At 42.9% G+C, this 142,666-nt stretch overlaps 10 protein-coding genes, 2 long non-coding RNA genes and 1 pseudogene across 20 annotated transcripts; 10 read left to right on the forward strand and 3 right to left on the reverse strand.

The window, feature by feature from the left end:
• The first annotated feature begins 8,054 nt into the window (after positions 1-8,054).
• LOC4334962 (pentatricopeptide repeat-containing protein At3g57430, chloroplastic) lies at positions 8,055-10,831 on the forward strand. Its single transcript, XM_015778547.3, has one exon. It carries the CDS (start codon positions 8,127-8,129, stop codon positions 10,695-10,697), a length of 2,571 nt encoding a protein of 856 aa, XP_015634033.1. The 5' UTR covers positions 8,055-8,126; the 3' UTR covers positions 10,698-10,831.
• LOC107280527 (disease resistance protein RPM1) lies at positions 10,822-16,277 on the forward strand. Of its 3 annotated transcripts, XM_066310108.1 has the most exons (5): positions 10,822-10,912; positions 11,699-11,776; positions 12,032-12,089; positions 13,172-15,996; positions 16,086-16,277. In XM_066310108.1, the coding sequence occupies exons 1-5, from the start codon at positions 10,876-10,878 to the stop codon at positions 16,109-16,111; spliced, it is 3,024 nt and encodes a 1,007-aa protein (XP_066166205.1). In that variant the 5' UTR covers positions 10,822-10,875; the 3' UTR covers positions 16,112-16,277. The 3 variants fall into 3 exon arrangements, 2 of the variants coding, with proteins under 2 accessions (XP_066166205.1, XP_015634035.2); XM_015778549.3 differs by lacking the exons at positions 10,822-10,912; positions 11,699-11,776; positions 12,032-12,089 and adding an exon at positions 12,675-12,874 and having other exon boundaries at positions 13,125-15,996; XR_010741079.1 differs by lacking the exons at positions 10,822-10,912; positions 13,172-15,996; positions 16,086-16,277 and having other exon boundaries at positions 11,552-11,932; positions 12,032-12,629.
• Positions 16,278-17,997: 1,720 nt separating this feature from the next.
• Positions 17,998-22,363, reverse strand: LOC4334964 (serine/arginine-rich splicing factor RS31). 2 transcript variants are annotated; one of them, XM_015777952.3, is made up of 7 exons: positions 22,335-22,363; positions 22,047-22,210; positions 21,142-21,565; positions 20,875-20,987; positions 20,497-20,729; positions 18,718-18,945; positions 17,998-18,340 (listed from the first exon to the last, which is right to left on the reverse strand). In XM_015777952.3, exons 3-7 carry the CDS (start codon positions 21,215-21,217, stop codon positions 18,283-18,285), a joined length of 708 nt encoding a protein of 235 aa, XP_015633438.1. In that variant the 5' UTR covers positions 21,218-21,565; positions 22,047-22,210; positions 22,335-22,363; the 3' UTR covers positions 17,998-18,282. The 2 variants fall into 2 exon arrangements, with proteins under 2 accessions (XP_015633438.1, XP_015633436.1); XM_015777950.3 differs by lacking the exon at positions 21,142-21,565.
• Positions 22,364-23,025: 662 nt separating this feature from the next.
• On the forward strand, positions 23,026-24,102 carry LOC4334965 (uncharacterized). Its single transcript, XM_015779589.3, has 2 exons — positions 23,026-23,526; positions 23,676-24,102. The coding sequence occupies exons 1-2, from the start codon at positions 23,464-23,466 to the stop codon at positions 23,859-23,861; spliced, it is 249 nt and encodes an 82-aa protein (XP_015635075.1). The 5' UTR covers positions 23,026-23,463; the 3' UTR covers positions 23,862-24,102.
• A 1,998-nt stretch (positions 24,103-26,100) lies between these two features.
• LOC4334967 (UPF0548 protein At2g17695) lies at positions 26,101-32,454 on the forward strand. 5 transcript variants are annotated; one of them, XM_015780740.3, is made up of 4 exons: positions 26,101-30,771; positions 31,269-31,556; positions 31,633-31,843; positions 31,990-32,454. In XM_015780740.3, exons 2-4 carry the CDS (start codon positions 31,288-31,290, stop codon positions 32,185-32,187), a joined length of 678 nt encoding a protein of 225 aa, XP_015636226.1. In that variant the 5' UTR covers positions 26,101-30,771; positions 31,269-31,287; the 3' UTR covers positions 32,188-32,454. The 5 variants fall into 5 exon arrangements, with proteins under 5 accessions (XP_015636226.1, XP_015636225.1, XP_015636227.1 ...); XM_015780739.3 differs by having other exon boundaries at positions 31,278-31,556; XM_015780741.3 differs by having other exon boundaries at positions 26,101-26,425.
• Positions 32,455-33,268: 814 nt separating this feature from the next.
• On the forward strand, positions 33,269-37,178 carry LOC4334968 (pyruvate dehydrogenase E1 component subunit alpha-3, chloroplastic-like). Its single transcript, NM_001402332.1, has 3 exons — positions 33,269-33,757; positions 34,614-35,400; positions 36,529-37,178. The coding sequence occupies exons 1-3, from the start codon at positions 33,545-33,547 to the stop codon at positions 36,804-36,806; spliced, it is 1,278 nt and encodes a 425-aa protein (NP_001389261.1). The 5' UTR covers positions 33,269-33,544; the 3' UTR covers positions 36,807-37,178.
• A 9,834-nt stretch (positions 37,179-47,012) lies between these two features.
• LOC4334969 (uncharacterized) lies at positions 47,013-50,339 on the reverse strand. Its single transcript, XM_015781152.3, has 6 exons — positions 49,580-50,339; positions 49,304-49,478; positions 48,790-48,972; positions 48,615-48,698; positions 47,919-48,000; positions 47,013-47,834 (listed from the first exon to the last, which is right to left on the reverse strand). The coding sequence occupies exons 1-6, from the start codon at positions 49,816-49,818 to the stop codon at positions 47,395-47,397; spliced, it is 1,203 nt and encodes a 400-aa protein (XP_015636638.1). The 5' UTR covers positions 49,819-50,339; the 3' UTR covers positions 47,013-47,394.
• Positions 50,340-54,225: 3,886 nt separating this feature from the next.
• Positions 54,226-64,424, forward strand: LOC4334970 (receptor-like protein 1; annotated as a pseudogene).
• Positions 64,286-64,834, forward strand: LOC107280577 (receptor-like protein 56). The gene has a single exon (XM_015779187.1). The coding sequence runs from the start codon at positions 64,286-64,288 to the stop codon at positions 64,832-64,834; it is 549 nt and encodes a 182-aa protein (XP_015634673.1).
• Positions 64,835-73,258: 8,424 nt separating this feature from the next.
• On the forward strand, positions 73,259-101,254 carry LOC4334972 (subtilisin-like protease SBT3.9). The gene is made up of 5 exons (XM_066309438.1): positions 73,259-73,368; positions 74,646-75,048; positions 87,029-87,642; positions 89,335-89,530; positions 100,501-101,254. Exons 2-5 carry the CDS (start codon positions 74,904-74,906, stop codon positions 101,049-101,051), a joined length of 1,506 nt encoding a protein of 501 aa, XP_066165535.1. The 5' UTR covers positions 73,259-73,368; positions 74,646-74,903; the 3' UTR covers positions 101,052-101,254.
• Positions 91,526-92,140, forward strand: LOC136356040 (uncharacterized). The gene is made up of 2 exons (XR_010740691.1): positions 91,526-91,655; positions 91,768-92,140. It is a non-coding gene; the product is annotated as an uncharacterized lncRNA (long non-coding RNA).
• A 6,027-nt stretch (positions 101,255-107,281) lies between the features above and the next one.
• On the forward strand, positions 107,282-117,641 carry LOC9268570 (subtilisin-like protease SBT3.9). 2 transcript variants are annotated; one of them, XM_066310015.1, is made up of 9 exons: positions 107,282-108,319; positions 109,017-109,114; positions 109,458-109,613; positions 114,072-114,685; positions 114,797-114,867; positions 114,963-115,208; positions 115,615-115,741; positions 116,249-116,441; positions 116,809-117,641. In XM_066310015.1, the coding sequence occupies exons 1-9, from the start codon at positions 108,297-108,299 to the stop codon at positions 117,363-117,365; spliced, it is 2,085 nt and encodes a 694-aa protein (XP_066166112.1). In that variant the 5' UTR covers positions 107,282-108,296; the 3' UTR covers positions 117,366-117,641. The 2 variants fall into 2 exon arrangements, with proteins under 2 accessions (XP_066166112.1, XP_025880391.2); XM_026024606.2 differs by having other exon boundaries at positions 116,812-117,641.
• Positions 117,642-134,487: 16,846 nt separating this feature from the next.
• Positions 134,488-135,244, reverse strand: LOC136355977 (uncharacterized). The gene is made up of 3 exons (XR_010740589.1): positions 135,166-135,244; positions 134,807-135,086; positions 134,488-134,722 (listed from the first exon to the last, which is right to left on the reverse strand). It is a non-coding gene; the product is annotated as an uncharacterized lncRNA (long non-coding RNA).
• Positions 135,245-142,666: the final 7,422 nt, after the last annotated feature.

A 142,666-nucleotide genomic window follows, 5' to 3' on the forward strand; every position in this document is an offset into this window, starting at 1 on the left:
CCGGATGTTTTATTTTCCAAAATGATAACTTTGAAAGTTCCTCACTTGATATAAATTCCTAACACAGCCAAAATTATTCATATTGATTAAACCATATATATTTTGGTTGCTTGTAATTCCATTCAACTTTGTCAAATCGTTGTGACTTGTGTATATACTTTTCATGCTCTATAATCAAGATCATACACCCACATATTATGCACGTGCTAAACTTCTACACTGGAAGCTAGCATATATCCATTTCATCCATTCCATCTTTATTTCCACTATCCAAATAAATTCTCCATGCTTATATATGCTTTCTTCTCCTAAAAGAAAATCCTTTCTAAAAAAAGAAAAAAAGAGAAAATAAATATGGAGGGAAAGGCATGGTTATAAAAATAATTAAGTTATGCTCTCTCAATATTGAGCATGATATTAAAAAAAAGTAGCCATGCCCTCTACGTAATTATGAAAGGAGGATTTTGGAGAAGAAAGTAAGCACAAAGGAGAAGTATTTTCTTTATTTTTCACATTTCATTTCCACCATATACCACACACACACATTGCACGATCTTGATCTTGAGTATGTTTAGTCATCTATTTTAGTCCAAGTTTTTGACTTAGTAATAAATGTGAATACAAGTATATCATGTTTGATTCCTACTAAGCTGTAACATCCCGGTCTAGGGCTTAATAGGATTAATATAATACTCATATCAACAAGTTGCAACTTCTTTTCTGGAAGCCAATCTCCAAAGAACTCTAGGGTTAAGTGTGCTTGGCCTGGAGCAATTTGGGATGGGTGACTGACCGGGAAATTCTTCCCGGGTGCACACGAGTGAGGACAAAGTGTGTAGAAAAGACATATGTTGGTCTGTGAGGGCAGTCTATGACCTATGAAAGCTGCCAGATGTAAGTGGGCCCGGCCTGGGAGAGGCGGGTCGTTACATAAGCTCCACATATTAACTTAAGAGTAGGAATAAAAAGGCAATTTGGTGAAGAATTCATATGCTTGGAGTGATTGAGTGAATCATTTGAGGAACTTGGATTTCTTTTGAAAAATCATTTGAAATCCTCCGGAATGAAAGTTGAATAAACATATGAAAGCTGCCAGATATAAGTGGGCCCGGCCTGGGAGAGGCGGGTCATTACATAAGCTCCACATATTAACTTAAGAGTAGGAATAAAAAGGCAATTTGGTGAAGAATTCATATGCTTGGAGTGATTGAGTGAATCATTTGAGGAACTTGGATTTCTTTTGAAAAATCATTTGAAATCCTCCGGAATGAAAGTTGAATAAAGATTGGGTGATTAGTGCTCTATTTGCTGTTCTGTCTCTCAAGCGCTTAAGGCAAGGAAATGAAGTGTCTCATGGGAATCAGGGGTAAGGGTAAGCCACTGTGCCAAATTTATTTAATTTGAGAGAGAGTACACATACTTTACACATTTGAGATATACAGCATAGTAGCAACTCCTGATCAACAACCAAGTTTTATTTTTGAGGTGTCTGGATAGTTAATTTCTAGTGGTTGCTTCGTATCCATCATGGTGAAAGTGAAGCATTGGTTATCCCAATAGTATGCTAATGTCTCTAAGCTGGCTAAACAATTATACTAATATATGTAGTTGAACTATTATAATTACTTTAACTTTTATTGATCTTAACTGAGTTTCATTATTACAAAACTGAAGACTCTCACACCACTAAACTCACCAACTTCCTAACACTCAAAAGCAAACAAACGCATGCACTTACATCCCACCACTGATGTAAATCACATGCAAGACCCACACACACAACCAAACTTAAAACAAGCAAACTAACACAACGATCTAAGACAACGACTAGACATGGCACTCTAGTTCTTCCGAGCATCGAAGGTCGATTGAAGGCTCGTCTTCATCATCTTGAGTTGCTACCCACTCAATCTTGGAATGGTTGCGCTTGGATTCTTCTTCTTCATCATCACTTATAATGATGACCGGAGGATCTGTTAAGGCTGGGGCAACTTCTTTTTCCACCACACGGACCTTTGGCGCCAATTGATAGCGAGGGACAAATAGAGCTCTCTTCCTTGCGGTAAGACGAATCCTGGCCTTCTGCGGCGGTGCTTCTCCCTTCAATGCAGCTAGTTCCTTCTCCAAACGATCCACTTTGTCCTCTAGCTTGCAAATCTTACCACGATTCCGGTCTTCACGATCTTGAGCCGCTAACACAGTCTCTGCACGGCTTTCATCCATAGCCCACAGCATCTCAACCAAATGCCTTGTAGTAGCATCATTCTCAATTCCTTCAGTCTCAAGGTAGCTGCCACGGTCACTTCCCTGGGGTTGGCGAGGATGGTAGCGATACTCAGTGTCGGCCAACTGATCACTGTAGCGATCACGGAGCTCTCCTATGGCGATCCTTGCCACCTCCTGACATGAATGGATGTAGTTTCTTCCTCCAGCTTCGAACATCACTGAGGGGATATCTTCACTATTACTGTTCAAGGTGACTTTGACTCGACACTTCTCTTCATGACGATCATGAGGAATCTGGGCATAAAAAGGGGCAGTCCCAAATCCTATGGCAAAGGACATCGTACGCAACTCCTGGACAAATCCCTCAACACCAAACAAGTACTCAGGCTTGTAGCGCGGCATCTAAAGACAAGTGAAAGGAGGGAGTTAAGACATTTATCCAATTAATAGCACAAGTTTTTGGATTAATTTGAATAAAGTTTAGAAAATCAAAGTAAAAAGGTAAGTAAATAAAATAAACCAAGCTTGCAAGATAAGTTGAAACAGTTGGAAATAAGGTTACAAATTTTGTGCTTTTGAATAACAGGTTTCAAAAGAAATGAAAGAAAGTTATAAAATCAACATGTTAAATTTATTTCAGTGCAGTAAGATTAAATAAAACAATATTGTAAAACTTTTGCTGGTAAATGAGCCATTAGTATAGTAATAGATGTACAGTACTAATAACACTGGAATAAATTTTGAATGAGAACCATTAAAAGAGATTATGAAGTGCATGTGCCAGTAGTTTGGTTTAATTAAAAGAGAAAGGGAGGAGAACAGTTCTACTTTTCCAATATTTTTAGAGAGCTTCTATGGATAACCATTTGGCATAACCTAGGGTCAAGGGGGCTCTGATACCAACTTGTCACGCCCGGAATTTCTATCCAAAATTCCAAACGCTTACATGTGTGTGAACCCTCGTCCAGGAATCAGCCGAGGCACACAATAACAAATTGATAATAGAGTACAATTATTACTCTAATTAATAAGCGAATAAAATGTCATTACAGAGGTAGATAGTTCCTCTCAATCAATAAAGATCTAAGCAGTGGAAAATAAAATAAACGGCGCAGACGACTCCACTCCACAGGCAGCTTGACCAGGGCTACACCTAATCCTCCACACCATCAGCATCATTGTAGAACTCTTCCTCTGATGAATGATTGCAAGGTGAGTATATGACATACTCAGCAAGCCACGCAGCAAATATGCAAGTGCACAGGATAACAAAGGATGGCATAATAGGGTTTCATTTGCAAAAGCAGCATTTAGCAAACATTTGAGAATTTAATAAAACAGTTAAGTAATAATTAAACAATATTAATCCAACACTATACAACATACCCTGTTGTATAGGCCCAACCATTCTGAACAACCATACCCGGCTGTACAGATCTATCTCCAAACCAGGAATATACCATTCCAAACCAGGAGCTAATCAAATTATTACCAATTAGCATCTGTTAACATGATGAGAGGTGTGAGACTAATCACGAAAGACATTGTTAGACCCGCCCATAACCGCGGGCACGGCTATTCGAATAGTTTTACTCTGATCAGAGGTGTACCACTGTACCCACAAGACACAACCCCACATCATGTCACCATGTGCCTCAATACCACCACGGTACCTCGGAAAGGAGTTGTGACAATACCCCTTGCATAACACAATCCACCGCAGCGCACCTTCCTGGATCATAATCACCCCCTTATAAATAAGGCATGGACTCCCCAGCGACCCCCGTGGGCTTATCTCCGCCACTTCTCAGTCTGGTGCCCCGCAATGAACCATGCTATACAAAAGATAAAGCCGTTGCCCACGCTGGCTTGTGGTTGGCACGGTTAATGTTTCACAACCGAAACTCGTGAACCGGTCCTTAATTGTCATGAGCACGACCAACAAAACCATGTGCTCACAACCCACCATTATCAGGTTTTAGTTGGCACATTAATTAATTAACCAATCACGATTGACCATCGTGAACTATCATTAAGCCATCATTAAATTATAGTGATTCATAAGTTATCCCAATAGTGTGCTAATGTTTCTAAGCAGGGCTAAGCAATTATATCTGATATCTAGTTGAACCAATATACATAAAGCTCAACCAGTCAAATTATAATAACCCAAGGTATCAAGGAATAAGGTAATCAAGAACAAAAGGGCTATAACAAACAATAGGTTAATTCCACCCAATGACATTCGAAAATAAATGCAATAGTTGAATAGAAACCATAGCTTTAAACAGGATCAACATGCTCTAAGGGTTGTTTGGGATCTGTGTGACTTGCCTTGCTGGCCTTGGAACTCTTCAAACTCTTCTCTAGCGAAAACGGACTCTCCGGAAACGACGGAATCTAAGCAGAAAAGAGCAAAATAACCAAAACAGCACATAAACAAGCATGAACAGTACATGTGGATATTTTTAACATGTAGATCTCAATTTTAGAAAAATTTAGAGACTTGAACCAACTAAATCCGAGCTAAGATGAATTAGTTATGAATTTTTGAAGATTAAATCGGATTAAAAAACTTAAATTGATTTTAATTGAATTATGACGCAATAATGAATTATTTTTGAAAAGGAAAAGAGGATTTATTGCGTCAGCGGGCTAGGGTTTCGGTGGACCGGGCGCACGGCGGCGGTTCACGCGAACGGACGGCCGAGATCGACTTGATCCAAAACGGACGGCCGAGATCGATCGGTCCACGACCGGCTCACGGGAGAGGGCGACGATGACGTCAGCGGTGACGTCACCACCGGCGGCGGCGGCTCGGCGGCTCGAACGGCGCATGCTCACCGGCGAACGGCGGCGCTTCGGCACGAACGGAGGACACCAACGGGTAGCGGACGGCACGGCGAACTCACCGGCGACCAAAGCGACGGCGGAAGACCAACGGACGGCGACGGCGACGAGGTTGAAACGGCGGCGGTCTTCGGCTTGACGACGGCGATGATGCTTCGGCGGTCTCCGACGGTGGCGAAGCGGTGGACGAGGACGGCGACGGCTTGGCGACCACGACGGCGGTCTTCTCGAGCGACGACGACGTCTGGAACGGCGGCGGCGCACGGCTGGAGCGACGGCGGCGACGGCGGCGCTAGAGCACACGGCGCTAGAGCGCTACGGGCGACGAGAGGCGAAGGCGAGGGTGGCGGCGGGTAGAGGAGACACCGGGGAAGCTTATAAAGGGGTTAGGAGGCGGCGGCGAAGGCCCACGGCGGCCGGCGACGAGAAGGAAAGTTCGGGAAAATCGAATCCGAAACAAACTCGAATCCACGAATTTGCAAACGATTTTAGCCGGTGTTTCCAAAGGAGAAAAGGTAGAGGAGATCCCAAAGATCATTTCCCCTCTATCAATTCGGCCGGAAACGGAAAGAAACGGCCGGATTGGAAAGCGGCGGCGGCGGCGCGAAACTACGGTTTCGGCCGGAGGAAGACGACGGGCCTGACAGGTGGGCCCCACCTATCAGCGGGCAGACGCGCGCGCGCGGCGGCGGACTGGGCCGGACTGGGCCGAGGAGAGAGAGAAGAGAGGTTTTGGGCCGACTTTCGGCCCTAAGCTAAAAGAAACTTTTTAAAACCTTTTTCAATTTAAATTATTTATGAAATGCAATTCCATTTATTAAAAATACTTCCTTAGCTCAAATAAATCCCAGAAAAATCTAGGAATTATAGAATTAAGCAAAGTATTTAATGAAATTTTATCTGGCCCCTTTTTATATTGGAATTTATTAATTAAAATTAGATCTTCTCTTCTAGGCTTTTAAAATAAATTCTAAAAATTCCATTTAAACAACAATTTATATATTTTGAATTTTCAGGGTGTGACAGGCGGCGCGAAACTAGGGTTTCGGGCGGCGGCGGCCGGAGGTTGACGACGACCCTGACAGGTGGGCCCCACCTGTCAGCGGGCGGACGCGCGCGCGCGCAGCGGCGGACTGGGCCGAACTGGGCTGAGGAGAGAGAGAAGAGAGGTTTTGGGCCGACTTTCAGCCCAAAGCCAAAAGAAGACTTTTTAAAACCTTTTTCAATTAAAATTATTTCTTAAATGCAATTCCATTTATTAAAAATACTTCCTTAGCTCAAATAAATCCCAGAAAAATCTAGGAATTATAGAATTAAGCAAAGTATTTAATGAAATTTTATCTGGCCCCATTTTATATTGGAATTTATTAATTAAAATTAGATCTTCTCTTCTAGGCTTTTAAAATAAATTCTAAAAATTCCAATTAAACAACAATTTATATATTTTGAATTTTCAGGGTGTGACAGAAGTAGAGTATAGAGTCCATATAGAAATACAATTAAGAAATAATACAAATTCAGAATTAAAAATAAGGAATATTATAAGTAGAGTATAGAGTCCATATAGAAATACAATTAAGAAATAATAGAAATTCGGAATTAAAAATAAGGAATATTAGAAGTAGAATATAGAGTCCATATAGAAATACAATTAAGAAATAATAGAAATTCAGAATTAAAAATAAGGAATAATAGAAGTAGAGTATAGAGTCCATATAGAAATACAATTAAGGAATAATATAAATTTGAAATTAAAAATAAGCAATATTAGAAGTAGAGTATAGAGTCTATGTAGGAATTTAAAACTAAGTAAAATTCGAAATAAACATAATAAAATTAAAAGTAGAGTTTTGAGTTCATATAAAAATACAATTTACAAATAACTAAAATTATAAATTAGAAAAATGGGATGAAGAGTCTAAATTCAATATAGGAATACAATTTAAAAGTGACTGAAATTCGAAATTAAAAATTAAAGAATATTGAAAGACGAGTTTAGAGTCCACATAGAAAATAGAAATAATAAAAATTCAGAATTAAAAATAAATAATATTAGAAGAAGAGCATAGAGTTTATATAAAAATACAATTTACAGATAGCAAAAATTTGAAATTAAAAAAAGAAATATTAAAAGACGAGTCTATAGTCCATATAGGAATATAATTTACAAGTAAATAAAATTTGATATTAAAAATAATTAATAAATAACACGTATATAAAATACAATATGAATATTACACATTAGTAGTTTCGTAAAGTTAGTACAAAATTTAAAATTATGTTGTCATTTTAAAATATTTGAATAATACATTGAGAAAACGTATATGCTATTATATGAGAGAAAATATAATGATGCTAGCCGCGCAATCTGCGCGGGCCACCATGCTAGTTACACATATTCAAATAGATAAATCGTAGTGGTAATTTTCTAAATCAAAGAAGTTGTAGTGGTATATATGGATCCAATTAACAAAAAGAAACGGAGGGAGTATAAATTAGAATTTAGACTTCCAGTGGATGAAATCATACGCCCATGACTCCACCACCATAGTCTCCTTATAGTACTGGTGTTTTTTTTAAAAAAAATTCCCAATTTCTAAAGATGAACCTTGACAAGAGCTTGTCGGATTCATCACAAGAAATTATTCTATTTTGGAATGAGAGAAAGTACTACTCACTCTGTCCACAAATACAGGTTCTATAAAAACTCACATCTATAAGGGATGGAGGCCAGGGAGTAACATCCAAAAATTGTCAAAAACAAATTGTTTAATCGACTTGTCTGCGTTTTCAGTATTGTAAAAAAAAATCAGAAACTAATAAAACATGGTAAATATCTAGAAATATTATTTCCTGTTAAATATTTGTACCATATGATATATATATATATATATATATATATATATATATATATATATATATATATATATATATATATATATATATATATATATATATATATAAGAAAATAAAAAAATGCTGCTGCAGTCAGCCACTGTCTATCCACCCAACCAGCCACTGACTGAAGCTTCACCATCCCCATCCCTCCCATGGCCATGGCCGCCGCCGCCGCAACTTCGCCGCCGCCGCCGCCGCCGCCACCGCCCACGCACCCACCTCCCACCTCGGCGACAGTCCGCTCCCTGACCGCCGCGGGCAACCACGCCGCCGCCCTCCGCGCGCTCTCCTCCATCACCATGGCGTCGCCGCAGCAGCAGCTCGACCACTCGGCGCTCCCGCCCGCCATCAAGTCCGCCGCGGCCCTCCGCGACGCCCGCTCCGCCCGCGCCATCCACGCCGCCGCGCTCCGCCGCGGCCTGCTCCACCGCCCCTCCCCGGCCGTCGCCAACGCGCTGCTCACCGCCTACGCGCGCTGCGGCCGCCTCGCCGCCGCGCTCGAGGTGTTCGGCTCCATCTCCGACTCCGCGCATGACGCCGTCTCCTTCAACTCCCTCATCTCCGCGCTCTGCCTCTTCCGCCGCTGGGACCACGCGCTCGCCGCGCTCCGCGCCATGCTCGCCGGCGGCCACCCGCTCACTTCCTTCACGCTCGTCAGCGTCCTCCGCGCCGTCTCCCACCTCCCCGCCGCCGCCGCCGCCGTTCGCCTCGGCCGCGAGGCGCACGCCTTCGCGCTCAAGAACGGCCTCCTCCATGGCCACCAGCGCTTCGCCTTCAACGCGCTCCTCTCCATGTACGCCCGCCTCGGCCTCGTCGCCGACGCGCAGAGGCTCTTCGCCGGCGCCACGCCCGGCCGCGGCGACGTCGTCACGTGGAACACCATGGTCAGCGTGCTCGTGCAGAGCGGGATGTTCGACGAGGCCGTCCAGACGCTCTACGACATGGTGGCGCTCGGCGTGCGGCCCGACGGCGTCACGTTCGCGAGCGCGCTCCCGGCGTGCTCGCGGCTAGAGCTGCTCGACGTCGGCCGGGAGATGCACGCCTACGTCATCAAGGACGACGAGCTCGCCGCCAACTCGTTCGTGGCGAGCGCGCTGGTGGACATGTACGCCACGCACGAGCAGGTGGGGAAGGCGAGGCAGGTGTTCGACATGGTGCCCGACTCCGGGAAGCAGCTCGGGATGTGGAACGCCATGATCTGCGGCTACGCGCAGGCCGGCATGGACGAGGAGGCGCTTCGTCTGTTCGCGCGGATGGAGGCAGAGGCCGGCTTCGTGCCCTGCGAGACCACCATGGCCAGCGTGCTGCCGGCGTGCGCGCGCTCCGAGGCGTTCGCCGGCAAGGAGGCCGTGCACGGGTACGTGGTGAAGCGCGGCATGGCGGGCAACCGGTTCGTGCAGAACGCGCTCATGGACATGTACGCGCGCCTCGGCAAGACGGACGTCGCCCGCCGGATCTTCGCCATGGTCGACCTCCCTGACGTCGTCTCCTGGAACACCCTCATCACCGGCTGCGTCGTCCAGGGCCACGTCGCCGACGCGTTCCAGCTCGCCCGCGAGATGCAGCAGCTAGAAGAAGGCGGCGTGGTGCCGAACGCCATCACCCTGATGACCCTCCTGCCGGGGTGCGCCATCCTGGCGGCGCCGGCGAGGGGGAAGGAGATCCACGGGTACGCGGTGAGGCACGCGCTGGACACGGACGTGGCCGTCGGGAGCGCGCTGGTGGACATGTACGCCAAGTGCGGGTGCCTGGCGCTGTCGAGGGCGGTGTTCGACCGGCTGCCGCGGCGGAACACCATCACCTGGAACGTCCTCATCATGGCGTACGGCATGCACGGGCTCGGCGGCGAGGCCACGGTGCTGTTCGACCGGATGACGGCGAGCGGCGAGGCGAGGCCCAACGAGGTGACCTTCATGGCGGCCCTGGCGGCGTGCAGCCACTCCGGCATGGTGGACCGTGGGCTGCAGCTGTTCCACGCCATGGAGCGCGACCACGGCGTCGAGCCGACGCCGGACATCCTCGCCTGCGTCGTGGACATCCTGGGGCGCGCCGGCAGGCTGGACGAGGCGTACGCCATGGTGACCTCGATGGAGACCGGCGAGCAGCAGGTGTCGGCGTGGAGCACGATGCTCGGCGCGTGCCGGCTCCACCGCAACGTCCACCTCGGCGAGATCGCCGGCGAGCGGCTGCTGGAGCTGGAGCCGGAGGAGGCGAGCCACTATGTGCTCCTCTGCAACATCTACTCCGCGGCCGGGCAGTGGACTCGGGCGGCGGAGGTGAGGAGCAGGATGCGGCGGCGAGGCGTGGCGAAGGAGCCCGGGTGCAGCTGGATCGAGGTCGACGGCGCGATCCACCGGTTCATGGCCGGCGAGTCGGCGCACCCGGCGAGCGAGGAGGTGCACGCGCACATGGAGGCGCTCTGGGGGGAGATGGTGGCGCGCGGGTACACGCCGGACACGTCGTGCGTGCTCCACGACATGGACGACGGCGACAAGGCGGCCGTGCTCCGGTGCCACAGCGAGAAGCTCGCCATCGCGTTCGGGCTGCTCAGGGCGGCGCCGGGCGCCACCATTAGGGTGGCCAAGAACCTGAGGGTGTGCAACGACTGCCATGAGGCGGCCAAGTTCTTGTCAAAGATGGTCGGGAGGGAGATCGTGCTCAGGGATGTCAGAAGGTTTCACCATTTCCGCAACGGCCAATGCTCCTGTGGGGATTACTGGTAGTGAAGTACTAGTCTCTCAAATTAATGATGAATTATATATAGCATCTAATACACATGGTTAAGAACAAAAATGATATACTCATTCACATAAGGTGTTCTTGTAACTCGATTAATTTACAGCAAATGTTCAGTTCATTTGTTGCCACTGGAGAGACGGGGAAGAGAGAAGAGTGGGGAGGATGGATGAAGATGGAAACGTGGGGATTGGAGGCAAATGTATTTTAGATGCATCTAAAACTATAGAATTATATCCTATGTTAGATTTAATGAAATATTGCTGATCAAACTTAATAAAATTTCACTAGGAAAAAAAATCTGTTGTAATATACAAACGAATGTTGTAATATGTTACGGTAACAAAATACAAGTTCAAAATAAGTACTTCCTCTGTTTTTAAATATTTTACACCGTTGACTTTTTTAAATATGTTTGACCGTTCGTTTTATTCAAAAAATTTTAAGTAATTATTAATTCTTTTCCTATTATTTGATTCATTGTTAAATATACTTTTATGTATATATATAGTTTTACATATTTCATTAAAGTTTTTGAATAGAACGAACGGTCAAACATGTATTAAAAAGTTAACGGTATCAAATATTTAGAAATAGAGGGAGTAGCAAACTAAATTCTAGCTAGTGAACATATATTGACAAGTAAATTTTGTTTTTTTTATTTATTGCCTGTAGAAGTTGAAGTCTTACGTCACATTCACATATTAATCTAATCTTATTATTCTTTTCAAATTTTGTTTAATAACCATTTACCCCCTCCGTCCAAAAAGAGTCAAACGAGAGGAGAGAATGTCGCATGCTCTTAACCCAATTTGTAACTGGTGGTAGTATAATAATTTCCTGCATCCTCCATGGCCTAGTTGGATCCGGTTTCCAGTGTCGGCTTCCTCCCGTTCCGTCCAGCCACCGCCACCGACCGGGGGATTTACAATTATAACACTACAAACATTAACTTTTGCTATAATAATATTGGACCCACATTTCATAGACACAGATGGGCTCATTTCTCATTCACTCAGAGTGTCAAAACAGCGATCATGCGTCCACAAGTACGCTGCCGGAGCCAGTGAGCCACCACCACATCGATCACGCGCAGCTGCGCGCGGCCGCACATAGGCGAGGCGCGACCGACTTACCTGCTGTCCGGACAAGGTCGCGGAGGACGGCAGAGCGCGCGCACGCCAGGTGTTCGACGCAATTACATCGAGAAGAAAACTCTCTGGTAGATAGAATTCTCATCTCGGCTTCGGCTGTGTGATAAGCAAATGGTGAATTTTTGGTTTGCTGTGAGTGACGTCTGTTCTTTCTGGGTCTTGACCAGATGTCAGCCTGCAATGCAGGTCATCAAAGCAGGAGCATATGAGCACCACTGAGGTCAGGTAGCAGATACCGAGGTAACTTTGGTCCATCGTTACCATCTCAGCAGCCACGGGTTCCTTGTGTATTTGTCCTAGGCTGACGCACTCCAGCCCTTTTGTTTTCCAACAATTTGCACTCCCAAGTCCCAACTGGCAACTGCTGTTGACATTTAAGTTTTTTAGATCAAAAGGCTACCGCCCAGCTTTACTTGAAAAAGCATAAGATGTCTGGATACAGGTTTAAGGCTGGGGATTCCAGCTTACAAGACAAGCATTTAGCCAAGTCTGGCAACATAAGCTGCTGGCCCAGCAGAAGCAGAGACAAACCAGAGAGAGCGCCAAAACTACCACCAGATTACTGCACATTTATCCGGCAAATCAGCTGCTTCTTCCTGCTTCTTGGATACTGGCATGCAGTGAGGCCCTCAAAGCTTCCAGCTCTCCCCTCAATTTCATTGGGACCAGATTTTTCCACTGTAAGAAAAAAGATAAAGCTTTATACGGCACATGCATAATGTCAGAAATGTTGACATTTAAGTTTTACTCTTGAATGCCGATTACAGTACGAATCATATGATACTCTCGAGCTCAACTTCCTGGAAGGTGCAAGTTGCGATATTTGATGGTTGATGCTTACCACAAAATATAGTCTAAAGTGTGGCGTACATGAGTTCACCCCATCGCCATTGGTAGCGTGAGCGATCAGTTCAACACCGCTCAACAACTATTCGACAAAACACCTTCAAGGCATCTCCCTGGCCCTTGTGATTCCTGGCTGGCTGGCTGGTTGCGAAGAATTAATTCAGGTTCCTTCTCTCGTATCTCTTAGATTAATTTGATGGGTGGTTTCGATTTCATACTTCCATAAGAAGGGTGTTCGGCTATATCACAAATTAGATTGTGTCTATATTACATTTTTATTTCAGTGCTAGATGGATATTTTGTTTGAAAGCTCACACAATCATTTGTTTTCGATTTAACACAACTTTTCAGCAATACCAGTGCAAAGTTTGTACATATGATGATCGATGTTTCACGTCCAATCCCACTTTTCAGGTCCACTGATAATAACTGTAATTGAGCCAGCTATATTTGACTGCAAGATTTGAGGACTGGATGGCAGAGGCTGTGGTGTTTGGAATCCTATGCAAGATTGGATCCATCTTGAGTTCACATCTAACACAGGCGTTCGTTGCACACTTGGGAAAGGAGGTATCAGTTTTCATTGAAATTGAAAGCAGTATTAAGCAAATCAGAAGTGAGTTTAGGTTGATGCAAGCTTTCCTGCAAGACGGCCAAGAAAAAGAAAGTCATAGCAGGCTGGCAGAAACCTTTCTACACGAAGTTCAGCAGGTATCATTTGAAGTTGAAGACATTCTGGATGAATTTGTCTATTTGTTTGGCCAAAAACAAACCGCATCTCTAAAATCATTGAGGAACTTCTTTCCAAAATCTAAAAGTATGATGCACTGGCAGAGACTAGCAGCAGAGCTCAAAGAAGCGCAGAACCGCCTCCAGAATTTGCGAAATTTGAAGGTTCAGTACAATATTGACTTATCCGAAGAAAGTCCTAGTTCTATCAGGTATGAAGATAGCCAAGTTCACACAATCCAACACATAAAGCATAATAACAAAATTGTTGGTTTTGCAAACGAGCGAGACTGCCTACAAGAGCTGCTGATGACAAACGAGAAATCATGCTCAATAATTTCCATATGGGGCATGGGAGGTTCAGGTAAAACTACTCTTGTCAAAACTGTTTTTGAAAGAAAAGCTATCAAGAATCGTTTTGATTGCCTGATCTGGGTAACTGTGTCACAAACATATGACATTACTGAAATAATGAGAAAGATTATACAATGTGCATTGAAGGAAACTTGCCCAGCTGACCTAGAAAGCATGTGTAGTGAAGGTGTAGCCCTGAAGCTCCAGGGGACTTTGCAGGGAAGGACATACATGATGATCTTGGATGATGTGTGGGATACAAATGTTTGGTTCAACTTGGAACCTTTTCTAGATTTGAACAGCAGAGGAAGCAAGGTTGTAATTACTACTCGCATAAACGATGTTGCTTCTTTGGCAGATGACAAGAACCGCCTTCAACTACGAGGACTAAACGAGGCAGAGTCTTGGGACCTCTTTTGCATGTGGGCATTCAGACATACTGAAGATCAAACATGTCCTCTCAGATTGGAGAGAGTAGCAAGACAGATTGTTGGCAGGTGTGAAGGTCTGCCATTAGCTATAACGGCTGTAGGCAATTTGCTATCATTCAAAAGACTGGATTCGTTTGAGTGGGATAAATTCTATAATCAACTAAATTGGGAATTGCACAATCGATTGGATAACCAAGGACTTAACATGGTGACCCGACTCCTAGGTTTAAGCTACAGGCATCTACCAGCCCACTTGAAGAACTGTTTCCTTTTGTCCAGTATCTTTCCAGAGGACTATATGATACACGGGAAGTGGCTAAGTAGACTGTTAATAGCAGAAGGTTTAGTTGAACCAAGGAAAAATATGACACTGGAGGAGATTGCAACAGAGTACATTGAAAAGCTAGTAGATCGCTGCCTGCTCCAAGTTGTCAGGAGGGATAAGCTTGGAAGAATATGGCAACTCCAGATGCATGACATTGTGAGGGAACTGGCAATTTCAATATCTGAAAAGGAAGGATTCTGCATGATTTATACTAGTAAAGAAGCACATACATCAGTGGTTGGGTGCGAGCCTCGTCGTTTATCAGTTCATGAGAATTATGACAGAGTCCAGCAAATTATAAATGCTCAACGTATTCGTTCTTTCTACCCATATCAATTGGATAGTGATTATTCCGTGATGTCAAATGTGCAATGGGTGTCAACAAGTGCTAGATACTTGAAGGTTCTAGAATTAAGCAATATTCCAATCACAACACTGCCGAGAGACATTGGGAGCTTGTTCAATTTACATTATTTAGGATTGAGACGAACCAAGGTCAAGCAACTTCCTGAATCAATTGACAGGCTCCAAAATCTCCGAACTTTGGACATCTACCTTACTGAAATAGGAAAACTGCCCAGCGGCGTAACCAGGCTAAGGTTGCTACGCCATCTGATTGCAGGCAAAGCTGAAGCTACTTATTTTGGCCTTGCCGATGTCTACTCAGGTGTGCAAATGCCTAATGGAACATGGCAATCGCTGGACATAAATGTATTCACAGGCATTTCTGCAAGCAACAAGTTGGTGGAACAATTGGCTAAGTTAACACAGCTGAGATCGCTGAAGCTGTCAGACGTTAAAAGTACTCACTATGCCAAGCTATTTGTATCCATCAGCAAGATGCGTCTTCTACAGAGCCTGCTAATTGAGACTGCCAATAGGGATGAGTGTGTGAGCTTGGAAGCCCTGAACCCTGCACCTCATCACCTTGAACTACTCTTTATGAAAGGCAAACTCCATGAGAGCGTCATAGGCTGCCACCTGTTTGAGGTAAATAGGCTAAGCCTCCGAGAGCTGAATCTTCAGAATAGCAGGCTCAGCATTGATCCGCTTCCATCACTCTCCAATTTTTGTAACCTGACCCTTCTTGGTCTGTTCAACACTTACAGTGGAGAAAGCTTGCTCTTTCAGGCAGGGTGGTTTCCTAAGCTCCAAACACTCACTTTGGCTGAGCTGCAAAATGTCAATTCAATAGTGATACAGGAGTATAGCATGGCAAATCTCTACAACCTAGCTCTCATCTGCTTGAAAAATCTGGAGTATTTGCCCCAAGGCATGGAATTCCTAAAATCTGTTGAAGAGTTCAATCTAGTGGGCATGCACCACAAGTTCATGGAAGATGTACAAGCTGGTTCCTCATATGAGAAAGTCAAACACATACCGGTAGTTGACTACTTTGACCAAAGCAAAGGGAGGTGGGATCGACTTTCACGAGTTTATGGCAAAGGTAACCCATGATCTGCTCATCACCTCATCTTCTATAAGCTGCATAATGCATTCTTTTGACCTTCAGTGATCAATTCCCTATCCTTGCAGACCAAGACAACAAGCATCAGCAGTAAGCAAATAAAAGATGGAAATATACCCGGTCTCCAAGTTATATATATATACTAGAAAATCAACGTGCCTTTTGGCACGCTCATGTTATAGCTCTGCAGATGATTTCTGTGGGCTATTAAGAAATAGAAATTTTGCAAATACTACAGAATATGTTCAATTTCCTTAAAATTTGAAAATCCTTAATTATATTTTGTTGGTATTATTTAGCGTTTATTTGTTGTGTATAATTATAATTGAATTGTCCATTAAATGATAAAAATGTGGTGATATTTTTATACTTGTTCTAAGTTTTGTTTGGAAACTTATGCTTGATGGGTGTAATTCATATGTCCAAGCCGGAATAAAATTTGTAATTGATAGGTACTACAAGCTAACCAACTTGCATCTGGGCTCCGTTGATATATGCTTGATATTTGCTCCCTTGTTCAAATTATTTTGAGCCTCCAGGATCCTTCTAGATTAATCCCTAATTCAGAGGCCAACACCTCTTCTGTAGGTAGAACAGGAGACCTACAACGCAGCAACATTCAAGCCTTTTTCTCAACAATGTATTTTTCTTTCACATAATATGTGATTTGTTTGGAAAGTAAGGGGTTGCCACGTGGCCCAATCAAAACTAGACACTGCCAACATGAGAATATTATTATATTATAGAATTTTTTGTATCTCCATCCATTGTAACTGTATTCACTCTTTTGCCATCCAAAAACACCTTTTATATTTTGCCAATCTTCGTTAGTATTTCTTAAAGTAACACCTGTCACTTTACCTGTAACGGACATGACCGTTTTGTCATACCACGGTAACCAAACTGGCGTGGCGAAACAACGTTGCCACGCCACTCAGACCAGCGTGGTAGTGTTGTTTAACCACGCCAGCGAAAAGATTCGGATCTTGAAAATAACCCCCCCCCCCCCCCCACACACACACACAGAGAGAGACAAACACAATGTCCTTGTATATGTCCAAAAAAAACAAAAACTTAAAATATAACTTAAGGATCATCTCTGAAATGTTCTTACATTTTTTTGAAAAAAAATTATAGATATGGATCTAATGTTCTCATAAAAAAATTGCCCAAGGAAATTATGCTATTACATAGTAATTGAGACAATGTTGGAAATTTTTGAAATCCTTTTCAAACAACCTTGGAATTTGCCCCTTCATTTTTGTGAAACTTCTACTTGAACTATCAATGCCTTCTTTTCTTCTCATGTTTTCTGGATTTTTTATTATTTTTTGGGTAAAGAAAAATTTTCTAAAATTGGAAGTTCGCGTGAGGTCGGATATGGTTTTGGGGAGCAAACTAGTGCTTATTGAATGACAATGGCAAAAGATTGAGCACTAAAAAAAGGAAGGAAAAAAGATGGTAAAAGATAGAAGGGCAAAATATATGCGGCAGAAGAGAGAATACAGATTCAGTTAGTGGCAATGAGACCTTCAGATGATCCTTGCAATGTTTGAATACAGATTCAGTGTGTCAAAGTCTCAAAGATGGTTGGGTGAGGGATCGTGCTCCTGTTGGGATTACTGGTAGTATATTACTTGTCTTCTCTGCGAAATTAATAATAGCATATAATACACCATACATGAGAACAAAATTGTAGGCCATTTGCTGGTACGGTTAAGTGGAAGCTGTGCCAATTTCTAGATGAAATCATGAAGTTCAATTATTAGAATCTTTGCAGAAATTATCATACCATTTTGTCCACTGACGAAATTATTGTGATACGGCAAGCTCTTAGCCTCGCATTTTAGAAACAAATTTGTGCTTGTGGCGAACAAATTGTGCACGCCTGGCAAAATGCTTGGCAAACCGTGTTTGTTATCCAAACAAATTGGCCACAAATAACAAAAGATTAAATTTGACAGACTAACAACAGGAGGCTAGAAATATAAAGTGCGGTAGTCATAGAAAACGTTGTGGCACAGGTACATCGCACAGAGTTTTGCCTTGATGCACAACACATCATATCTAAATTATACTAGTACGGAGTTCCAGGTCAACAAAAGGTAAAAGATTTTCAGTTCGACTACGAACCACCCATGAGTACCCATATCTAAATTATATATATAGTACGGAGAAGACAAGTTCTTGCTATCACTGCTAAAGATCTAGAGAGGCAGATGCAAACCCTTCAGCAACCAGCCAACCACCCTTGAGAAAACTCTGTCAATCATAAGCTCTTCTGTTGGCAAGTGGGGATCTTGATCGCCGGACAGGAGATCGGCTGCAATTATAGACAAATAATACAAAACAAACGAAGAATTAATATTTTGCAGTTGTAGTTATAATTGATCGATATTTATTGTAAATAGTGCCAGGGCCCAGGCCAAAGTGTGCTCCAAGAGCACCCAAATGTGATTGTGTGATTAAAAAATACTAGTAATTTCAGGACTTAATTCATAATAACAAGGTGCAGTCCATGTCTATAACATAAAATGTGAAGTGGGGTGGTTAATCTGACTAGCTTAGGTAACATAAATGTTCTGGTGTCCTCAAGAAAATATTTGCTTAGAGAACTGCTGCTCCTAGCATAACATAACATCCCCAAGCATAAATAGTGCAATCCAAGGAACTACTTAAATGAATGTATGAAGGACATACCTTCGATAGCGATCATTAACAGGACTCCTGTCATACGAACCGTACACAGGACTCCTTTGACGACCGTAGTCAGGACTTGGGCGTGACCTGTACACTGGACTAACTGATCGACGATATGGACTATCATCTCGCCTACCATAGCCACCTCTTGCACCATCATACCTGTCACCTCGTTCTGTATCATCCCTGAAGGCATACTCAACAGAAATCACCCTGTCCAACAACTTGCTGCAGACAGAAGGAAAAATACAGAAGGCATATTGGTTACATGCTACAATAATTTCAAAAATATCAAAATCATTAGTGTGTACAGAATTGCATAGATTTCAGAAGCAGCATAACTGGGTAGCTGTGTGCCTCTACTGTTGTGTTTTAAGCAAGACTAGAAGAATGATTGAATAGTAACATTCCTAACTGAATCGAACAATTAAAGCAATATCTGCTAATTTTCCATGCACGTCAGAAACAAAATAATCAATGAAGCGCCTATGTGGAAATTTCATTTATCCTATATAAGCTTGAGAAAGTTCCTTATTTGCCATGCAAAGTTATCCAATTTCCTTATTTGTCAGCGACAATTGATTGTCCCCTTGCGACAACCATATGAAATTGTGACCCTTACATGCCTTCAATACCATTAACGTTTCTCTGTTTTTGGCATATCCTAGGAATTACCAAAAGATACTCCTTCCGTTCACAAATACTTGTCAGTTTTGACTTTGACTAATCATGCTTTCTATAGTTATACCTTTCAAATTATATAACTATTGTATCAAATTGGTGTTGTTAGATTTGTGATCAGAAGTACTTTACTAATATTGTACATTTAGAGCTATTCACTTTTGTATTACCTAATTAAAAAATTAATGGTCAAAATCATATTCATAAAAGTCAAAACTGACGAATATTCGCAAACAGGAGTCCTTTAATTAACTTCACTATCTCCCGTATTACCCAATCTACATCCAACTATCTCCCGTATTACCCAATCTACATCCAAGCCAGTAGCTGCTCCTATGCTATTTCCTCATTCCCTCCCATCAGCTCAAGCAGAAACCTTCCTCCCCACCCTCCACGGCGGTCTTCGCCCAGAATCCTCCCCGGCACTATGAGCAACCATAGCATGAGTCCGGCAGCACTACCTCCCAAATATAAAAGCTGCTACTCAGGATCCCCATGGCTGCATGGAATTTGAGGGCAAGCACCATCACCATGTCCATGGCAACCACCGAGCAGCCCCCACCATGGAACGTTTCTACTACTGCAAGTTGTAATCTGTACCAACAAACTGCAAACAGCAGTACATGTTGGGCCACCGATCTACCACATATGGTATTTCGAAGAGGAACTAGATATATAGCACCACTATGGTTCAAGGGTTCATGTTTTGTTGGCCGGACCACCAGACAGATTTGGCAACAGCGGCATGGTTGCAGTTGAGGGAAACTCTAGGAAGATCCACGTGCAACAGATTTGGCTCATTCATTTTTCTATAAGCAGTGGGATCCACATGCCATGTTTTTTTTTGTTATATCCAAATTCTGAACGGGTTGCGAAGAAAGGTAGACTTTGCATATGCACCCATTAACAACCCTCTAACAGAAAATTACCATGAGTGGCAAATAAGGGAGCAATTGAGAAAAGGTAGCAAATAAAGGAAGAGACAACTCTCAGTGGCAAACAAAAAATTCACGTAACTTTACATGGCAAATAAGGAAATCTGGTAACTTCGCATAAGGAATCTCAACAAGGTTAAGAAGAGGTGAATCAGATTCATACGTAGAATGAGTAGCTTCAAGTGCTTTTGTGGCCTCTTCCTGTGTTTCAAACTGCACAAAAGCAAAGTTCCTCCTGATCCGAACATTCGAAAGCTTTCCAAATGGTTCGAAATGCCTTTCGATATCAGTGACTCTGGTGTTGATGGGGTCAAAGTTAATGACAAATAGTGTCTTCGTGGGTTTAGTATTCACAGGTGGTTTGCTATAGCCATCACGCCTGGAACCACGATCACCCTGTAATAAAGGCCATAATAACGAATGCAATACTTTGACATTAAAGACCGACTAAATTAAACAACAAAACTCTCAACATGTAAGTAAAACATGTTTCAATTTTTTCAGGGTTATAGGTGGTGACAAGAACAGCAAGAGAAATTACCCGTGACCACTCCACCGAAAGCCTGCGCCTCCCAGGGCCAAAAGGATAGCCATCAAGGGCTCGTATGGCCTCATCACCATCACGCTCATCCTCAAAGTAGACAAAAGCAAATCCTAAAGAAAAGGTAAACACAATTAAGAACAGAGAAAAAATAAATAATGTCTTTGCGCCAATAGGTGCAAGCATTTCCAGTTTTCCTTTATGATAAACAACTCAACACACAATCCCCGTTCAATCAGACCTAATAAGAACAGAAGAGTACTGCACCTGCAAAATATCTGATGGTATGAAGAGCACTAGTGTGGTTATTGGTAGATTCCATTGATGGATCAGAGCTAAGCATGATGTTGTAATAACTTATATCCAAAGTAAGACGATACGACTCAGGAGATACTGAGAGTGCTTCACCAATAACAGAACAATCTCACAGGCATTGCTTATTGAGACAGCACGCACAGAACATTGTGATGTTGATGCCGGGAGGATGGCATGGTGATACTGCTAGTCATGGCATGGTATGGAATGATGGAACTGACGGCACGGCATGGATCACATGATGGTGCCAGTCCCCGCTAAACATGCTCGGGCAGTGGTAACAACAGTAAACAGCGCGCGTCATGTAATGGATGGTCAAGTGAAGGGGATGGCCGGATGAGTGCATGGAGGGTGTTTCAGGAGTTGAGTTTTGCCTCTGTAGTTCCTGCGCCAGAGTAAACATTTAAAACATCTTGCTTCCTGCTGTACATATATTGCAACTGCGGCTACATGGGCATGGACCATCATACATATGCACAATTTATGTGTTCCACGCCGTTGGATGTTACAGATGTAACGACGACAAGCTAATCTTAAACATCCTAATTGCTTCCACAAAACATATTTAACATAAAGCACATCGACATGCTTGGGTGGTTATTCTTGGTAAATTACTAAAGATTATTATTGTGAAAACATATCATAAACATGAGAGTGGTAACCAAGAACAGTTCAAAGTTGGAAAAGAACCTCTTGTTTTCTCTAGGGTGAAAAGAAAAGAAAATTTATTAGACACCATGGACTCGCAATCTCGCAGGAGATTAACAAATCGGTGCCGTATATGAGCACCAAACCGGATCTAATAATTCACGGGGGAAAAAAAAAGAAGACAGGTGGAGAGGAGGGCAAAGGCAGACCTGACTTCATGTCGATGCGGTCGATCCTGCCGTAGCGGTAGAAGAGGCGGTCGAGCTCGGAGTGGCGGGTGTCGTAGTCGAGGTTCCCCACGAACACGGGCCTCATCTTCGCCTTCGCCTTCGCAGCAAATCAAAGATCCCAAGACAGCAAGAACCAGAAAACCCTAGCAAGGAAAGCAGCAGACAGCGCAACCGGATCAGCCCGAGGACTCTCTCCAGGTCGAGGGGTTCTAGCTCGAGAAACCCTAGCGCCTAGAGCCTAGCACCGAGGAGGAGGAGGAGGGTCACCTGCGTCGTGGTCTCGTGGAGCGGAGGACGAAGGGGGAGGCGGCTAGGGCTTTTGGGGCTTTTGGAGGAGGAGGGCTTCTTGGTCGGCGTCGGTCGGTGTCTTGTGTTGGTTGGTTTCTGTTTGGGTTCGTTGGGCTGGGCCATACTCGACATGGGCTGGTAGGCCCATGCAATCATGGACTGTTTGGGGAGTCCCAACCTTCCCGACACAGTCTAGCTTCTTTTTGTTAAGATTATGAGAAGATGTTAGACAGTCTCCTTACAAATTATAAAATAATAAAACCCACTAGAAACCACAGTCTCCTTACAAATTATAAAATCCACAAGTGATATTAAACAGTAATATATAAAGCTCCAAGACAAACCATGGCTTGAAAAAGATGGAAATAAGTAGGAGAATAATATCTTTTTTTTCTTGGTGTTTGTTATTTTAGGGCCTGTTCAGATTGTAGCCAAAATAAACCTTACGAAATTTTGGCAATTCCAAAATTTTGGTAAGATGGCAATATTGCTAAAATTTTAGCAGGATTTCTTATGTATTTACTAAATTTGGCAACAAACTAAACGTAGACATTTTTTTGTCAACTTTACCAAAAAATGGTATGGTTGAAAATGGCATCAAAGTGAACAGGCCCTTAATGTGTCACAAACATTATGGTTGTCTAATGGCGCCTTTCTTACACCTTGAATTATGTAATGATAATTCTCATTTGCTCAACCAAAAAGAAGAAAAGAATCTTGTAGTCACCATCTACATATCATTATCCATGAGAGAAGGAAAAAGTGCACAACCCTTGAAGGCTTGGAGCATTGGATATTGCTGAGCCATCGATCTTGTGGATAAGAGATTCTGAAGCTAGGGTGCTATCCATCTAGCAATCGAGCTTCTTCAGCAAAACTACAAAAGAACACTATGTCGAGCAACGTGGATTCAAAGACATCCAACAAAGCCTCCTATCCTCTTGCATCTTAAGCCATTGAAACAACAGCAGCTCAATCCCAACATATTTACTCTTCTTACCTTCTCCATTGCATATATAATAGACACAGCTAGCTTTGTTGTACCATTGAATCAATCATCAATTTTGCAGCAATAGCTAGACAATCAGCGAGACAAAGTCACAAAACCATGGCTTCTGCAGATGCTATCCTGTCTTCGCAGGTGGCCGGTGAATGCCTGAAGATCAACAAGGTCAGTCAGTCACTTCTTCTCACTCAAATCAACAAAGATTCTTCACGAATATATATACATATATTCTTGATCTTGCACATGCTGCTGCTGTTGCTGTTCTTGCTCGATTAGGACCATTTTACATCTGTTGATTTCTTGTGATTTTGCAGCTGGCAGCAGCAAGCCCAGTGAAAGTAGTGCAGGTGCAGAAGCCGAGCAAAGAGACGAAGAACATCAGCGGTGCACCTGTAGCTGCCGCTGCCGTCAGGGTGGTTGTGAGCAAGCAAGTGATGAAGCCACGGTTTGCCGTGGAGCTGGATGGGCTCAACTGCTTCGAGACACTTGTCCCTCGCTGATGATATCATGAAGCGCACACACGAGCTGCTAGCTGTGTTCCATCTGATTTGTTGATTTTCTGGTCATTATTTTTGCGGGGTTATATTATATTTGTTCAAATTTTCTATGAGTTGGATCCTTTCGCACGCGCGATTATGTATTTTCTTTCTTTGAAGTGATATGTGTAATTTGCTCTTACGAGTGATTCCGACTGTGAAGTATTATTTGTTATATAAAGATATACGTGCTATTGATATCTCAGAGGTTATAATAAGGTTGGGAAACGATTTTTCTATGTTGTACCTTCGTACTATATCATGAGCTTTAAATTTTATGTTTTAGTAGAATTCTTCTTATATCTTAAAATAAAACTATTTTAGCTATTCAAGGACAGAAGGTGATTTTTCCAAGAAAACAGTTGATTGGTGCTATGTGCAGTGCTACAACTATAATCATAACAAAAGCATTGAATTATAAACATTGGTTTAAGAGGTTAAGATGATAAGATCGAGGGGTGGTTTTTTCATGTTGTAGGGGCGCCATACTATATTATGAGCTCAAAATTTCATCTTGTATGAAGATATTGTTTTTATATGTAGAATTTTTTTAGCTACTCAAGGAAAGAAGAAGTTGCTTTCACGACTTCTTCCAAGAAAAAGTTGTTTGTGTACTAGGCGGTGTAGTGCTAGCATAACAAAATAATGGAATTATCAACCTACCAATGTGAGTGGTTTTCTTCCTCATAGATGCATTAATTCTTTGGAAAACACATACAACATTAATCAAGTAGTAGTATTATAAAACAAGCTTAATTTGCACTATCTATTCACTATCTACCCACATTGTAAGTACTAATGTAAACAGTGATAGTATAAATTGGGCTATTGTTTTACTCAAGTAGATATACATATCAACATAAATACCGCTTAACACGTTAAATCAATTTGAGAAAATCATATTTTCTTCGAGCATACTCTAGCTATTCACATGATAGAACTACATCTAAATTTATCAAATACACATTAATTTTATAACTGACATAACAATACAATAAAACTGTCATTTTATTTAAGACCTTAATTGACTGCATCAAATGAGCAATCATGTATGCCTTGAGAATTTTTTTTTAAAGACAAAGCAGGACCTATACCAACATTCATTGAAGAGATAAAAAATTTTTGCTAATTAGAGGGAAGTCTACCTTAGACTTCAAACTCCTTATGTTTGCAATATAGCTACCAATTAAGAAAAACCCACATGACTGAAAACACTACATATGTTACATATGTTAGTCTTGGCTTTTACACATTTGGGTTTTAATGTACTTGAAATAAATCAAAAGTGCCTTATTTTTTTTTCTTTTTTTTTTTTGGCCCAAACCTCTTCTCAGTCAATTTCACAGTCAAATTTGTTGGCCTACCCACGGAAGGACGATGGATAGACTAAGTCCATACGAGGCTCCTAGCATATATGCAAAACTAATGAAACAAGATTAGATGCCTTGAAATTATCTTAGAGCATTATTAATTGTTAACTTTTGCATGATGTTACTCACTACTCTAATAGACATGAACAAATATTTAATAGTTTTATATTAAAAAATAAAAATAAAATAAAAAGATATATATGTTAGCTTTTCCATAATGTTTCTCACTACTCTAATTGATGTGGACAAACATTTAATTGCTCTTTGTATCAAAAGAAAACAAGAATAAAATAAAAAGATATGTCCTTATATTATATTATATTATATTATATGCTAACACGAAATTTTTTGTTTGCTGCTTGAAAATTAACGTTTGAACTTTCAACTCAATAGCTTAAAAATATTTTACCTAAAAGACTACAATATATAACTTAAGGTTTTTAAAACTTCCACATGAGAGCTCCTAGATATTTTTTTTTTGCATGAACAGCAGAGCCAGCCCCTGAGCTGGTCAGGTGGCTACTAGGACTCTATTGTTGTAATGCTTCACTGTGGATTATCAAGAAACCCATAAAAAGTTGTCGTCAACTTATAATATTCTTTTATCACCCAGGCTGAACAATACCAGTGGCTTCGTCATTGATTATTTTCTCCGTAAAATTGTAATGTCCGCTTTATTTTGGGCCCTGTTTCATCGTTTCTTCTCTATTGGGCCTAAATTTCCCACTTCCCTCCCCTTTCATCTCAGCCCACAATCAGTTTGGGCCACAACTAGTTCATTTCCCCTCCTCGCCTAGGCACAGCAAACCAAAGCCCTAATTCCCAAATCGGCCAAACCCTAACCAGAGGACCGAGGACGTGCGCGGTGTGGCGGCGAGGACGTGCGGCAGTGCGGCGGCGGCGACTTCCGGCTGCGTCGGCGGAAGGCGGCGCCAAGGCGGGTAGGAGCCTAGGCAGCGCGTCGGGCGGCGGCGACTGCAGTCTAGTCTGCAGCGTGCTCGTCGGCGGCTGCGGCAGAGGCTTCCGGCTGCGGCGTGCGCGGCTGCGTCGGCGGCAGGAGGCGCCGAGGCGTGCAGGCGGCGCGTCGACGGCTGCGGCCGTGCGGCGTTGGGGCTCGGCCAGGCGTGCAGGCCGCCAGTCCACCAGGCCACCATACAGGTACGCGATGCGGCAGCCGAACGACCACGGCTTGCCGGCCTGGCATGGATTGCGTGAGGGGCTTGATTCATTGATTCATTGCATTGATTTGTTCTAGGTAGTTCAATAGTAGTTATGTTTTCCGGTGGCGACGGCTTGTTTCATTGATTTGTTCTATAGTAGTTCAATAGTTCACTAGCACCGAAGGATTCAACTTCCTCAGTTCCTGTCTTCTTTATTTTTCAGAGTGTTAACTGTTAAGTGTATATTTATTGACAGATTGATAGTATAAAGCTGTAAATATTAGGAATTTAGATAACTTAGAACCATAATATTTAATTTTCAGTGTGTTAAATTTATATATATGATGATAGTATGAGGCTATATATGAGCTGTTGTTAGGAATTTAGAGAATTTAGAGAGGGTGTTTTCTTCGATGAACTATATAAAAACAAGAAGCAAGATGAGCAACAATCTACATTTATTGGAAGAGAATTTTTTGTACAAGTTAAAGGATGAGGACATCATCACTCATTTTTAAAATATCAAGCATTGAAAAGTTCTCCTCTAAATTGTAAGTTTTTTTTATCATTTTACCATTTTCTATCCTTTACATGTTATATATGTTGCCACTTTCATATGTCGAACAATTAGTACTTATATATGTTAAAGAATTTGGACTTATGATCAATTCTATCAATTTATAAAGTTATGGCCATATGCTATAATATTATACAATTAGTAATGTGTAATATTATACCAATTAATTATTGGACTTCTAGAAGTAAAAAGAATTTTGTTTTACCCCTACCTATTTCGAATACCCAACCTCTAAATCCTGGGCCCGCCACTGCATCAAGCCCAGAAATTTCAACAGAAGAACAACTATCACTTTCCCACTTCAAAGTGATGGAATTCTTTGATAAGCCTGTCAGCTAAACATTAAGAGAGTCATCACTTAGCACAAAATTGTACAAGCAGTGCCTTTTATCTTAACCATCATAACTACACACTGAGGGAAAAAAAAAAAGAAATATTGGTGAGTGTTCACTTACAATGTCAGCAGTAGCCAATTTAATGGCTTCCAACTTTGGAAAGCAAGCTCGTTTACTCTGCAGAAGAAACATATGTTCAGGGGAAGCAAGTAGCATAGTAACATAACTAGTAGCAATGTGGTAACAGGACACCAGACCACCAACAGACTTTACTTTGTAAGATAGTTGTGAGAGATGTACACACAGGCAACCTGTTGGTATCCATTGGTATTACCAGTGCACACAAATTATAAAAACAAAATTATTTTCCCACACACATTGTTTTGTACTGTTCTAAACAGTATAAGATACCTGTAGTAGCTGATGCCCTTCATTAAGACTGTAGCCAAGAATCCAGAACATATACGCCAACTGAAAATTTATATAATGGTATCAGGATCAGAATATTGCTGCTCTCAAGATAATGGACACCATCAAATCATAGAGGATCCTGATACTATAATCATCAATCCAGCGTGAAACTTGGACAGGCATCAGCAATATCATGAGAGTGAAAGTCAGTTGTGATACTATTGGATTATTTAAGTACTATAACATTGTGCAAATAGAACAATTTACCGACTATACCTGTGATGATTATGTTATAGTCTAGGACTCACTAGACACTAGTTAATGTTCATTATTTGGGAATGTATATATGTGTTTTCCATTTTTCTTCCCTTTTTGTGGGTGGGCCAACAACTAACTGAACAGGAAAGAAGAAGACAATATTATAATGTAAACCTAAACCTATTATAAGAATTCTTGGGAAACAAAAAAGAAAAGACCATGGAAACCTACTGTCACAGCAGGAGCTCTCCCAAGTCCAGCGGTACAGTGTATATATGTTACCCCACCATTATGGTTGACAAGCTTGTGCAGTTTGCTAATCACAGCAGGAAGCCTCAATCGCAAATCAAAAGCATCAAAATCCCTGGTGTAATTAAACATTATGCCACTTTAAGACTTTGAAAATATGGACAGAACAGACAATGGAAAAGGCATTCAAGTCAATGCAGGAAAAGTTACATTTGACAAATAAATGCTGATTCAAGGAAAGATGAATCATCTATTCCAAAAATAGAAGAGCATAGGAATTATAATTGGAAAGAGAAGGGGGAAAAGAGATAGACGTTCAGATCATGCCATCTTGTAGACATTATTAATGAAAATAAAGGGATTTCTATTGCATTTGACATAGACTACACCAAATCACCAAAATTCTTAGTTTCTCAAAGTAAAACGAAGTTATAGAACTTTAGGTACCTAATTTCGGCACGACAGTGCTCTATATCTTTACATTGTAGACAATATTCTTGAATGGCACAGATGTCAACTCCAAAATATCTGAACTGGTTAAGGATGGAATACAACTATTCACTGAAAGAACACATTGGGCAGCAATGGAAACAACAAGCAACTATGCTGTCAGTATAAAATAGAACTATTTTTATGAGATGTACAATATGCATTGTGCTGAATATCATAGCTGCAGAAGAAGTACAGTAGCAGGGAAGTGAGGAGCAAATGTAATTGTTCAATAGAATTATGGTTATTGTCCAATAGCACAGTAACATAATTAGGAAGAAGGCATGCTGACATAAAAGCACTCCCTATTCCAATAGTTATTTTGATAAAAAGCCATCACCAGAATTTTATAATTCTCTTCGATATAGTTGGTGTGATTCACAGTAAGTGACAGCATACATTTCAAGAATCAAGAGGCTCAAATTCTCTAAACCAGGAGAACTATGGAAAAATGATGTATTATCTATTTAATTATGAGAAATATATTAGTCCAAATCAACATATATGTAGAAAATAAAAAACAATATGAAAGAATTACGGAAATACGTACTAATGTAGTTATCATATATAATACAATGAGAAAAGAAGACCATAGTCAAATGCTTTATTATTGAGCAAAAATGATGGTATTATTTTTATCATCTTTTAGAGGAATCTATCTAAATATAGTTAATCAGCCCGTGTTAGTAGAAGCATGTATCGTCATGCATCAACATATCATGAGATTATTAGTTATAGCTAAGTACACCGGCGTAATCATACTTAGCATATCACGAGACTATCGGGTAATGGACAATTATCTTTAATTGTGCTAGAGAAAAAATATCATACTTAGCATATCACGAGACTATCAGGTAATGGACAATTATCTTTAATTGTGCTAGAAAAAAAAAAGTACTCCCTTCGTCCCATAAAAAACCAACTTAGGACTGGATGTGACACATCCTAGTAAAACGAATCTAGACATGCATATGTTCAGATTTGTTGTACTAGAATGTGCCACACTAGTTCTACATTCGTTTTTTTGGAACAAAAGGAGTAAATTACAATCCATACTATGTATTCTAAAAAATTCTTACAAATTTTCATATAATGTTATCCTTTAACCATTTTCATTTACACAATAGCTAACTTTACATTTTAATTTGGACCACCATATTTTATCCATCTCCAAGTCCGGTGACTCAGTAATCACGTCGCACATTAACTCTCTCTCTCTCTCTCTCTCTCTCCATTTTCTTCTTTCATCTGACAGTTGGATAACCGATAGATCTAGCAAGAAAGAGCCCGGATATAGCGCCTTCGCTCTTCGTCGGGTCAGCTCCTGCCTTCCAAAGTCCCTGCAAGCCCGACATCTCCGACCTCAATTGCAACCATAACAATAGTGTGCATCATGATAGGGGAGGAGAAAAAGACTTGTCGGTTACTAGAGGTTAAGGCTGTGCATGTAAGGCAAAGGGGAGGAACGATGGTGGCTCATGGAGAAAGAGCGGTGATGGCGGTGCGTAGAGTGACAGTTAGCAGTTGCAGGTGGTATGAGGAATTTGTCGTCGACACAATCTTTTAATTTTTTTCCTAAGTATTGATGATACGTGGGTCACCAGTTATATAAAGAAATAGCTTTTAAAATATTAGCTTGCCCTAAAATAAATGTCAAAACTTTTGACCGTCCGTCTTTGAAAAGTTTATGAAAAAATTAAAATAAATTAGTCACACGTAAAATATTATTCATGTTTTATCATCTAATAACAATAAAAATACTAATCATAAAAAATTTTAAATAAAAAAAAAGTTAAACGCCGGACGTAAACCGTAATAAAAAACTACACTTAATTAGGGACGGATGGAGCGGTAAATAAAAATATGGAGATAAGGTTGGAGTATCGCTACTTGAGATAAAGAAAAAGAAACCTCTCGTTGTCTCCTCCGCTCCTTGCCTCCTTGCGCCGCCGCCAAGACGAGTGGCGGCTGAACAAGGGAGGGCCGGGCGGCGATCTCCATCGCAGCGGAGGGGAGGGGATCCTGGTGCGTCTTCTTTCTGATTCATCTCTCTCTCTCTCTCTCTCTCTCTCTCTCCCACCCCACCGGGACTGGAATTTGCGGGATTGCGTTCGTAAACCCTACTAGCTTCTCTTCTAGATCTTCTCCTCCTCCTTAATTTGATAGCCTTAAACCTCTCTTAAATAAATAATTCAAGTAATAACAGTTTGTTTGTTCACCCAAAAGTTTGGGGGTTCAACTGAACCCCCATGTCCCAAGTTGGATCCGCCCCTGTGTCGAGGTCTTGGTGGTGGTGGGTACCATTTCAGAATCAAACCTCATTTCCCATGCATAAAGTAGTATGTATAGTGTGTTTACTTAATTTTAGGAGAGAAATAGAATGCTCCATTCACACATACTAGCACTCATTTTGTCATCAGTAATGGAGATGTCATCACTACTACTCCCCATGCCATGCAAAATAAATATCCATATTACCGTTTCATTGCCCACATTATGATCTTTAATTCGGAAATAATAAGGCATTGCAGCGAGAAATCCATGGCATGGGGAGGTCTCTTCTTGAGCTTCAGCCGTCCCTCACAGGACCAACAGAAGTCATGCCTTTCAGCTGCTGGTGGTTTCAACTATGATGCGCCTCTCCATGGTGCCTCAAGACCAAAATCAGTAGCTAAATTGACTGCGGGAGATACTGAAGCAAGTGACAAAGCGCTTGTCGAGCGCGGCTTCTTCGTGAACCGTTCACGTGTTCTGGTTGGCTCTGGCACTACCACCTTCAACCATGCCAAATCCGCGCTTCTCTCCTGGAAGTAAAGCCCAAGAACTACAAATTTTGTTATGTTGTTCATCTGGTCTCCATAACCAAGCAAACTGGTGTATATCTAGGCATTTGGCACTAGGCTGGGCAAATGTGGAACCCGACACACCGGTGAAGGCTGGAACAAGGTTCTGCATTTGTTACAAGGAGCTGATCCCTTGGGTCATGTTGCCCCTCCAGATTGCCTATGTGACCGATGGCAATGGAGGCAACTCCTCAGGCCATGGAAAAGGCTGCGTTTTTGCTTATGGTAGCGGCACTCTACAAGGCCATCTGCTGGTACGCCTGCCTCCTAATCTCATCAAGTAACAATGAAACATTGTAGTACTCACTACTCAGTAATGTAAAATGTTCAGAATGCAGTGCAGAGTTGCAGGTGTTTTTTTACTGAATGAGTTGGATGATCATATTTTGATGGTTTGCAGGCAGGGGAGGAGAGGTTCTCGGTGCAGCTGGACGAAGACGATCAGGTGTGGTACGAGGTGATGTCCTTCTCGAAGCCAGCACACATCCTGTCCAGCCTCTGCTACCCGTACGTGCAGCTGAGGCAGAAGCATTTCGCGCATCAGTCAGGGCAGGCACTGCTCAGGCATGTTGCCAGCCGCTCCAGGGACACACGGTGATCGACTTCGTCTGCAGATTTGATCTTTTCTTCAGGAGTAGTCTTCGCATGTTGTGAGTGAGCCTGCTTGTATGTTCCTGTATCTATGTCCGAATCTGCTCCTGAGAGCATTATTAGTTTGTAGTTTGAATTTTTGAGCTCAGGGTAATTATTTAGCATTTGTGCTTTGTTGTTAAGTTTTAGATCAAATTGAGGTGTTATGGTGATGTAAATTCAGATTTCCATGGTTTGTTACTAAATCAAAAGGAAGAATGAAAGATAAGCACAAGAGGAACCCCACAGTTCCACGGAACAGGTAGAAGAGACGTCTTGCACCAGGCAAACGCCCCTTGTTTATAGTGATGAGAGTATGGATTATCTGTTTGTCCCCTTTACCATGGTAGTAGAGTACTCAATGGATTAGCAACTTTTTCCATGTCTGTCACTGTCACTAGAAGAAGCTTTGCTAGTGCAAGTGTTATCTGAGTTGAGCAGACTTGCAGCAGCAACTGCTGCTTGATTTTCATTTCATTTTATTGCCTTCATTATTGGTCAGCTTAGCGTTAAGCATTCAAGCATAGCCTCTGCTCATCAGAGGAAAGAGAAAGATGATGTCAAAATTTATGCATGTTTGCTGGCCTGCACATTAGTGCACTGTATATTGTTCTGTCTGTCCACCCATAAAGTTTGAATACAAACTTCAGTCTTTTTTCATCACATTAACCTATTATACACACATAACTTTTCAGCCACATCATCTTTAATTTTAACCAAAATCCAAACTTTTGTACTGAACTAAACACAGCCAAAAAGAAGAAGAAAGCGTCCTCCCCTCCACGCAAGCAAGCAAAAAATAAAAAAAATAAAAAATTTTTCATGTGATGAAGTTGATAAATCTCACATCTAATAAATACTCCTCCAGTTTCATTTTAATTGATGTTTTGGACAATACACGGTCTACCAGATATATCTTTGACCTTATTTTTCTATTATAATATATACAATATATAAATACATGTTTACTTTTATTAAATATTTTTAAAGTTATTGATGGTTAAATTTATAAAAGTTTAATCTCAACCTTATTCAAAACGTCAATCAGAGCGAGCAGTTAGTTTCCACGGTATATTTTCCCGGTTTGGGTTAGGCCATCCATCCTCCATCCCTGGGCGCTTGCTGGGCCTCGGCGGATCCCCCGAAGCAGCCGCCGCAACAACGAGAGAAAGGCAACAAATCAATCAATTCCCCCATCTTCCTCGTTCTCTCCGCCTCCTCCCCACTCTCCATTTATACTCCTCTTCTCCTCTCCATCGCCGCATTGCTCGCCACCCCGACGACGACGACGACGACGGCGACGGCGGAGGAGTAGAGACAGAGAGATGGCCGCCGCGTCCTCCTTCACCGCCGCCGCCAAGTTCTTGGCGCCGGTGTCCGCGAGATCCGCCGGGGACTACAAGCCGCCGCTCCCGCTCCCGGCCTCCGCCTCCCTCAGGCCCGGGAGGAAGCCCGCGCCCCGCCTCCGCACCGCGCTCGCCGTCTCCTCCGACGTGCTCCCCGGGAACAAGGCCGCCCCCGCCGCCGCCGCCCACTCCGTACGAACCAAATCCCACATCTCTTCTTGCTTCTTCTCTCCCTCTCTGAAATGATCCCAAAATATATATATATATATATATATATATATATATATATATATATATATATATATATATATATATATATATATATATATATATATATATATATATATATATATATATATATATATATATATATATATATATATATATATATATATATATATATATATATATATATGTGTGTGTGTGTGTGTGTGTGTGTGTGTCCGATCTTGCGGGGCGCCGCCGCAGTTTAGCTACTTGAGATGTGGTAAAATTTCCGATCCTGGGTGTTCCGGTTTGTAGATTCGTCGTCATTCCTGAGGTGGTTTAATTCTAGAACATAGTTAAGATTACACGCGCTGCTTGGAATTTTTTTTATGCTAGGCTACTTTACTGAATCTCATGTTGAGCAGCTAGTTCTCAGTACTAAAAATGGCACTTTCTTTTAGTTAGATCGAAAGTGTTCCGGAAAGCTGCCCTCTTGGCGACTTCCTTACTGTGACTGTCCAACCTTTTAAGCGGTTTTGTATTCTCGATTGAGATTTCTTTAGTGCAAATAAGAGGTCACCAACAAGCAACTAGAATTCATTGTTTGCCACGAATTTGGTGATGCAATTTACTACTAAACCTGATGGAATCTGGAAATGCAAAGTTTAAAGGGAAGGATCCGTCCTTGCAATTTCAGAACTGGAGAATGTTGCCTCACTTCTTGAAATGCAGCTTGCAATTTTGTAGCCACTGTGGTGCTTCGATAGGGAAAACTCATCTTGTCTGCTGTTACAAGTGTTAATAGTAGCCTTCTTGATTCATATCGTTTCATTTTCCACAGGCTGTCACGCGGGAAGAGGCTTTGGAGCTGTACGAGGACATGGTTCTTGGCCGTATTTTCGAGGATATGTGCGCGCAAATGTACTACCGTGGCAAGATGTTTGGTTTTGTCCATTTATACAATGGGCAAGAAGCTGTCTCCACTGGCTTCATCAAGCTGCTCAACCAAGCTGACTGTGTTGTCAGCACATACCGTGACCACGTCCATGCCCTATCCAAGGGTGTCCCTGCACGTTCTGTCATGGCTGAGCTTTTCGGTAAGGCCACTGGCTGCTGCCGTGGACAAGGTGGTTCTATGCACATGTTCTCTGAACCCCACAACCTCCTTGGAGGTTTTGCCTTCATCGGAGAGGGCATCCCTGTTGCTACTGGTGCTGCCTTTGCTGCTAAATACCGCCATGAGGTGCTCAAGCAGTCTAGCCCTGATGGACTTGATGTAACCCTGGCATTCTTTGGTGATGGTACCTGTAACAATGGCCAATTCTTTGAGTGCCTGAACATGGCTCAGCTTTGGAAGCTTCCTATTGTGTTTGTTGTGGAGAACAATCTATGGGCAATTGGGATGTCGCATCTTAGGGCTACTTCAGACCCAGAGATTTATAAGAAGGGTCCAGCGTTTGGAATGCCCGGCGTGCATGTTGATGGGATGGATGTCCTGAAGGTCAGGGAGGTGGCTAAGGAGGCCATTGAGAGGGCAAGGAGAGGTGAAGGACCGACTCTTGTGGAGTGTGAGACTTACCGGTTCAGAGGGCATTCTCTTGCTGATCCAGATGAGCTCAGGAGACCTGGTAAGGGTCACCTTCCTTGTTCATTTTTTAGTTCAATGGTGTCTACTAGGCTAACTAAACAGAGAAATGGAAACTATAAGGAAAATATTCAGGCACTTAGGTTTCTAATATTTTTAATACCGTTTTGTTTCATGTCTGAGTAAGTACAATACACTTCACAAACTTTGTACTAATTCACCACATAATTTCCCTCAGGCAAGGTCCTCTGATCCTGTTTAGTGACGTCGTAATTTTATAACTATCTAGAATTTTTGATCTGCTTATATCACTGAAGGAGTACTTATATCCTTATTTCAATGAAGGAGTGTTAATAAGATTTCTGCATGTACATGCAAAAATTTTGCTTCCAAATTTAGTATATCCTGTTTCATCAGATCAGTATACGCATGATCTTCTTTGCTGATGAATAACTAATAGGGTTATTTGATACTTAATGAAAATTTATTAAAATTAGTTATTGCTATAGAATAGTCTGGTGGAATGTTTGTATTTTTATGCCAATTGAACTATTGAACAAAAAGAAATTCTCGAAGTCTGTAGCTTTTGTTCTTATCGTCATCCCAGTCATCTTATCTGACATGTCAACATCCTGACAGTTATTGCTAGATTGTTTGGTAGTTACTTCATAGGACATTTGGCACCCCTTTTTTCAACTATCATTTTGACAATGAAAAACATCAGTTTTTGGGAGAAACAAAGAGTTGTTGATTAATAGGATCTCATGAGTCATCATTGTTTAAATGTGCTTGCAATACATACAATCATTAAGTAGGGTTGATATGTGAGTTGTGTCCTACATTTGTTAGTTTTTTTTGTCTACTTTGATCTTGAGTAAATATGCCCTTGTTTATATCTACCAATTCTGTTTGATTTTTGTAACCTCACCGATATTCTTCATGATCTATCTTTTTTGTTTGGCTGTGTATATTCGTCATATTTAGTTTTATACTTTGATTCATAGCCACTGTAACTCATGATGTTTTTTTATTGGTCTATATCTGAAACTATATTCTCATTATTCATTTTATGGTTTGTATCATCACACAGTTATTGAATCCTTAAGTCAGCTGTACAGTTTCTTTCCTCCTAATTTGCTCTGACTAAATCGTCTTATGACATTGTGCACAGATGAGAAATCTCATTACGCCGCAAGGGACCCCATTACAGCCTTGAAGAAGTACATCATCGAACAGAACCTTGCAACTGAATCCGAGCTGAAGAGCATCGAGAAAAAGATCGATGATGTTGTTGAAGAGGCCGTGGAGTTCGCTGACGCAAGCCCGCTCCCTCCCCGGAGCCAGCTTCTGGAAAACGTGTTCTCAGATCCCAAGGGCTTTGGAATTGGCCCTGACGGGAAGTACCGGTGTGAGGATCCCTTGTTCACGCAAGGCACGGCCCAAGTCTGAGAGGCTCAACGAGCACGCTTATCAGTTATTATGTCATGCTTTTTCTTGTCTCTCTCTAGCTCTACCCTATCCTAGTTTTTGTCGAACCCATCGTCGTGTTAAGCGTAATGTAAGCACAACCTACTTCTTCATTTGTTTCATTCTTAGACCTCCCATATCAATATGCTCAACTGCTGCCCCAGTTTTTGCTCAGTGTGTTCGATTTGCTCTTCAGTAGTTCTATTGGTTTCAGAACAGCTGGGCCTGTAATCACTCACTCCTATGTCTGGACATGCAAAGATACTTCTGGTTTAGAGTTTCAGCTGAGTTACAGTGATTAGTTTCCTGCCTGTTATACTATATTTATAAACATCATGATGGAATGTGAGACAATATCTGCTGTCCTTGTTTTACTTTTGGCTAAACCATGGACATTGTCCCAGTCAAAAAGGTACTCCCTCCATATTTTTTTGTTGGTTAGCTAAAAAATGAACTAACCAACGTCATACATTTGTGCAAGGAGGTAGTATGAAATTTAGTATTTGCAAATGTTATAGTCTCATAAGGAAGGGCAGGTAATGGTTAGCGGAACTTACCAATAAAAAATATCAAATAAAGGTTTGAAAATTTGATCAGTAAAGTTTCTTTTTTATATATAAAAAAATGAATTTATATCCCTCTCTGTACCATAACCAGTACCATTAGACTACATGTCCTTTTGCAATTGAAGATTACAAAGAAAGTCTTATGTGCCAAAGGATCCTCTTTGAATCCCAAGTCATGGTTTACATTAGTTCTGGCTAGAGTTATGTAACGCCCCGATTTTCGTTCGGGAATAAAAATCAATTAATAATGCATTTCTAGAAATTATATTAAAAGTTAAATCAATTTAATCAAGTGAAATTATAGAGGAAATTAAAATTTCCTTTAAAAAAATCATTGGCCGGGAATATTTTGCAATATTCTTTGTGCCCCAAAAATACTCTCCGGATTTTTCCGCAAATTTTCGGAGCTCAAGAAATAATTTTAAAGTCACAAAGTTCATTTAACCAATTAGAATAAAAAGAAAAGAAAATAATCTTCCCCTTCCTCCCTTTTGGGCTTAGCCCAAGCCTTCCCCTCCACTCCCGTGGGCCGCGCGCCTCCTCCCTCTCTCGGCCGGCCCGCGCCTTGCGAAAGTCTACTTTACGTCCCCCGGTTTTCCTCCCCTCCTCCTTCCTAGGCCGGCCTCCTCCCTCGGCCCGCTCGGCTCTCTCTCTCCCTCAAGTCTGCTTTACCTCCCTCGCCCGTTTTCCCCTCTCTCTCTCCCCGACAGGTGGGACCCGAGGCCCCACCTGTCATCTTCATCCCTTACCTCCCGTCGCCCCAACCGCCGCCATGGCCGCCAAATCCTCCCACGTCACCGCCTCTCCCGCGCGTGCGTGGACGCGGTCGTCGCCCACGTCGGCGCCGTTTTCCCCCACTCTCCCCGCGAAAATCGGCGCCGGTTAACCCCTCCACCACCCCACGTCGGCGCCCCACTTCGCCGGCCGATTCCGCCACGTCCGGCCTCGATCCCGCCTTCCCGAGCCCATAAAAAGCACCCCCGTGCTCCCCTCATCCATTTCCCCTTGTTTCCCGGGCCCGGCACTCTCTCCCTCGCTCTCCCCACATCGTTCCCGCGCGCCGCCACACTCCGGCGAACTCCGGCCGCCGTTTCCCGTCGCTAGGGTCGCCGCCGCACTACTCCGCCGCCACCGCTGGCTTTGCCACCTCAAGGGCACGCTCGGCCGCCGTTTCTTCCTCCCCTTCCACCACGCGAACCACCTATCCACCGTGCTCCCGTTCTCCATCGGTCCCTGGCGAGCTCCGGCCACCTCTAGCCGCCGCCCTAGCCACTGCTGCGCCGCGCCGTTTGCACCACAGACTTCTCCGTGCCTCGCCGCACCCCGGCATCCTCTCCGTTTCCCCATTTAATCGCCGCAACCACCCTTCCACCGTGCATCCCAAGCCACCTCCACCCTATGCCGCCAGGCCGCCGTTCCGCCTTCGTCCCGAGGAGCGCCGACGTCGAGCTCCCCCGCCTTTCCCCGCCCCTCGTTGTCGCGTCCTTGGTGAGCTCCTCCTCTCCCTCCTTGCCTCCCTCCTCTGTCTCCCGTGCGTGCTGCCGCGCCGGTGGCCGCCGCCGGCGACCACCGGGCCGTGCGCCGCCGCTGTTAGGTCGGCCGGCCGGCTTGTCGCCGCCCCGCTCGCCTAGGCCGCCCGGATCCCCTTGCCGCGCCGCGCCACCGCTTTCCCGCGTGCGTCGGCCGTCGCCGCAGGAGGCCGCGCCGCCGTGAGCCGTCGCTCGGCCGGGCCGGCCTGAGCTGTGCCGTGCTCAGCCGCGCCACCCCGTGGCCGCCCGTCGGTTCCCGTGGACCGGTGGTGGACCGCCTCGGTGGTCCCGGTCCACGGTGGACCGGCGCCCTTGTGCCGCTGACCGGTGGGGCCCGCTTGCCGGCGCCGCCCCTCCCCTTTGATGACGTCAGCAACCGTCTTTGCCTTTGTAAAAATAAATAATAATTGCGCAATAATTCGTGAATAATTCTAGAAATTCATTTAAATGGCTCAAAACTTCTAAAATTCATATCTAATTCATTCGAACTCCGAATTGAGCCATTCAACTTGCAAAATTCATCTAAAATTGAGCTCTACATGTTTGTTTACTTTTTATGTACTGTTTTCTTGGTTTTTATTAGAGTTTTTCCTCGTTTTGCATGCCAGCGTGTAGTTTCCGTCGTTTCGGAAGTCCGCGGTCGCGAGGAAAAGAGTTCGGAAGATCAAAGTGAAGAAGCAAGGCAAGTCACACATTTCCCTTGAGCATATTGATCCCAATTTACAGATGTTTTACTGTTTGCAAATAAATATGCATGTTTTGCTAATTACATGGGATCCGGGTATTACCTATCTGCTCGCTTGTGCCATGTTTACTTGATATCTGTTCTTTGTCAACCATGGGTAATAAATCGCCTAGCTTGTGTTACTTTGGTGACCTAGCTAGAACTATATGCTTAGCCATGCTTAATTACCACTAGCTCAGTCGATGGGATAATTGCAGTATTAGACATTCTAGTATCTTGTTGAGCTTCGTGCTCGAGACATCTGGCCATGCTTCATGGTCGTAATTATCCAACTAAAATGCGACTGCATGGTGGGCTGTGGGTGCATGGTTTTGCTGGTCGCACCCATGTCAGTTAAGGACCGGTTCGCGGAATGCCCTGGAAGAACTTATTGTACTTACCACAAGCCAGCGTGGGCAACGACTGGGCTTGTAGTGTAGCTTTCCTCTAGCCGACGCATCCAGGCAAGGGTGGGCGTGATGGAGTTTGGATGGGCCCTGCGACGGCCTATGCGGCTTCCGGATTCACCTAGGCACGAGAAGGGACTGCCCACTGCCTTGCGAGGAGTGGGGGTGAAACCTGAGGTGTGGTGTGCTTGGTTAGAGGGGGTTATGCGAAGGGTCCTGTCACGGCCTCTTTCCGGTATGTCGTGGTGGCATGTCGGCGCACGGAAACGTGTCGTTGGGCTGTGTCTTGTGGGTACAGTTGTACACCTCTGATCAGAGTAAAACTATTCGAATAGCCGTGACCGCGGTTATGAGCGGTCGACCAGATTCACCGTGATTAGTCCCATCTTAATAAGTCGACCCAATACACTGTAGTTCAGGTGGATTGGTTGGACCTGTTCAACGTGGTGTAGCGTTGATCAGTGGAGATTTAATGTTACTTTAATTACTCAACAGTTTTACTGTTTTGCTCAATAAAATGTTTTACAACCGCCTTTATGCAAATAGCCACAAACCCCTCCTTGTATCCCCTTGCACATCTGCATCGTTGGTGTGGCTTGCTGAGTACGGTGGTTGTACTCAGTCTTGCTATTATTCCCCCTTTTCAGAAGTGTAGTGCTTCTGAGCTGAAGATGGAGTTAGAGGACCAAGGCTCAGACCCCAGTTGAGTTTTGCCTGTGGAGTGGAGCTGAAGCCCCGCTAGGATCGCCTTTTTCCGCTGCTGTCGTTCTGTTTCGGTGTGAGGACTAAGTGCCTCTTCCGTAAGTATTTTACGCTTTATTTACGTTTGGAACTGTATATTACTTGTCGTTTTGTGTACCCTGGCTAGTCCTGGACAGGGATTTAATACGCAAAATAGTCTGAAAATTTGGGTTAAATTTCTGGGCATGACAAGTTAAGATTTACCAAACGTTCTAACGATTTTCTTCCGTTCTTGGCTAGGGACTTGCATTCTGCCTGTAAAACCGACCCTGAGACCATGTGTGTTCGGCTAGATGCCGCGCTCGAATAGAGCTGTGGCTTACCATCTCCAATTGTAGGACAACTCGACTCGTATGGATGAAAATGACTTGTGTACGGAGAAAACTGCCTCTACCACATCTATACCTAATAAAAAAATTCGTAATGCTTCCGTGAGGTTTTTTTGTCCGTCGCCGGTTTCCTGAACGCACACGCGGTTTTTTCGTCCATCTTTTGTCCATGCACAATCCTATTCGGTTAGCAATAGCCATGGAAAAAATTGCAAAAAAAAAAGGGCGGCCGCCGACGCCACCACCGCCGCCGGAGGGAGCCGCCGCTGCCGGATCCGCACGCGGATGAAGCCGACGCCATCGCAGCCGTTGGGAGGGCGCCGTCGCCGTCAAGGCCGACGGGGAGAGAGAGAGGGGGAGGGACGGCCGTCGCCGCCGTCTCCGCCGCACCCCGCCGTCGCTGCGCCAAGCCGACGAGACGGGAAGGAGGGGGGAGAGGGAGCGCGGCCGCCGCGGACGCCGTCGTCGCCGCCGTTGGGACGGCGCCGTCTCCGCCGAACCCCGCCGTTGCCGCGCCGAGCCGGCGAGAAAGGAGGGAGATGGGAAGGGAAGCGGCGCCGGTGGCGGAGGAAGCCGCCGGCTGGGGGGAGGGGGAGAGGGGGCGGCGCCGCCGGAGGGGAGGGGGAGGGGAAGCGGCGGCCCTCTAGCCTCCCTCTCGCGGCAGATCCGCCGTCGCGCCGCCGACGCCGCCTCTCCCCCCTCCCCCCAGCTGGCCGCCTCCCCCGCCACCGGCGTCGCTTCCCCTCCCCCACCCCCACGGCGGCGCGGCCCCCTCCCCCCCTCTTCCGTGGCGCTGCCCCCTCCCCCCCTCTCCCGCCTCTCCCCCTCCCCCCAGTCGCCCGCCTCCCCCGCCACCAGTCGCTGCCCGCGGTAGGGCAGGTATGCCGCCGCCTCGCCTCGGCCGCGAGATCGCCGGTCGCTACCGCCGCCGCCGCCGCCACTCGCCGACTCGCGGTGCGAGAGGGAGGAGAATGAGTTGGGGAGGGGGCGGGGGGGAGGGGTGGGGAGGGTTAGGGTTTTGATAAGGCCGTGGGCCGACCGGAAGGGACGGAAATAAGTCTATTTTAGGTCCCTCAGGCCGGAAATAAGTCTGTATTAGGTCCCTCAGGCCGAAAAAAAAAGAGAAGTTCATTTTTAGTGCTTCATTTTTTCAGAAGCATTTATAATTATAGTTATTAAATGTGTTTATTTCTAAGCAAACCTAAAAGGAAGGATTTTCTTTCTTTTTCCAATTAAATAATTATTAAATGATATTTGTATTATTAAAATTAGCAATTAAGTTCTGAAAATTCCAATAAAATTCCAAAGAGCGTAACTAATCATGGAGAATTTAATAAAATTAAATTTAACAATGTCATTTTATTTCTCGTACTTGCTTTACTTGTAAATTTATTTAATTATACACATACCTACTTAAAAATACCAAATATTTCAGCGAATTTGTATTTTAATTAATTTGCATATTTTTACTGATCTGTGCGCTTCCCAGTGCAACGCACGGGCACTTTTGCTAAACTAAACAACAATTTTGGTCAATATACACACTCCGTAATCACCCGGTGCAACGCACGGGCACTTTTGCTAGTTATTTTTATATTCTTTTATTTTGAAACAGAAACGAATGTGCAAGAAACAAAAAAATAAAAATTATTGAATACAGATATGGGATGAATAAGAAGCGGAATGAATACTTTCACGGATATTTGTTGGACCATAAAAACCCCTTACGAGGCTTCCGAAATCAACCGAGAGATAAAGTTCGTTTAAATTTTAACAACTCTATATACATATAGAGGTATTGTATGGACATATATAAACTAATAGTATCATTTGGTTTTATTACAATAAAGATACACAGTTACACTAGGCACCATAAAAAGCTCCAACATTAATAAGAAATATCAGGCCATTATAAACATATCATATTTGTTGACGTCGAATCACGCCATCACACCTTGAGCATGTTATGTGCAACCTGCTGTTAACAACTAAATTTGGTAACATATGTGTCAGGAAAGAGGATTTGATCAAAGCGGAGTCGGAGGCGGAGATCGGGTTCAAAAGCAGAGCAGAAATCGGCTGGAGTCCAGATCGGCTACGGTTAGGATCGGCTGGGTCTGAGTCGGGCTAAATAAGCCGATACAGCCGATTCCGACAATACGACTTGTACGCGATATCGGGTTTAAGTTAATGTACTTCAAGATGATTGCCACGCACGGATAAAGTCCTGGGAAGGCAATTGTATCTATTAATTAGGATGTTTTATGTGAATTCCTTATAGATAAATGTGGGCAAAAGTCCGCCGCAAAGACTTATGGTATCTTAGAGTTTGTTAGAGATAATAGTCGTGTCCGGTATGGGCATATCTTGTAATTCTCGGGTATAAATAGACCCCGAGCCCTATGTAATTTTTTAACACACACGTTCAATACAATCTCGGCGCATCGCCACCCTTTTTGCTTTAGTTTTGTTTCGACGAGTTCTTGCTTTCGGGTTGAGCTGCATCGGTTTCGATCTTCAACAAGAGGTAAAATTCGTTATGACGGACTGCATTCTTAGGATTAGTGCTTCCATCTTCATGACACTCTAATCTTGTTCATGTAATTCGTCGAGCTGTCATATATCTTACATAATCTCTAGCAATATCGCCACCTAATCTACTATCGGCCAATATCTGTATGCAGAAGGCAGCCGATTAGGTTAGATCTTGACGTTGATCTAGATTATATAAGATATCTACCATTTTACGAAACTTCTAGCGGCTTGATTGTCTAGATATCGTTCTTCTTTTCATACTTAATGCTGCATCAGTTGAGTTTGATCTATTAAGTCGTGCTTAGAATATCGATCTCTAGCCTGCCTTCTAGTTGCCGATTAGAATAGCATCGGAGTTTCAGCCGATCGTATCTGATTTAGCTATATTTATTCTATATGCCTCATTGATACGTTAAATATGCCCTTTATATCAAGATATTGCTGTATCTAAATATGTTAGGCCTTTGTTTGATATATTATTCTTGCTTTAATATCCTGACATAGAGTAGTATCGGAGTATTAGCCGATACATGATAGATCTACCTGATCGGCTACGCTATAAACATATATAGTCCTGTTATTGATATATATTTCGATCTAAGTGATTTATACTGTCTCGGCATGATGACCGATCTATCCCAATCACTTGATTTAAGTATACATCAATATAAGGAGTATATATCGTTAATATCTACAGCCGATCGAGTAGATTTAGTTCTTCTTTACTTATTCATGACTGCCGATCGATACACAGATGACATCGGCCCAAAGATAAATGATATGCCATCGGCATCTAGCCGATCGGCTATGATTTATAGATTTAACCACGGTTCCTTTGCTTCTATTTCTTGTTGATTACAGGATCAAATCAACTGGCACGCTAATACATCCGAAGGCGAGCTTTGGACCTGCACTGGAGTTAAGCAGATCTCCCAGGCCACGTGTTTTCTGTCAACACCCGCAGTGGTACCCGGATACACGCCACCATAGGGAGTGGTAGATGCCGCTGAATGAACATATAGGAGGGACCCCGTCAGGGTGAACGCGCGTCGTTTTGTCCTAGGCTCGGTAGGCCAGCTAGGACGTCCTCTAATACTGCAGAGACGAGAGACAACGAGCAAAAAGGAGTGATATGTAGAATATAGAGGATAGGGGTAATAGATTGATTTTGATGATTAATTGGTGGTTGTTTCAATCGGCCTTGACCCTCTATATTTATAGCAAGGGTGGTCTTGCGTCTACAGAACTCTTTGCATGTTCTATTAGGTTTTTTTTGGAAATTTTACAATCAAGGACACCCCGGATCAATGAAAGAAACATGGGGAAACTCTACTTGAATTCGGACTTTGTGCTGAATGTCTAACCGTTCAGACACCTGAGTCTGATCGGCCATACAATGGCGGTTAGATCAGTCTTCGTGGGAAAGCTTCGATTTTTTTTAAATTTGGTTTGAACTTGCTATACGTGTAAATTATTGCCAAATTTGAGTGTCAACAATATTATTGTGATAGTAGATAATATTAAGGATTTATGTTAAGTAAAATATAGAAATTATAAATACCAAAGACTCTTTAGTTTTTACTACCATGAATCTCTAGCTTTAGTTTTGATAAAATTAAATCATTTTTAAATTTGATATTAACAAATACAAAGTTGCACCCATCTTGAAATCCTAATTTATTAATTTATATTATTGTTTAAACACGGTATAGACACATGTGCCTATACACATATGCACACTCACCACTATGAATATCCATACGGATACCGTACCCATATGAGTACCTTCGAAGACTAGCCTAGCATATCTTGAGATTGATGAAGTCACCATAGATGCTTCGTTGTCGACGGATACATCGTCTAACACTAATACTGAAATAATTTATAAGCTAATTCTAAAATAGAATGAAAACAAATATACAAGTGCATGACACATAGATTTACGGTTAAATACCATTTCTAAAATAAAAACTTAGACAAATGAGTTAGGACTAGAGGTACCTAGTCTAGGTCTTTGTTTGCTATACGCTATGCAAGGAGACACTAACATATTGCTGTGGTCAGTCAAAAACTATATGATACATTTTTCAACCTGATACAGCTATGCACAGGGACTCCTCGCGTGCATATGGAAAGAGAGAGGAGCCATCAACAATATTGCATCTATAACATTCTAATTTTGTTATGCCTCTTTGCAACCCAAATTTGACTTAGTTCCCAATTTCCCATCCATGCCGTGATACATCGCAGCGAGCTATTCTGGTCAGTTTTCAGCAAAGGTTGGTCTGCAATTTTGGGGGAATTCCAGCTGTGCGTCCAATGGACGATGCAACTTCCCAGTGACCATTAAACTAGGTCATGCTGAAAGCAATCCTCTTTTGATACCTTCTCAGAAGCTACACAACAAAGACAGGCGTACCAGCTTATTTCTCTGTGCTTCCCAAGTTAGATGTTTACAGGGTTTACAATCCCGATCGGTTTTTAGCAAAAAACCGATCGGTTCTTATGAAACCGCTAGGGTCCGGTTTGCTAAAATCAAGCCTGTTTATTTATTTGTTTTTGGAGTTGATCGAAAGTCATCAGTTTTTTTTGCGGAAATCAAGCCGGTTTATCTTGTTTTTTATGGAGTTGATCGAAAGTCGTCGGTTTTGTTTGCGGTCGGTTTTCAGTAAACCAACATGACCGGGTCTCAGCTCGAAATCTGTAATGTGAACCTGGCTGTTACTGTCAATCTTCTCTCTGAAGTTAGCTGTTAGTGTCAATCTTCAGCTGTGCTGAATTAATCAATGATCCCTGAATTAAAGTTTGCTTGCGGTATTAAAAGTGCAGGCCTTACTTAGACCACTACTGTTGCCTAACATCCATTTTTTTAGGTAGTAATGACATGTCCTTTTTTACTTGGAGAAAGCACATTGGCTAGTGGAGAATTGATGCCTTCTGAAAAAGCAGTTCAATATTGTGAGAAGCAAGAATGACTAGGTGTTAATAGAAAAGATAAAGAGAGGACAAGAAAAGCAAATGGAATGAAAGAAGGAAAAAAATAAAGGAAGAGGGCATGACACACGCTAAGTATAAGCAGTCACATGAATCCTGCGTATACAATACCCATTTGCTAGTAATAAAAGTATAAATGGGTGATTTTGTCTCGGGGAAGTATAGTAAATCTCCAAAAAGGGGTCAATTTTCATGTTGATAGAATCAACATGTTCAGCTGAGATAATTTGACAAATCCAATGGAGATGGACAATCCAATTGAAAGCAGATTTCTCTGAAAAATATTCAACAAGAATTTCACCATGCATGTCACCACCACCCATAGGAGAAAACAATAAATGTTTGCGACGACGAGAGCGAGAATTCTTGTAACAAACAATAGCACTATATTTTATAGCACCTCAAATTTGAGCGTTAATACATTGTACACCATACAACCGGTTTTTTGGTCTCAAAATCCCAGCTTAGCTAGTTCTAATCCTCAGAAACTGCAGTAACAGCAGTATGCCCCTAGTCTGCTAAACGAACACTCCTTTTTGTCTCGAACTAGATCTTTTCATGAACTGATCTAACATGGACAAACCAACCCAGAATATGCAACAATGGCACTATCTGAACTGCAAAAAAGGCTTGATCTGCATCATCTGCTGTATTGGACTATTGGTACGATGACAGCTTTGCGGGCGACCTTTTGTACCTTCTGTTGAAAAATGATAAGCGAAGAATTGTTCATTAGGACTTAACTTCATCTCCTTCCTGGTCCTGCAAACCTCCTCGCCGTACCAAATATGAGAGCCTTTGTTAACAGTCCATGGTCAAACGTGCATGCCAGGGCAACTGCGCCACCTACAAGGATGACTTTGGGTATATTGCCTGTCCAGTGCTTTGGTTTCTCAGCTTCAGCGTTGTTGGTTGAACTGGCCTCTGTCTTGTCCTCTGCAGTGATGAGCTCATCAGGATCAACCTTCGTGTTGACATGTGCCATGGCAGCGCATTTTGAAAGGGGCTCGCCAGCAGTCCTTGCGATTTGGTATGCCCTCAAGCCAGGCTCAATCCTTTTGACGCAGCCCCACATCCCCTGCCGAACACCGAGCTTTGCAATTTCCCTTGGAATCCCCATTTCCTCATGATGGAACAGGAGCACCTCACATGCGGTCATTGAGCCATCACCGTTTCTTGATTCAACTGATAAAAAGAACAAGTGTTAGATTCATTGGCCTCACAAAATGTGTCATCCCGCAAAATGGAGCGATGGAACTGCAAAATTACCTGGACGGATGCACCAACTAGAGTAGTACACGTCCACACGACGAGGTTTGTTGCACCTTGGAACAGAGGGGCGAGGCACACCCTGAAAAATTATGACAAAAGTTCAATAACCTAATTCGCGCATATACGGTTAAATATTTAAACATACAACTGCTATATGTAGCTATAGATGACCAGGATGCAGCAAGTATACTTAGCACTACCAGAGGTAAAAAGGGCAAATGTAACTTCTCTTAGACTCATTCTGGAATCCACAATAGAACAAAAAGCATGCCATTATCATGAGCAACTCTACAGGCATGGCCTTGTCGGCAAACATAGGAATTTGAAAAGGACCTCATAACAGCTAATAATGCCTTTACTCACAGGACAAGCATCTCAGCCATTGTGTGGAATGGCCTGAGAATATAGTATTACCTAGACTGCAAGGTTGAAAACACATGATAAGTTTGGTTATCCGGACCTAAATAGTTGGTGGTTCAGAGAATTCATGCCTACTGCGTGCTGTAAACAAACAAAAACGGAGTTTTTTTTTCCCTTGTGCAATAGGATGATAATGCAGTATGCAACAAAATTTCCAGCTAAACAGTTGCTTGAAAGGAACTATGAGAATTGTAAAAGCAATTACAGGAACTTATGTAGGAGCATTAAATAACTTGCTAATAGAAAAAAAAAGCAGATTGTTTCGTTCTATACCTTTGTTACACAGTAATACGTCTTTCCAGATGCCCATATCCTGCGACCGATAATGTACTCCCTGTCACTGCAGAAGAACGGGAACTGCACAGCCAAGGCATATAGTATAAGCAAAAGATATAGTTTGCTGGTGCTCTGTACAAAGAATACCAGAGATATCATACGAAAAGCTCACCTTCCTGACCCACCGGAGAACCATCGTTCCAGTCTTTGTGCACTCCTCCAACGTATCGTGCTGAAGAAGCATGTCGTCCCAAGTGTTCTTAATCCGGAACTCGTCATCCCAGAAGAAATCCCTGACAACTTCTGGCGATGCATCCTCAAAGATAGTGCTACTGCGGTATTGAGGCGGGCCACCCTAGAACGAAACAAACCACATAAACTCTTTAATTCTAAAGAATTAGGGCTTAATGACCAGATATTTTCAACTATGAACTTTATTATCAGTTTATCATCTACCGTATTTCTTAGCAGTAATTCAAAACTAACACAGCAACAACAAACTTGAGAGACAATTCGGCCGGTGCTCCCCAACAAACACACAATCCCCTAAACCCGAATTTCTCGATTGTAGAATCAAGAAATATTCCTCCATGTATGTACTAGTAAGTATCCATCGAATTGAGTTCACGCCGCTGCGGCGAGATATCGATTGAATTGAATGTTCACACCGGATTAAGTAGTACTACCTCAGGATCTCTCCTCCATGCTTGGTAGCGCATCGTGGGCAGCGTCTTGTCCATCATGTGAATCCACGCCGGCCCGCCGTCCTTCTCCTCGACAAGGCGGCGGAGGTGCATCAAATCTCCGGTGTCGACGGCCAATCCCTCATCCTCCTCCGGCGCGGCGGCGGCCATCGCAGTTCTGCATCCACACCCACCACAGTATCAGTAAACAAACCAGATGTCCACTCGAATTCACCCAATCGAGGCTCGTTTGATTTCTGAAACACCATAAACCCTCACCTAGGAACGGCGGCAACTAGCTCGTTCTTGCGGCAGGAGTCCTCGGCGGCGGCACGCGGCGGCGGCGGCGCCTCCCCGACGACGACGAGGGCCCAGCGCGGGCGCCACGCCCAGCCGATGAGTAGGCCGACGAGGGCGGCGAGCCAGAGCGGCGCGGCGAGGGAGGCGAGCTCGAGGGCGACGCCGCCGAGGGTCGGCTGGCGGAAGACCCCCATGAGCAGATCGAGCAACGCCGACATCTCGCTTCTATTTTTCTTTTTTGAACTAATCACACACACGCCTCAGGAATTAATCAAGGAGGAAGAAAAGATCCGATTTATCCTCGTCGTCGTCCGCCCAAATTCTGAATCCTGAATACAACTAGTACAAGAGCAGCAGCAGCAATCTGACAATCCTCCTACTGGTGATGCAATCTGAGAAGAATTTTCCAAGACGCGGAAGAGTAGAGGTTTTTGGGCCTAGATGATGATGAAATCAGTGTGTGTCTATTGGCACCAAAATCTCTCTCTGGCGCTCATGGCGTCTGTTTTTGCTCGCTGGAGCTCACTGGACCACTATAAGCAAACGCAACGCAACAACAAGCACAAACACCAAGCGATCGAGAGGAGGGGAAAAAATCAGGGAAGAATCCAAAACGGCGGAGGCGAGTAATGTGCGGTGGAGAAGCGTCTGCGTGGGGGATAAGGAGGCTCCCAGCCACCGATCGATTCCGATGGATTTGATCTGATGGAGAAGAAGAAGACAATGGAGAATTGGAGATGGAGGAGGATATGCCGGGGGATCACCGAGGTGATAAATACCGTGTGTTGGGTTGGGTCTGGCTCGTGTTTGTTGTGGTTGTGACCGTGTGGGGTTAAGACGTAAGACGTGTGTGTGCGCGCTGACCGGGCGACCGTCCACAAGGAAGGAAGGATACTGGACGACGGTGTGTGTTTCTTGGTAATGGGTCACCACCATCGATCATCCATCACACTACTAGTACTACGATGGAGTATGTACGACGCCCACCGTCCGTCCATGGAATTGACCCGCACGCACACCCGCGTGCCGGCGTGGAACACGTATAGGGCCTTATTTATACTTGGGTTGAACGAGTCCTAGCTACTAGTATCAGTCTGTGCATGCACAGCACGGCTGTTAAAACTTGGGAACTTCCTTCTTGCCATTGGTGCCATAGGACATTGGTGCCATAGGATTATGTTTTATTTGTGTACTTTTTATCTTGGGTTAGCAGTCATTAGTTTATTTCTGGTTGATGGTTGGTTTCATCTTTTAAGGCTGTGTTTAGGATCCCGGCACACAAAACAATATTTGTATTAACACGTAATTAATTAAATATTAGATTTTTTCCCCCCTAAAATGGATCATTATGATTTTTTAAGCAACTTTCGTATATAGATTTTTTTTTAAAAAACACACCGTTTAATAGTTTGAAAAGCATGCGCGCGGAAAACAAGGGTGAGGAGTTGAGAACTCCCAGCAAAGAACTGGCCTAAGTTTCTTTCAACTTCACTTATTTTAGTGTGAGATTGTAATAATTGGCTATAACTCTTTGAGCAAAGGCCGGAATGCTCTATTCCATTATCTAAAAAGAGGATTACGTTTGATTTCATACTTACATAATACTCCCTCAAAGCTTGATTCATATTATAACTTTTTATTTGACTCTTTTTTTAAATTAAACTTATTTAACTCTGAACGAGAATGACTCCATAAAAATCGTGATAGACGAATCCTAGGCTACCTAATACTCCCTCCGAACTGATAATACTTGTCTTTTTAGACAAGGATGAGATCAAACTTCAGAATCTTTAATTGTGAATCATTTTAAAAATATTTATCTTTCAAAGATGGTGACTACATGCATATATTGGTCTTTAAAAGCACTTTAATAAAATCACATATTTGTTAACACTCTTATTAATGGTCAAAGTTGTTTTTTAGAGACCATGCCCTTGTCCAAAATGATAGTAAGTATTATCAACCCAAAGGGATCGTATATCGGAGTGTATTTAGAGCAAGTTTAATAGTATAGCCAACTAATAGCTCTAATTTATCTATAGCTAATCTAATAGCTCATTTATACAATAGATACATACTACACTATTAATACTTGGTCCCACTAGTCATACACACATTGTGTCTTGGAGTCCGTGCTACAGCTGACTATAAATCTGTAGCCTGCTGCTCTTTTCTCTCCTCATTTATCTTCTTAAAATATGTTTGCAACTGGCTTTTAGCCTGCTATTGTACCTGCTCTTACAAAGAGAGATGCTATACATACGATTTTTCATGTACGACACTCGTACGACGTAAACGTTTCCCAATGCAAGCCTGTGGCGTTTTTCAGTCATTTCCCGGCGATGCACCACACCATGTTCACCATCCGTTAATAATCGTATATGAATTGCACGTACAAGTCATATGCATACTATTTTCGATTTACAAAACACCCTAAAAAATTACTACCATGTAGGAATGTTAACGGCGTAAGTTTATAGTATGAACTAGAGATTACGGCGTAAGTACTGAAATTTGCACTAAGTTTTGAAAGCTACAATGTATTTTGTAAATTTAGTGTAAATGCATATTATTTATTGTTTAAAGAATGATTTTTTTCTTTGAAAAATGTGGTGCCATAAATGGCAATATAGCTAGAGTAACAGATCAAGTCTATCTCATTATTTCATATTATAATTAATTGTCTCTTACAATATTGGCGAGGCAAACCATTTCAAAGGTATTTTTTATTTGCAGATTATAAAACATAGTATTTTAGGATAAGACTTTTGTATTTTATAATTTCAATAAAACTTTTATATTCTTACAATCCAAAAGTCAATACCAAGAAATCAAAAACAAAGTAAAAACTATATTAATTCAAAATTCATCTCTAAAATACATAACCGAAGCTGCCACTAAAGTTTTCTCCTTTTTATACACCACGCGTGTTTGGTTCTTGATTTCACTATCCCACCACCATTATTTAATGGAATCTTTACAACTCCAACTTTGTTTAAAAAAAGCCTACCGTCCACCCCAGCTGACGAAGACGAGATGAAGAAGAAGAGAAGAAGCACGTTTTGTTTCTTTTATTTGTGAAATTTGCGCGTGTGTTGAAATTGTGTGTTTCCTAAAAGGGGAAGAGTACAAGTCCAAATCACTCACACGCATATAATTTATTTAATATTTTAAAAAGTACTCCTACTCTGTGATCATCGGTACCAACATGGCGTGGAATTTTAATGACCGCAGATACGTATATAGAGTAGGGTTGTGTTTAGATCCAAAGTTTAGATCCAAATTTCAGTTCTTTTTCATCACATCAACCTATCATACACACACAACTTTTCAGTCATATCATCTTCAATTTTAACCAAAATCTGGATCCAACTAAACACAACCTAGCTAGCTTTAGCTTTTTCGTCCGTCCATTCGTCCAGCAGATGTGCTTAATTAATTAAGTTTAGCTGCCTGCAGCGTGTGAAAGTGAAATTTAGCAAAGCAATTAACTGTGGCCACAGTATGGGTGGCAGACTGGCAGTGAACGAGTACTACAGGTCTCTACACGAGCGTTCTTGTATGCATCCGTACGTTTTGTTAACATTAATAGAGTACCACAATTAATAATCAATTTTGATGTATTATATTTTATATAGTGGAAATTTTATATCTTCTACATATATGTGAGACCTTAATTAATTTGTTGGCTTTGGGTTTTATTTTTAAGAAACATAGTATAAACGCAGACGCTCATAACGTACACACACTCATCTAAACACATACGCACACCCTATCTCTATGAGTATATCCGGAAAACTGGACCGGCATATATTTAGCACGCTATGGTATTTTTTAGCTCTGAATGGCTTCTTGAAAAACTTTTTCATCTTCAGCACTGCTTAGATAAACTTTTTCTAATTTATTTGTTAGCTTGACAATGTATAATATTTAACTAAAAAAATAAATGGATGGGGTAATCGGATAATCCGGCCCAATTCATCTGTTTCGAACGAGATGCACTGGCAATAATTCGTTTGTAAATAAAAAGTTAACGAGACAAAAAGATGATATTTTGTATCCTCTATGGTACTCCGCCCTATCAGAAGCATGTTTTATATCGTCCATATGTTACTTTTTTTTCTTTAGAACTTGCATATTTTACTGTTGTGTGCAGATTTCATTCTCTTTATTAGTAGCGTGTCATCTCAAGCTGGTTCTCAGCTTTATTACACTTTTACAGTGTACTATGTAAGGCTTCATTCCTTCTTGGAAAAAGTGCACCCAAGGTCCCTCAACTTGTCATCGAATTACAAAATCATCCCCCAACCATAAAACCGGATATCTGGCGTCCCCTAACTAACCAAAACTGGTCATAATAGGTCCCTCAGTGGTTTTAACCCCGTTTTTGTCCTATGTGGCGGCTGACTCAGCGTGGGACTCACGTGGACCCCACGTGTCAGGCTGCCACATCAGCACATACTCTATTTCCCCCTCTTCTCTCTCTGTCTCTGTGTTCTCTCCTTCCTTCCTCCCCCTCGCTCTCTGCTCTCGCACGAGCGGCAACGCGCGCGGCCGGCGACGGTGGCTCCCAAGTGGCGGCGCGTGGGCTCGCCGGCCTCCCCGTCCCCCTAGTGCGGTTGGTGATGGCGGCGTGCGGCTGCGTCCATCATGTGGAGATCGACTCGACGACGCCGCCATCAAGTCGCTGCCGTCGGGCGTCGGCGATGGCGGCGCATGGCTGCGGCCAGCGGGGGAGGCGGAGGAGGTATAAGCGGACGCCCTCGCCCTCATTGTCGATGTCGACACCAATGAAGAGGTCCGCGCCGCTCACCAGTTCGCATGCCTCGTCGTCGTCGACGCTCGCCACTCCGGTCCGGCCGTGGCCCAGCGGACAAGCGACGAGAAGCCGGCGGCGCGGCGCCCCCGCCGCGGACGAGCGACAAGAAGCCGGCGACGTGGCGCCCCCACCCGAAGCCGCCGACGACGATGAGGCCGAGCGGCGTGGAGTCGTCGGGGCCGCCGCTCCCCATCCCAGCCGCGCACGCCTACTGCTGCTGCGGCCGCTGCCTCTCTGCCACCGCGAACGCCCGCCGACGCTGCCTTGCCCTGCCGCTGCCCTCCCCTTCCCCGCCGCTCATTCCCCGTCGACCGCGCGACCCTCTTCGCCGCTCCTTCTCCTCTCCGCCTCTCCTTCCCCGTCGGCCGTGCCGTCCCTCTTCCCTGCTGCATCGGTGATGCCGCCACCACCACCGCATCTGCCCTCCTCTCCGCCGCGCTCCTCCCTCACCAGCCGCCAGCCGCCTCACCCCGACGATGACGCACGGTCACGGCAATGGCGCCGGGCGGCACGTGGGGGAGGAGGGAAGGCAGACGACCACCGGTCCTCCCCGCGTGACGGCAGCCATCGGCGGCGCTCGCCTTCCCGTCCCGGTCTCTCGCACCGTCCTCGATTTGCTCCCCTCCCCTTCCCCTGCCGACCGCCGTTCCCATCCCCACCCCCGCCGCTGCCGCCGCCCACCTCGCCGTCTCCACGCCCGACTTCGACGCCGCGGTGGGGGCACTCTTTGCGCGCCTTAGCAGCCGTGCGCGCCGTGCGGTCGAGGAGGGTGGGGCCGCCGCACTCGCCTCCGACGAGGCCGATGCCGTGCTGTCACCGCCGTGTCGCCCGCCGCCATTCCTCTGCCTCGTGGGCCTCGTGGGCGGCGGCCGGCGGAGGAGCCCGCGCGCCGCTCCTCCCCCCGTGCGCCGCTCCTCCCCCCACGTCGCCCGTCGCCGGCTGCTGCCACCCTCCTCGTGCCGGCTGAGTTAGAGAAGGGAGAGAGAGAGATGAGGAAGGGAGAGAGAGGAGGGGGAAGAGAGAGAAGGCTGATGTGGCAGCCTGACATGTGGGGCCCACGTGGGTCCCACGCTGAGTCAGCCGCCACATAGGATAAAACCAGGGTTAAAACCGCCGAGGGACCTATTATGACCGGTTTGGTTAGTTGGGGGACGCCAGATATCCGGTTTTGTGGTTGAGGGACGATTTTGTAATTCGATGACAAGTTGAGGGACCTTGGGTGCACTTTTTCCTTCTTTCTATGGATGGGCAGTTTGTAGGGCTTTTCTAGCTTTCGGCCCATAACCGGCCGAAACTATAGACCCAAACTGTTATTCACACTGGGCCAAGAAAGTTTGCTTTAGTGGGCCACTTGTATTAAAATTCCTTTGGTTGGGCTCAATGTACTCGGAAAAATAGAAAGGGTGATATATGGCTCACTAGTTGCTACCTTTTAATGATGATGACAATAATAATATAAGGTCTAAACTAAGTGTGTAATCGACTATTATTGTGCGTTTCAGTATCTACAATGGGAGCAGAGTTGCCACCAGGAAAAAATATATCATATTTTACACTTAGTTCTATCATATTTAGACTCCATTCGGTACTATTTGCTGAAAATTTTCCTCGTTTACCGTAGAGTTTTCCAAAATGCTAATCAATGTGTTCAACTTATACAAAATGAGTCTAGCCTTTATATTTTTCTGGTTGTATTCAAGATAGAAATGCTTAATTAAGTTAAGCAAGGAGTATAATTTAAATTAGTTCAAATGGGGGCCCATATGTGTGGATGGGCCAAAACTGAAGCCCATCCAAACAAGGTCCAAGAGCATGAATAATAGTTTAGACTGTATTTCTATATAATTCTTATTTTTCTATTTAAGTAGTAGATTTATTATATAGTAGTTTGTCTATCTAGTTGATTTATTTATTTGACCAATGATTTGATTCTACATGCATTAATCCTACAAAGTTATGAAATTTTTATGGTGGGAATTGCTTGTTTCCTCCCCCTCCCCCAAAAGTAGTAACAATTTGAACCTTTATGTTCATAAGAGTGTTTTAGATATTTTTGAAAAAGAATGCCCAACTCGTATTATAGAACGATTGATAAATTAAGTCGTTGGTATATTACAGAAAAAGATAATATTGATAACAAATCGTTGAACTCGAACAAACTCAGTGATATAAAATATATTATCTCACAAGTATAACCAAAACCGCCCTGTCACCTCTTCAACGCTTAGTCAAAAGACTCAAAACAAGAGAGAAACAATTAATCGAATGAGCCATCTTATAATACGAATTCCATGCAAAAAATCCAAAGAAGAATGGTGCCACGTGGCATCACCGGCTTCGCGGAAGTGGCTAGACGGAATGCTCTTGCGCATGCGCGTGCAGCAGTCCAGAAACGCTCTTGCGTGTGTGCACCAATCCTCCTGTAGCCGTACGATTAGAAATCAATGATGCTGGTGCAACGGACCAATGTGTAAAATTTTATATTCAAAAGGAGTTTTAAGGAAAAAAAATGTCAGATCCAGAAAGTTTGTTGCCCCTCCTAAAATGAATCAAGATCTGCCGTTCCTCATATGCGTGGGAAAAAAAATCCTAACAAAGTAAATAAAAAAAATGAACAACATACATCTCCATATACATCGACTTCCCAAGTATCTGTTCCCTTGGAAACTAAAAAAATTTCCATTGCTCCATCCTTTCTTATCAAATATTATTATTCTCAAGCCGGCAGTTTTACAGGATTGTGATTGGTCCACATGGCACTATAAAAACTGAGATAAATCAAGCAATTACTAATAGAATGAAATAGAAGTCTAGAACTTTCTCAAATCTGAACTAGAATGAAATAGAAGTCTGCTCTCTTATTCTTCATTGGTTGTTTCAATACCCAACTAGCTCAGTGATCTGATTATGCACTAAATATATCTTTATGTATTTTCCATCTTACTCCTTTACAGGGTCACTAATAGAAAAATAAATATATGAGAAAAAGTAGCATTAGAAAAAAGGAAATATTGTGTTTTGTTTTCAAAATACAACATACTTCACTACAATATTATAAGATACTGATTACATTGAAAGCTAAAACACAGTAAGAGGTTCTTTGAAGCTCCTGTAGCAAATTCAAAAAAAAATTCAACTTATTTCACTAAAATATATGTATGTGCCATTGACTAATGGTCATATAAGATAAACACATGATGGTCATATAGTAAGCGCGTCAACAGGCGCGCTGATTTTCTAGTGATATCTGTTTTATAACATATAGTACTAGTATTAGATTTGTTGCATCAATACATAGAAATTATACCCTTTTTTTTTTAAAAAAATATACATATGGATAGAAAACCAAGGAGCCATTTCTAAAAAAAAAACAGCAAAAAAAAGATTTAAGCACCATATATAGATAGACCTCCACACTCTGCTACATTTACTAGTCACAAATCCCAACATATTTTTTTTAAATTACATGGCAGACACAGACGCACATACACCACTACAGACGCAAAACCACACCTACACCCCCATGAATGCGTCATCTAACACATACTTTAATAGATGGAAACCAACGGCACATCCCTAACACATACTCTAAGAGATGGAAATCAACGGCACATCCCTGATCTCACTAAAATCCTGTTGAAAGCCCACCTACATATGTGTAATATTCATGGCACTAGGATTTAAATCCTGGTAGATAGAGTCATGCACCCACACCGTAAAATTTTGGCATTAAAGAAAACATCAGGTGACTTTTATTTCCCTTAAAATTGTAACATTACAATAGGGTAGTTAATTGAACCAACGGAAAATATTTATTGGTGAAGAAAGGGGCTACTCATCGAAGAAAAAACCAAATCAAATGACCATACAAAAGAAATTAAATTGCAAATCAACATATAAAGTCACTTTTTATATAATTTTGATAGATGATGGTGTGCTCTATTAGCTTTGGCATTATTAGGTATTGGTATATATATTGGTATGCAGATAATTGAACCAACCGAAAAGATTTGTCGATACAAAATTGTTACTAGAATAAATAATGAAAAAAATCCAAATGGCAATACAAACGAAATTTAATTACAAGTCAATATAGAAATCGAAATAGAATGATAGTCTTGCAATTTACACAGACGGTTGTGTGTTCTATGAGCTGATCCATGCCTTTGCATGTTCTCAAATTTCTATCATGGCCTAAACAATTTGACAAAAACAATGGATTTATAATTATCTACTAGGGTTTAAATATTTAATTTTCTCAGTTACACAAACGGGTTAACTAGAAGGCGTGCTACATGGCACACGCCAATTTTCTAGTATAGTACTATATTGCAGCTAGCAGCGCCTAGTAGTTGCTCACGAGCCTCTGTCTTGGTTTGCACCTGCAAATGGACCGACGACGACGACCACGGACGCCTCTTCTGACCGCACTGTTGCTCGTCTCGCTGGCTGCGGCGGCGGCGGCGAGCGGCGCGCCCTGCTCCGGTCTATCAAGCCGCTCTTCGTCGGCGGCGAGTTCGGCTACGGCGATGCCTGGAACGAGAGCACCGACTGCTGCGGCTGGGAAGGCGTGGTCTGCGGCGGCGGCGGCGGCGGCCACCACGTGGTGTCGCTGTCTCTGGTCCAGGCCGGCATCGCCGGCGCCGTCGACGGCGCGGCGTTCGCGGCGTTCACGGCGCTGCAGGAGCTGGACCTGTCGTGGAATCGAATCTCTGCCTTCTCTCTTCCATCTGCAGGAGGTATGTACGCATGCATCCATCTTCGTCAGAATCGAACCAAGCATAACTTAATTTGAAGTTCCAAAATGGACAATTTGATTTAGAATTGCAAAGTTTTTCAGATTTGATTTTATCTTCTGCGAGGATGATGATGGAATTGATTTTATTTTAATCTCAACCAGCATGATTGTGTGCATGCCTATATGGATTCTGCGGGCTTAATCTTATTTTAATCATATTAATTACAGTTTTTTTATCAGCGAAACACTAAACTGTACATTATGAAAATAATAGTTACTATTAAAATATTTAAAAGATATATAGGACAGTATGTTGAATATTTTGTCTCGTGCATATATAAAACAACAAATCTAATTTTAATGGTTAAAATATAATTATTATTATCGTCAAACTTCATGTGAGATTTTATGGATACGAATTCAATGATATAATTGGATTATTAAATAAGTGATTGTGATGATCATTAGAGGCCGAGAGAAAGAAAAAGGAGAGAAGAGCTGTTGAGCTAGTGGGCTTGGGCTGCTTTGGTTCGCCGAGCTTTGCTAGCGTTAAGTGCTTGCTGGCAGCAAGCAGCAGGCCTTTGGACATTGTGCCCACGTTAGGGTTGTATGATACCATTCTTTAACTAAAACTTGCCATGTTGTAGGTAGCAAAAAAATTATGAAATTTGATCAAAATTTAGTTAAATTAGTTCATGAAAAGTTGGTAAAACGTAGAAATTTTTTGAAAGAACCCATTTCACCCTGGTTGGTCCGTTGTCACAACCCATGGGGAATGCCCTTCGAATTGAAAGAACACACATGTTGCTCTTCATATTTAATTGATTCAATTCGATCTAATCATACAAATTACAGAAACACTGGAAAGCCTTTCACCAAGAGAGCAGCTAAGCATGTATATCCGTATCTATTGTCACTCAAACAGTTCAAGGTTATTTTAGTGTGTACGGCTAGGACTTATCTTAAAAGTAGTAGAATTTAATTTGTAGCTCAATGATTTTGCATTTTAGTTTGGATAAATTTGAACCAAGTAACACTGGTCGAAGGATCAGATATTCAAAGGAAATAAGTTATAGAAGGGTAAAAGACTACTATTTCAGATATTCAAGGCTCCAGGCCATTGGTGCCGGCGTAACATGGTCTGTGTTGGTCTCAGCCTCGCCGTGGTCGGCCGCCACAATATACTGTATGGCCATTGTTTCCGCTACTTTGTTTGCACCACCAACTGACCAACATAAATGCCCAAGACAACTAGACAGCGAGAGTTGCCAGACCAAGTAGGTCATTTGGTCTTCCGTTTGCCTAGGAACAAGGGCATCTATTTAAGCCACAAATGAATAATACATCCTATATTTTCTCTGAAATATTTGGGTATGCCGGTGCATACCCGGCACCACCCCTAGGTCCACCCCTGATGGTCCCATCTCGCGAGCAGCATTAGCAGTAGCGTGGCCGAATTTAAAATTTTCTATGTAAAGTGAGGACATAAACGTAAACGGTTATATCAGAGGTGTGGTTCAACCAATTGGTTTGGATATAATTATTTTTGGTGGATGCACTAAATTACAAGAAAAAAAAATTGATACCCACATGTTATTAATCTTTTACTTATCGTTGTATGTCTACGTGCTCCCACATAGTATTGGCCCAATGTCTGTTTTTTTCCTCGAGTTGGGTACACAAGGAAAAGCATTTTCCTTGTTAAAAAAGAGCTAATTGCAGGTTGGGCAATGTATTTTTCTAGCAAAGATTCAATTTGATCATCTTTTGTCCAATATTTTTGCTTAAAACCATATATATCTTTGGATAGGGGTGGGCATTTAGTCAGACCGAACAATTTGGTCTCGGCCTTCAGTCTTTAGTGAAATTTCGGTCATCAGATTCTTGAGACAGATTAATCCTGAACAAAATCGAAGATCGACTACTTTGGTCAGTCTGGTTCAGCCTTGGTCACAACTGAACTAAGCGCTTTGTGTTCACAGCCAAAATAAAAATCACTGGTGAAGAAACAATTACACCATCGAACTGACTGCAAAATATGTAATTACAGACAAAAAGATCACAGAAAACAATTACACATATACATGCTGTATTGCTGTATAGGGCTATTGGGCTGCACAGTGAAATTCGGCCATTTTCAGTTAACCGAGCCATATAACCAGACTAAATTTGGTTAGTACACTTTGATGACTGAATTTCTCAGTCTCGTTTTTTTTCCCTCAATCTGTTCGGCTCGGTCTATTTTGTCTACCTCTATATCTTTGGCTTGGAGGAAACTATCGGGGTCTAGTGGCTAGCAGCATGGTTGGTGAGTTAGTCATCCCAGGTTCGGTTCCTCCCTTCTACAAAATATTTGGGGGATGTCTCTCCCTCCAAATATTGTTTTTTTATATCTTTGGCTAGGCTATCTCACACTTTTTGCTACTGTCTCTCCAATCTCTTCTCCACCTCCAATTCCTGACCTCCACCATGGCCATCGTCAGCTCAACCCTTGACCTCAAGCTCATGATCTAGCTCTGTCCACCTAGAGCTCCAACGATTACTTTCTCTAGATGACAATAGAGAGCTGAAGCTCGGTAGCAGGCCTCTCTAATGCACTCAGATCCTAGCAACTGGCAGGGTTGGCAACGGGGTGGATCAGGGCTGGGTTGGACAAGATTAGCCTTAGCCTTGACTTTCTCCCCCAACCTCTGGCCTAAAGGAGAAAACAGTGCCAAATAAAGCCCCGCCCCTGGTCTTGCTAGGGACCTAACCTCCCATCAAGGCCTCATTAGTTGCTGGCAGGCAACAAAGACACATAAAGGTGGTGTGGAGGTGAGGTTGGTGGGCATGTGGTGGGTGGTGGTGGGAGGCATGTAGTCAAGGGAGCCGAGGGAGGCGGCGGAGCAGCAGCTGCACGTTTCGTGCGATGAAAATGAGGGTGGCGTCACTCGGGACTGGGAGAGGGAGTTGTTGTGCATGGACATACACATCGATCCTTGAGCTAGTAAGGTATGTGGGGATTAGTTTAGATCCATTTTATACTCCAAGTATTTGGGCCAGCCTGATATTGTGGGTTTTTCTCTTGTAACTTGAGGAGATATCCTCCTCCATTGAGATTAGTTTCTTGGCCCTAGGCCCTCATGATGTCGGGGCGCCATGCTGATGGATTCGCAGGTGCAGATTTTGCTCTCGTCCCTTAGATGCGGGTCTCTACACCCATTAGGGAAACTGTCACCCATAGCAGCCAGATTTGAGAAAGACGAACTCAGCCCTTGGTTGTGCTTATCTGAGAGTCCACCCTCTGCTAAGCTTGATCTATGCTTGCATCACCCAAAACTAGAAGATTGAACTTGTGCACCCTACCCCAATGATAGAGCTCCATTTCCTACAACCGTGCCATGCTGCCCAAGCTCGAGGTCCATCTTGGCCTATGTCCTCATGGCCCGTGGATTTTACCTCTACATCTGAGTGCCGATTTGAGTAGTGGGAACTTAAGGATATAGTATATCGATTCATGTCTAACTCTACATTTTTTTAAAAAAAGAAAGAGTTTTGCTTGCCAGTATGTTTTAACAATATGCACAATAAAATAGAATAACTCAGATTGTTATGTACCAATTTAGGTGAGCGTGCATTTCAGAAGCTTAGCAAGCTCTCGCTTTCGCACAACAGTCTAACAAATGAAGGCGTTGCTGCTCTAGTTATCAACCGAACTACACTTTCAGAGCTGTACCTTGGCGGAAACCAGTTACTTACAACAAGTTGGATATCCAATTTGACGTCTCTTAGGGTGGTTGATTTATCCCAGAACTTCTTACACGGATACAACGGTATATCTCCGCTCTTTTTGTTAGTATCCAGGGCAATTTATCCAATATTTGTGTTTTAGTTTTGCAGGTATATGTAACCTCCATCAACTAGAGTACCTACACCTTGGTGTCAACATGCTACATGGAACCATAAATTCATGCTTGGGAAAACTACAACAATTGAAGTACCTGAACATGGAAAGAAACTTTCTCATGGGGGAGATTGCACCGAACTTACTTATCAACTTGACCAAACTGGAGACTATACACCTGGGGGTGAACAATCTTACCGGCACATTCATGCTCTCCTGGCTAGCAAACAGCTCAAACCTCGTTGATGTTGTCCTCTCACACAACTACAATCTGAAAATCGAAACCGAGCTTGTGAGATGGACACCGTTGTTCCAGCTGGTATACTTGAATTTAAGCAACTGTGTTATCAATAGGCGAAGCAATGGAGTTGTGCCGACTTTTCTGTCAACCCAGCTTAGCCTATCCGGGATCGATCTCTCGCATTGTTCGCTCCAAGGCAGGATTCCACCCTGGCTGTTCTACAATCTATCTGATTTTGTCTTGCTCAATGGCAATAGAATGGATGTCATTGATATGGATGGGCTTGGTGGTAACATACCTCACCGGTGCAGGTGCTTGATTTGTCAGAGAACAAAATATCGATGTCGATCCCGACCAACTTTGGAAGCATTTTTCAGTTTTTGGACTACTGTGACATGTCCTCCAACAGGTTGTACGGTGGGATTCCATCATTGGCAGAGGCAACATCATTGGAGGTGCTTGACTTGTCATCTAACAACCTCAATGAGGAAATATTGCCAACATTAATAGGGAATTTGTCAATTCTAACATCTCTTCTACTCTCCAATAATGACCTGACAGGGCCTATGCCACCTTTCCATTGGAATTTGGGTAGTTTGAAGCACCTCAGCCTTGAGAACAACCGATTCTCGGGATGGCTATCTCCATTGCTGTCGAACAGCAGTAATCTCAAGACACTCAATGTGAGAAACAACCATCTATCAGGAATCATCCCGGATGGCCTCCTGAGCTTCCAACAGCTTGGTGTGATCCTCCTTGGAGGGAATGATTTTCATGGTCCAATACCATTGGACCTTTGCTTCAACAACTATCTCCACTTTGTTGATCTCTCCAACAATCAATTCTCTGGGGAGATACCAAATTGCTTCTACAATGATTTCTGGACAGATTTGCCAATGTACTTCAACGATGACCCATTCTCAGGCAATATCACAGAGCGCATGTCTGTCGACTTCACGACGAAAGGCGAGAACCTTACCTACATGGGAGAGCCTCTAGTGCTCATGACGGGCATTGATCTGTCCATGAATCAATTGTCAGGCGCCATCCCTCCGCCATTAGGTTTCCTGAGGCAGCTCAAGTCTCTAAACTTATCACATAACCAACTTGTTGGCCCGATACCAGAGACATTCATGTATATGCAGGATATGGAGAGCCTTGACCTCTCATACAACCACCTCAATGGCAGCCTGCCTATGCAGCTGGCAAATCTCTCCTTCCTGTGCTCGTTCAATGTCGCCTACAACAACCTCTCTGGTGAGATACCCTTCCAACAACAGCTTGGGACATTCGATGAATCGGCATTCGAGGGGAATGACAATCTCTGTGGTGAAATCATCAACAAAAACTGCTCATCAGTGCTGCATCAGAATCAAGGAGTGTTCGACGCCATTGACACGTCACTTGTTTTCTGGTCCTACGTTTTTGGGTGTTTTGCACTTGGATTTTGGGGCACCGTGGCATTGCTGATATGGGATGAAGTGTGCAGGAGGAGACTGTGTGACTTGATGGATGCTCTAATGTTTAAGCTGGGTTGGGAATTTGTGCCTTGAATCCTGATATGTCTAGCTAAGAGTCTAGGAGACATGGAAAGACAGAGCAATCCCTTCTTTTTTTTTGCACGAGATGCACATGCTGTCACATCCTGATTTTCGTTTCAGGATTTATAAATTATTTAATAAATTAATAATAGAATTTATATTAAATGTTCTTTAATTTACAAGTGAAGTTAAATGTGGGAAATAAAATTTCTTAAATCTAAAGCATGGATGGATTTAATTTTTTTATTAAATTCTCCATGATTAAGTCAACTCTCTGAAATTTTCTCGGATTTTTCAGAGCTCAATTCCTAAATGATACAAAGAACAGTTCAGTAATTATTTGATCATTAATGATCTAATTATAATTGTTAAGAGCTTTTCTTGTTTAAAAATCCTTAAATTATAAATTGTTGTTTAAAAGGAATTATTAGCAATGATTTTAAAAGCCTAAAAGAGAAGATCTAATTTTAATTTGTTAAATCTCAATATAAAATTGGGCTAGATAAAATTTTGTTAAATACTTTTCTTAATTCTATAATTCCTAGATTTTTTTGGGATTTATTTGAGCTAAGGAAGTATTTTTAATAAATGGAATTGCATTTAAGAAATAATTTAAATTGAAAAAGGTTTTTAAAAGTCTTCTTTTGGCTTTGGGCCGAAAGTCGGCCCAAAACCCTTTTCTCTCCCTCCTCGGCCCAGCCGGCCTAGTCCGCAGCCGCGCGCGCGCGTTCGGTCACTGACAGGTGGGGCCCGCTTGTCGGATCCATCGTCTTCGTCAAGCCGCCGCCGCCCGAAACCCTAGCCGAGCCGCGCCGCCGCCGCTTTCCAATTTCGGCCGCGTCTTTCCCGATCCAGTGAAATCTTTTGAGGGGAAACGATCTTCTCGATCTCCTCTTCCTTTTCTCTTATGGAATCATCGCCTAATTCGGTTTGGAAACTCGTGGATTCGAGGTCGAATCGGATCGGTTTCTTTCCTCCGAACCCTAACCTTTCCTTCCCATCTCCGGTCGCCGTGGGCCTCCGTCGCAGCTCGCTAGCCCCTTTAAAAGGATCCCCGGTGTCTCCTCTACCCGCCGCCACCCTCGCCTTCGTCTCTCGCCGTCGGAAGCGCCCTAGCGCCGTCTAACCTCGAGCCGCCGTCGTCGCCGCCGCTCCAGCCGTGCGCCGCCGCCGTTCCGGTCGTCGTCGTCGCTCGGGGAGGTCGCCATCGTGGTCGCCAAGTCGCCGCCGTCCTCGTCCGCCTCTTCGTCGCCGCCGGAGACCGCCGGAGCACCGCCGTCACCGTCGACCCGAAAACCGCCGCCGTTTCTTCCTCGTCGCCGGCGCCATCCGTTGCTCCTCCGCTGTTGCTTTGGTCACCGGTGAGTTCGCCGCGTCGCGCTCTACCCGTTGGTGCCCTCCGTTTGCGTCCTCGCGCCGTCGTTCGCCGGCGAGCTTGCGCTCCCGAGCCGCCGCCGGTGCTGACGTCATCGCTGACGTCGTTGCTGACGTCATCGTTGCCGTTCCCCGTGGCCCGGTCGTGGACCAATCGATCTCGGCCGTCCGTTTTGGATAGGGTTGATCTCGGCCGTTCGTTTCCGTGAACCGCTGCCGTGCACCCGGTTCACCGCAAACCTTAGCCGCTGACGCAATAATCCTCTTTTCCTTTTCAAAAATAATTCATTATTGCGTCATAATTCAATTAAAATCCATATAAGTGTTTTAATCCGATTTAATCTTTGAAAATTCATAACTAATTCATTTGAACTCAGTTTAATGTGGTTCAAGTTGCAAAAATTATATAAAATAAAGATCTACATATTAAAATTGTCCATAAATTGAATTAAATTTATTTAATTCTTTTTAAATGGGCTTTAATTAGATTTAATCTTGTAAAATTCATATTAAATTCATATTAAGTCAGAATGAGGCCGTTCAAGTCTCATAATTCATCTAAAATTATGATCTACATGTTTGTTTACTTTTTATGTATTGTTTATTTGGTTTTTATTAGTCTTTTTCCTCGTTTTGCGTGTTAGCTTGTCGTTTCCGTCGTTGCGAAGGGTCGCGAGTGCGCCGGAAGTATTCAAGAAGATTAATTGAAGACCGATTATTGCAAGGCAAGTCACACAGATCCTAAACACAATCCTTTGAGCATGTTGATCCTATATTTAAATTCTCTATTTATTTCAACTGTGCATTTATTTTTGAATGTCACCGGGTGGTGTGAACCTATTCCTTTGTTATGGCCTGTTTGCATTGATTACTCTATTCCTTGATACCTTGGGATATTATAACTTGACTAGTTGACCTTTATATATTGGTTCAGCTAGATATTAGATATGATTGCTTAGCCATGCTTAGAAACATTAGCACATTATTGGGATAACTTATGACTCATTATTATTTAATGATGGTTTAAAGATAGTTCACGATGGTCAATCGTGATTGGTCAATTAATTACTTGCAAACTAAAACTTGATAATGGTGGGTTGTGAGCACATGGTTTTGAGAGTCGTGCTCATGGCAATTAAGGACCGGTTCGCGAGCTACTGTTGTGAAACATTAACCGTGCCAACCACAAGCCAGCGTGGGAAACGGCTTTACCTTTTGTATAACATGATTCATTGCGGAGCACCAGACTGAGAAGTGGCGGAGATAAGCCCACGGGGGTCGCTGGGGAGTCCATGCCTCTGGTTTTTGAGGGGTGATTATGATCCAGGAATGGTGCACTGTGGTGAGTTGTGTTGTGCAGAGGGTATTGTCACAGCCTCTATTCGGGTACTTTCCAGTATCGCGACGCATGGTAGACATGATGTTGAGGCTGTGTCTTGTGGGTACAGTGGTACACCTCTGGCCAGAGTAAAACTATTCGAATAGCCGTGCCCGCGGTTATGGGCGGGTTGAGCAATGTTTTTCGTGATTAGTCCCACACCTCCCATAATAATTATGGATGTTATACCTGGTAATAATTTGCTTAGCTCCTGGTTTGGAGTTAGATCTGTTCAGCCGGGTATGGTGTTCAGAATGGTTGGGCCTGTGCAGCATGGGTGTGCTGTTCAGTGTTGATTAAAATTTCTGATTAATTACTCCACTGTTTTACTTCTCTTAAATGTTTTGCTAAATGCTGCTTTTGCAAATGAGCCTATATTATGCCATCCTTTGGTATCCTTGTGCACTTGCATATTTGTTGTGTGGCTTGCTGAGTATGTCATATGCTCACCTTGCAATAATCAATCAACCTCAGTTGAAGAAAAAGGATCCAGAAGGAGAAGACGTTTGGCTTATACCCCAGTTGAGCTGCCTGTGGGAGTGGAGCCGGAGCTTCGCTAGATTTTATTTTCCGCTGCAGTTTTCTTCTTGTTGAGGACTAAGTGCCTCATAAGTAAGTATTTATCGTTTTAGTTAATTTGATGAATCTGTATATTAAATTGTCAGTTTGTGTACCTCGGCTGATTCTTGGACGAGGATTTTATACACAAATAAGTTCGGAAATTACTTGTGAATTTCCGGGCGTGACACATGCCTTGCATAATGCATTGACAGACAAGGAGAAAACCAGAGTTCATAGTGAGAAAGGCCCAAAACTTATTGGAATTGTAAGTGAAATACTTGTCTAAGGACAAGAATTTCCTTTCTCCTATGAAATACAAGACCCAAAGTTCTAAGGTGCAGCTCTATTTTGGGGGTCAATAGAGGCTATTATCACCCTTGTAAATTTGAGATTTTGAGGTGCAGAGCTACTTTGGGTTAATAGAGGCTATTATCACCCCTGTAAATTTGAGATTTTGAGGTATAGTTCTACATGTAACTATGTAATTATTAACTTATAGTTGTGCTAGAATAATCTGCACTAGTTTGGCCAACTCTTCCTGTTTTGACCTTCAAGTTCAAAGCTTAATTTTGCGATGTGCTTAGGGGTGGATATCAATCGAGCTAGCTGGCTTGGCTCGTTATCTTAACGAGCTAGAAGCATGGCGCACTCGGCTTGGCTTGTTTGTCAGCTCGAGCTGGCTCATTAAGCTCGTGAAGCAACACTTAAAATCAATATCATCTCAAGTTTACAAATTAGTAACATATAAATTAGCAAATGCATTATTAATTCCATACTTTATATAATCAACCAAAGCATAGCAAGATCAGTCAAAATGTTGATACCTATGATTGAGTGGAGCTGCACAAGAAGATGAGTGGATGGAGGGGATGAGTTGTGTTGAAACTTAAAGAATGCCACATACCATGGGTGAGGATAATAAGCACTGGGTTGGAGTTTTAGGGTTCGAGATGGGCTTGGGTTGCTAGCCCGCTGCTTGCTGGTTTGTTTGGCTTGCGAGTAGCATACGAGCCAGTTCGAGCTAGCTCATTATATCTAATAAGCTAAAAGCTTATCTCAACTCGTTAACAAATTGAAATAAGTTGAGCTGAGCCAATCACAAGCTGAGAAAGATAGATATGCTTGTAGCAACTGCTCTTAATTACCAATTTTTAAGTTTCAAGGTGTAGTTTTATGATATTAATTGATGCTTTGCCGCTATAAGTAGCCCCCTTTTCAATTTCTATTCATGCTCAGGCTGCCTGAGATTCTTTTGATCTTGGCTAGAAATTGGGCAGGGACCACACTTAATTTGTTTGAAATTTCTGAAATTAGGTAGTCTTCCCTTGATATTTTATCAGTTTCATGTGTATTCATTCTGTTCAAGAGTGTCACTCTGTTCAAAGTTATATCTTGTGTGGAAAAATTCTGTACCATCATCAATTCTGATGAACTGATCGATGGCCTCACCTTGTCTAGTTAGTCCTGGTTTCATGAGCAGATTAATCTGTGTACACGGTGCCTAGGAAATTACAAGTCCAAAATACTTTTATACTTGTATGTAGAGTTCTAATATGTACACTACATAGGAATACTATCAGAAGGGCTTAAGTAACAATTTAAAGAAACATGGACTTATAATATAATACTAGTACAGAAACGTCTAAATTACATGTTCATCTCAAAAGTGGTCTATTAATTACCCCCCCCCCCCCCCCCCCCCCAAAAATCGTGTTCTTCTTAGAGGGACAAAACTAGTGGGGTGGTATAAAGGCTACTCACTGCAGAAAGGACTCAACAGAGAACATTTTGCTAGAATCTATGGCAATCTCAGAGAGGATTTGCTGCAGTGAGTGCCTATGTGAGTGGGAACTAAAGCAGTTACATCTTTGCAAGCTGGTAGTACAATCATGAACAGTGACAGCAGAGAACCACTAATTCACCTTCTATTTTCTATATTGATTTTTGTTTTTGCCTTCCTGCACTTGTGTTTGTTATGCTTTTATTGTAATCCAGAGTTGATGGCTCCTTACATATTTATCTTCACTAATCTAAATAACTTAGCATGTTAATTCACTACAATGAAGAATCCTGATCATACATCTAGATGGATGAAGGGCGCCCTTAACTAATCCTTTATCTAGGGCTGCAGTTGCCCTAAAATTAATGCTGCAACCCAATTAGCATCATAAAAGAGATCATCATATATTCCCTATATGTCGTCAAGATCAGGGTTTACAATTCTGACGAAAACCGGTCGAATTCCGCGAAATTTCGAGAATGTATATATATATATATATATATGTATGTATGTATGTATGTATGTATGTATGTTTTGATGATTCTAATTGCATGCTCACTCTTGTTGGATTGGTTACATTGATATATTCTAGGGTTGTCAGATGTGGTCTGTCACGTCCTGATAAATCCATCCCGAATTAAAAATCATTCGCTAAAAGGAATAATAGAATTAATTAAAATGCGAAAAGAAATTGGCAAACGCTAAAAATACGTACAAGAAAAATTCAAATGTGGCCCGGAGAATTTTTGTTAAATTCTCCTTGGTCTAAAAAGGAGCCCTCAAATTTTACTTGAATTTTCAGAGCACCGGAAATATTTATTAAACAACAACAACAATTAACAAAGTTTATTAAAAAGAAAAACCTAAAAATAATCCTCTTCCTCCTTTGGGCCAAGCCCAGCCCAAAGTCTCCCTTTCCTCCCTCTCTTTCTCTCCCTCTCCTTCTCTCCCTCCTCCTCTTGGGCCTCTCCCCCTCTCGGCCCAGCTCCCTCCTCCCTCTCTCCCGGGCTGCCTTTTTCCCCCCCCTCTTCCCTCCCGGCCTGCTCGGCCCAGGCCGCCTTCCCCTCCTCTCTTCCTGGGCCGGCCGCCCGGCCCAAGCCGCCCTGCCCTAGCCGCGCCCCGCCCGTGCAGCGCGCGTGCGCGCGCTGACGCCGCCGCCTGACCGGTGGGTCCCACGCGCCAGGCCGGGCGTCGTCCCCTTCCTCCCGCCCGGCCGTCCTCTCTCCCTCTCCCGTGAACCCTAGCGCCAATCCTCCCTCAAATCCGCTTGATTCACTCGGTTAATTCCAAAATTGATTAGGGGGTTTTAATCCCCATTGAATCCTCTTCAATTCCCCCGTTTTCCCCCCTTGAATGCCGCCCCCAATCGTCGGGAACGGCCGCGCCAAGTCCGGCCGCCTTCCTTTGCCGCCGGCCACCATTCCCGTCGCCGTTCCCGCGCCTCCCGTGGCCGGCTCCCTCCCCCATCCTATAAAATGGGATCCTCATCCCCCGTTCTCTCGTTTTAGCCCCATCCCGAGCCTCCCCGTGGTCCCTAGCTCCCTCCCCACCGTCGCCCTCTCTCTCTCCGGTGCCGGCCGGCCTCCAGCCGCCTCTCCCGCCTCGCCGGAGCGTCGTCCGGCCGCGCCGTCACCTCCTCCAGCGTCGCCGCCACCTCCTCCACCCCGGCTTGCCCTCCGTTTCGCGAGGTGACCCCCGGAGCTGCCTTCCCGCCGTCGCCCTCCTCTTTTCTCCGAGCCGGCCACCTCCAGCCGCACCTCCCGCCTCACCCGTGCACCCTCCGGCTGCGCCGCCACCTCTCCCGGCGTCGCAGCTGCCCCCTCTCCCTCGGTCAGCCCTCCGTTTCGCGGGGAAAGCACCGGAGACGCGTCCTCGCCGGCGTCCAGTGGCGTCGCCACCACTTCTCCGCCTCCGGCCGCCTCTGCCACGTCCCCGGAGCGCCGGCCGACGTCGCCACCACCTTCCTCGGCTCCACGACGCCGCTCCCACCCCCGGCATCACCTCCTCCTCGCCCGAACTTCGCCGGAACACCGTCGCCCGCGCCGGCTTCTCCTTCCTCCTCGGCGGCATCTCCCCCGGCTGCCCTTTTCGCCATGCCCATGCGTCAGCCGGCGCTGCCATCTCTCCCTTGCGTGGTGGCGTAGCCCTCCACCTCGTCCACTCCTCGGTTTCGCCGGAACGCCATCGCCGCGAACCTCTACATCCGCCTCGCCGGAGTTGTTCGGCCGCCTGTCCCTCCTCGCCGTGCACCGGTCGACCACACCTCCACCACCTCCGGCATCGCAGCGGCAAGGTCGTCCTCGGCATCGTTTCCCCTCCATCCAAACCCCTCCGCGGTCCATCATCGTCGTCTCCGATCGTTCTCGTCGTCGACGTCCCGTCGGTCGCCCGGCTCGTCGTCTCGCGGCGCCGCCTCCGTCGTCGGCATCGTAGCGGCGTGGTCCTCGTCGTCCTCGTCCCCGTGCAGCCGCTGCCGGCTGTCCTCGTCGCCTCCTCGCCGGTCCCGGTCGTCGTCGTCGTCGTCGTCGTCATCCTCTCGTCGTTCCCGGTCGTCGTGGCGTTCGTCCCTCCGTCAAGCCGTTCTCGTTCGTCGTCCTCGCTTCGTCAAGATCGCTGCAGCCCCGTCCTCGTGTTCGTCCTCGGTTCCGCGTCGTCAAGCCTCGTGCCGGCCGCGTCTCGCCTTCGCCCAAGGATCGCCGCCGAAGCCGTCCCCTCGCCGTTCGTCTCCGTTGTGCCCGTCTGTCTCCGCCGCGCCCGTTCGTCGTTGTCGTTCCCACGCCTCGTCGCGTGGTGGTAAGGATCCGTCCTCTCGCTGCCCCGTTCTCGTCCTTTCGGTGTCGCCCGTGCCCGTTGTGCGGTTGACGACCCCGGTACCCGTGTACCGGTGTCGGTAGTCGTTCACGCGCGCGGGTGGTGACCGTGTAGTGTCCGTGTTAGTGTGCCCGCTCGGTAGCCGCGTGGTTTCCACGTGTGCAACCCGTGTGGTGTCTAGTGGAGTCCGTTTGTCGGCCACTCGCCTCGGTTGACACACGGGATCCGCTTCCGTCGACCCGTGGACCGTCTCTGTGTACTCGGTCTACCGTGGTCCTTTAGGTTGACATGTGGGGTCCGCATGTCAACAGCGCAGCCTTCCTGTCTCTTCCAGGCTAGCGCTTACACCTGTTTTATAATTGCAAAGCTTAATTATAATAATCCGCAAATCTCCATATAACAGCATTAAACTTCGGATGATCATATCCTGGTCATACGAGCTCCGAATCGACCCGTTCAAGTCTCCTAATGTTTGTTATAACCTAAAGAACCCTGTGCTTTCTTTTTATGTATTGTTATTGCTTCTTTATAGGCTTGTAGCTTTGCTTGTGTGCTTCGCGTAGCTTCTGTCGTTCCGGAGGTTCCCGAAGCGTGGTTCGCGGTCGTCGCCGAAGGTTCGGAAGGCCGTTCTCTCTGAGCAAGGCAAGTCACATCATCTTTGAACATATTGAATCCCAGTTTGTAAAATTATGTTGATTTAAATTATTGCATTACCGCTTTATTTAAATTCCCGCGTTATCACTGTTTTATTTAGCCATGCCTATTTACCTTTGTTATGACCTTAATATTGTTATTGTTATTATTTCCTTGTTCACCCTAGAATAAATAAAACCCCAACTAGTGGGTACTCTATTCCTGGTTCCACTAGTATGAATTTAGGTAGATGCTTCGCTGATTAATAGGACAACATTAGGTGGTTTTATAACTTTAGACTTTGGGTATTCTCATATCATTTGGACACCATGGAATGGTTGGCTTATGTTGGAATTGGACACACACCTCTCTTCCCCTTTCAAAACCCCTAAAACCTGTTTTCGGTGGGGTTTGGGTGCATGCCAGTTGTGGGAAGTAGCACCCCGGCCACTATAAGGATTAAGCTCGGGCCTCTGTTGCAAAGCACTACCGTACTTCCACATGTCTAATGGGTAAGGCTTAGTTTGTGGCTCAGTCTAGTCATAAACAAAAGTACACGGATTGGAGATGGATGAAGTCGGGCGTCGATGGACATTCTCCAGGGCAAATGAAGGCTACACGAGCTGCGGCCCGGTAGTCGAGATGTCATACGGCGGAGGGTTGGTGCCCAATGCTAGGGGCTCAGTTCTGCCTGCCTGTCCCGGGTATCCCGGCCGTAGGTAGGATTGGGTCGGTACTCTTGTCTAAGGCTAGGATGGGTTGGAAACTATGTCACGTCTTCCGTCCGGATACCGTGGTGGTATGTGGCACGTGGCAACACGTGAGGAAGATGTGTCTTGTGGGTAAAGATGTACACCTCTGATCAGAGTAAATCTATTCGAATAGCCGAGCCCTCGGATATGGGCAAGCCGAGCAATGTACCCAAGTCAGTGTTCTAATTCTTAAAATTTGCTCAACAACTAAAATGTGGAATGGTTGGCCTGGGTTGGCTTGGGACGAGCTGGAACCCAGGTCGGGTTGCCAGTTCGGTCCGAATCATCGTAGGCCTTGGGTTAAGGCAGGTTCGTGAGGGTTCACGGCCTTGATTAATAATATTGTATAGCTCTAGGATCGTCTTTACAAAATAGCTTTGGGCAACTAAGTGACTTTTAAATGCTGTTTACTGCAAAACTTAATCCCTATATTATTATTCCCTTGTACTCCCTTGCATTTATTCTGCATTTGTGGGTGTGTCTTGTTGAGTACGGTGGTTGTACTCAGTCTTGCTCAATTTTTCCCAAGTCCAGAAGAGGAGCTCCTTGAAGATGAAGGCTTTGGTGTCTAGCTCGTGCCTGCCGTCAAGCGCCTGTGGTCGTCGCCCTAGTCTTCCGCTGTTTTTCGTTGTCTTTGAGTGTGCTGGGCCTTCGTTGCCCATGTAATAATTTTATTTACGCTTCCGCTTGATAAACTCTGAATTGTATCAACTTTTGGTGTACCTTGCCTCCTGGGACAAGGAATAATACACGCACGTCAGGAACGCCTGTTGGGTGATTTCCGGTCGTGACATGGTCAGCGTGAAAGAGAACCAAATCCACCAAATGCATACCAGTCGAAGCTGGGATTTTCTTGGAATGGACTACAGGCAACCAAATGGCCTGCTTGCTAAAGCTAAATATGGGGATGGCACTATAATTGGTGTCATTGACACAGGTAATTATTTGGGAAGGCAATTAATTAGTAGTACCTTATTTGAAAAGGCAATTGATAATTATTTCCTGCATGGTTATATAGCCGTTCCAATTTCATTGTTTTGTTGATTATATATACCACGCGAATTGAAAAAATATAGAGTGTTTGTTTGGTTATCCGCACCACTCTAACCAATGTAGGAGTCAATCGACCATTTCGGCGGCCTGGGTAGGTACAAATGGGGTTATTTCATTGGTTAGATTGGTTGGTCCTAGATATGGTGAGATATCGTTTGGATGAGTGTATGAGAAGCTTCTGTACATATAAGAGGTTTTGTTTGATTGGCTTATAAGTATTGAGTTCAGCCATACAATATACTGCTAGTATATACTGCAAGTATATATGATCTAACGGTGTAGATTGATTTAATTTTTTATTTAATTAGATTGCAGTATAAACTTTGAAAGGGTAATTTTATCTTTTCTTCGTTATTCTATCATCAAATCGTGCTATCGTCATGTGCCTTGTCATCAAATGGCGCTCAGGATGCTCCTCCCCTAATGCACGATAAGATCCAGGAACGGGTACTCTCAATTAGATTCAATTTGAACCAAAAATTACTAAAGTGTTGTTTTAATTTTCTATCAAATTCCTAATATATATGCCCTTTTATATACTGCCAGTATATACTGGTTATTGTACCGTAAAAATTCTCTATTTTTAAGGGTGGCAACAATAATTGTAACGTCCCGCCTTCCCCCAGGCTGGGCTCGCTTACATCTGATAGCTTTCATAGGTCAATTAGATTCAATTTGAACCAAAAATTACTAAAGTGTTGTTTTAATTTTCTATCAAATTCCTAATATATATGCCCTTTTATATACTGCCAGTATATACTGGTTATTGTACCGTAAAAATTCTCTATTTTTAATGGTTATTGTACCGTAAAAATTCTCTATTTTTAAGGGTGGCAACAATAATTGTAACGTCCCGCCTTCCGGGCAGGCCTATTTTTAAGGGTGGCAACAATAATTGTAACGTCCCGCCTTCCCCCAGGCCGGGCTCGCTTACATCTGATAGCTTTCATAGGTCATAGACTGCCCTCACAGACCAACACATGTCTTTTCTACACACTTTGTCCTCACTCGTATGCACCCGGGAAGAATTTTCCGGTCGGTCACCCATCCCAAATTGCTCACATGTCTTTTCTACACACTTTGTCCTCACTCGTATGCACCCGGGAAGAATTTTCCGGTCGGTCACCCATCCCAAATTGCTCCAGGCCAAGCACGCTTAACCCTGAAGTTCTTTGGAGATTGGCTTCCGGAAAAGAAGTTGCAATTTGTTGATATGAGTATTCTATTAATCCTATTAAGCCCTAGGCCAGGATGTTACAATAATCTTAGTTCAAGATAATTTAGGGTGAGGAGGCAGATTTATAACTCATGGAGATAATAATAAAATATAAGTCTCAGATTCAGCCTATTAACTTTTTAATAAAATTTATCCAATGCTTAACAAGTTGCTTGGTGAATTAGTGAAACAAACCGGTTGGATGGTAGAGTTGTCTGTTCATGACTAGGATTTTTAGTACACACGTATTTATGCAAACACAAATATTTCTTGGTAAAAAATAAATTTAATTTATCCCCAACTGCTGCTAGTTTATACTCCGTCCATTGCACATTATAATACGTTTGGCCACTCCATTCTAGATTCACTAACATCTATATAAATTTGGATACATATATAAAGCAGTTATATGAATCTATTAAAAAAACCCAAAACATCTTATAATATGAAACATAGAATGTATTTGCAAGTCTATGTCGCTAGGACACATCTGCCGTCCATAGGATTTCTACAGAAGAGAGAGTCGTGCTAAAGTATATATAATTAAATTCTACGCACTCCACTACTACAAAAATCGTTTTTCTGTACGAGGGGGTCGGTAGGTTCCATGCGGGCCGCTTGTGGCGGCGCCTGCAAAAACCGCCCCCCCCGGGGCGGGTTGATTAGCCGCATGCGAAGATCCATTATCGCATGCGGCTGGTTAAGACAGCCGCATGCGATAATAGGTCTATTTTCGCATGCGGCCGTCTTAAGGGGCCGCATGTATTAGGGCATGCGGCTCCTTAAGACAGCCGCATGCGAAAATAGGCCCATTATCGCATGCGGCTGTCCTAAGCAGCCGCATGCGATAATGGATCTTCGCATGCGGCTGGCTTAAGGGACCGCATGCGATGATCCGCCATATATGCTCCTCCAGGCCCGAGCTTGACCATTTGAAAACGAAGCTTTCTCTCTCCTAAAGCAAGCACCAATTAGGGGGGGAGGTTTTCAACTCGAAATTTTTACTTGAACTCTATACGAAAGGTGAAGAACTCTCTATCTTGCTTCATTTGGCTCCATTTTTGTTATATTTCGTTGGTGGAAAGTGGAGTTTTTTTAATATTTTGACAAGGTTTGTTCCAACTATTTTTTGCAAAATCTAGCTTCAAAATATATGTTTTGATGGGCAAATTTTGCATGTAATCAATTGTACATACTAGTTACATGTATTGTTGTATTTTTTTTGGGAGACAAATGCATTTAAACTTTTGTATGAAATACCTGCGGTCTATTTTTTTATCTGTAACTTTTTTGCCTTTATATAATTAGATGGATCGGTCGTCATGGATGTATGAGATGCGGAGAACGCAGCCGATATTTATTAAGGAAGCATCTAAATTTATTGATCAGGCTAAGGAGCATGCTTTGAGGGAGAATATGACAAAGATCTTTTGTCCGTGCCGTCATTGCAAGAATCAGAAATTGTTGGTAGATCCTGGTGAAATATTGGGTCACATAATGGAGTACGGATTCACCGCCAACTACAAGGTTTGGACCTATCACGGGGAATTCGCCAATCCGGAAGATGACGATGAAGAGTTAAGTTTCGAGATGAATGAGGCAGAGAATTTTATAATCGAAGACATGTCGCGTGAAAGAATGATTGTCGATGTTTCCACCGATAGTGATGATTTCGATGGTGGTTTTGATTTAGAGGATATGCTACGCCATGTTGAACCAGAGGTGCTAGCGGGCAGGTCACGAGGATTGGAGAATTGGCAAGCATTAGAGAAGGCATCGAAGGATCTTCTTTACGATGAAACGAAGGGATGTGATAAGGATTTCACAGTCTTGCGTTCAGTGCTTGAACTTCTGAGATTGAAGGCTAAACATGGATGGTCGGACACAAGTTTTAATGATCTGATGAGTTTGTTGCGTGTGTTGCTTCCTAAGCCTAACTTTGTACCATCGAACACGTATCAAGCGAAGAAACTCATATGTCCTTTATCTCTTGGTGTAGAAAAGATTCATGCTTGTAAGAATCACTGCATATTATACCGTAAAGAATATGCGGAATTGGAATGTTGCCCAACGTGTGGCACAAGTCGGTATAAAACGGGGAATGGGCCCGTAGATTCAGAGTGTACCGATCCAGATTCTGATAAGGGTAAGCGCGGGAAGATTCCTTCAATGGTGATGTGGTACCTACCAATTAAGGACCGCCTGAAGCGTCTGTACTCAAACCCGACTGATGCTGAGTTGATGAGATGGCATCAAGAGAGCCGGAAAATAGATGGTATGATTCGACATCCCGCCGACGCTCGCCAGTGGAAGACATTTGATGCAAAACACCCAGAATTTGCTAAGGATCCTAGGAATGTAAGGTTTGCGTTGAGCACTGATGGAATGAACCCGTTTGGTGACTTAAGCAGCTCGCACAGCACATGGCCAGTCCTTCTCACAATGTATAATCTTCCAACATGGATATGTCAGAAACGAAAGTACATTCTACTCACTATCCTCATACAAGGTCCAAACCAACCTGGAATCGACATAGATGTTTTCCTTGAGCCTTTGATGGAGGACATGGAGGAGCTTTGGAAAGAGGGGTTACGACTATGGGATGAGTTTAAGCGGGAGCACTTCAATCTACGTGCAATCATATTCGTTACCATCAATGACCTACCTGCAAACTTTTCATTATCTGGGCAGATTAAAGGGAAGACTGGATGTCTGATATGTCTGGAGAAAACTTCATACAAATACCTGACGTCGTCTTTGAAGACAGTGTACATGCGACATCGACGGTTCCTACCACAAAGACATAGGTACCGTAAGATGGCTAGATTGTTCGATAATACAGTGGAGAATGACACTGCCCCAGTAGCAAGAGGTGGTACATACGTGTATGAGATAACAAAGAAGATTAAGGTTGTATATGGAAAGGGAAAGAAGAAGACAGTAAAGAGGAAGAAAGCTGATGGTGACAACGGTACTGCGTCGCCTTTCAAGAAGCACTCAATTTTCTTTAAATACTTAGATTACTGGAAGGACCTAGAGATTCGACATGCAATTGATGTTATGCACCTCGAGAAGAACGTGTTTGATAGCACCGTTGGCACATTGCTGGACATCCCGAGTAAAACGAAGGATGGATTGAAGTCACGTAACGACCTTGTAGATTTGTCCATACGGCATGACCTTCACCCAGTACTGCTGCCAAATGGGAAGACCGAGATTCCTCCTGCTTGTTACTCGTTGACACTTGATGAGAAAAAAGCCTTCTGTAAATGTTTACAAGGGGTTAGAGTGCCTACTGGTTTCGCATCGAACATCAGGAAGCTAGTATCAATAAAGGATTTGTCCATTTCGGGATACAATGCGCATGACTGTCATAGGTTGCTAACAGTGTTCCTACCAATTGCTATAAGGGCAGTCAAACCAGTCCATACAAAGGTGGTTATAACAAAGTTGTGCTACTTTTTCAATCGAATTTCGCAAAAAGTATTTGATCCTTTGGAATTAGGTCCGCTTCAGACATTTGCCGTCGAGACTGTATGCCAGCTTGAGATGTATTTCCCACCATCATTTTTAGATATGATGGAGCATTTGATCGTTCACATCGTCCCTCAGATTATTGAACTTGGTCCATTATACTTACATCAGATGTGGGCCTATGAGCGTTACATGTCGATCCTCAAAGGCTATGTACACAATCGCGCTCACCCGGAAGGATCAATGATAGAGGGATACACAACTGAAGAGGCAGTCGAGTGTTGTATGGACTACATAAAGGATGCTAATGCCATTGGCATTCCTGTTCATCGACATGAAGGTAGATTGTCTGGAAGGGGTACTGTTGGTAGGAAGCAGTTCTTCGATAATGATTACAAAAAGGTGTCCGCGGCACACAACAGCGTTCTTCAACAGCTCGCTATCGTTGAGCCATTCATTGAGCGACACCTAGAAGAAATCAAAGCCTGCTTCCCAGGGCGGTCCAATGATTGGATATCAAGAGAGCACAAGCGTCGCTTTCCTCTGTGGTTGAAAGATCTAAACCTGCCAGTTGGTGATTCTGTGGAGGAACTTACTTTACAAAGATTGGCATGTGGGCCTTCAAGTATTGTCAATTCATGGCAAGGTTACGACATCAATGGATTTACCTTGAGTACGACTACGAAGGACATGAAAAGCACATCACAAAACAGTGGGATCCGTGTCGAAGCGATTGACACGAGTGGAGAAAAGAGGTCGTATTATGGGACCATTCAAGAAATATGGGAACTGGACTATGGCCTAAACATCCAGATCCCTGTGCTCCGTTGTGAATGGGTTAAAGACACAATAGGGGTTTCCGTTGATGACTACGGGCTAACGATAGTCGATCACAGTAAAACAGGCCACAAGGATGATCCATGGGTTTTAGCAGAGCGTGTGGCTCAGGTGTTTTATGTGAAGGACCCTTCAGATGAAAGAAAAACTATTGTCATATCCGGAAAGCAACAGATCGTCGGCATCGACAACATCGAAGACCCCAATGATTACAACCAGTTCGACGATGTACCATTGTTTACTGATCTTCCTATGCGAATTAAGAAGGTTGAGAGAACAATCGATGAAGCAAATATGTCGTACGTTCGAGCAGATGGTGTTGCCAAGGTTATTAAGTCATAGTTATTTCGTAACCTTTAGTTCTCATTGTATTCCAAATGTACGTGCATGAATTTAGGTCCCCCTTATGTTGTAATCATTAGCAAATGTACGTGCATGAATTTAGGTCCCCCTTATGTTGTAATCATTAGCATGTAACATTTGATTACGAGTTTTGAGCAATTTTCATGAGTTTTCTTAGTGCCAAAAACATTTGGAATGTATAATTGTGGCGAAATATTGGGAAAAAAATATATATGGACAGTTTACTTATAGAGAAAAAAAAATATGAGTTTTTTTTGGTAAAAAGATCTTTCTATGCGGCTGGCTTAACAGCCCGCATGGAAAGATCTTTTTCGCATGCGGCCGGCTTAACAGCCCGCATGGAAAGATCTTTTTCGCATGCGGCCGGCTTAACAGCCCGCATGGAAAGATCTTTTTCGCATGCGGCCGGCTTATGTCGACCGCATGGAAAGATATTTTTCCATGCGGTCCCTTAAGCCGCCCGCATGCGATGATCTGCGCCTATATATAGGGAGCGCGGGGAGCCAAAATTTTCTAAGTCCCGGCTCCCGCGAAACCCTAGCCGCCAGGCTGCCAAAATTTCCCAAGTCGCCATCGCCGTCGTCCCCGCCACCGCCGGCTCCTCCCCAAAGTCGCCCCGCCCCACGCCGCCGCCGCCGCCGCCGTCAGGACCTCTCCCCCCTCGCCGTTGCCGTCGCCGCCGCCAGGACCTCTCCCCCCTCGCCGTCGCCGTCGCTGCCGCCAGGACCTCTCCCCCCTCGCCGTCGCCGTCGCCGCCGGCAGGTCGCCGTCGCCACTGCACGGAACTCTCCCCCCTCGCCGTTGCCATCCCCGCCGCCAGGTCGTCCCCGCCGCCAAGTCGTCCCCGCTACCGCCGGCTCCTCCCCGAAGTCGCCCCGCCCCTCGCCGTCGCCGACGCCACTGCCAGGACCTCTCCCCCCTCGCCGTCGCCGTCGCCGCCGCACGGACCTCTCCCCCCTCGCCGTTGCCATCGCCGCCGCCAGGTCGTCGCCGCCGCCAGGTCGTCCCCGCCGTCGCTCGGTAACATTTACTTTTAAAAAAAGAAATGTGAAATGTGCAATTGTGGATTGTGGATTGTTTAATTGTGCATCGTGGATTGTGATATGTGCAATTGTGGATTGTATAATTTTGAGAATGTTTAATTGTGGATTGTTAAATGGAGATTTATGTTTAAATTGGGACTTATGTTTAAATTGGGACTTATGTTAAATTGGGATTTATGTATAATTGGGACTTTGTTAAATTGAGATTTATGTATAATTTGGACTTTTGTTAAATTGGCAGCTATGTTAAAATGTGACTTATGTTTAAGTTGAGACTTATGTTATATTGGGATTTATGTATAATTGTGATTTTTGTTAAACTGAGATTTATGTATAATTGTGACTTATGTTAAATTGGCACCTATGTCAAATGGAGATTTCTGTTTAATTGTGACTTATGCTAAAATGGGACCTATGTTAATTTGAGATTTATGTATAATTGGGACTTATGTTAAATTGAGATTTATGTATAATTCGGACTTATGTTAAATTGGGACTTATGTCAAATTGAGACTTATGTGAAATTGCGTTAAATTGGGACTTACGTAAAATTGGGACTTATGTCAAATTTTTTTACGTCAAGTTGGAAGATGTCGAACGAAAAGGTTCCATCGAACGCACCAATAGCGCCTCAAGAAGGTAACGCTCCTCAAAATTCCGGTAGCAATAAGCATCCAGGCGCTTCTAGTGAAGAAACGTGGCGCACACCAAGTGACCCGTTTCCAATGGAAATAACACAAGTCGCCCCCCGCGATGATGATCCGGACTACATACCTATCGAACAGGCCGTAAGTGATGAAAATCGTTAGCCATGTATTATTCCCTAAATATGATGTGACATGAACCTAATGGTGTATAGAGTTACCTATTCTGTGCAGATGGTAGTCCGACGCCGCTCGAAACGTAAAGCCGGGAGGAACAGGACAGAGCAAGAAGTTGAGATGGACACCGCTACGTCTGCACCTGAACGTACGGAGACATCTACAAGTGCAGGCGGGAGTGGGAAAAAAAGACGTGGTGAGAGAAGCAAGAATAAATTACCCAAGGAAACTTACAACGTGATTGCTCTCGATCAGGATGGGAAGCCCATCGAGCCACCGATAGTGCGGTCCAAGTTCAGCAACGCCTGTGGCACTCTAGTCAGGACGCGTTGTCCCATTAATGTCAAGTTGTGGGAAACAGTGGACGACAACATCAAGACACTTCTCTGGAATGAGTTGCAGAAGTATTTTGTGTTCCCTCCTGGATCAGAGGTTAGGGGGAGAGATTACGCACTTAAAAAGATGGGAGATCGATGGCGACAGTGGAAGTCCGATCTAAATCGGGATTATGTTCAGAAGAATCTCCCACCGTTTACGGATTATGGACATATATCGCAGGCTGACTGGGACACGTTTGTTGCGGATCGTACAACAGCTGAAGCATTGGCTTTGAGGAAAAAAATGTCCGAGCTCGCGAAGAAGAACAAATATCCCCATAGATTGGGGTCGAGCGGATACGCTGGTCACGTCGATCAATGGCGGGAGATCGAGCAAAGATTTGCCGCGGCCGGTAAGCCCCTGCTGGTAGACCCCATGGTTGAACGTAGCAAGAACTGGGTTTGGGCGCGCAGCACAGGTCAAGTCTCGGATGAGGGAGACATACTATTCGAGACTCCAGACATAGAAGAAGTGACTACTAATTTGCAGCAGATAGTCGAGAAAGAAAGATCAGGACAGTTCGTCCCACGGAGGGAGAGAGATCAGCTTACTGCGGCGTTGGGGACGGCTGAACACTCTGGACGTGTAAGGGGTTTGTCCTCAAAGACAAGTTGGAAGGTCGGGTTTCCACAAGACGCACCAAGTTATAAGAAGAGAGACAAATACAAAGAACAACTATCGGACAAGATCTATGCGCAAGTGAAGGAACACTTCTACTCGTTGGCAGCTGAAAACCCGACAGCATTTCCAAGGTTATTCCCTGATAGCCAGCAACCCACACAATCCGCACAGCAAACAACTAATGTACCCAGCAGTGTAGGCTCAGTGCAGACAAGTACCTTCCCTGTGGATAGTATAACTGGACCAACTCCGTGCAGTCTCGTCGTACCAATCGGCCGCGCTGGAAAGACTAAGGAGGTTGCAACGGGTTTAGCGATACCCGGACGTCAATTCCACAACACGGCAATCCCTGAGGATTACGCAAGGGTACAGGTCGCCAAGGTCCATAGCGACCACGTTTCCTTGGAACTAGACATACCTGCACCTGAGGGGATTGAACTTCTCGGTGATGCAGTGAATCAGTTTATCTTGTGGCACCGCAGAGACATAATCCTGAGCGCGGCCGTTCTTGCAGCAGGATCTTCAACCCCATCCTCATCGCAGGCAATGACTGCTGCCGCTCCTGCACCACCGTCGCCTCCTGAACCACCGTCACCTCGACATCCGCCGTCACCACCACCGCTTAGGTCACCGCCTCGCCAACCTACACCACCACCCTCCCCTTCTCAACAACCGCCTCTCCCGACCCCGCAACCAGTTCAAGCCTCTCCCACCTCCCCAACTAAACAGCATGCTCCCCCGGCTCCGCCCTCAGTTCAAACCTCTCCACCTACACCCCAATCTGCTCTGGTAGAAGAAGTGCACATACCAGATGGTACTACATCCGAACCAAAGTCTAATACTTTGGAACCTCGTCGTATAATTCCAAAGTTGATATCGACATACGACCCAAAGGAGATTGACAAGGATAAGGAGAAGTTCATGTTTTCAGCTTTCAGGAATTCTGAGAAGAGAAAAGAACTTGCTCACGTCTTGTCAGACTCCCAGAAGTCAGTACTAGCGGCCCAAGATGAAGTGCAATCCTGGTTATCTGCCGATGTGCCTGAAACTTATGAGTATGGCAAGCCATTCTTGCCAACTTATCTTATGAACAAGCTACCATGGGAAATGAGGGTAATGCACGAATGGTATATGAAGGCATCTAGGAAAGGTCTCGGTTTCATAAGCGTCGCCGTCCCGGAAGGCGCTTTCATGAGTGGTCCTAATGGGATATTTTTTATCTCTTTCCAAGACCTTTACGCCCTCTACAAGCTAGATAAAATGGACGTTAATCTCGTTGCGGCTTTCTGTCTGTAAGTCTAAACTCTTTATTACATGTTGCACGTTTCATTCGAAACAACTAAACCAAATCTCATTTCTTCTTTATTCATTGTACAGTATGCAATTCCACGAAGCTGATAGAACTGGAGCAAAGGTTGGATACGTCGATCCAACAAGAATATGCAAAACACAACACACCATAGAGCTGAGACAGGACTGCGAGCAATTGGTTGGCAAGACCCCGGAAGAAAAGGAAGAATATGTGAAGACATTGCACAAGAGGAAGAAGCTAGAAGTAGCAACATACTTGGCAATAGCAATGTTGGCGCACGCCGACAAAGATGTCTTAATGGTCCCCTACCAGTTCACGTAAGCTCTCTCTTCTTTTTGTTTAATTAATTTATCTTCTTCGGAATTTTCTGTCTCCAATAAGCCTATCTTATATGTAGAGACCACTACATATTATTCCTTGTATATCCGAAAGACCAATTGATCATATCATTGGACCCCGCACACTATGACAAGGAGACATTTATGGAATTCCTCACTATTTTGAATTTGTAAGTGATAAACATTTCATTACTATAAATTGTTTAGGTCGATCACCAGTCTTCTAACTACTAATAAAACAATTGTTTCCTTCAAACAGAGCACACAAGTACTACCGCAAAAGAGGTGGACCAGTACATATTCCATCCCAGAAGAAGTTATCCGTCAGGACTGGCTGGCCGGTACTATCAAATTTATACCAATACAACTAATTATCGAATAGTACATATATACTAAATATATCTACTGAGATCGGTCCCCATAATTATATCGCAGTGCTACAAACAACCACCAGGAACCAACTTGTGTGGTTATTACGTGTGCGAGATGCTCAGAGTAAATGGGAGGTACAAAACAACCAGTAACCGAGTAGGTCATCGAACTCTTCTCTACAAAGAAACCCATCTCGCACACACTTCTCACTGAGTACCGTTTTATTTTCCTTTCTGTGTGCAGATCCCCGAAATCCCATATATTGCACAACGATTCAACCACACTACTATCTTGAACGTGGCCGCTGACCTCTGCCGATTCATCCGTCGCGATGTCTGCAACGCAAGAGGTCTCTTCTACGACAACCAGAGTGAACTCGCAATGGACGACAAATTTAAACCTCTCAGAGAGTGGGAGAAAGAACATATGCAATAACATGTACACTACTTATACATATGATGAAAAAACTGTGCCACTTGTATTATATATTTGTATGTAAATTACAATTGAATTAATGGTTATGTATTACATGTTTGTTACTGCGGCACTTGTCTTATCTTATATGCTTACTACTCCGAAATACGATAATAAATCCCTCAATAATTTAATATTAATTACGAATCACCAAAATGCTAGAATAAATATTATTTTAGCTATTCGGAAATTGAATTTCGCATGCGGTCTACTTAAGACGCCCGCATGCGAAAATAGATCTTCGCATGCGGTCTTCTTAGGTCGACCGCATGGGAAAATATATCTTCGCATGCGGCTTCTTATATGGACCGCATGCGAAGATCTATTTTCGCATGCGGCCGTCTTAAGTGACCGCATGCGAAGATCAATCTTCGCATGCGGCTGCGACGGCCGCATGCGCAAATGGTGATCTTTGCAGACCATTTCGCGCATGCGGGCCGGCCAACCGCATGTGAAGATCGATTCCGCCCGTATGAAAAACGCTTTCTGTAGTAGTGCTCTATCATCACCTTAATTAATTGTACTTTTGAATGAAATAGTCGGTACATGCAACTTGATAACTGTGATTTATCAAATAATATTTAGAATTTTAATTAATTTGCTATTTTCTTATAGGTGTCACGCCTGAGTCAGCAAGCTTTGCCGATACTGGATATGACCCCCCGCCAAAAAAATGGAAAGGGATTTGCCAGGTTGGCCCATCGTTTGAGGCCATAAGTTGCAACCGGAAGTTTATCGGTGCACGGTGGTACATCGATGACGAGATTCTAAGTAGCATATCCGATAACGAGGTTCTTTCTCCTAGGGATGTCGAAGGCCACGGCACGCACACAGCCTCAACGGCTGGCGGCAACATCATCCACAATGTTAGCTTTCTGGGGCTAGCTGCAGGGACAGTTCGGGGTGGAGCGCCCCGTGCACGATTAGCCATATACAAGGCCTGTTGGTCCGGTTATGGCTGCTCCGGTGCCACCGTGTTGAAAGCCATGGACGACGCTGTCTATGATGGTGTTGATGTCTTATCACTTTCTATAGGTGGTACAAAAGAAGATGTGGGAACCCTACATGTCGTCGCTAATGGTATCTCGGTTGTCTACGCTGGTGGAAACGATGGTCCCATTGCTCAGACGGTGGAGAACCAATCACCATGGCTAGTAACGGTCGCTGCAACCACCATTGATCGGTCCTTGCCTGTGGTTATCACCTTGGGAAACGGCGAAAAGTTGGTGGTATGTTTGTATTAATTAGATAAATAATATATATGTGTCCGACGATATAATGCCAGCTGTTTGCAATTTGTTTATCGATCATGCATTAATTTGATTATCTCCATCTCATCTCTGACGACACTTCGCAGGCGCAATCCTTTGTCCTCCTGGAAACTGCAAGTCAGTTCAGTGAGATACAGAAGTACACAGACGAGGAGTAAGTGTAGTAGCTAGGAAATCAATACTAATTACCATATGATTCAATACATATACATTTTTTTCAATTAAGATAATAGAAAAATTCTGGCCTTTACCTAGAAGTAAGCTCAAGTCAAATTGTTATTTCGTACCCCTCCGTTTTATAATTTCATATTATAAGTTGTTTCTAATCAAAGTTTTATAAGTTTATAACCAAATTTACAAAAATTGATATAGTAATATTTTAAATATAAAACAAACATATTATTAAAATATATTCAATGTTAAATTTAATGAAACTAATTTAGAGTTGTAGATGTTGCTAATTTTTTTATAAATTTGGTCAAACTTAAAGATGTTTGAATAAGAAAAAAAAGTTAAACGACTTATAATACGAAATGGAGGTAGCGAGTAGCACATATATATGTCATAATTTGGATGGCAAGATATTGCTAAGAGCAAATCCTATTGCGAAATCTTCATCCATAATTGACAAAGAGCTATGTAACCATCATCTCTATATAAAGACATGCGTACTTCATCTTATCGTTTGTCCTTCTCAAGTAGTAAACTTTAGTGGAATCAGCCATATACAAAATAATACTACCTCCGTTTTATAAATAGATGATGCCGTTGACTTTTTCTCACATGTTTGACCATTCGTCTTATTTAAAAAATTTACGTAATTATAATTTATTTTGTTATGAGTTGTTTTATCACTCATAGTACTTTAAGTGTGATTTATATCTTATACATTTGCATAAAATTTTTGAATAAGACGAATGGCCTAACATGTGAGAAAAAGTTAACGGCGTTATCTATTTAAAAAACAGAGATAGTATATCATATATAAAAACATCATGTACTAGCTAGGTAGTGTATAAAATGATTTGCTGCTGCTGCTGCTGCTGCAGATGCAATGCCAACAATATTATGAACAGCACGGTGAAGGGGAAAATAGCCTTCTGCTTCATGGGAGAGATGTTGAATAATAAGCAGCAGACATCATACCCTGATGTCACCACGGCAGTGGCAGCCAAAGGAGGCAGAGCAGTCATCTTGCCGCTGTTCTACACCGAAACAATTCTCCAAGATGATCCCATCATCACTGATTTGGATATTCCGTTTTTTTATATCTTTTTTTTTGCAATTTTATGGAACTTAAATGGTATTCATACACACAATTATCAAGGAGTTAAGGATTGGTATTGTCATTTTACAGTTTTATTTTCTTTAAGGTGGGAATTCCTAGATTTTTCTAATTAGTGTATAATTTCTCTCTTCTACCTTCTAGAAATAAATAAGGTGGTAACTTAATTTTAGAAGGATCTGCAACTAGTACAAATAAATAAAGAAAGGCAATTTCCTAATAGATGGAGTACTCTATTTCAGATGCATTAATTTTTTTCTTTTGCAAGAAAATTTAATTAACAATTTCTTCAATCAACAAGAATGTTTTCACCTGTTTTCTCATCAGACAATGTTCTGTTAACATAACACGGCATTCTCCCAAATTTGCAGCCGGACATTGCTGCACCAGGGGTTTCGATTTTAGCCGCTGCTCAGATTCCATATTACAAAGGTGTTTCCTACCATTTCGATTCTGGAACATCTATGGCTTGCCCCCATGTAGCTGGGATCATTGCGGTGCTCAAGTCCATTCATCCAAAATGGTCACCTGCGGCTCTCAAATCCGCAATCATGACAACAGGTAATTAATTATCTCTTTTTTTTTTATAACAAAAGGCTTTGTTTGGAACGTAGAGATTTGCGATTATATATATTTCGTTCAACAATCGGCTCACTTGATTGACCTTATTGGATTTAAAGAACTAGCCAACAACTTGTGATTCTAGTTTTTGTGCTAATACTTCATTCAAATGGACCATATCGGCCATAACTTTCTTTTTGCGGGGAAGGGGACTTTGATTAATCAATACAGGCCAGTAAATTCAGACTTAATGTGCTCTATTTCAAATGGACTTTCTGTTGGAATTAATGAATAGGCCTTAGCCCACTCGAAGATTAATTCTTTGGAAAATCACAAAAAGCCCACCTCATGGGATGGCATGCATGTGGAGTTTAGTACCACCTTGCTTATTCTAGGAGAGGGGGACCTCCTTAAAAGGGAGGATGCCCTCCTAGCCACTTGAAGCATGTGTGGTGGAGAGAAGAGGGAAAACACACGCGCTCGCCTCGCCTCGCCTGGCCTGGCAGGGCAGGTGGCGCGCGTGCACGACGTACGCGTCGAATGGTCCGAAAAATTGGCTCCTCACCCTTGCGCAGATGCAGCCTCCTTTTGCAGTTTTGTTTTGCTGCAAATTCGGATTCGTTTTTGTTTTGGAAACGTTCCGAAAAATCCGGTGCGTGCAAACGGCGTGGAGTCCGGATAAGTTACGCGCGACTTATCCGGTTCGGTTACGCGCAGTAGAGATCGTGCGGGCGCCCTGATCAAGCGACCCTTCTCTATATAAACCGACCCGCCGTCTTCACGTAGGATATGCGAAAATCAATCTAAGGTTTGCCTCCTACTCTGTACTGCGCCGTCGCTCGTAGACTACTCCATCCCGCTCGCTGGCGTGCACCAGCGATCGGGAGAGCAGGTCTCCGGAACCTCTGCCTTTGACGTCCTGCACCGGGAGAAGGCGGCAATAAGGTTTTTGGGAAGCGCTTCGCGCGACTGCTCCTTGTTCGTTCGCGACGGCTCGCCTTCCTCTTCGCTCGCGTGTTTCGTGCCTTCGTAGACACCTGCGAAAAGTTTCGACCACGCAGCCGGTCTTTTCGTCACCTCGGTACGTGTTCAATATGTTGCGCATATTTGATCTGTTCATGTTATTCTGCGTAGTTTACATGTGTAGATCTAATGATGCGTTCATGCTAGTTTTCATCTGTAATGTCATGATTTATTTATGGAATAAATTAAATCATTATATGCCCATAATCTCAACAATCCAAAAACCTTATTATAGGCACTGTGATTTTACTATGGCTGATTTTGCCGATGCACTGAGGCCGGATAAATTCACCGGTGTGCATTTTAAGAGATGGCAGATCAGGGTCACTCTGTGGCTGACAGCTATGAAATGCTTCTGGGTGAGTACTGGCAAACCTGAAGGAGTTCTTACTGCTGAACAGCAGAAGCAATTCGAGGAAGCCACTACTCTATTTGTGGGATGCATTCTTAGCGTTCTTGGCGATCGTCTGGTCGAGGTGTATATGCATATGACCGATGCTAAGGAGTTGTGGGATGCACTGAATACTAAATTCGGTGCTACTGATGCTAGCAATGATCTGTATATCATGGAGCAGTTTCATGACTACAAGATGGCTGACAACCGTTCTGTAGTCGAACAGGCTCATGAGATACAAACCATGGCTAAGTAACTCGAACTCCTTAAGTGTGTCTTACCCGACAAATTTGTGGCTGGGTGCATTATTGCGAAACTACCTCCATCTTGGAGAAGTTTCGGTACTGCACTCAAACACAAGAGACAGGAATACTCCGTTGAGGGGTTGATAGCGTCTCTTGATGTTGAGGAGAAAGCTCGGGAAAAAGATGCCGCGTCTAAGGGCGATGGTGGGCAGTCCAGCGCCAATGTTGTGCACAAGGCCCAGAACAAGAGTAAGGGGAAATACAAAGCTCAGCAGACCACCAACTTCAAGAAGCAGAAGAAGAACAACAACAATCCTAATCAGGATGAGAGGACTTGCTTTGTGTGTGGCCAAGTTGGTCATCTGGCTAGGAAGTGTCCACAGCGCAAGGGGATGAAGGCACCTGCAGGGCAGACTTCTAAGTCTGCTAATGTGACCATTGGCAACACTGGAGATGGAAGCGGGTATGGTAATTTACCTACTGTTTTTTCAGTTAATCAATCTACTAATTGGTGGGTTGATACTGGGGCCAATGTACATGTTTATGCTGACATCTCATTGTTTTCTTCTTATCAGGTCGCACGGGGTTCCACCGTCCTAATGGGGAATGGGTCACATGCTTCTGTTCATGGTGTTGGCACGGTAGATCTGAAGTTTACTTCGGGAAAGATCGTGCAGCTGAAGAACGTGCAGCATGTCCCTTCTATCGACAGGAATCTTGTTAGTGGCTCCCGTCTGACTAGAGACGGATTTAAGTTGGTTTTTGAGTCTAATAAAGTAGTCGTGTCTAAACATGGATATTTTATTGGTAAAGGTTATGAGTGCGGAGGCCTGTTCCGCTTTTCCCTTTCTGATTTCTGCAATAAGTCTGTGAACCATATTTGTGGCAGTGTGGATGATGAGGCTAATGTTTGGCATTCACGTTTATGTCATATTAATTTTGGCTTGATGTCTCGGCTTTCCAGCATGTGTTTAATTCCTAAGTTTTCCATTGTCAAAGGTTCTAAGTGCCATAGTTGTGTGCAATCGAAGCAACCTCGCAAGCCTCACAAGGCTGCCGAGGAGAGAAACTTGGCACCACTAGAACTCCTACATTCAGATCTTTGTGAAATGAATGGGGTGTTGACGAAGGGTGGAAAACGATATTTCATGACATTCATTGATGATGCTACTAGATTTTGCTATGTGTACTTGTTGAAAAAGAAAGACGAGGCTCTAGACTATTTTAAAATTTATAAGGCAGAAGTTGAAAATCAACTTGACAGAAAGATAAAAAGGCTTAGGTCTGATCGTGGTGGAGAGTTTTTCTCGAACGAGTTTGACTTATTCTGTGAGGAACATGGCATCATACATGAGAGGACGCCTCCCTATTCTCCCGAGTCTAATGGGATTGCTGAAAGGAAGAACTGCACACTGACTGACTTGGTGAATGCCATGTTGGACACCGCGGGACTGCCTAAGGCATGGTGGGGGGAGGTATTGTTGACCTCAAATCATGTGTTAAACAGAGTTCCTAACAGAAATAAGGACAAAACACCATATGAGATATGGATTGGTAGAAAACCATCACTTTCTTATTTGCGCACATGGGGGTGCTTGGCGAAAGTCAATGTACCAATAACGAAGAAGCGCAAACTTGGACCTAAGACTGTGGACTGTGTCTTTCTGGGATATGCTCATCATAGCATTGCCTATAGATTTTTAATAGTTAAATCCGAGGTACTGGACATGCATGTTGGTATAATTATGGAGTCTCGTGATGCTACCTTCTTTGAGAGCTTTTTCCCAATGAAGGATACACATAGTGGTTCGAACCAACCCTCTGAAATAATTCCCAGTTCAATCATACCACCAGAACAAACTGAACATACACATGAACTTGTCTCTGAGGAGGATGTCAGTGAAGCTCCTCGAAGGAGTAAGAGACAAAGGACGGCTAAGTCTTTTGGTGATGATTTTACTGTGTACCTCGTGGATGACACTCCTAAGTCAATTTCAGAAGCATATGCATCTCCTGATGCAGACTACTGGAAGGAGGCTGTCCGTAGTGAAATGGATTCCATTATCGCTAACGGGACTTGGGAGGTGACAGAGCAACCCTATGGGTGTAAACCTGTGGGGTGCAAGTGGGTGTTCAAGAAGAAGCTTAGGCCTGACGGTACTATTGAAAAGTACAAGGCTCGGCTTGTTGCTAAGGGCTATACTCAGAAAGAAGGCGAAGATTTCTTTGACACTTACTCACCTGTTGCTAGATTGACCACAATTCGTGTGCTACTTTCCCTAGCAGCCTCACATGGTCTTCTCGTTCATCAAATGGACGTTAAGACAGCTTTTCTTAATGGAGAGCTGGATGAGGAGATCTATATGGATCAACCTGATGGGTTTGTAGTTGAAGGTCAAGAAGGCAAAGTGTGCAAATTGTTGAAGTCTTTGTATGGTCTGAAACAAGCTCCTAAGCAATGGCATGAGAAATTTGACAAAACATTGACATCTGCAGGCTTTGGAGTCAATGAGGCAGATAAATGTGTGTATTATCGCCATGGTGGGGGTGAGGGAGTTATTTTGTGCTTGTATGTTGACGACATACTGATATTTGGGACAAACCTTGAGGTGATAAATGAGGTTAAATCATTCTTGTCTCAAAATTTTGATATGAAAGATTTGGGAGTAGCTGATGTTATCTTAAACATTAAGCTAATTAGAGGTGAGAATGGGATTACACTCTTGCAGTCCCATTATGTGGAGAAGATCTTGAATCGCTTTGGCTACATTGATAGTAAGCCTTCTCCAACACCTTATGATCCTAGCTTGTTGCTTCGCAAGAACAAGAGAATTGCTAGGAATCAACTGGAATACTCCCAAATCATTGGCTCGTTGATGTACCTGGCTAGTGCAACTAGGCCTGATATCTCCTTTGCTGTGAGCAAGTTGAGCCGATTTACCTCTAATCCGGGAGATGATCACTGGCGTGCGCTTGAGCGAGTAATGCGCTATCTGAAAGGTACTGTGGAATTGGGGCTTCACTATACTGGGTATCCTGCGGTACTGGAGGGTTATAGTGATTCTAACTGGATCTCTGATGTGGATGAGATCAAAGCCACTAGTGGATATGTTTTCACACTGGGTGGTGGTGCTGTTTCATGGAGGTCTTGCAAACAGACAATTTTGACGAGGTCAACCATGGAAGCAGAGCTAACGGCACTGGATACTGCTACTGTTGAGGCAGAATGGCTGCGTGATCTATTAATGGATCTGCCTGTTGTTGAAAAACCGGTGCCGGCTATCCTTATGAACTGTGACAATCAAACGGTAATTGTCAAAGTGAATAGTTCTAAGGATAATATGAAATCGTCTAGACATGTGAAAAGACGATTGAAGTCTGTCAGGAAATTAAGAAACTCCGGAGTTATAACGTTGGATTACATCCAAACAGCGAGAAACCTGGCAGATCCCTTCACGAAGGGACTATCACGAAATGTGATAGACAATGCATCGAAGGAGATGGGTTTGAGACCCATGTGAGTTATACTATGGTGGTAACCCAGTCTATGTGATCGGAGATCCCGTGAATTAGATCCTGGAAAGAACAAACCATTAATAAACTATAGGAGAGTACCAATATATATACCCTCTCCAAGTGAAGATGCATATACTCTCGTGAGCTGCAAGGCAGGTTGGCTATGCCTTAATGAGTTATGTTGGCTTTAATTAGAAAAGATGTTATCCTGCAGAGCATTCTTGAAAGAACTCACCTTTGTGAGCTTGACTGTTGGTCGCAGTCTATGAAGATTTTGGGTGAATCTTCTAGGAAGCTTACTAAAGACCTAGGAGTATGACTTATACGCTCCACCCGAGGGGTAGTCTACAGACGGTCTAGTACCAGATAAGACTTTGAGTGAAACTTGCTTGCACAAGACTTACAATTCAAGGCGTAGTCCATTGTTCAAGTTGTGAGTAAGTGTAGCTTGGAGTTCTAGGTGGATGTTCAACCTTAATTGGTCTCCATCGAACCGCTGGTATATAAACAGTACATTGGAAAAGGCAAATCTCAGTGGGATTTTGAGATTTGGTGGAGGATTGTTGGAATTAATGAATGGGCCTTAGCCAACTCGAAGATTAATTCTTTGGAAAATCACAAAAAGCCCACCTCATGGGATGGCATGCATGTGGAGTTTAGTACCACCTTGCTTATTCTAGGAGAGGGGGACCTCCTTAAAAGGGAGGATGCCCTCCTAGCCACTTGAAGCATGTGTGGTGGAGAGAAGAGGGGAAACACACGCGCGCGCTCGCTCGCCTCGCCTGGCCTGGCAGGGCAGGGCAGGGCAGGGCAGGCGGCGCGCGTGCACGACGTACGCGTCGAATAGTCCGAAAAATTGGCTCCTCACCCTTGCGCAGATGCAGCCTCCTTTTGCAGTTTTGTTTTGCTGCAAATTCGGATTCGTTTTTGTTTTGGAAACGTTCCGAAAAATCCGGTGCGTGCAAACGGCGTGGAGTCCGGATAAGTTACGCGCGACTTATCCGGTTCGGTTACGCGCAGTAGAGATCGTGCGGGCGCCCTGATCAAGCGACCCTTCTCTATATAAACCGACCCGCCGTCTTCACGCAGGATATGCGAAAATCAATCTAGGGTTTGCCTCCTACTCTGTACTGCGCCGTCGCTCGTAGACTACTCCATGCCGCTCGCCGGCGTGCACCAGCGATCGGGAGAGCAGGTCTCCGGAACCTCTGCCTTTGACGTCCTGCACCGGGAGAAGGCGGCAATAAGGTTTTTGGGAAGCGCTTCGCGCGACTGCTCCCTGTTCGTTCGCGATGGCTCGCCTTTCTCTTCGCTCGCGTGTTTCGTGCCTTCGTAGACACCTGCGAAAAGTTTCGACCAAGCAGCAGGTCTTTTCGTCACCTCGGTACGTGTTCAATATGTTGCGCATATTTGATCTGTTCATATTATTCTGCGTAGTTTACATGTGTAGATCTAATGATGCGTTCATGCTAGTTTTCATCTGTAATATCATGATTTATTTATAGAATAAATTAAATCATTATATGCCCATAATCTCAACACTTTCATCACCAAGCCAGAACCCTGATGCTGCCCCGAAGCAACCAGCATGCAGATGCCAACTTAATTATGGCTCACTATGTTTTGTTTTCTCTGCACCTTTTTCGTTCTAACAGCTAGCTAGCTACCCTATGTCCCTATCTATCGAATAGTAGCACCAATTTGATCAAGTACTAAGAAAAGAAATTCCACACCTGAGCAAGAGATAATTAAGATGTTATTATGATCCAAAATGTGCCAATATTGTTCTATAATATACTTTTGTTTTCGGATGTCGACATAGGGTCATGCACATCATGACCAATAATTACTGACCGATAGCAGTCGGGGAAGATCTACAGGCAAATTATCCGTCAATTTAACATTCTGACATAAACTAGCTTTCTTTCATCGACAAGCATTCTATGGGCAAAACTTAGGCAGCAATCTATCTATTAGCAACACGGGATGAAGATTATGCTTGGGCGTGGGTACGGGTGGATGTCGGGACAGCTCGGCTCGGTCTAGCTCGTTAGGATAACGAGCTAGCTCGGCTTAGCTCGTTAGGAAGCTAGCTCCACTAGTACAGATCCTTCTATCTGTGACGGGCTCTAATATGCTTAGAAATAGCGGGCCGTCACAAGGAAGTCATCTCAATCGGGCCGAAAAGTGCCCGATTGAGATATAGTCGTACAGACATGTTAGATGGGTATAAAACTTAAGACTGTCACGGATGACATCTATCAGTGACGGGCCGTAGTTTAGGTCCGATTGAGATAACATTCCATATCTCAAATAGGCCTAAAGTTGCGGGTCATCTGTGACGGGCACTAACTTTAGGCCCGATTGAGATAACATTCCACATCTCAAACAGGCCTCAAGTTGTGGCACGTCACAGATGACCATCATCCGTGACGGGCCACAACTTTAGGCCCGATTGAGATAACATTACATATCTCAAACGGGTCTCAAGTTATGGCATGTCACGGATGATGGAGTCACGGATGACCATTATCCGTGACGGACCACAACTTGAGACCCGTTTGAGATAACAACTAGGCCCGTCACAGATGACTCATCAGTGACGGGCTATATACTTAATCTTTATCGGGTATTAACTAAAGCCCGTCACCGATGACTATTTTTCTATTTTTCATATGAAATGTTTATATTTGTAAGTTGACTATAGCAAAATAATTAAGTACAGTATAATAATTCATTTTATGAGTCAAAATAATTTTATGGTAGTAAATGATTTCAAATGGAAAAAATATCAACAACAAAGTTATATAACTTATCAAGATTTATAACTTTTAGTTTGGTCATGTTTCTATATAACATTTTTTTGAACAGTTTGAATTTGAATTTGAAAATATGACAACTTCAAACAACATTTTCAAATACTAAATGATTTCAATTGAAAAAGTCATTAACAACAAAGTTGAATAACTCATCAAGATCTAAAACTTTTATTTTTGTTATTTCTTCATCCGACGAAATGTTAGTAATATTATTAACAAATTTTACATATATGTGTTATAGTTTATAAAACCAGATAAGAGATATGTCAATTTTGTGAACAGTGTTACTATCACTTTGTCGTATGAAGAAATGACCACAATAAAAGTTTTAGATCATGATAAGTTATTCAACTTTGTTGTTGATGACTTTTTCAGTTGATATCATTTAGTATTTGAAAATGTTGTTTGAAGTTGTCATATTTTCAAATTTAAATTCAAACGGTTCAAAAAATGTTATATAGAAAAATGACCAAAATAAAAGTTATAGATCTTGATGAGTTATACAACTTTGTTGTTGATGACTTTTTCAGTTGAAGTCGTTCACTGATCTAAAATTCTATTTGAACTTTTCAAAATTTGAATTTCAAATTTCAAATTGTTTAAATAGAGTCAGATGGATAAATGACCAAAATAAAAATTTTGCACCTCGATGAGTTATACAACTTTGGTTTTGGTGACTTTTCTATCTGAAATCATTTAATAATCCCAATTTGACATCCTGGCCTAGGGCTTAATAGGATTAATAGAATACTCATACCAACAAGTTACAACTACTTTTCTGGAAGCCAATCTCCAAAGAACTTTGATGTTATGACTGACCGGGAAGCGTGGGTGCACACTAAAAAATAAAATTTATTTATTAATTTCAGGATGGGTGACTGACCGGTAAGCGTGGGTGCACATGAGTGAGGGCAGGGCATTAACTATAGCCATTTCTGGATTATCCGCGTGGGTGCACACGAGTGAGGGCAGGGCTAGCCAAAAAATAAAATTTATTTATTTCTGGATTATACTTATCTGTGACGGGCATTAACTGGCTAGCCAAAAAATAAAATTTATTTATTTCTGGATTATACTCATCTGTGACGGGCATTAACTATAGCTATTTCTGGATTATCCGCGTGGGTGCACACGAGTGAGGGCAGGGCTAGCCAAAAAAATAAAATTTATTTATTTCTGGATTATACTCATCTATGACGGGTATTAACTGGCTGGCCAAAAAATAAAATTTATTTATTTCTGGATTATACTCATTTGTGACGGGCATTAATTATAGCCATAGTTAATGTCCGTCACAGATGAGTCATCTGTCTGTGACGGGCTATAGTTAATGCCCGTCACAGATAAGGGTCATCTATGACGGGCGCTAGTTGTGGCCCGATTGAGATAGGTCATCCGTGACGGGCTATAGTTGGACTGGTCGTCTGGGTCAAAGCTATCGGTGACGGGCTTTAATTAGGGCCCGATTGAGATAGATTCATCCGTGACAGCCGTTTACCCGATTGAGATAACTCTTCACATCTGTGACTACTAGCCTGTGACGGATGCCGTGCCCGATTGAGATGGTGTTTACCACCCGATTGAGATGATGGTATCCCTTCTAGTGCTTGTTATCCTAGCAAGCTATCGGCACGGCTCGTTGTCTAGCTTTAACCGGCTCGTTTGGCTCGTGAGCCAATGAAGTCATGAATAGTACTGGCAATAATCTGCAACTGATTAGCATTTCAAGTATAGCAGCATCATCCAACAAATGAACATATAAGGGATTTGAGCGACAATTTACAGACATGCAGGATCATCTGCATGAATCAATATATCATGCAAAATCTCAGAACAACAACAACAACCAAAAAAGAGAAGCACACAGTATCACAAACTCACAGTAGCTGCCATTCTATATTTCCAATCACGATAGAGAAAGCAGTACATAATATGCTACTGGATCTCATTTTCCTCCTCCATGGCGGATAAGGACACGCCGGCGAGCAGCGTGGACGTGGTGCGCGGTGCGCCATGGCCTTCGGCGACGGGATGGCCAAGGGCGTGGCGCTGTGGGGACGGGCGACGGCGCCGCAGCCCATGGGATGGTGGTGGGCTGCTGGCGGCGCTAGGGAGATTGAGATTGGGCGGCGGCGTGGTGATAGGAATGGTTACCATGGGTTATGGGCTAGATCGCAAATGGGCATTGTTAGGCTTCCTCTAGACTCCTCTGTGCTGTTGTTATTTCTTGGCTCATTTAGCTCGTGAGCGGCTCATGAGCCCGCTTGACCCCCTGCTCAGCACGCTAACAATTTTCAACGAGCTGAATCGAGCCGAACCGACCATGAATCGAGCGAGCTAATGAGCCACGAGCTTTCTATCCACCTCCATGCGTGGGAGAATCTGGAGAGCAAAGCGTAGAGAAACAAATGCCCTTTCCTGAACCTGCCGACACACGTATGGCTTCACTTCTTGCTGCCCCACTCAACTCCTCTACCGTCTCTTCATGTGCTATCTGCCTCTACCACCTCCCTCCTGCTTCGGCGAAATTTTCTACCAGCAAAGGTTTGTTTAAAGATCTGTGCACTGGTAAGAGTTTATCTGCCGGGAAGCTTAAATTTAGTGGCCAATTGGTCTGTCGAAAATGTCTTTTTCTGTTGGCAAAGAATTTTATTGACATGTTCTTTCCCACTCACTTGTTTCCTATTGAGAAAAGCCTTTACTGACAGGCCGAATGACATCATAAACACATAACCTTTGCCGACAATTGAGCTGTTGGTGCATTTAGGTCATGGTGCAGTGATGTAATGAAGTTTCCAGTCTAAGTCCACCAAACACACAAGTATCTTGGACCTCCAAATTTAACTTTTTCCTGTTTTCTCTTGTTGCTAATCCCCTGGTGGCCACTCGCCAAGAAAATATGTTCATTTGATGATGTATATATTGAGCTAATAACATTCTGAATTCTGATATTTTATATTTCAAAACATGCAGCACTTACATATGACAACAACGGGATGCCAATACAAGCTAATGGAAGAGTTCAAAAGATTGCTGATCCTTTTGATTATGGAGCAGGGTTTGTTAATCCGGTCATGGCAGCTGATCCAGGCCTTATCTACGACATCACCGCATCTGATTACCTCAAATTCTTCAACTGCATGGGAGGATTAGGCTCAGGGGACAATTGCACCACAGCGAAAGGATCACTTACTGACCTGAACCTCCCATCCATTGCCATCCCTAACCTCAGGACATTCCAAGCTATGACACGCACTGTCACCAATGTTGGCCAAGTTAATGCCGTGTATAAGGCATTCTTCCAAGCTCCAGCTGGTGTCGAGATGGCCGTCGAGCCACCAGTGCTGGTGTTCAACAAGAACAGAAGAGTGCAGAGCTTCAGGGTGACCTTCAAGGCTACACGAAAGGTGCAGGGTGACTACAGGTTTGGAAGCTTGGCGTGGCATGATGGAGGCAGCCACTGGGTTCGGATCCCCATCGCCGTTCGCATCGTGATTGAGGAGATCTACTCCAAGATCTCCTAATTAATTGGATATTGGATATATATGCTAGCTACTAATGATGCTAGTTGATCAATGGTCGAATGGAATAAATGAAGGCGAATTCATATGCTCCAATATATAGCATGTTATATGTGTTTCTGGAATCTTGCTGCATCTTATTCCAAATCCAAGTGGCGTATATCTGTTAAAATTTATGGTTGAATAATATATCTAATCTTGTGTTAGATGTTTGTGCTGAATAGGGGAATTACCATGTGATCAAAGGAATCATTAAAACTTGATTATTAATATGTACGGAAATAATCCCTGCAAAAAAAATATGTATGAAAATAAATAAAAAAGGGCATATATGTTTCGATACATTGTGTTTTCTCATTCTGAATTTTAGACTTTGATTCGAGGATTAGTTTTAAGGATTTTCTTAGCCACTTTCGTGATGGCTCTTTTTTTATGACCATTAATAAGTAAACAATCTATGTATAAATTAAATTTATTATTTATTAAAAGTCAAACTTTGAGAATTCAGAGTTGCTTTGGATTATAATACTCCAATACTGTGCCAGGGTTATAATAGCCCATGTAGGTAACCCACAGTCCAACCAATGGGACATCTCCTATTTGCCATGGCTCAATTTGGAGGACACCACAATCAATTGATCGAAGGGTCCTTAATCCCTTATTTGTTATGTCATCAAGATTGACAGTCTACCCTAAAGAGGCAGAAATCTGCATGTGAATTAGTACTACCACAGGCTGGGAGTACTGTTATTTTTGCCCATTTTGTTGGAAGCGAATGTATGTCCTACAATTACAGGCTTATCATGTGTGATGCCTGCCATGTGCAGGCTTATCATGTGCGATGGTTGCCATGCTTGGATAGATTGTACCTCTCTTTGGCATATATGGGTGGACCTGATTTAATTATGGACGTAACTACTACACAGCTAGTGGTAGCTGTTTTGTCTAAACCAGCTACCACTCCATCTATAAGAGGCACCATCCACCTATACTTCAAATACAATTTTCTCTTAAACTACTCATCCGATCTACGATCCGATTGCACCGTTGTGTTCGTAACAATTAAATCTTTAGAACAAGATCTCACATGATTATATTTTGATGAAAAATCATAAATTACTTTTATGATATGTCTAAATTACTTTTAGTTTTCACTAAGTTACTTCTTAGATATATAAAAGTAAATTTAGTAAAACCTAAAAGTAATTTACATATATTATAGAAGTAACTTAGAACAAAACCAAGGTAACTTTGGCATGTCATTTGAAGTAAATCCATTGTAGAGATAAAAACATGACTCTATCTATAAATTAAATTAATCAGTATAAATTATGGAATTAACTAAAATAATAATAAAAGTAATCACCTTAGAGCATTATGAATTTTCAATGAAAAAAATGCATTAATTAAAGTTACTTTCTTTTTTTTTGTTATAAGTTACTTCTATTTTATATGTAAATTACTTTTAGGCTTTACTGAATTTACTTTTATATGTCTAAGAAGTAACTTAGTGAAATCTAAAAGTAATTTAGACATATCATAAAAGTAATCTGTGATTTTTCATCAAAATATAATCATGTGAGATCTTGTTGTAAAGATTTAATTATTACGAACACAACGGTGTAATCGGATTGTAAATCGGATGAGTAATTTAAGAGAATTTTTTTTTGAAGCATAGATGATAGAATATTTCCCCTACTTGCTCAATGGAGTAAGTACTAGCACGTGGGTGTCTCTGGTTAAGACTAATTGGAGAGGCCTCTCCAATTAGATTTACCGTTTAATTATGTTACCTTCCAACTTTACTTTTTTTTTCTCTCCACGTTGTTGCCTTCCATCGAAGGTCCTTACCTACACAAGGAGAGGTCTCTGCAAGTTTGGATTATTAAAATACTCATGTGCCTCCTTTTCTTGGAGATTTAATTATGGATATTTTTTTTAATAATGGAATTTATTTTGGCTTTTGTTTCAAAGAAGCACATAACAAGATGAGATGACTGTAATAACCAATTATTACAGAGATTGCAAGTGAGATGACTGTGAAGTACATAACAAGAAAACTTCTTAAACTACCAGCCTAAAGACATTCATCCATAGTTGGCAAGAATATACATAACCGTTAGTTTATCTCAGCGACTTGCAAATTTTATGTAGTAATTGTCTTTCTCAAATCAGGAAACAAAATCTTCGAAATAACAGCCGATCATTAGTTATGCTGATTAAATTTCTCTCACATCACCGCTGATGAGAACCACAACAAAAGAAATATCAGAGAGTAAATTAGTCATTCTCCCAAATCTTGCCACCGCCATAACAATTGAAACCGATCCAGCGGGACAACGGCACCAAGAATGCCGCACCAATGGGGGACCTCTAATACAATGCCTCCAAGGTCAATAACATCTAGGAGTCCCCATAGTTATTCCAAACATCGGGAATTAGGTCTTTTCTTTTCCACATAGAGGGTGAGGCCCATGCTGCTGCCTCTTAATTTGTCCATCTGTCCTAAAATATAACAACTATCAATCAAGATTCATCCCAAAATATATCACCTTCTTCATTAACATTCTCTTCCCAACCAATCACAATTCTTCACTATTCAATTTTTCCACCTACCTCTACTTCTAAACTAATCACAACCTTCCCCATTTAATTCTACCTACTTCATTATTATTCATGTCCAATCTTAAAGATGCTTATATTCTAGGACGGAGGTAGTACCTGATATGGAGGGCTAGTACTAGGTAGCATATCTATGGGCCAATAATTAATATCTTAGTCTGGAATTAGGAGTTATACTCCTACTTTGCGTATGACATTTTAGATATAAATAGAAAGGGAGGTTATGCCTTGAGGGTAAGGCAACATTACTGAAGAAGTGATCTTTGATGGGTCGGGCGATTTCCACAATAGTCCCGTTTCCAAAAGAACCAGGACTAAAGAGATTCTTTAGTCCCGGTTTATTACTCCAACGGGACTAAGGGATCTTTAGTCCAAGTTTGTAACACGAACCGGGAATAAAGATCATCTTTAGTCCCGGTTCGCCCTCTAACAGGGCATGTCACACCCCTGTCGGGGGGCTAGGGAACTTTAGTCCCAGTTGGTAACAACAACCGGGACTAAAGATCTTACCAACTGGGACTAAAGATCTGCAATGTCTTTAGTCCCGGTTGTTGGTAACTTACCAACCGAGACTAAAGTTTGGCAACTTTATATACCCCTTCTTCCTCCTCTAGCCCGAGCCATTGCTACAAAATGAAGCTTTGAGGGAGGGAGGTGCTGCCAAAATTTTTAGCGATTTTTTTTGGTGTTAATATACAAATTTGAGGTCTCTAAAAGGTTACCAACCGGGACTAAAGATGTAGCTTTACTCCTGGGTATTTGAACCGGGACTAAAGACCGCCATCTTTAGTCCTGGATTCTCCCTCCCGGTTCGCTACCCAGGAGTAAAGGGGGTTGCGAACTGGGAGAGATGAGCAGTTCTCCAGTAGTGCAAGTTATAGCTATTTGTATTAGAGTTTCGTGAGAAACTTGTGAGAGGAGTGCTATTATTGTACTTTGTAAATATAAATAGAAGCAATAAAGTTCAACATACTTTCAAGGGTACTTCGATTTGTGTTTAGTCAGGACCGGCGGTCATACCGGCAGCACCACTATGCTTAGACCGGCGACACAAAAAGCGGATAGACCAGCACAAGACCTACAGTCAAACTAATCTCCATCGAATTCGAGGGTAACTTTTAATTCCGCTAAAAAGTTTTGTTTTTTGGTGTTCCAACCATTCACCCCTCTAGTCAGCTTAGTTCTTACTGTTCGATCCTACAATTGGGAGTGCTAGGACTCCTCTCACCTCAGGCTTGAGGTAGGGTTTGGCGCCAGGGTGCATGAGGGCTCATAGTCCTTATGCAAGGGTAACCGAAAAATCAGACTGTGACAAGTCTTATGTGTTGGGTGCGGCACATAGTGCGGGCTTCAAATGAATCTATTCGAACAGCCGTGCTCGTGGTTAATTGAGCGCCTGGACTTGTACTATTATTGATTTGCCTCATAAGTTCTAATCTTGCTTACAATAGGATTGGGAGGAAATGTGTGACCTTGCCCAACGTGCGGGAAGGTCGGAATGGTGGGAAATGCTTAAAACCGAATGATAGGGTAAACCGGACCAAGCGAGACTTGGGGAAGATGGATGAAACCTCTTTGATTAACAACAACTTCAACTTAACGTTGTTTTTAGTTAAAACTGCTAAGTCATAAGTTCATGAACTGAATTATGAAATCTAGCTTTTATGCAAATAAGCCGAGCCATCCTTGAACCCATGTGTGCACTAAATGCATCCTGGAGTAGTGACTTACTAAGTACGGTTGGTACCTACCCTTGCTTACTTAACTCTTTTAGTAGAAGATATTGGAGTCGATTCGCACGTTTGCTATGTTGATGAGGAGGTGTCAAAGACGGTTGAGTAGGGACCTAGGTTCTCCAGTCGTTGCATGTGGAATAAGATGGACTGCCGTTGCTTCGCTTCCGCTACTTCTTTTGGTATTTGGTAATGTAATTGACCATACTTGGTCTATTTGGGTCCCACTCGGGCAACCCTTGTATTATTGATGTATTGTAAAACCTTTATAACGATGTCAGCTATGTGATATGTAACTTTGCCATGTGCATACCATCAACCGATTTAGGGAATGGTACTGTAAACACACGAGGTTTTCGGTGTACAAAACTGGGGCCGACACGCTGTCGCTCCAGCTCATCGACGAGACGCTGCCGCTGCCCACTCCTCCTCGGAGCCACCACCGACATCCCTCCTCGTCGCCGAGACACCGCTCCCGCCCCTGTTCCTTGGAGTCGCTGCTCCTCTGCTTGGAGCCGCCAACGCGTGAGAGAGAGAGAGAGGAGGAGGGGGAGGGGGAGGGAAATGGGTGGAGGAGGAGAGGATAAGGATCGGAGGATAAGGATGGGACTTAGATGTTTAGTTTAGGCTGATCCACAGGCATGATTTCATAGGCAGCTTTGCAGGCGGACCACTTAAATCCTCCGCCTATGATAATTTATATATTTTCGTAGACGGATGTCTTAAGCAGTCCGTCTGTGAAGATTTATTTTGGCAGACGGATGATCATCCCATCCCTCACTTAGGACAATGGATGCTGTCATTTGGGGGTAAAATTTCGGTCTTCCTGTAAAATGACATGGGTCTCGTCAACGAAAATCATTTTTCTAGTAGTGGTGATTGGTCACTTGCATGAGTTCCTGGTTTGCATGGTCGAAAACTTTTATCTTATGCTATTGTAGCCTACCACCAGTTACCATATAAATTTCTGCATTCAGTTCTGCGGGGTGCCAACCCTAGTAATCTATATCTAGTCCATTATTGCTTTGCTTCTTCCTTTTTTATCTTGATTTGGTGGTCCAGAAATCTGGATTATGTAGATGGAGGGCTGCTATAATTCTTGCAACCCGTGACAAATCATTCAACAGGTATGTGCGCGTCAACGTTCACAGCATTAACAAAGTAGCGATTTACTGAGATGTCTAAACTAGAAACAAACCTATGACAATTCAACACGATGTAGCTAATCTTTCCCCAGAAAGCTAGTAAAAGCATTGTTTTTCATAGCCTGGAGAACATTGAAATTGATCGACCTTGTGCTGTGACGACGTCAATTTGAAAGATTATACGACGACGTCAAATCTCCGACCGAAAACAGGAGGAGAGGGGTAAATGGATGATCGACCTGCCCGTCAAAAAGTTAATAGTTTTCTGGGTCCTGTCATATATATTGCTGAATGACACACACACATATAAACAAAACCTACATCAGCAATTGAGGTTGAGGTAGATTCATTAATTAATTACTACTACTACTACCTAATACTTAAAAAATTCACTTGCCTTTGATCACGTTGCTGTATTATAATCAGGTAGATTCAACGGAGAGTGACAGGATTTCTTCAAGTTTTGCGAAGACAACCAAAAAGTTCAATTGAACACTGTACGACAGATGTGATACATATGATCGATCGACGAATGAGGCGATACGATGGAAGAAAATTGTAGTATTCAATTAAACTCTGTCGACGATTGACAAGTTGAGCTGTTAGTAGCTAGTAAATAACCCGCGGCAGATAACACCGAAAACGTGCATGGTTTTTCCTGGATCTCTTCTATCGATGGATGTATAAATAGCTCCTACCTTGGCAAGCTCTAACTATCATATCGCAGTTCATTTCACAAACGGTATATGAAACCATAGTTCATTTCAATCCTTCCATATGGCTCAAGCTGGTGTACATAGAGGAGGCTGTTGCCGACTCCTCTTCCTCCTTGTTACTGCTCTTTTGTTGCGAAGATCCTGTGTTGTTGGACAGCAAAGCCAATCCAAGAAAGTATACTGGTTTTATTATAAGTGAAATGTACTTTTCTGTAATTTTGACCCCATATATATTTTTTAAAAAATGCCGTAACATCTTGAAAAAAAGGTAATTTCATTGAATCAATGTTTTCCACTGGAGTTTTCTTTATTGCCCATTAAGAAGTTATCGGAGGCACTATTAGAACTAGGATGGTAAAAATGTCAATTTCATATTATAAGTCGTTTTGGATTTCTTATGTCAAATTTTTTGACCAAATATAGTAACATTTATAGCATTAAATTAGTTTTTATTAAATCTAACATTGGATGGTTTTTTTTTGTTTTATGTTGAAAATATTGTTATACTTTTTTGTTTATAAATTTGGTCAAAACTAAATAAGTTTGACTTCAAAAAAGTTAATAATATGAAATGGAGGTAGTAGTCTATGTGCCTCTCGGTATCTAACTATAAAAATGCTCCCATATATACCATTGAGTCAATATATAGCTAAGACGTGTGCTGGTGGTAACTACTACTCTCTCCATTTTTAATGTATGACGATGCTAATTTGTTGAGATATGTTTGATCATTCGTCGTATTTAAAAAATATTTAATTATTATTTATTTTATTGTGATTTGGTTTATAAATGTTCTTTAAGCATGATTTAAATATTTTTATATTTGCACAAAAAATTTGAATAGGACAAATGATCAAACGTTGATAAAAAATAAACATCGTTATACATTAATAAAATGGAGTTAGTATATGTGTATGGAGAGGTGTATGCATGGCTGATTGACAAACTATACAATATTTGAAGATTTACATTGTCTACCTTGGGGAGAGACGACACGATGATGCTGATGTCGTCACTGGTTCCCACCATGACATGCTCGCCTCTGTTTTGGGAAGGTAAGAATGCACATCGTTACTCTGTCCATTTACAAATATTAGTCGTACTACCTAACAACACATCGAGAGTTGGATCACTATCTGCTCACTGAAAGTGTGATGGATCTAAGTACAAATTTTATGTATTGCAAAATGTGATATGGAATGATATTTTTTAAAAAAATATATATAGTAGTCAAAAGTGACAATGTTTGTTTACGATTAAAAATGGAGAACCTTATATGCAACCGAGCAAACGAACGTTATGAAAGATACAAATATGTCCGTATATTATTAAGAAAATACAAAATCAAAATGATGCCCTTGATAATATAAAACCTTAAAATGAAAGGGTACACAAATACAACAACTGGTAGGCAAAGAAAGGAAAACAACGTTGCTTTAATGGAAACATGCATGGACTCTGAAGTAGCGGGAATAAAATTAGATTGAAAAGGGCAAATGAGTGCATAATTAGTAAATTTGTGTATATGCGTGTGCGTTTTCCTGTGAGGAAGAAAAATAGCCACACAAATCTTTTTAGCAAGTAATATGTGCAGAAGAACTGCATGCTAATGCGTCTATATGTTGATTGACAAACAAACTGTAGAGTAAGATTTGAGATATCGTCACTAACAATATTACTACGTGCATATCTACGGTGAACTAAAAATTATTTCGAGTATTATTAAAATAAAATATGGTTGCATCTTTGAAGCAAGGAGGTGGCTCTTGAGTCCATCGTGTACAGCTACAGACATAGTTTTTCTGGCTTTGCTGCAAGGCTCACAGAAGCACAAGCGAGCACGATACGAGGTAATTAATTAATCATTTTCTTTACCGATAAAAAATTAAGAGGACACATATATATTCTAAAATTAATTGGGGCACCATGAATCATACTCCCTCCGTCCCCTAATATAAGGGATTTTGACATTTTGCTTGCACTGTTTGACCATTTATCTTATTCAAAAAATTTTGAAATTATTATTTATTTTATTTGAGATTTACTTTATTATCCAAAGTACTTTAAGTATATATTTTTGTTTTTTATATTTAAATAATTTTTTTAATAAGACGAGTGATTAGGGGACGGAGGTAGTGTGTGTATGTATGTATGTGTATATTCTGACAATTTTAATTATATTTAATATTCTAGGGTTGCCAGATGTGATCAGCGTGAGAGAGAACCAAATCCACCGGTTGCATACGAGTCGAAGCTGGGATTTCCTTGGAATGGACTACAGACAGCCAAATGGCCTGCTAGCCAAAGCTAAATATGGGGAAGATATTATTATTGGGGTTATCGACACAGGTAAGTAAAACACTAGCTACATGCATATATAACCTGTTCAAATATTGTACCACGTGCAACGTACCAGATCTATACTACGTACCTGCAACCAGATATTCCCTATGATAAAGCTACTCATAATATAGGACAATATATATTTTGGTCAAATTTTTATAACTTTAATGATTAATAATTCTCAAGTGTTTAGTTTAAAAGTAAGAAAGATATTATGCATAGATTTGCATTGAATAGAACTGGGGCGGAACTTCAAAATTTACAATAATAACAGACTAATTTTAAAAGCAGCCCTACACTAATTAATACTTTAAGTTTCTTATTCCAGCTCTGTCATTCATTATATAGTAGTACTACTACATTAACATCGTAAATTATGATAAGTTTAGTTATGGGTGAATAGCTAATTTAGTCCATTAAGTTTTACCAAAGGCTCAATTTGGTCTTTCACGTTTTATTTTGTCCACATAGCTCCTCCAAATATTTGTTTTGGCTTAAAATCATCCTTGGACCCACTTAATATGCCATATGGCTATTTCTAGTCAGTATTTCTATTAAAAAGTCCTTTTTGCCCTTAATTTGTATACAACTATATACTAGACAAGAGTAAGTCAACATGAATAAACAACGTTACAGATGTACTTCCTATTATTTCAAGATGTGCACATGGAACTTAAGCAATTGCTATCGTATACACTTGCTAGTATATAATTATTTTCATTTTACATAATATACTATGTATTATCTATAAAAAATTGAAGCATGCAATTTTTCTCTTATATATGCGAATGATGAGGGGTATAAGTGTCATTTATGAAGAGAGTTGTTGGTTCAAGGATAAGTTTGAACTAAAATGAAAACTTAAAGGACTAATATGGATAGATTAAAACATTAAGGACTAAACTGAGCCTTAGATGAAACTTGAAGGACCACTTTGGCTATTCACCCTTAGAATACATTGATGATAATGTTTGAGCATATTTTAGATTAGGGACAATTGTTTATTTGACCCCGTTTTGAATCCTAACTACTAATTTGACCCTACTTTTTAGAGTTTGCTTATTTGACCGTCCTTTTCAAAAAGAAGCTTCCGTATAACCCTGATCTGTTAAGGGCATTTAACGTTGTTAACTGAAGCACAAAATATCTCTTCTGTTCTTACTCATTTGACCCTATTACATATGGGACCCACCCGTCAGTTCTCTCTTCTTCTCTCCTCTCTTTTCTTCTCCTCTCCTCTCTTTCACGGATCAGCGGCGAACCGGCACCGATGGGGCGGCGGCTTGCCGCGGCGGCGGCGCTCTGAGGGGGCGGAGGGAGGGAGCGGCGGCGGCGGCGGCTGACGGAGGGGGCGAGTTGCGGCGGCGGCGCACTGAGGGGGCGAGCAGCCGCGCCGACTCGTGGAGGGAGGGAGGTGCGGCCGCGGCGCAGGCGAGTGGAAGGAGGGAGGAGGCGGCGGTGCCGGCGCCGGCGCAAGCGCGCGGAAGGAGGGAGGAGGCGGCGGCGGCGGCGGCGCCAGATCCGCTGACGGCAGCTCGAGCCCCACCGCCCGGACTCACCGCCGCCACTCCTCGTCGTCGTCATCGTCACCAGGGCCGGCTCAGCCTCGCCGTCTCGCTGCCTCTCCTGTGGTGGATCTGTGGAGGAGAGGAGAAGAACTCGCCGCCGCCACTGCTCGTCGTCGTCGTCGTCACCAGGGCCGGCGCCGGCTCGCCGTCTCGCCGCCTCTCCTGTGGTGGATCCGTGGAGGAGAGAAGAACTTGTCGTCGCCACTCCTCGTCGTCGTCGTCGTTACCAGGGCCGGCACCGGCTCACTGTCTCCGCCGCCCCATCAGCGCAGCCGCCGCAAGTCGCCGCGGTCGCCACAAGGAGAGAGAGAGAAATGTGGATATAGTTGGGTGGATGGATAGGGTTTCCTAAGGGTATTATGGGTATTATGAATATTAGTTGTATTTCTTTTTTATTTTAGATCAAAACTTAACGGACTAGTGGAAACAGGGTCGGATGGGAGCTTCGTTTTTGAAAAGGAGGGGTCAAATAAGCAAACTCTAAACAGTAGGGTCAAATTGGTAGTTAGGGTTTAAAATGGGGTCAAATAAGCAATTGCCCATTTAGATTAAATGCATATTTATGACTGAAGGGAGTAATATTTATCTTGTGGCTACGTACACTTTTAGTAGCCACGTTACGCAAACACACATAGGCCCTAGTATAAAGTTACAGAGGATATAAAATTTATTCTCAATCCATATGTACTAGTTTATATCGTGAGTCTCTGTCTATTACTTTCTAGGTGAACTGGACAGGCAACCAAATGGCTTGCTCGCCAAAGCTTAATATGGGGATGATATTATTATAAGTCAATTACGACCACTAGAACGGTCATTCAAGTGATATTCTTATAAAATTGAAAAAACCAGTGGCAAATTCGCAAGTTCCCATGTTGTTATTGGTGTTATTGACAGAGGTAATAAGTAGTTAAGGTCTAAAACAGTACCACGTGCAACCAGAGACTCCCTACCGTAAAATATAGGACAACATATATTTTAGTCAAAATTTTATAATTCTAACCATTAATAATTCTTAAATGCTTATTTTAAAAATAAAAAGAAATAATATGCATAGATTTGCCTTGTATACTACTGGGCTGAAATTCTTGGAGAGTTGGAGGGTTAGCCCTCTCGAGGTTTTCAAAATTTTTGTGCAATAACAAAGTAATAATCTTAAAACAACCATACACTCATTAATACTCCTAGTTTTTCTTCGAGCTCCATCATTGAATTGTACAATAACATGGTAAACTTGGTCCATAAGCTGTGTGTACGTATATTTAGTACCACCTTACTAGTTCAACATATAGGATCGCACAAGATCAAACAAACCTATGAATGGTAGGAAAAACAAAAAACCCAAAAATCTTTTGTGGAATTAAAGATTAACCTTGAACAGAGTAGATGATGAAGCCTTGTCACTGCCGGTCGAACCGCCCGAACACCTACGGTCAGACCGCTGCTATCCCATCGGTCAGACCGCACGCACACCTGCGGTTAGACCGTCGGGACCCAGAAACACCGGTAGATGACAATCTCGAATATGTAGATTAGAACTTTTGACTTTATTGCATCAACTAGTGTTTACAAAGTGCACCAACAACACTCCTCACCAAAATCTCGAACTAAACTCGAAACCCTAACTTTCTCTCAACTCAAGTCTCTCTAAAATCGATATCGGGAGGCCTCACCCTCCCTCTCATTTTATACATGAGGTAGGCTGTGCAAAGCCCACGAATCTAACACAATTTAGGACTCCTAACCATGTAGGAAACTCTCTCTTGCAAGTATCCAACTCATCTCTTTCCTTATCTCAGTCAATCTTCCCGAATCCGGATTCCCTTCCAAATTCGACTCCTCTTTCCATACGTACACAATCCCTCTTGTATACCATATGAATTTCTTCATCACCACGTGTATTGTGATGAAAATATGAACAAATGGTTTGTGGTTCATAAGAGTTGTTCATACGAATTTCTTCATCACCACCTTCACAAATCCCTCATTTGTGTAGTTTATAAGAGTTGTTCGCACATGTTTAGTGCCACGTTACTAGTTTAATTAGCAAGAGTGAAACCAATTTATAAGATCTTGTCCCTCCAACTATATCACTCCCGAGTTAACCATTTTACAGAAAACAAGGAAAAAAGTGTAAGTGATGTGGTATGTATAAATAGATCCGCCCATTGGATGGACTGGGGCATGGCATAGGTAGACTCGGTGTGAGGCACATGGCACGGATGATTTGTCCTGTATGGCACATAAGAGTTGTGTGCACATGTTTAGTACCACATTGCTAGTTTAGTAAGGGTGGAACCAATTTATAAGATCTTGTCCTTCTAACTATACCACTTCCGGGTTAACCATTTTGCTTGAAGCGACTCCCGGGTTCACCATCTTATACGGAGCGTGGACGTAAATGTAAGTGAAATGGTATGTATAAGTGGGTCCTCCCGTAGGATGGATTGAGCTATGTGGTTCTGGAGTGCAAGCTATTACAACTGATTATCTAGTTTTAGCAAGTTTTATCTTAAATAATATTTATGTCTGAAGGGAGTAATTATATATATGTTGGATCTTGGATGGTTGAGTTGTCAGTTCTGACTCCATTCATTGTGTGGCTACAATTTTCGTACTCACTTTATGCAAACACAAATGGGTCCTAGTATAAAGTTAGAAGGTTAATAGATTTATCCACAAACCATATGTATTAGGGTATTATATCGATAGTCTATATCATTTTTATTACAGAGGACTCAATAGAAAAAACAGTAGTGGTGAAGTATAAGTAATTCCCAGCTCTACATCATCACCTTAATATTGCTTTTTCGTGAATTGGTTAGCATAAATAATTTAATAATTGTTTGTTATAAAATATCATTTAGATTTTCAATTATTTGCTATTATCATGTAGGTATCACACCTGAGTCACCAAGCTTCGCTGATGATGGATATGGACCCCCTCCATCCAAATGGAAAGGAGTTTGCCAAGTCGGCCCTTCGTTCAAAGCAAAAAGCTGCAACCGAAAACTTATCGGTGCACGGTGGTACATCGATGATGATACTTTAAGAAGCATGAGCAAGGATGAAATCCTATCTCCCAGGGATGTGGTTGGCCATGGAACACACACGGCTTCGACGGCCGGTGGTAACATCATCCACAATGCTAGCATTCTTGGGCTAGCAGCTGGGACAGTTCGGGGTGGCGCGCCCCGTGCACGAGTAGCCATGTACAAGACATGTTGGAATGGTGTTGGCTGCTCCGCCGCCGGTCAGTTGAAGGCCATAGATGACGCTATCCACGATGGCGTTGATATATTATCACTTTCTCTTGGTGGCCCTTTTGAAGATCCAGGCACCTTGCACGTTGTTGCTAAGGGTATCCCTGTTGTATACTCTGCTGGGAATGATGGACCCATTGCTCAGACAGTGGAGAACTCATCACCGTGGCTGCTTACAGTTGCTGCGGCCACTATGGATCGGTCATTCCCTGTGGTTATCACATTGGGAAATAATGACAAGTTTGTGGTATATATATTTATTTACTGTGAAGTTTTCTATTTATAACACAATCTATTATGTGTTTAGTTTATTCGTTCCGACTTAAATTGATCGTTACCCGTGTGGTTATGCTTGCAGGCACAGTCCTTTGCCATTTCAGGGAAAACTTCAAGTCAGTTCGGTGAGATACAATTTTACGAGCGTGAGGAGTAAGTGTGGGAAATCAAATATCTAAAACTGATGGTAATTAATTCATGTTTTGCTTGATAGCTAGCAAGGTAATTAACATAATTAATTCCTGCAGCTGCAGTGCTGAGAATATCCACAACACAGTGAAGGGGAAGATCGTCTTCTGCTTCTTTGGAACGAAGTTCGATTCGGAGCGAGATTACTATAACATCACCAAGGCAACGAGTGAGAAAGGAGGAATAGGGGTGATCTTGCCTAAGTACAACACCGACACACTACTGGGGGACACCCTCCTCACTTTGCCTATTCCCTTGGTCGCAGTTGATTATGAGATCACCTACAGGATATACCAATATATCAAGTAGGTAACTTATTTATGAGCAGTTTATTGTACATACACATATATTATATCACTGTGAATGTCCATTTGAAAAGAGGTACTAATACCCATTTCTTTCCTTTAATCCGATGAATTGTATCTAGTTATAATATCAGCTCAACTACTATTAGTAATTTATTTTTTCTACTGATAGCTAGTGTGATTATGCTAAATTAGTGGTTGAGATTACCTTTGTATGATAATACTAGTAGTAGAATACTACAGCAGACAACACCAGAAAGATCCTCTTCCAAAATTAGAGAAAGAAACTTCTGATATTATTTTGCTCATTAAATTGATTATATCACCTTCTTCCAACTATATATTAGTTTAGTTTGTCACCTCAACAATTAATTTCCTTTACTTCCATCCATGCTCTAATTAACAGAGAAAACGATGGCACCCCAAAAGTGAAGATATCATTAACCCAAACAACTATTGGAAAAGTTTCTGCTCCCAAAGTAGCAGCTTTCTCGTCGAGGGGGCCCAGTTATATTTATCCTGGGGTTCTCAAGGTAAAGATTTTACCTTGACCGACAACAAGAGGTTCTACGTTCAAATTAAGACACATAAATGCATACTTGTTTTTCATGAATATCAAAATTGTCTGAATCATATACATTATGTTCATTTATAGCTAGCAATATTTAAGTTAGGAGAGAAGGCAAAATAATACAAAGGTGTAACATAGGCACCACATATCTTTGCTTATCAAAATAACTTTCTAAATTCTAACAGCATTATATTATCTTGAAAAGGCTGGCTGCAGCAAGATCACTATTTGTAGTTCAGCTCAATTAATTAAAATATAAATAATGTAAAATAAGCTACAATTTTATTGCTCTTAGCAGCTATAATATATTTGCTAGGAATTGAATAAATAACGTAGTGTAGGTATCATAATCAGAACTATTATTTGTTATTTTGACCAAGTTGATTCTATCAATGTTTTATATGTTTTCCCACTAGTCAACTTAGCATTCCGTTATCATAACATGTCGTGATGTTCTCTCATATTGCAGCCCGACATTGCTGCACCAGGTGTTACGGTTTTGGCAGCTGCACCAAAGGCTTTTATGGATGCAGGAATCCCGTACCGTTTCGACTCTGGAACATCTATGTCTTGCCCCCATGTGAGTGGGATCATTGCGGTACTCAAGTCTTTGCATCCTCAATGGTCACCAGCTGCCCTCAAGTCTGCAATCATGACTACAGGTAACTATTTTTCTTTTCATAGAAAGTAGGTTAAAACAAGTTTTACGATTATACTTTGTTTCATATGAACCTTATTAATTATGGGCATTATTTATTTTTGATGGGGTGGGGAACTTAATTTCATTGATATCAATACTAGAAAAAAAAAGCACATTTAGACTGCATTAACTTCATTACTGGTGAACTTTCCTAACCAAGCCTGAAGATGCTATCCAAGAGAGACCAACACATGCTAACGAGTTCACCACTAAGTTTTGCTCTCTAATTTCTTTTTGCATTCGAACAGGCCACCCGTCAAGCAAATATCTGTATTTGATGTATAGATTGAGTTAGTAACGTTCTGATCAATATTACATTTCTTCACAAGCAGCACTTACCTATGACAATAACGGGATGCCGATACAAGCTAATGGAAAAGTTCCAAAGATTGCCGATCCTTTCGATTATGGAGCAGGGGTTGTTAATCCAAACATGGCAGCTGATCCAGGCCTCATATACGACATCGAACCATCAGATTACTTCAAGTTCTTCAACTGCATGGGAGGATTAGGCTCAGCGGACAATTGCACCACAGTGAAAGGATCACTTGCTGATTTGAACCTCCCGTCCATCGCCATCCCCAACCTCAGGACATTCCAGGCCACAACGCGCACCGTCACCAATGTTGGCCAGGCCAATGCCAGGTACAAGGCGTTCCTCTACACCCCTGCCGGTGTCGAGATGACCGTCGATCCGCCAGTGCTAGTGTTCAGCAAAGAGAAGAAGGTGCAAAGTTTCAAGGTGACCATCAAGGCGACGGGGAGGCCAATTCAGGGGGACTATAGCTTTGGAAGCTTGGTGTGGCACGATGGCGGCATACACTGGGTTCGGATCCCAATTGCAGTTCGCATCGTGATTGAAGAGATCTACTCCAAGATCTCCTAACTTGATTGAGATATGCTACTGCTACATATGACAATGCTAGTTGATTAATGATCGACTTGTACTGTATACATAAAGGATGAACCCATATGCTTTGGATGTACTACCATGTTATATGTATATGGAATGTAGCCCCAGGAAGTATTTCTTATGTAAAATTATGTTAGATGTTTGTTATGAATAACAGGGTTTCGACTTGTGACTAAAGACATGGCGACAACTTATTATTTATATGTATGAGAAATATTAATAAAATATAAAAAAAATCATAAATGGCAATCTGCCCTATTGTTCTGTGCTGAATTTGGATATTTTTTATAATATAACTATTACTTTCGCTGCCTACACCATGTAGGATGTTTTTTTTAAATAATTTGAGTTATTTTATTGCTACGTATGGGTATATATGAATCAAATTGTTACACCTAGGTATATAACTAGAGGTTGAAAATTTTCAAAAATTTGAGTGTGATTAGTTATTATCAAACCATGAAGTCTAGTCTCCATGAAGGGCCACGTGGCTGTTTTATATATAAATAATAAATATAGCAATAATAGTAATTGTTCTTGTAAAGTATGGCCAGAGGCGGAGAAGGAAGAAAATATTTTTGTTCAAGGTTAAGGCAAGAACATGAGAGACCATAGGAGAAAGATTGAATCCAAGAGCAAACACTTGCAACTTCGTTCGGGGCAAGGAGAGCAATGGATAGGGGGGGGGGGGATAATATCAAAGAAATAGTGAAGGGGAAGATTGTCTTCTGCTTTGTTGGAAAGGATTTCAATCACTTTCGATGTTAGAAATGGCCTTAACGAAAGTCATCTTGCCATAGCTGATCGATTGCTCCAAGATGACCCCATCATAACTGCTCTGGATATTTTCATTGTCCCTATTAACTATGAGATCGCCCAAAAGATTGTCAAATACACCAATTATTATTATTATTGTTGTCGTCGTCGTCGTCGTCATCATCATCATCAAGTTTTATGCAAGTATCCACACATCAAGTTTTTATGTCCACCGCCACCACCAAACTACCATGAGAGACATGTATCGTCTACACCAAATGTGGGTGTGTCTTATCACACATCTACACCAGAGATTAAGGCTCCTGTAGCGTGGCAACACACTTTGACCACTCCATGTGTTGAGGACTTGATACTGGATTGGCATGTTCTGTTGTAACGACCACAACTAATATGTATATTATATTTAGTTCACCAACTATACATATATGTTGGAGTCTTGGCCTTACACACACACACGCACACTATTCTAGCTATTCAGTTTTCACACTCCAAAAGTTGCCTTTCGTTACTTGCAACCCACATCTTACCAACCCTTTTTTCCAACACAACAACAGTGAAAGTGGTAGTTACGTCCCAAAAGCGAAGATATCCTTAACCCAATCTACAATTGAAGGTGAAATTTCTGCTCCAAAAGTCACAGCTTTCTCATTGTGGGGGTGTAGTTCTATTTATCCTGGTGTTGTCAAGGTAAGGTCAATTTTGCTATGATATGTACTATTTTTTTTCATATGGAAATTTTAAGCCATTATGGTATGAGAGCTTTTAGAGCAACCTACATTTAGTATAAAGAAAGAAAAAAAGACAGATTTTGAACAATCTTCAACTAGTTGATTTCAATCATTTATTGTTTGTTTTCCTTGGCCAACATTCAGATACCATAATATTAATCTTCCAAATTGGTAGACGGACATTGATGCACCACGGGTTTCAGTTATAGCCACTGCTCAGACTTCTTATGACAATGGTACCCCCTACCACATCAGTCCTGGAACATCCATGTCTTTCTCTCATGTATAAGTGGGATCATTGCTGTGCTCAAATCCCTGCATCCTCAATGGTCACCTGCCGCCCTCAAATCCACTATGATGATAACAGGTAACTTATTATTTTTGTAACATAAAACATGTGTCTGGAACATTGAGATTTTAGTGATGTTCATGCATTTATTGTTAGGCCTCCATCTTTTAAACTTGTACTATAAGAGGATGTAGATACAAATGTGTACGGTGAACATGTGTCGATCTTTCATGTAATAAAAAAATTGGGGCCTTACTTGATCGATATCATTGGATGCATAGGATCGATAACAATCTTTTTCCTTATATTTCTCTGCATATAGCAACTACCTATGACAACAACAGGATGCCAGTACGAAACATCCCAAAGGTTGCCGACCCTTTCGATTATGGAGCAGGTTTTATTAATCCAAACATGGCAGCTGATCTAGGGCTCATCTATGACATCGCTGCATCTAACTATCTCAAGTTCTTCAACTGCATCGGAGGATTAGCCACAGGGGACAACTGCACAACGGCGAAAAGATCACTTGCTGACCTAAACCTCCCGTCCATTGCCATCCCCAACCTCAAGACGTTCTAGACTGCAACCTGCATTCTCACCAATGTTGGCTAGGTGAAAATTGTGTACAAGGCATCGCTGCATCCGACTAGGGGTGAAAACGGAGCGAATACGGACGGATAATGCTCTTACCGTATCCGTTTTCATATTGTTAGGCGGATACGGAAACGAATACGAATTATCGCGGATACGAATAAGGATCGAATATGATCGGACACGAATACGAAAACGAATATTTCTCGGAATATAGAGACCACTCAAACTGCTCGTAGATACAAATGCACCACATATATTTATCTAATTTAATATAAATATCATCGTTGTAGGACGCATCACAGATTAAACAAAGTGTATCGTGTTCAAATCGAAACACGTTGAAAAGTTCAACACATATTGAGTTCGAGTTCTATAGGTAACACAGATAAGATCAAAATAGTAATTAGCCCAAAGCAATTTTCAGTACACTTGCAGTCCGATGCATGAAAACTGCAACATCATTATTCATCCATTTCATCCATCAGAACATCATCCTGTTCCATGTCATCATTATTCTCCTCTTTTTCCTACAGGAGTCGAATAATATTGTTGTTATATTAAGAAAAATATTCATAGAGGTAAAATAAGAAAATAGCTCACCACTATCAATAAGTTTGCCAGATGCCTCTCTACGCTTTCAATGTCCAACTCATTGATGATAGCCTGAGTCTTATAACCTAAGAATGATGCCAGATCAGATCATGGATCAGCTATACATATATTGATATATACAAGAAGGAATGGCCAAATAAGCAATTAACACAGACACAAAGTGTACCATTGTTAGCTGCTTTAATCCAATCTTTGGTGCAAACTAAAGCTTGCATAGCCTCTGGATCAAGACGGGTGCGAAATGGATCAACAACATGGCCACCAGCACTAAATGCCGACTCAGAAGCAACAGTTGACACTTGAATACATAAGAAATCACGAGCAAGTTTGCAGAGGATAGGAAATTCTGCTTGTTTGAGCTTCCACCAAGACAAAATATCAAATGTATCTTTGGAAGTCCATAGTAACAGTGGTTGTTCCATGTAAATTTGTAACTCGGTTTTATCACTACAAATTGGCTGACTTCTCTCAAGCAAAAATCTTTGAAAATGTTGCTCATGATCATGGCTACTGTCATTCTCATTAAAGATATCATCAAACTCATCAGTATTATGAACAGGATCAGATTGAATTTGAAGTTGATGCACATGCATTTCAGCACCTTTCTTCTTTGATGTTGCACACGCACTAGTAGCATAAACATCAAACAATTTTTTGATAACCCCATTGAACTCATCAAATTTTTCTGCAGCTTCTAAACCATAAATCTTCATACCATAGTACTCTATTGAACTTGTTTTGTAACGTGGATCAAGGAAGCATGCAACAGCAAGAGCCATATTTGACTTCTCCCAGTACTTATCATATTTAGTTTGCATGGCGTTTGCCATGGTTTTTATTGTTCTATCTGTACTGTTACACCAATCAGCAATATAAAGCTTGATGGAACAAAACTTACCGAAAAAATGATTTTGCTGTTGGATATGTAGTACCAGAGAATAGTTCAGTTGCTTCATGAAATGGCTTCAAGCACTTGCATAGTGCTATTGCCATAGACCAGTCTACCTTGGTGGGAGCACACTTTGCATACTTTCTACCATGCCGAAGAAATAACCTATCAAAAGCATTTCTGTAGTAGATAGCATTCTTCAACATGAGAAATGTGGAGTTCCATCTTGTAGGAGTATCCATGGAAAGGCCCTTTGTGTTATCCAAACTAACTTCCAAGGCACACTTCTGAAATGCCTCAAACTGCAGTGGCGAGTGCTTTAGAATTGAAATAGTATTTTTGATCTTTAATACAGCTCCTGTGATTTGTTTCAGACCATCTTGTGCAACAAGGTTCAAGATATGATTGAAACATCTCACATGAAAGAAGATGCCATCGCAAATTAAAGGAGAGATTTTACGGAGTTTTAAAATAACACCCTTAACACAAACATCATTAGACGATGCATTGTCCAAAGTAAGTCCAACAAGCCTTCTATCAAGATTCCAATCAACTATGCTGTCATAAAACTCTTTGCACATATTACTTCCTGAATGATGTCCTTCTACATGCATAAACTTAATGATCCTCTTTTGCATCTTCCAAGTGTCATCTATCCAATGAACTGTGATGCACATATAACTTTTATTTTGGTTAGATGTCCACATGTCCATGGTTGTGCTAAAACGGCATGAGAGTGTAAGCAAATGCTGCCACAATTTCTTCTTTTCCTCTTCATATATGTTTAGAATATCCTTTCTCACAGTAATGCGACTCTTAATTGGAAAAGTAGGGCGTAAAGACTTAATAAAATCCACAAAGTAATCATGCTCAACAATGTTAAAGGGATACTCATGCATGATGATTGCCATATAGAACTTTTTTAGGCTAACCGTCTCATCATACCTGTATGTCTCAACAGCTCCTTCAGTGCCATCTTCACTCTTTTTCATCTGTAGTTGTTGTTGACCTGACTTGATGTTGTGCTTGTTATTCAAGTGATTCCAGAAAACAGAAGTGCCACAATTACTCTCACACCGACGTTTATATGAGCACTTGTTGCATTTAGCATACTCCTCTACAATCACAGTGTCATCTGACCCTTTCTTGCTTACCTTATATTTAGTGTAGTGCTGCCAAACTTCAGAACTACACTTCTTTTGCTTCTTACCAGGAGGAGGTAAAACCTCAGAATCATCATTGGTTGTCAAATCAATTGCATCATTGTGTGCCAAGGCACCAGCAGTAGGAGAAGTGTCCTGCGTAGCTGCCGTAGCATGGCTTGGAGGTGCTGGGAGTTGCAAAACTGGAGATGATGCAGTGATACTTGCATCTGCACTTGCACTACTTGCACTACCAGACTCCATCACCAATCTAGACACAAAGTAAAAAAAAGCACATCCAAGATCTACATCAGTTTATCGATCTCATGAAAGGCACAAAACAAAGGTTACAGGAGAAGAACAAATCAATGGATTACCTAAGAGATTAGTGCATGCAAGAGGCCTTGCCACCGGCGGTGGTGACGGCTCCTAGCCTCCCACTGTCCCACGATTTAGGGAGATAGGAAGCACAAACAAGCACTAGGGGGATTGAAGGCCAATGCCCAGCAACTCCAGCAAGGAGCCAAGGAGATCTAAGACAGCCGCCGCCACTGTCGCCGGCTTGCCGCTGCCGTCGTCACCGCCGCCGCCGCCGCCGTCGCCCATCTGGCAGCTAGGGTTTAGATAGCCGAGAGAAAACTATGTGCTGAAATTGAAGGGATGGGCTGGAGGCTAGAGAGACATCAAGCGTTACGCGGATATCCGCGCATCTTAATCTCCGGATATTCGGCTCCGTATTCGTATTCGCCGGAAACTGCATTACCATATTCGTATCCGTATCCGGAGAAAAAATATCCGTATTCGTATCCATATTCGAACTATCCGAAAAAAATCCGCTCCGAACACTATCCGTATCCGTTTTTGACCGGAGCGGACGGAAACTATCTGCTCCGTTTTCACCCCTACATCCGACTAATCTTACCAATAGTGTTTAAAGGTGTGGGTTCTATATTTTTCCATCGCAAGGGAGGTGGGAAAAGCTCCATAGGTGCCGGTTTTAAATGAACTGGCACCTATATGCCATTCCTATGAGGGTTTTTGTAGTAGTGCTAGCTACATATATAATGCCTTAATGTAGCTGTAACTTATCTCAACTCAAAGAAATAGTGTGTAATCCTCTGTTAGATGTTTGCTATGCATAATGGAGTTGCTTGTGGTAAAGATATCAGAAAATTTAATAATTTATATGTATGAAACTAATAATAAAAAAAAGTGGACGTGTCAATCCACTATGTTTTCCTACTATGAAATTTTAGACTTCGGTTTTTGGTGAGGGTGGACCTGCAGTGGGGCATGGGGGTACATTTGCAAACCCCAACCCCCCTACTCCTAATTTTATTTGTCAAGCAACATGTGGTCCAGTGGGTATAATATAATTATATACCATGTTGGGTGAAAACAAGCATTATCAAAGCCCAAAATCATCTTTCCTAATAGTACTATATTTTTTTCATATATTTTTTTATAATTTTCTGCTCAAATGACCTTTATTTGCAGTAGTAACAAAAAATAACATTTATTTTCACTCTTAGGATGCCTGGGGTAAAGTTTATCGCCTCTTGAAGGTAGCATTGACCTCAGCTACTCAGCCAGACAGTGCGGCAAGCTGCTAGCCTTAGAGCATACACTCTGCAAGTTTGGAGTGTTGGTGTTTGTCAGGGTTATGGATACCACATACCTAATAGTAGTTGATTAAATCTCGGCAAGACCCACTACATACCATGTACTATACGGAAATAACCTGTGGATATAGGAGGAGTTCCGGATAAGGAAAGATAACCAGAATTCTATATGAAAACGACAAGGACTACTCGGATTGTATCCATATTGGTTTCCCTAGTTCTACTTGGACAAGGGGACACCTATGGGTATAAATACAAGGCCCCCCTAGGAGGAGAGGGGACACAATACACACCCACAATCAACATACATGGAACAACAGAAGCCAACATACGCCAAGACAAGACGCCGGATATCGACTTCAGAGATAGGCACGGCTAGTCCCCTACGGTGTCTCCGGATATTGTCAGGAGAGACAAAAGCGCTATCTCTGATCTCGCCGGGCACGAAACTCGAGGAGGAAGACTACTCTGTTGTCGACTACGAGTCAGACCTTCAGACCGCCATGTCGACAACAGTTAGATAGGCTACCCCAAATATTGTACTGGTGTGATTATGGTGAATAAGAGCAATACCGGCTTCGGCCAACAGGATGTAGGGTTATTACCTGACAATTCAAGGGCCCGAACTTGTATAAAAATCGCTGTCTCCGTCTCTGTTACCTCAGTCTCGTGTATACCCTAGTACCAACGATCCCCATACTCTGCAAATACCGGAATCGCGACATCAAACGTCGATAGTGGCGCGCCAGGTAGGGGATTTTGGTGTTTCAGGTTTTCGACGAGATGGGTTTAAGAGATGGATTCTCCGACAACAAGTTACTCGACAACTTTGGCTCTGGGATATCTAACCCGAACGAAGTACGTTCCCCCGATGAGATCGAGATCATCATCGTCAACAAATTGATCTACCTCACCAATCGGAGTACTTGAGCTGACCGTGGAGGACAATAGTTCACTACTTGATCGGCGCCGGCTATATCTTCGGGTCACAGTGTCTGCTCTGAAAATTCACTAGAGCCGATTGGTTGACCATCTAGCCGCCAGATCAACGCCATCACCGAGGAAACCGGACGACTCATCCCCTGAATCCTAGACGACTACGTGTGCTCGTATGCTGTGTGGGAATCGGACTCTAATTATCCCTTGCCGTGATAGGAGACTTGCGAGGCCACGTAAGTCAAGGGATACACGGTCAACAAAATTACCGATTTCCTACCAACTGCACATGCACACGTGGCTCAACTCAGGTTCAAAGATCAGACAACACACATCCATACGGCATACATGCATGGTGACTTTAGTTATATGTGTATATGCCATCTGGACAAACCAAAGGTATTTAGTAGGTTAATTTTCAAGTTAATCTACTAATTTCGTAGATATATCCGGCATATATCTACACAGGTACGCATTATTTTATATGCAATTTACCGTACCTATTTTTCTATATATATAAGATATTATCAGATCTATAATTTATTATGTTTACCTAGAGCATGTTTTTTATACAATATCTATTGCGCGAGTGTCCCCGATGTCAAATCGACTACGGTTTAATGCTGGGGGCTCGCTCTATTTTCTTCTGTATAAATCATGCTTGTTTACGGTTTACATAATGCTTGATTTTCAATCTGCTCGTTATATCCTGATAATGCTAGAAGATTCACGCAGTTTTCTGAGTACATACTCGATATTATCTGCTATATATCTTGTCTTCTAGAAAATATTTTTCAGGAACAATTGAGCACTCGAGTAGTTTGTGGTCAAGTACACCGCATTATCGAGAACGATCTCGACAAATGCAGAGTCGTCGCGCCCAATCTACCAACGAAGACCAACGACCTATCTCATAGCACCGGCCATGGCTGGACTACTCGAGAAAAGGTTGTTAACGGATAATTCCTCGCGAATGCCGTTGGCATGATAATCCGACATGATTGCGAATGGACATCCGGATATGCTACAAGTTGGGTATGTGAGTCATGTTGATTAAATCTCGGCAAGACCCACTATATACCATGTCCTATACGGAAATAACCTGTGGATATAGGAGGAGTTCCGGATAAGGAAAGATAACCAGAGTTCTACATGGAAACGACAAGTACTACTCGGATTGTATCCATATTGGTTTTCCTAGTTCTACTTGGACAAGGGGACACCTATGGGTAGAAATACAAGGCCCCCTAGGAGGAGAGGGGACACAATACACACCCACAATCAACATACACGGAACAACAGAAGCCAACATACGCCAAGACAAGATGCCAGATATCGACTTCAGAGATAGGCACGGTTAATCCCCTACGGTGTCTCCGGATATTGTCAGGAGAGACGAAAGCGCTATCTCTGATCTCGCCGGGCACGAACTCGAGGAGGAAGACTACTCTGTTGTCGACTACGAGTCAAACCTTCAGACCGCCATGTCGACAACAGTTAGATAGGCTACCCCCAAATATTGTACTGGTGTGATTATGGTGAATAAGAGCAATACCGGCTTCGGCCAACAGGATGTAGGGTTATTACCTGACAATTCAAGGGCCCGAACCTGTATAAAAATCCCTGTCTTCGTCTCTTTTACCTCAGTCTCGCGTATACCCTAGTACCAACGATCCCCATACTATGCAAATACCGGAATCGCGACATCAAACGTCGACAGTGTTGTTAATTTGAAGGTAATCTCAATTTATTTGAAACAAATCACTTTTATATTCGGTGTAACCACTATTTCCTCCCGATCCAGGGATTCAATTTAATATTTTTTCCCTAAAATTAAATACCAGGTTATGAGTTATAGTATTTGTTTACAATCTGATGACTCAATATAGAGCAATCGACAAACAAGGTGACAGATTTGAGAGGAAAACCTACAGTGTCAAGTAAGCAGTATACAATCCTTTCAATTCGAATAATTGGACTACGGTTTAATGTTCTCATTGTTCTGTAATGGAGTGTTCAAATAATTTGGAAAATTTGCAAGGGAATTTATAGAGATGTTTCTTAAAAGCAAAAGACCCACCCGGAGATAGTGAGCCCCTGACGCTGATGCTCTGTCTCAAGGTCATGAGACCCTCGATGGGAGCTGTCCTATTAGAATGCAAATTTATGATGGCAAGCTGAAAATTAAGGGCATTTTTATCAAAGGTTATGGGACAATTTCAGAAGTTTGCTTGCCATCGACTTGCAGACAAGTCAAATTTCGATAACATGGTTTTTTAGAAATCCACTAAGCTGCACCATTGGCTTGTCAACCATTCATCAAGAAACCCAAGTAAACTCAAGGTACATCAATACAAAGCAGCAGCAGCAGCATCAACAATAATAGGAAGAGGCATCGATCTGATGAGAATTGGCCACATTAGCAGCGTCCTCGGTTCCGAACTTGGAACATTGGAGATCTCCTTCCATATATAGCTCTCCTTTTTCTAGACCAAAGATCGATCCATGAATCCATTCAGCTTTATAAAAAAGCCCCAAAAACCAGGTCTTTAGAACAGATTACAGACCATAAACAGGAAAAATGTTCTTGTTGTCCACAAGCTTTCAAAAAAGTGTGAACAACCCACACATCTTCCTGGAAAAGAGTACTCCCCCATTATTTAATTTCCTTGCACAAAACACACTAGTACAAATTTCATTTTTCCATGTGGCCAAAATCGATTTTCGCATGTAGACAGACGGCCGTATGTGTCCAAAGGTGCGAAAATCAGATTTTTGGATGCGGCCAGTGCAACCGAATTTCCATGCGGGCGCTTAAGCCGTCCGCACCTGAAAAGAAAAATATGTAAAAATGAAAATCCGAAAATCCCAAAACCCTAACCCTAACCCTAGAAGTTGTCTGCCGCTGTCGCCGTCGCCATCATTGCTCGAAAGCCATTGTCGCCGGTGGATCAGCCACGGCCGGATCCGTGGCCGATGGATCCACCCTCCGCGACTTCCCGCCACCACTCGAACTCGCTGCAGTCGTTGCCGTCACCTGCCGCTAGTGGATCTGCCATGGCCGGATCAACAACCAACGGATCCGCTGCTCTGTGACCTCTGGTTGCCAGGATCGAAGAGGATGATGGGGAGAGAGAGGAGAGACGGTGGGATCCGAGTGGTCGGAGGCCGAGCCCGCCGCCGCCCAAGCTCGCTGCAGCCACCGCTGTCTCCGTTGTTGGATCTGGACCTCCGGTCATCGAGCCCGCCGCCACTCTCAACCCTGCTGCAGTCGCTTGTGGCCGCTACCGCCCACAAGTGCTGCTCCCAAGCCAGCCGCCGCCGGCCCGAGCTCGTCGCCGTCTCTCTCGCCCGCCTGTGTTGCTCCTCGATCCAGCTGTTGCCGGTCCCGACCGCTCCCAAGCCCACCGCCGCTCAGCTGTATGGATGAGGAAGAGATGAGGGAGTTGTCGAGAGGATAAGGAGAGAATGAGGGAGGAGTGGATAAGAATAAAGTAGAGTTAGACTTTTCGCAGGAGGGCCTCTTAACAATCTCAAATGCGAAAATAGGTTATTTTCATATGTGGGCATGTTAAGATGCTCGTCTGCGAAAATATATTTTCGCTTACAACTCTTTTAAGGAGATGTATGCAAAAATGAAGGCCAATTTTTACAGGCGCGACTAGTTACGGTCCGCCTATACCTAGAGAAGCTCCCGTCAAGAAAAATCGTTTATGTAGTAGTGACATATTCACTCATATTTTTAACTTCATGCACTCTGGCTACTGCTTTGGAAAAACCCATTCTCTCCTATGTACTTGTTTCTCAGGACCTCTAAGCACACACTTGCTGCCTTACTTTCTAATTTCTAAATCCATTTAGTCAACAGGAAGCTATTAATAACTCTTGTGTTAATAAGCCCCATTCATTCATATTCCTTGGACTATCTGTAGGATTGCAAAGGGCCTTGTACATTAGGTCCCTTGCCCTTCCACAACCAATGTGGGACTATTCAACAATCTCCCCCACAATCTCCCCTTCATATATTGGTGTCCCTCAGTCGTTCACCGCCCCTTCACCGTTTCCCCACGGTCCCTCATGTATACAGGCCCCGCAAGCACCAACGGTCCATCAGGCCTTCACACACTATGTCCCTCTGGCCTGGGATGTTGAACTAGGTAGGCTCTGATACTAATTGTAGGATCGTAAAGGGTTTTTCCCACCCCAATAGCTAGCCATTGAGTTGAGGGGCTCTCCCACTTATATATTAGGTCCCTTAACCTTCCACAACCAATGTGGGACTATTCAACCCTCCCAGGCTCATCATGTGGTACGTCTTTTTTTTATTCTAATCCCTGCCAATAAAATCTCCCCCATAGACTATCCATTTTATAAAAGCCCGTTGCATACATTGGCACACTTGACGGGCAAGAGTTAATCAATATCTCCCTTTCCCCATAAGTTAGACGTCCACTCTTGCAAGTGCCTAACCTTTTCTCCCCTTTTCTAGGCCACCTGCTGAAGATTTTTCCTCCCAATTTTATGTCAGGAGTTGTAGGTAAGCGGTATGTACTTGAAAAACTTCTTTTCTTACAAGTTAGCATCCCATAAACATTATTCTCTTCTTGTTTGTTCAATCCCATTGTAAAAATCTAATTCTTCTGATACTTTTATTTTCATTGATGACATTTCAACAAAGTAGAACAGTAGAAATTTCAGGCTCAACACATTTTTTTAGAATACTTGATGAATATGATGATACCATCAGCATATTGTAGGTGAGACAACCCCTTTTTAATAATTCTAGGAATCAACCCCGCCAAGACCCTTTTTTCCTGTGTTGTACTTAGGATTTTGGACAATGAATCCCTAACCAAATTAAAGAGGGTCTCCCTGCCTATAGGTTCTAGAAAAATGCCCTTCCTCCCCATTCACCTTAATGCTTACTTTTGCCATTTCCACAGCCTCTCTGATGCACCTTGTAAATTTGGGACTAAAATTGTCCCTCTCTAGCACCTCTATTAGAAAGGGCCATTGTGCCCTGTCATACATTTTCTCACCATCTATCTTGAAGATGATTCCCTTCTCTTTCTAAAGTTTCAGCTCATGCAACACCTCATGTAACACTACACACCCATCCAAGATGTTTCTCCCTGGTATAAAGGCATTTTGGAACTTGCTTATCACTTTCTTGGCCACTTTTGTCAGTCTTAGGGTAATTACTTTTGTGATAATCTTGTACACCACATTCAGCAAACATATTGGTCTATACTGTTCGATGACATTAGCTTCCTTGTACTTGGGTACTAAAGTCATTACTCCATATATTAACCAGTCCAAAGATAACCCCCTGAAAAAAAATCATCCAACATCTCTTTGATCAATCCTTTAATCCGCGGCCACAAATTTTTATAGAAACCCGCTGGGAATCCATCTGGCGCTGGTGTTGTGTTAGTCTTGCTTTCTTTCAAAGCTTTCTCCAATTCCTCCATTGTGAAAGGTCTTACCAATCTTCCATTCTCTTTTTCATTCAAACCCCCTTCCCAAATAGCTCCTTATAGTATTCATATAAGTGTTCCTGGAAATCTTTAAAATCTGTCAAACTTTCCTCCCCCTTTTGCAGAGAAAAAAAATAATGCTCTTCCTCTGTCTCCCATTTGCTCTTCCATGGAAAAGGAAGTATTCGAATCCCCCTCTAGCAACCATTGTTCTCTACATTTCCTTTGCCACCTCATCTCTTCCTGTTCATAAATTATCTCACTTTGTTCCTCCAAGACATATTTCTCCCTCCATTCATGCTCAAACAAGTCCCTCTCTGCTGCCCTATTATCTATCTCTTCTACTTTTTTCTCACATCCTCTTCTTTTTTCCTGTTCGCTCTCCTCGTTTGCACACCACCCCCTTTTTTATCTCCTCAAGCCAAGCATCATGAAGTGCCAGTAATCCAAATTCTTATGCCGATATCTTCTTGGTATTTTTGCTTGTAGTAACTATTTAAATCCCTCTTTCTAAAACCATCTCATGTCTAATTTAAAACCCTTTGCCTTGATTTTATCCTCCTCCCTGGTGTCTACCAAGATAGGTGTATAGTCAAATCCCACCCTTAGCAGGAAGTTGACACAACACATGACATGGGCTATTTCCTCTCCCAGCTAGCTGACACTAATTATGTCCAGCACTCCTCTCACAGGGTTCAACTCCAGCTCCTCCAGCCTCCTTCCTTTAGTTTCTAGAGTTATATCTCCCTCTAGAGGTGTGAGTGGTACTGAATCTGTTATTGAATTGGGAGAAGAGTGTAGTCATTAACTTTGTTGATCTTGGCTTGAAGAATTCACAGTACTACAACCTTTGTTTCAAAAAAAAAAGTGGAATCAGGGAGTGTTTCCTTGATTTTTGTTAGTTTAATGTTAATTCAATTTGTTCAAGCGTATCACTCTGCTCAAAGTTACGTCTTCTTCAAACTGCAAATTAATGGAACAAGAATTACGTGAAACCTCGGGCTCATTGAGTTTACTGTTGGTACCAGCAGGAAATTTGATCAACTGATCAATGGCCTCATTGAATCTATATAAGGTTGGACTATTTTGTTGAGCAGATTAATCTAAGAGAGCTTTTTTACCATCCATTGTAACTGTTGCTACCTCCCGGTACCTGTAACCGGAGCGATTCATTAAGCTAAATCCAACAGGTGAGAATCCTCAGTACTGTCAGCAGGTACGAGAATCCTTTCGGTGGTACCTCCCCATTTGCCCACATGCACTCGACAAGTGGAAGGGCAAAGCTGGCACAGGAGACTGCAGCTCATGTGAGGGCTGCAACATTGTGGCATCGGTGTGTGGGACGAGGAGATTGTGGCATCAATACAAAGCAATTGTGTTGCACGTGTGTCAGACGCCTTCTCCACCGTTGTTCAGTTCATTTCCAATCATGTGTCCCTGTTGATTCAATGGCTATATTTCATTTGCTATGGTTCTAGTACCTGGAGTTACCATACTATCTGACGGTATATAACAAACCTCTTAATCTTTTCATGCATATGTAGGAAATTATATATCCAAAACTACTTCTATGTAGTACTAATACATACACTATGTAGGAATACAAACAAATTATTAAAAAAGGGAATACCAATAAGGGCTTAAGTAACAAGTTTAAGAAAAATGGACTATTAAACATGTACAATCAAAATGGTAAATTGTTCATGTCATAACCTAAGCCTAACATGAACTATATGTTGTAGAGGACAAAATTAATTAGTGGGGTGGTATAAAGGCTAATCACTGCACAAAGGACTCTGCAAAGACTCAAAGAGCATATTTTGCTAGAATCTAGGGCAATCTCGATGAAGATTTGCTGCAGTGCAGCAGTGAGTACCTATATCTGAGTGTGAACATAAAGCAGCTACTACCTATTCGCAAGCAGGTATAATGATGAACAGTGACACCAAAAGAATAGTTTTTTTTTGGCACAGAAATTCAAGGATTAAATTCCCTTGTATATTTTCTTTATATTGATGTTTTACCTTCCTGCACTTATTTTTCTAGAGAACAGGCCGCAAGAGCCCGGCTTTTACTGAAAGCCTCAAGGTTCTCCGTGTTTTCCTCACAATTTATCTCTTTACAAATCTAATTAACTACAATGAAGAAACCCTGTCCATACATCTAGATGTATCGAAGGGCGCCCTTATATATCCAGAGCTGGAATTTAATCATTATATGTAAAGCGTGTGCCTTATGACAGAAGGCATAGACGTAAATCGCTTTCATTATCTTAAAAACTGCCCTTATATGGCGCAGGGTTTGAAATTTCAGTTCGAAATTTTGGACCCCACCAGCAAGCACAAATATCCCTAAAAATTTTCAGATTTTTTCAAATATTTGTGAATTTGGTCAAAATTTATTCAAATTCAGTCAAAATATGTTAACATTTCAAATAATTGTGGTCAAGAACTATGAAATTCATGAAAATTTCCAAATTTCGGTGGTCACTGAAATTGCAAACCCTGATATGGCGTCAACATGCACAGTTAGCAACTGATAATGAATAATTACTCCACTAGTGATGATAGTATAGGTACATACATTCAGTGGAAAAGGTGCCTAAATAGCCAAGAGGTAGAAATGTAACCCAACAAGGATATAACCATCCTAGAGTGACATCTAAGTATTAATATTACAGCACATTTTCATAGGAATGGATCACCACCCTACTATCACACATTTTATCCACACAGGGAGCTATAGGCCTATAGCTAGAGAATATGCCAGTGTGAGGATCATGATCATGCTGGCCATGTTGTGCTGGCTTGTATATATATACCTCTCCTTGGACCTGATTTATGTCAACTTCAACCTTTAGCTTTTCCTCCATGTTTTTGCCTTTCATTAAAGGGAACAGGTGGATGGCTAGCCACTTACCTACTACATGAGGAGAGGTCATTGCAAGCCAACAACAAAAATAAGCTGGATATTATGGTGACATATATCTGTGGACCAATATGTTAATTAGTGCTACACAGTCTATTTTGTGATGCTTTTCTCAAAAAATGAAAACCTGAGTGATTACGGCCGCATCTCCAAAATAAAAGAAAATGTTTTTATGGACTAAATCAGCTTTCAGTTAGATTTGAGAAGAGGATCAATTGTTTATTCAATCATGGATGCAGAATCTCTAATACTCCCTCCATTTTATTTGTAGATGTTGTTTCACTACACTGGTCAAGGTCACCTGTGACGGGCCCAAACCCTCACCTTTGACGGTTTTGGGCTTGGTCAGTGATCAGTGGTCACTGGTAAGTCCAGTCACCTTTGACGGGTGGCCGGCCGTCAGTGGTGACATCCACCTCTGACGGGCAAGTTAATAGAAGGCCGTCAGAGGTGTTGGTCTAAGCTAGACTAGGGCTTGTTAGGACCCGTCACAGGTGTCTCATCTCTGACGAGCCCCTAAATAAAGGCCCGTCAGAGGTGATGATCTCCAGTATATAGTAGCCGTCACAGGGTGACCCACCTGTGACGGGCCCGAAAGTAAAAGCCCGTCACAGGTGGGTCACCTGTGACGGTCCGACGTTTGCGAGTCCGTCACAGGTGAAGTTACCTGTGACGGATGTTTCTTCCGAACCGTCACTGATGAGTTAATTCCAGAAAAAAAATAAATGCTAAATATTGGCTAGCCTCAGGAATTGCTAGCCATGCCCTCTGAAACACAGAAACATCACAGGTGCCAGTCACCCCCCCTCCATATCACATATTCCCCAACTGCCCAACATCACAGATGCATCACATATCACAGATCCATCACAAAGCAACAATTTACAACATCACATATGCAACAATTTAATTTATTATAGCACACAATTCATACCCCATGAAAGTCCTCAAATGATTACCAAAATTTCTTGTATTCTGTTCGTTGTGAACCTCCACAACCTGTCAATAAGGGAAAAAAAAAGGAGAAAACAGATGAATAGTACAACATAAATCGTAGTTGATCAAATGTGATGACAATTTAGTAAAGTACCATAAATATTGCACATATGAAAGTAAATTACATTGCACTCTATAAAAACATAATTTTTTACATCGCCAGAAATTATAAAAACATCTTTTTTACATCACAATAAATTATCTAGCCAAGTTCATGAGTCTATTTGGCATGAAAACGTCCTTTCTTGTTCATTATTTCTGCAAGAATAAAGGCGCACAATTCGCCTCTGATAGCGGGGGGGTTGATGGGTGAGATCTTGAAGCCAGCTCTACCTTTCTGTTTAATAAATAAGAGGTTAATTAGCACGTGTTGAATAGCAATGTAGATATTGAAATGAGCTTATTCGCCATTAGCAACAACCTCAGGGTCGAAATCTTTCACCTCTCTTAGAAGTGTTGACATGTTGTGGCACACGTGGAAACCACATTGGTCTCCGATCTGTTGTGCGCATGCAAACTTGGTGTCATGATAAAGTTCATTCTTGCCCTCCTTGTGCCTACCACCCTTTTCCACATATGGACCCCAAGCCATATTTAAGGCCTTGGTGATTTCACTGAAATCATAATCTTTGGACTTATTGGAGTTAAGGTAGGTAACCCTACTCCACTTAGGTACGATGACTAGGAGAATCCAATGTCGCCTGCGCAGTGGTTATGTAGCGTTAGTACTAAGAACCTTAACTTCAAAAACAATATACACGAAGGGTATTGTCCTCTTACTCTTGGTTGTGTGCGCACATGATGTACTCCTTGTCTTGATGGGCCCATAAACACCGGTTGACATAGTCAACCACCTCAGTGGAGCTCTGTTGTAAATTAACCTCATTCACCATGGATGGATCAAGGAACCCAACCTGATTACCATGGCGACGACTCTCGATCCAACACAACCTTAAAATATTTACGTATTAGAACTAATTTAATTAGGAGATATAGTCCAGTCATATCACAAGTATAGAAGGTATGCACTTACAAGGAGTAGCATTTTAGAAGACCAGTGTCCAACTTCCGGATCCTGAAAAGGTCGAAGAGGTCATCAAAGCCTATAGTTATATAGGCAGGCGACGATAGGAACGGCTGGTGGTCGTGATGTCCAACTATGGATGACTCCCTCATTTTCCGCTTGGCATTGCTTAGCTCCATGTATTGCTTATGTAGCTCTCGGCAAGCAATACCCATCACAGCTAACACATTGTCCTCCACCAATGGCATGCCTAGCTCAAATTGGGCTGGCGCCCTCACGACCTTCCCCGATTTGCTCACCGGCATCGACGTCGCAGCCTTGCCCCTTTTTGGCTCCGGCGCCAACTCCCCGACCTTCCCCTTGCCTCGTTCACGCTTCTGGCCCTTGACAAGTGGTGGGGAGCTATCGGCCTTTCTTGTGGTCTTTATTGGAGCCAAGCTTTGAGCTATATCTGCCAAGTCCATATCAGCTCCACCGGGAGAATGAGGTACTGACAATGCCGGTCCACGGGGAGCCTCAATTGATAGCTTAGACTTGGGAGGTGTAAGCTCCGTCGGTCGACTTGGACGAGGAGTCATCTTCACAACTATGTCTTCTTTGGGCCATTGTATGAATGTCTTGCGCGCATCGCCCAAAGTCATGATTTCATCATTTGGGGGCACGGGCAGCGGATAGCCTGACCAGGTGTCCTTTACTGTATCGATGGACACCTTGGCATACCCAGCTAGCAGGTCTGCGCCGTGGACCTTGTCTGTAACCGAGGGCTTGAAAGCCATGCCCTCAGCGACTTCAGGAGCGAAAGTTGGGTGGACTCTCGCTAGTAGGACACACTGTGCTGCGCCCTGCATAAGGTGAAAGTTTGAATTTAATATTGGAATGTGTAAATGTCTTTTATTAGATATGGATCGGATAACAATAATTACCTCGATGTGGTCCACTGCAGCTAGTGGTGCGATCGGGAGACCAGGGGCCGGCACCTCTGTGGATGCACAACTACTCCTATGCTGTGACGGACTCGCGTCGTGTTGTATACGAGGAGTTGGTTGCACAGCAGGTGTTGTGACTCGGGGTATATTCATGTCGGCGAGCACCTTGTTAACCCTTTCTTCCACCCTTGCATTCATGCTAGCTTCTAGTTCTTGAATGACCTCAACCTTAAGTTCGGCCTTCAAACGAGCGTCCCTCTCTTCCTTGGAGACTTTCCGTTTCCTGTATTGGGAGCTGTACTGAGGGAGTCCATGCTTCCAGGGCACATCGCTACCAATTCCCCGAGTTCGGCCAGGATGTTCTTTGGTTCCGAGCGCCTTTGTGAGGATGTCATCTTCGCGCCTCTTCGGCGCGGACTCAACCTCGCTTTGTGAAGCTTGTTCAGCAACCAAGCCCAACTAGAAAAGAAGATAGTCGTTTATACGAACTTGTACTTTATACGAACGGAAATTAGTTAGGTTAAGTAGTGAACTCACCAGTTCCTGATAGACGACGGCATCACTTTTGTTCTCAAATGTGACAGAGCCGTCCGGGTTGACCTTACCCCTTGCCCGCGCCCAGTTGCGAGCTCTTTGTTCAGGGATGTCTGAAAACGGGGCAGGGACATTCGCTGCTGCAGCGGCTGCATCTTCTTGGGCCCATATTGCCTCCTTGCCGATGTACCCTGCGGTGCCCAGCCGATGCGGGTGCTCATTCCGCTGTTGCAGTACGCGATGTGCCTCGCTGGATTCCCTAAACTCTTGGGTGGTCTTGAGAGAGCAGAATTCCTCCCACACCGCTTCGGTTATTTGAGGGTATTCATCGAACGGCGTATGATTGCCGGGCGGGTTGACATACTCGGTGAAGAGCTTCGACTTCCAATTCTTCCAAGCTTTGCCCATCTTTTGTAATGCCTTCCGCTTGAGCCTATCCTTTGCTTCGGCTGGAAATGTGAACCATTTCTCCATTGCCGTCCAAGCTCGCTCTTTCTCGGCTTCTGTGACCTTCCCGATATCTTTATGGAGGATCCCGAAGTTCTCACGTGCCGCTATCCCGCAGCAGTTAGACCATCTTCCAATGACAGTCCTGGGCGCCGTGGGCCTACCACTAGCGTCAACCTGTCTTATAACTTGCACTGTGGTCGGCCATATATTTTGTGACCGCGGATTTCTACTAGACCTACTTGCACTTGTCTCGCCCGACATCGACGTATGTTGTTCCTGCGGCAATTCTGCAGCACAAACAGAAGGCAATATTTGCTAAGGGGTGCTAGCTAAAATTTATGTGGTCATGTGGTGAAAATTTATCCTATAAATTACCATGAATTTCGGGTTGTTGGACCGCCGTTGTCGCGGGATGACCTTCGGCAACTGCCTCTGTGGCTGGGTTTGCTTCTTCCTGGATCCTCGCAGGTGTTGGGGAGGGCGGGTTTGCGCCGGGCGTTGACATGGTTTAACTTTCGCGAAAAAGATTATAAATTTCCTACCATTAGACTAAATAGCATTAGATCCAATGTAATACGGGGTATACTATGAAAGATATGGCCTCAGTTTTGCTGAGAAATATGCATCAATTACAATCATTTGCATGAAGGGATAAAAAGAGGAAATCATAACATCAAAAGAGCAAGTGCAGGAAATCTGTTCTTATGCATAAAAAAAGAACAAGTGTAGAGGTATATAACCAATGAATCAAGCAGAATAAATTTAAAAAACAGCAGCAGCAAGGGTACAGAATTTGCATGATTGACATAAAACAGCAGCAGGAGAAGTATAATAAGGAACACATTGGGCAGCAGCAGCAAGGGTATATAAATCATCAAAGAATGACAGAAAACAAGTGTATATAGTCTCCTCTTATCAATCCAGAAGAAAAGAGCAAGTGCAGAAAATCTGTTCTTATGCATAAAAAAAGAGCAAGTGCAGAAAATCTGTTCTTATGCATAAAAAAAGAACAAGTGTAGAGGTATATAACCAATGAATCAAGCAGAATAAATTTAAAAAACAGCAGCAGCAAGGGTACAGAATTTGCATGATTGACATAAAACAGCAGCAGGAGAAGTATAATAAGGAACACATTGGGCAGCAGCAGCAAGGGTATATAAATCATCAAAGAATGACAGAAAACAAGTGTATATAGTCTCCTCTTATCAATCCAGAAAAAAGAGCAAGTGCAGAAAATCTGTTCTTATGCATAAAAAAAGAACAAGTGTAGATAATTTGTTCTTATTGAGCAATTCATCACTGGCCATTTAACAAGGAACACATTGGGCAGCAGCAACAGGGGCAAAGATACTGCATATATTACACTTGTAAATCATCTAATACAAAAAGACTAATTCATCTAATACTGCATATATTTCATCCACAAATAGTCCAAATTCATCACCTCATATATTTCACATCTCAAATATGCATATATTTCATCAAAAAAAATGAGACAGTACTACTAACTTCATGTAAACAGCAATTCATCCATTCAATTCAATCAAGTGTAGATAATAAAACAGCCCACAATCATTTATGTGGCAGCAGCAGCAAGGGTATATAAATCATGTATATAAACAACAATTCATGCAATTCACCTATTCATAGACAAAAAGGGTATATAAATCAACAAGTTTAGATAATCTGCAAAGTTCCTTAATCATCAAAGAATGACAGAAAACAAAATGCATGGAGAATTTTGGTGTCTAGGTCGGTTCCGTCCATGGACTACACTGACCAATCCACCAAAATTCCCCATGCATTTTGTATTCTGTGATGGTTTGATAACATCGGAACAACATTAAATCTGCGGCCAATCAATCAATTCTTCCATTTGAACTAAATTTCAAACCCTAAACCTAATAAAGTTCCTTAATTATCAAAGAATGACAGAAAACAAAATGCATGAAAAATTTTGGTGACTAGGTCGGTTCCGTCCATGGACTACACTAACCAATCCACCAAAACTCCCCATGCATTTTGTATTTTCCATTTGAACTAAATTTCAAACCCTGTATATGCTTTATTTAATAGTTCTAGCAAAAGGGAACAAAACAACATATAAAGCAGTACACACTCCATGAATGGTTAGATATCTCAAGGTACTTTCTTAAGGACCATAAAATTTCTCTAAATTTGATAGACAACATAAATGAATTATGGATTCAGGAGGCTAGTGCTTAAGTAAATGTATACACATGTTACTCCAGTGCTCTCAGATTTATGGTATCCCTCCGAGTTACCAGAAAAAAGAACACTCCAAAATAAAAAGGATGCAGAAACCAGAGTGATGCGCCTATCTAAAAGAAGTCCTGATATCCCAACCAAATACTAAAAGATATCATCAAGGTGAAAAAAGAGAGAAGGTCATGCTTGTACACAGAAAACTGAAGATGTATAACTCTATCGGATTGGCAGATCACCTTAACTCATAGCTTATCAAAACATGCAACAATCTGAACGGAATGACAAAATTCATCGTTCATCCAAAGTTCATCATTGATTCATCCATTCCATTGCATCATTTATTCATCCTTCCACTGCACCATTCCATTCATGGGCACCAGAGAGAGAGGGGTACCTGGAGAGGAGACGACGAGCAGAGGAGGCGGCACACGGCGACGACGAGTCCCGGCAGGCGCACGGCGCACGGCTTCTCAGCACGGCGGCGCGGCGGCACACGGCGACGACGAGTCCCGGCAGGCGCACGGCTTCTCAGCACGGTGGAGAGGTCGAGGCGGCGGTGGGGAGGGCGGCGTAGAGGGCGGAGATGGCGGTAGAGAGGGCGGCGGAGATGGCGGCGGAGAGGTCGATGGAGATGGACGGCGGCGGTCGAGAGAGTGAGTGAGGCGGCGGCGGTGGAGAGGGCGGCAGAGAGGTCGAGGCGGCGGTGGGGAGGGCGGCGTAGAGGGCGGCGGCAGAGATGGTGGCGGAGAGGTCGAGGTCGAGGCGGTGGAGAGGAGGGCGTAGAGGGTGGCGGAGAGGGCGGCGGATTTGGCGGCGGCGAGGACGGCGGTGGATAGGTCGAGAGAGGCGAGGCGGCGGTCGAGAGAGTGAGTGAGTGAGAGTGGGCGCCGGATCTGGATCGATCTAGAAGATGTCCAACCCTAGGTCAACCCTAGTCAAACTCACCTGTGACGGGCTCCAACTATGTGGCCGTCACAGGTGGCCTCACCTGTGACGGGCGCCAACCGTGGAGCCGTCACAGGTAAGACCACCTGTGACGGGCCCAGCACTCTGGGCCGTCACAGGTGAGGTCACCTGTGACGGCCCTACAGACAGAGCCCGTCACAGGTGAGTTTGCCTAGAGCAATTTTATTTTATTTTATTTCACTTAGTTCTTTTATTTTCCTTAACATATTTTCACATACACTACATATTTTTTTATACTTAATTATTTTATTTCACTAACAGTAGTAATTGCACTTCATTATTATACTACTTTAATTATATTATTTCCAATGCTAATACTTGCTTAATTATTTTATTTCACTTCTAGTGGGTGTTTCACTTAATTATTTTATTTGACTATTTCATAAGCAATATACTATTGATCATTCCGAACATATTAGAGTCATACAGATAACAGACATGTAGACATAAACTACGTACATAAATTACAAAAATAATCCTTCCTCATGGTCGACACGTGCATATTGAACTTCATCTTCTTCCTCCTCCTCTTCTAGAGGTATTTCTTGACCTATGCCATGGACGTGCTGGTTGTAATCATCCTCGTCTGCAATATTGTCCAATCCAACAATTCTCCTTTTCCCTTCACGAACAACATGTAGTTTCTTGTTACACGGGTCAACTATGTATAACACTTGAACAACTTGTTTGGCGAGAACGAACGGTTCATCCTTGTACGCGTTGTTAGCCAAGTTGACAGTGGTGAAAGCTTCATTGTCAACTTTTACATTGCGAAGATCGACCCATCGACAACGAAACAACGGGACTTTGAACTTCAAGTAATCTAGCTCCAATATTTGCTCAACTCTACCATAGTATTGATCACGACGACCACCGTCACTAGCAGCCTCGATGCGTAACCCACTGTTCTGCACTGTGCATTTGCTGTCTTGCTTGACCGTGTGAAAGGTGTATCCATTTATGTCATATCCTTGCCAGGTGGTGGCACTCCATTCAGGACCCTGTGACAACCACTGAAGTGTTTCACTAGGCAAGTTCTGCAACCTGGCAATTCGGTTCTTCAGCCACTCGTTGAAAGAAGACATGTGCTTATTCCTGACCCAACTCTCTGATCGGCCTGGGTTCTCTTGTCGGATAACTGCAAGGTGTTCGTCAACGTACGGCACCACCTCAGTCATATGCTGTAGTACCGTGAAATGAGCTTTATCGTACACCTTACGATCCAACCTAATAGTCTTTCTTCCAACAGTACCAACACCGTCAAGCCTCCCTTCGTGATGAGATCGTGGTAATCCAATTGAAGATGTTTCTGACATGTAGTCCACACAAAATTCGATGGCCTCTTCGGTGGTGTAACTCTCGATGATACTCCCCTCGGGGTGTGAACGGTTCCGTACATAACCCTTAAGGATCCCCAGGTACCTTTCGCAAGGATACATCTGCGTCATGAATGCTGGACCACAGCACTTTGTTTGCCTCACAAGGTGCACCGGAAGATGTTCCATTATGTCAAAGAAAGTTGGAGGAAAGTACATCTCAAGATGACATAGGGTTCTCACAAGTTCTGCCTGTAGTTCATCTAGTCCCTCGGGATCAATGATCTTCTGGCCGATTGCATGGAAGAAGGAACACAACCGCTGGATCGTGTGTCGCACCTTAGGAGGCAAAATATTCCTTATTGCAACGGGCAACAGCTGTGTGATAAGAACGTGGCAATCATGCGACTTCATTCCAACCAACTTAAGATCTTGCAGTGAAACGAGCCTACTGATTCTTGATGAGTAACCAGATGGAACCTTTATACCACTCAAACATGTTAGCAAATCAATCTTCTCTTCTTTCGAGAGAGTGTAGCAGGCTGGAGGAAGGTAAACCCTGCCGGATTCCGTGGTTATGGGATGTAGCTCCGACCGAACACCCATATCTTCCAGATCTCGTCGGGCGTTGAGACCATCCTTTGTAGTACCTGGGTTAAGTAGTAATCCCATTAAACTCTCGCATACATTCTTCTCGACATGCATCAAATCTATGCAGTGGCGAACTTCAAGATCCTTCCAGTATGGTAGTCTCCAGAATATTGACTTCTTTTTCCACATGCTCCTCTCTTTTGTCTTTTGTTTTTCCACATGCTCCTCTGTTTTTTCCTTCGATG

The sequence above is a fragment of the Oryza sativa genome, chromosome 4 (genome assembly GCF_034140825.1).
Source record: "Oryza sativa Japonica Group chromosome 4, ASM3414082v1".
Classification (NCBI taxonomy): Eukaryota; Viridiplantae; Streptophyta; class Magnoliopsida; order Poales; family Poaceae; genus Oryza; species Oryza sativa.

What these genes read in the sequence shown, in the direction of transcription:
- LOC4334962 (XM_015778547.3), top strand. Translation starts at nt 8,127, where the DNA reads ATGGCCATGGCCGCCGCCGCCGCAACTTCGCCGCCGCCGCCGCCGCCG.
- LOC107280527 (XM_066310108.1), top strand. Translation starts at nt 10,876, where the DNA reads ATGGATGAAGATGGAAACGTGGGGATTGGAGGCAAAT. An exon ending in ATGAGCACCACTGAGGTCAG is followed by an intron (nt 12,090 to 13,171) that starts GTAGCAGATACC and finishes TTTGACTGCAAG; the next exon opens with ATTTGAGGACTGGATGGCAG. An exon ending in TTCACGAGTTTATGGCAAAG is followed by an intron (nt 15,997 to 16,085) that starts GTAACCCATGAT and finishes CTATCCTTGCAG; the next exon opens with ACCAAGACAACAAGCATCAG.
- LOC4334964 (XM_015777950.3), bottom strand. Translation starts at nt 22,152, where the DNA reads ATGAGGCCCGTGTTCGTGGGGAACCTCGACTACGACACCCGCCACTCC. An exon ending in CCGCATCGACATGAAGTCAG is followed by an intron (nt 20,988 to 22,046) that starts GTCTGCCTTTGC and finishes CCTTTTCTTTAG; the next exon opens with GATTTGCTTTTGTCTACTTT. An exon ending in CTTGAAGCTACTCATTCTAC is followed by an intron (nt 18,946 to 20,496) that starts GTATGAATCTGA and finishes TTCTGTCTGCAG; the next exon opens with CAAGTTGTTGGACAGGGTGA.
- LOC4334965 (XM_015779589.3), top strand. Translation starts at nt 23,464, where the DNA reads ATGGCTTCTGCAGATGCTATCCTGTCTTCGCAGGTGGCCGGTGAATGC. An exon ending in AATGCCTGAAGATCAACAAG is followed by an intron (nt 23,527 to 23,675) that starts GTCAGTCAGTCA and finishes GTGATTTTGCAG; the next exon opens with CTGGCAGCAGCAAGCCCAGT.
- LOC4334967 (XM_015780737.3), top strand. Translation starts at nt 31,201, where the DNA reads ATGCAAAATAAATATCCATATTACCGTTTCATTGCCCACATTATGATC. An exon ending in TCCGCGCTTCTCTCCTGGAA is followed by an intron (nt 31,557 to 31,632) that starts GTAAAGCCCAAG and finishes GTGTATATCTAG; the next exon opens with GCATTTGGCACTAGGCTGGG. An exon ending in CTCTACAAGGCCATCTGCTG is followed by an intron (nt 31,844 to 31,989) that starts GTACGCCTGCCT and finishes GATGGTTTGCAG; the next exon opens with GCAGGGGAGGAGAGGTTCTC.
- LOC4334968 (NM_001402332.1), top strand. Translation starts at nt 33,545, where the DNA reads ATGGCCGCCGCGTCCTCCTTCACCGCCGCCGCCAAGTTCTTGGCGCCG. An exon ending in CCGCCGCCGCCGCCCACTCC is followed by an intron (nt 33,758 to 34,613) that starts GTACGAACCAAA and finishes CATTTTCCACAG; the next exon opens with GCTGTCACGCGGGAAGAGGC. An exon ending in AGATGAGCTCAGGAGACCTG is followed by an intron (nt 35,401 to 36,528) that starts GTAAGGGTCACC and finishes CATTGTGCACAG; the next exon opens with ATGAGAAATCTCATTACGCC.
- LOC4334969 (XM_015781152.3), bottom strand. Translation starts at nt 49,818, where the DNA reads ATGTCGGCGTTGCTCGATCTGCTCATGGGGGTCTTCCGCCAGCCGACC. An exon ending in TTCTCCGGTGGGTCAGGAAG is followed by an intron (nt 48,699 to 48,789) that starts GTGAGCTTTTCG and finishes TTGGCTGTGCAG; the next exon opens with TTCCCGTTCTTCTGCAGTGA. An exon ending in TAGTTGGTGCATCCGTCCAG is followed by an intron (nt 47,835 to 47,918) that starts GTAATTTTGCAG and finishes TCTTTTTATCAG; the next exon opens with TTGAATCAAGAAACGGTGAT.
- LOC107280577 (XM_015779187.1), top strand. Translation starts at nt 64,286, where the DNA reads ATGACGGGCATTGATCTGTCCATGAATCAATTGTCAGGCGCCATCCCT.
- LOC4334972 (XM_066309438.1), top strand. Translation starts at nt 74,904, where the DNA reads ATGGTCAGCGTGAAAGAGAACCAAATCCACCAAATGCATACCAGTCGA. An exon ending in AATTGGTGTCATTGACACAG is followed by an intron (nt 75,049 to 87,028) that starts GTAATTATTTGG and finishes ATTTTCTTATAG; the next exon opens with GTGTCACGCCTGAGTCAGCA. An exon ending in GAAACGGCGAAAAGTTGGTG is followed by an intron (nt 87,643 to 89,334) that starts GTATGTTTGTAT and finishes ATTCTCCCAAAT; the next exon opens with TTGCAGCCGGACATTGCTGC.
- LOC9268570 (XM_066310015.1), top strand. Translation starts at nt 108,297, where the DNA reads ATGCTCGCCTCTGTTTTGGGAAG. An exon ending in CTCGCCTCTGTTTTGGGAAG is followed by an intron (nt 108,320 to 109,016) that starts GTAAGAATGCAC and finishes GCATCTTTGAAG; the next exon opens with CAAGGAGGTGGCTCTTGAGT. An exon ending in ACAAGCGAGCACGATACGAG is followed by an intron (nt 109,115 to 109,457) that starts GTAATTAATTAA and finishes TTAATATTCTAG; the next exon opens with GGTTGCCAGATGTGATCAGC.